Raw genomic sequence first — 124,358 nt, forward strand, 5'->3', positions numbered from 1 at the left:
ATTATGTTGATCTTTATTTATATCATCATGTTTTTGTTTTCCTTTCGTTAAATAAACTTCTTCTTCATTATTATAGAAATAAATACTATTTTTATTTATTTCATCCACATTATATACTAACGAAGCTCCTTTTGAGTAGATAATCACTCTACTACTTAAGATATGCTTTTTCAATTTGTTCGTATTTAATATTGTTATTTTAATTTGATTATTATTATCATTATCTTCTTTGACATATGATGAAGATGGGGGTTCATACATATGAGTCTTGTTTTTCACGTTGTTAACAAGAGTGTTATTATTATGATTAATTTTATTACTATGGCTATAAATATTGTTACTATTACTTTTGTTACTACTACTATTATTATTATTATTACTATTATTATTATTACCATTAATATTATTATTACCATTAATATTATTATTACCATTAATATTATTATTACCATTAATATTATTATTACCATTAATATTATTATTTGATATGATCAATTTCCCATTGTACATATCAACACCATTTTTATGGTGACTACTTCTATTTTTAATTAATTCTTTAATATTATTTACACTATCATCATAACATACATTAAAAGATATATATTCATTTTCTTCTTCCATGTTTTTTGTATCTTTTATTATTATTACATCTTCTTTTTCTTTATCTTTCTTCTCTTTTTTTCTTTCCCTATTATCCTTCTTATTATTTAAATTAAATGAAGCTTCCCTTGGTAATACACTACTTACAGTATCAAGTTCATAAACATTATTAACAAGGTTTTCTATTTTATTATTTTTATTATTATACAAAACATTTTTTGTACCTTTCTTTATGAAACTATCGCTTCTATTTAATAAAACACCACCTTTTAAAAACGACTTTTTAGGGTTATTCAATTTTATATTTTTTTTATTATTTTTTTCATCAGGATAAATATGTTTCTCTTTTTTGTTATTTGAATTGCTATAACCATTTCTTGTTTTTTCTTTCACGTTTGATTCTTGAAGACCACTCACTGATTTGTCAAGAGGATCAAAATTTGTAAGTGTTACATTGTTTAATAAAGAGAAATCCTTGTTAAAATGGTAGCTTGGATGTTTACCATCATACATATTGTTATTAAAATCAGCACTATAATTAGCTTTATTGTTTTCATCATATGTATAATTTTCATCATACTCCTCATGCTTTTCATGATATTCATAATTTTGATCACTATGATCATTTTGATCATTATGATCATTTTGATCATTTTGATCACTATGATCATTTTGATCATTATGATCATTTTGATCATTTTGATCACTACTCATATTGTGTTGGTAAGACATATCATCCATGTTTAAAAAATTTAAATATTTTCTTATTTTAACATAATCATCCATACTTAATTTATTATCTTCACTTTTTAAAAATACAGATTTGTTCCCTTTTTTTATTTCATCTTTTGTACTGATACAATTATTTACAAAATGGTTATTTGGTTGATCATCCCTTAAAATATTATTTATATAATAATTATTCAATGTTTCTAATATACATGACGAAGTAAAAAACGAATTCATATGTCCCATAGATTTGCTTAGATAGTTTGTATTTCCTTCTTTGTTGGATATATTATTTCCTTCATAAATATTACTTTTATTTAAATAGTTATCATATTTTAAATTAACCACTTCATTTTTATCATGATTAAAATTTATTGGGTATTCATCATCTCCACCATAACCATAATTATAATGAAAATTATTATAATCATAATAATTATTAATATTATTATTGTTATTTATATTATTAAACATTTCATCATTCAAAATAAACATTTTTAAGCTATTTTCAAACAGTTCATAATTCTTTTTATATAATAAATTATTAGAAATTTCACTGTCATTATTATCATTGTTTATTATATTATCATCATATAAATTTTCATTATTGTCTTTTTCAAAATGAAAGTTATCAAAAAAGGTGTTCATATCTTCGTATGTATTATTAACAATAATGTTATTTTGTTGGTCCATAATATTTATTTTTTCGTCAATAATGTCATTTTGTTCGTCCATAATGTTATTTTGTTCGTCCATAATGTTATTTTGTTCGTCAATAATGTCATTTTGTTCGTCAATAATGTCATTTTGTTCGTCCATAATATTTATTTTTTCGTCTATATTATTATTTTGTTCGTCCACTTTTTTTTTTTTTTCGTCCACATTATTTATTTTTTCGTCCATATTATTATTTTGTTCGTCCACATTATTTATTTTTTCGTCCATATTATTTATATTTTCATGTTGACACGAATTTGATTCCTTGGGAATTATTCCCTTTAGCTGTTCATTTATTACATTACCTTTATACTCTTCACTTTTTATTTTGTTAAATAATTCATGGTAAATATTATCTCCATTTTGATCATTTAACAACTTATCATCATTTATTAGATTCTTTTCATGGAACAGATTATTAACAGTATCCATAATTTTATGATCATCCGTGTTATATGTATCTATACAAGTATTTAACTTGCTTATATAATTTACATATTTCAACGGATCATTTTGAAGTATGCAATCATCGAATGAATAAAGTTCTCTTTCTTCACCTACCTTATTTTCAATATCTGGAAAAATGTCTGTGCTACAATTTTTTATACATTCACTTATATTATTTTCTTTTTCATAAATGGTTTGATTTTTATCGTCCTCATTTATATTATCATCCACTTCACTATGTAATAATTTTTTCAATTTATTTATCTTAAATATATATTCACGTTTAACATGAATTAATTTTTTTTTGTACTTTCTTATTTTTAAAACACTATCTGATAAATAATTTCTTTCCATGTTTTCCTCATCAATATGATGATCATTATTATATATACCCTTATCAAAACGACTGCATGAATAATATCTTCTTCTCAAAGAATTTGTGAAATCGTTCTTAACACATGGTTGTGAATTATTGTAAAATAAATTTTTATATTTTAAATTAATATGATTTGATATATTTTTATTATCTTCATCAGAAGCTGTATAGTTATATTTAGGCAAAGTATCAAACATTTTATGAATATTTTCATAATTCAAAAAATATTTAAATTTACTATTTTTTAATAAATCCATATAACACGGATTATTATTACTATAAATATTATTATTACAATTAATATTATTTATATTATTATTATTATTTATATTATTATTATTTATATTATTATTATTTATATTATTTATATTAGGGTGGAATATATATTTTCCATTTAGATCATGCGTTTCATTCTTTTCATTTAATATATTATAATTTTCATTTGAAAAACAATTCTTTTTTAACATACCATCTAGCGATTGTAATAATCCATTGTTATTATGAGATGCCCATGAAGATGAAAGAATATTTCTGTAAAACATCTCATTATCATTATTCATAACATTCTTGTCATCATATGTTACTTCTTTATCTTCATCATTATATGAATTATTTATATTATTATTAGATATATTTTTTTTATTCATATCATAATTTATATGGGATAAATAATTTTCACTTATTGGAGTACTCAACAATTCATCTAATGTTAATTTATTACCACATTCATTATTTTGATTTAATGGTAAAGTATCTGAATTTGTAAAAAATTCATTTATTAAATCATTTCTTTTCATTTCATCATTATCATTCTGCAAATTATTAAATATTATATTTAAAATATCTATTTTAGAATATTTCTTATTTAATTCATTAAATATTTTAATATCCTTTTCATCCAGTTCATATTTATTTTCATTAATCATCATACTATGCTTATTTGATTTTTTATTAACCCTATGCTTACAATCATTTTTTGATTTTTCTACTGCATGTTTGGTAGAAATATTCATATTATTCATGTAATTTGCTACACTATTTTTTCCGCTTTTTACTTTTTTTTGAATTTTCAAATTATTTTGTGAACCCATTCCATTCTTTTGTTGATTTGTGTTACTTTTATTATGTACATTTTGTATGCTTTTTAAATTCTCATTATTTTTTACATGTTGGACCGTTTCCAAATTAACGGTTTCTTCAACATATATTTCTTCTTCCATATCACAATTATTATAAGCATTCCAAAAATTTAAAGAACAATACCATTTTTCTGGTAATAAACTTATATTAATATGAGCATCAAGTTTTCTCCACTTCTTACATAATTCACACTGTACCCAGTTAACTACAACAGGGACAGTATTATTAATAGGTACATTATTTGTATCGATGGTATTATCCACATTATTAATAATACTATTATTTAATAATATATCAGAACTTTTTTTTTTTTTTAAATTCGAAAAACTTCCTGACATGTTCATATTATTTTGTTTGATTATTTGGCTATCTGCCATATGAATATCTTCATATAAACAATTCATTTGTCCATTTGAATTATTATTATTATTGTAATAATGATTATTATTATTATTATCATTATTATTATTATTATTATTATTATTATTATCATTATTATTATTATCATTATCATTATTATCATTATCATTATTATTATCATTATTATTATCATCATTACCATTGTTGTTATATTTTAAACTATTTGTATTATACTCCACATAATTAACCATTTCATCATTATTATTTTTCTCATTATCCTTTTCATTTTTCATTTTTATACTTTCTTGATTTTTATTATTTGTTTGGCTCTTTTTCCTCTTCACGTTTTTCATTTGATCCATGTGTAATGTCTCCAAATTTTTAATGTCATCCACTTTCTGTTCTTCCTCATTATTAGTTTTAGTATACATATTATTTATCACAGATGTCGTACTTTCTTTTTTCTTTTTTTTACCACTTTTCACATTACGTTTTTCCATGTCCATATTGTGGGCATTATTCATAATTCCATTTGTGTTTTCATTTTCATCTTCATTTTTCTGTTCGTCTTCTTTCCCAGTTTCATTTTTGTTCTCATTTTCCTTTATTTTCTTTTTATTTTTTTTCTCATTGAGCAAAGGATACTCCTCTTTTTTTTTTTTTTGTTTTAAATTGGAATTAACGATAAAATGCATGTACGAATAAAAAGGACCTGACTTGTTCATATTTTTTTTATTAAAAAAATTTTTGAACTTTTTAACATTATCCTTTGAATTCATATCTGTATCACTCATAATAGTTTTATTAAATTGTTTTAAACTTTTTTGTGATTTTTCATACAAATCTCCATCACTATTATATTTTTTGAATAAACAATTATTCGTTTTTCTTTTTTTCGTTTTACAATTTCTTTTTTGCAAATTTATATTATGAAAATGGCTGTTTGGTTGTTCAGGTAAATTTTCACATTCGTTATCATCAATTTCGGGTGCATTATCTTGGTTTGAATTTTTATCGTTCTTTGTTTTTTTCCCAAGGGAATCATTTTTGTACAAACCTTGTGAATTATTATAACCATTATTATTATTATTGTTACTATTGTTACCATTATTACTATTATTACTATTGTTATTTTGGTGTGTATTGGGAGTTTGCTTTAAATCATAAATAATATGATTATTTATACTTTCCTTTTTTATATTTTTATATTTCATATTTTCATAGGTATCTTTATTTTTCTTTTTTTCTCTGCTTAGTGAATGCAAACCATCATTGTGTATAATTTGCTCACCTTCTTCATTATGCAACATTTGCTTATTTTTTTTGCTTAATTTTTTCTTTTCCTTGTTTTCTTCTTTTTTAATTTCATTTGTTAAAATGTTCTCATTATTATTTTGTTTATTGTCTTTATTATGTGTAAGCAGCTCCTTTATATGACAAAAGGATGAAATTGATTCATTTCTTAAGGGAAAATCTAAATTATTATTAGAGATGGGATTATGCTGTGTATTGCATATAATATTTTTATTTTCATTATTTATAAAATAAATAGAATCTTTAACATTTTGTTGTGATAGATTAGTATCCTTATATAATAAGGTATTTGTATTAAGGGAAACAATATTATTATTGTTATTACTATTATTACGATTTGTAATATTATGAGCATTAATAATATTGTAAGAACAATCATTTTTTATAAAATCATTGTTATTGTTATTATTGTTATTATTAAAAGAGATTGTATTTTTATCAGTAATTTTATTTACATCATAATTATATGGAACAACTACTTCTTCTTGTATATCACAAGAATTATATCTTACATCGTTATTTAGTTTACAATACCATACTTTTGGTAAGTTTTCCATATTTATATTTTGTGGTAAGCGTCTCCATTTTTCACACAAATCACATTGTACCCAGTTATCTTGATCTGGAATATATAAATCATTATTACTTACGTTATTCTCCATATTTATATATTTAACATTATTTTGATGGTTTATTACATGTTCCTTATATAATAACAAATGATTGTTCTTTTGAAATTTTTTATTTTCATTATTATAAAAAAATTCTTTATTATTTGAATTTGTTATATCACAATTTAGTTTGGTAATTTTTTTTTTTTCATTCTTTCTTTTTAAACATTTAATTTCTGTATGTATTGACTTTTCATTTTCTTCATCGATAATATTATTTATTACCATAATTTAAAAATGAACATATATATGTATGTAAATATATATATATATATATATATATATATATATATATATATACACATATATAACTATTTATTATAATATAATAATATTAAAATAAATCCCTTTTGAATTGTTATATTTTATATATATTTTTTCTTTTTTATTTGGCTCTTTCTGATATATTAATAACTGACATAAATATATATAAATATATATAAATATATAAATATATATAAATATATATATATATATATATATATATGGATACACAAATAAAAATGGTATGTATCTATTAACATAAATATAATAATTAAAAAAATAAGAATTATTACAACATAGTTACCTTAATATTGTACTTTTCTTTCATATATGAACATACATGTATATAAATGAATATACTCAATATATAATATGAAAAATACGAAAATAAAATACATAAATATAAATACATACATACATACATACATACATATATATATATATATATATATATACATGTGTTTCATATGAATATGCCCATTATTCTTTTCAAATATAAAAATAAAAATTTGTATATCACAGGTTTCTTTAAAAAATATAAAAGATACCTGAACAAATTGTTTTCGTTTTTTCAATACATAAGATAAATATGTATGTATATTGTTATATATGTATGTTATTTATATGTATTATAATATGTATAATTTATACGTGACTATATATATACAATTTTATAATCAATTATAAAATAAGGATATAAATAAAATTCCTATAAAATGATATATACTTCAAATTTCATTCTCCATTATAAATATATATATAAAAAAAAAAAAAAAAAAGCTCCAATGAATACATAAATGCATAAATATATAAATAAATAAATATAGTTATATATATATAATAAGTATCAAACTGTTTTTTTTTTTTTTTTTTTTTTTTTTTTTTTTTTTCTTTCCTTATAAAGAAATTATATATAAATGAAGCATTTCTCTTCATTTAAATATAATATATAAATTAAGGAATGAATGAATATATATAAATATATTTATATAAAATATTTTAAGCCTGACTTTTTTAATCATTCTTCATTATAATCTTTTTCTTTTACTTTTCTATATTCATCATGTTTTGTTATATATATGAATATATATATATATATATATATATAATTATATATTTATATATAATTTCATTTTATAATAATCAACCTTTATATTCTTAATTCATATAAAATAAATATATATGGATGATAAAGTAAATATTTTTCTTTTTTTCTTCAATTATATATATATATATATATATATATATATATATTGTTATATATTTACTTATTATTGAAATCAAATAATCCCAAAGGAAAAAAAAAAAAAAAAAAAAAAATATTAATATATATAAATATATAACAATATACTATATAATATACTATATATATATATTGTATATATATTTTATATGCATATATAATATATATATATATATATATATTATATATGGGTTTATTTTTATTATAAGAAAAAAAAATAAATTAAAAAAAAAAAAAAAAAAAAAAAAAAAAAAAAAAAAAATTTTATATATATATAATATATATATATATTATACCATTACATAGTATTTACATATATATGAGGAAAAAAAGGTATATGATATTTGATATGCTTATATAATTTTATAATAAATTTGTATTTATAAGATATATTATTTTATTTTATTTTATCATATATAATATATATTTATATTTATATTTATTACCAAATGTGAAAAAAAAATATTAAAAAATTAAAATATTAAAAAATTAAAAAATTAAAAAAATTAAAAAAATTAAAAAAGGGTATCATATTTTATATATATATTTCATGATATAAAAAAATAAATTATATTTTTATACATACATTAAAAAATGTAAAAAAAATGAATTTTTATATGTAAATATATTTATATATGTTATACTTTTGATAATTAATATAATTTTGGGCTTAAATAACAATTAAAATTTGTGTGCCTCATATAAAATATATTATATATATATAATATATATATTTAAAAAGAAAAAAAAAAAATTAGCATATAAAATAGAAATATACAAAACAATATTTCTACTGTATACTTAATATGTTGTATCAATAATAATATTAACAATTTGATGGTAGAAATATTTTTGTTACAAAATGTATAATTTTTTGATAAAAAGAATATTTCAAAAAAAAAAAAAAAAAAATAAATATAAATAAATAAATACATACATATATACATATATACATACATATATATATATATATATATGTGCGTTATAATTTTTATTGTAAGATTGCTTATTTATTTTTTTAAAATTAATATATTTTTTATAATGTCCAAAAAATGAAGTTGGATATTTCGTGCTTTAGTTTTTTATCGAGAAATGAGTATAGGGTACTTACAGCGATTGAGATGGGTATGAGAAACCATGAATATTTATCTGTTTCTTTAATATCGTCGATAGCAAATTTAAGAAAGGAAGGTATTGTTAGTGTTTTAAAGAAATTATTAAAAAACAAATTGATTAGTCATCAGAATAAGAAATATGATGGATATAAATTAACATATTTAGGATATGATTTTTTAGCTTTAAGAACATTTTTAAAAAGAGGTATATTAAAAAGTATAGGTAATCAAATTGGTGTTGGTAAAGAATCTGATATATATATATGTAAAGATGTGGATGACAATTTATTATGTTTAAAAATACATAGATTAGGACGTATATCTTTTCGAACGATTAAAAATAATAGAGATTATTATGGTAAAAAATGTTTTAGAAATTGGTTATATCTATCAAGAATAGCCGCAACAAAAGAATATGCATATCTTAAAGTTTTATATGAAAATAATTTCCCTGTACCTAAACCACATGATATTAATAGACATATGATTATTATGTCTTATATTAAGGGATATCCCCTGTCACATGTAAAATTAAATAATCCGTATAAAATAATTGATACATTATTTAATATTCTTGTAAAATTTGCGAAAGCGGATATTATACATGGAGACTATAACGAGTTCAATATATTAGTTGATGATGATGAAAATGTTACTATTATTGATTTTCCTCAAATTGTTTCTTTAAGACATGTTAATGCAAAAATGTATTTCGAAAGAGATATAAATTGTGTTATTAATCACTTTTTTAAAAAATATAAAATAAAAATTCAAGAATATCCATTATATGAAGATGTAGTCTTATTAAATAAAGATAAACTAAATATTGATGAAAACGACGTTACAAAGCAGGATGACCATTTATTACTTGAGGTTTTACAAAATGATAAATTAAATTATAGTTCAGATGCTACGAATAATATGGACGATGCACCCGTTCACCACATCGATGCATCTTTAGAAAAAGAGGAAACTTCGGAAGCATCTAATGAGAGCACGCATATGTTTGAATTACATATGGATAATGAAAAAAAACATGAGAAGGATTATATAACAATGGATAAGGAAATCATAAATGATACATGTGATAGTAAAGGAGATAATATGTATACTGATTATGATAAACCTGGTTATAAAAATAAGGAAGATACAAAGAGTAATAATGAAGTTTTTGAAAAAAGGGAAGATACGAAGAAGGATAATAACATTTTGGAGGAAGAAAATACCTTTGAACATATTACAATGGATAAGAATTATGAAGAAGAAAAAAAACAAAAACAAAAATGTATTAAAAAAATGGAAAGTGTTCATAAAATAGAGAGTGATGATAAAGATTATAGTGATAATAATAATAATAATAATAATAATAATATTTGTGATGAGATACATGATGATAATAATAACACATCATATGACGAAATAGGAAGTGATAATTCGAGTGAAATGAAGAATAATGATGACACAGATTTTTCTAGTTCGTCATCAAATGAAAATTCGTTAGAGCATGAAACCAAAAAGTTGTCAGACACGTGGAAACCGCATTTAAGAAAATATACCAAGGAGTATATAAAAAATAAGTTAAAATATATGTATAGAAAAAAAAAAAGTAAGGAAAAATATAAAGAAAATTTAAAAACAAAAAATAAAAAAAAAGTTATGGAGAAAATAAAAAATTACTTATAAATAAAAAAAAAAAAAATAAAAATAAAACTTTTAGGTCATACACATATATATGTTTATATATATATATATATATATATATATATATATATATATATATGTATATTTCCCTTTTTATTTAATTCAATTTTTTTCAATATTTTATTCACGAAATATAATAATTTACAATTCAATGTGAATAGGAAATTATACATTAATTTTTTGTTTTGCTATATTTTATTTTATTTATTTATTTTTTTTTTTTTTTGGAAACTTATATGTTTATTATTTTATTTTTTTATAAAAATTAATATATATATATATATATATATATATATATATATAAAATAAATAATTCAACACATCTATAAAATATAGAATATGAACAAGGGAAAAAAAAAAAAAATTTTAATTTTTAGTAATTTCTTTTTTCTATCTTATATTCTTTCTTTTTTTTTGTTTTACATTTTTTTAATTTCATATATTGTATACCATGTTGAAATATTAAGTTAATAATAATATTCGTCACATATATGTGTATATATGTTGAGCGTATATAGAAAAAACATATGACGAATTAATTCTCTCATCATAAGTTACCACAACAGTATTTATAAATATATTTTATTTTTGTAAACGAAAAAGGAAAATATATCATATATATATATATATATATATAATTATATATGTTCATATATTTTTCTTTTCTTTTTTTTATATTGCTATTTTTAAAGAAAAAAAAAAAATAAAAAATATTTAACTATATATATATATATATATATATATATATATATTAATAAATATGGATTTTATTTTTATAATTTTGAAAGTAAAAATATAAGTTCCAAAAAAAAAAAATTATCCATCATTTTATACATATAAAAAAGTGTACATATTAAAATAAGTATATGAAGAGAAATATTTCATAAAAGAAAATTCTTATATATATATATATATTTATTTATTTATGTGGATAAGAAGGGCTTCGTTATTTTGAACATTTAATATTTAAGAAACATTATATAGAAACCATAATTATTAAAAGTAGAAAGTTAACATAATAAAAAATAGTAGTATATATATATATATATATATTACATATATATGTAATATTTGTGGATATATATTTCTTTACATACCTTGCCCCAGGAGTTCACACACATAATAGATTGTCACATATAATTGATCTTCAAAATGATAAGAAAATATTATATATTTCGGTAGAAGCAAAAAAAAAAAAAAAAAAAAAAAAACAATAAATAAATAAATAAATAAATAAATAAATAAATAACCAAATGAAAATGTTATACATACATACATATATATATATATTTATTTATTTATGTTTATATTTATATGTGTGATAATTCTGTTTAGATATTTATCTATATGATCATAGTGTTATTATAATGATCTTTGTTTTGATTTTCTCTAAATTGAAAGGGGCGTTTTATAAGATATTAAAATTATTATGTTTGTATTTATTTTTATATGAAGAGGAATATGTTTTATTTTATGGCAAGGTGAAATCATTGAATACAAAAACAAATGCCGAATGTACATATGTTGGAATGAGGAAAGGTTTAAGAGTGAAACCTTTTAAAAATATAAAAGATAAGAATGGTTTGAATATTTTATCTTCTTTTTGTAAGAGAAATGATATTACTTGTTTTAATAAGATAAATAATTTTTTTTGTATTGGAAAAAATCGTTTTTTCAGAAAAAGAGATATATTATTTTATTCTTATATAATACAAAATATGTTTATGAAAAGGATATATATGAATAAAGGTAAAAGGAATACTTATTATTTAATAAATGAACATATGAAAAATGATGAATATATAGATTGTAATAGGCGTAAATATAAAAAGAAGTTATTTAATATATATATGGAATATAATAATATGTTGTATGAGGAAGGTGATAATTTTTATGATAATTATAAATCTAATTCTTTTCTTGAAATTAATAATAATCAAGTGAATATTCCTATTGATCTTTCAAGATTTGAAAAAGAAGTAAGGAAACTCATAGAAATATTAAATTATAAAAATTTTCATTTAAATATTACATTTGTAAGTTTAGAAGAAATGAAGAGAATTAATAAAAAGCATCGAAATAAAGATATGGCGACTGATGTTATATCGATATTACATTATTTAGATGATCCAAATTATGATTACAATTATGATTTTTTAAAAAATGCTATAGGAGGGAAAAAGGGATTTAAATCAGGTGATATTTATTTGTGTCCTGAGTATATAAATAGGGAATGTTTTTTGTCGAGAATGAATTATGAGAAAAGTTTGTTGGACAAAAAAGGGGACAGTCTAGAATATGTGAGTGAAATGAAGAAGAATGTGACAGATGAAACATTTGAAGATATCACAGAAGGAAGTATAAACAGAACAAGTTGTAATGTTTATGATATTAGTGTTGATGATAATGATGTTGGTATAACATCCTTTGATAAAGTTTCAAAAAATGTAGATACAAATAAAATATTGAACCCACGAGGGGTCAATAAATTGTTTTCCAATATTTTTAGTGTAAATGAAAGATTACCTTTTTATGTATTACATGGATTTGTACATTTAATGCATAAGGATCATGAAAATAATGTAGAAGAATATAATGAATTTATGGATATCGAAGAAAATATTATAAAAAAATATATGACCTTTAATAAATATACACCTACCTTTTATGCTCATTATATTATAGGATTAGGAACCGATATTTTGTGTGTATATAGAATTTATAAAATATTATTACTAAAGAATAAAAATAAATTTCTTCAAAAAGTTTTAAATTCATTAGAATATAAAGAATTAATTCAACAAGATGATACTATTAAATATAATATAGAAAAGCTAGCTATATATATAAGTAAAAAATTTGCTGCAAAAGAAGCTATCGTCAAATCTATTGGTAGAGGGTTAAGCTCGATATCAAAATATGGAATAAGTATGAATGATATAGAAATAAGAAATGATAAATATGGAAAACCACATGTTTATTTATATAACAAAGCAAAAAAAATAGCTAGACAATTAGGAATCGTAAAAATATTCTTATCCATAAGTGACGAAAAAATTTTTAATAATAATATAAAAATAAATAATGTAAATAAAAAAAATTTTACATGTTTAATTCATGCGCAAGCCTTAGCCGTAGGTTCAAATATATAATACGATTGCAGTCAAAAAGGAAAATATAAAAAAAGTATATGTGTATATATATGTATACACATACTTTTGAAAATTATACATAAATATATATATATATATATATATATATTTATACACGTTATATCATATTTATTTTGTACAGTTGTTTCCATTTCACCATTTTATTATTTTATAATTCGTATTTTTTTTTTTTTTTTTTTTTTTTTTGTTAAATATGAAAATTTACATTTTTCCTTTTTTTTTTTTTTTTTTTTTTTATATAAACAATATTATTTTTTATTGTTTATTTTTTATTGTTTGTTTTTTTTTTTAAGTATATTTATTTCTCTATATATCACATATAATGGAAAAGGTAGTTGTACAACATGTTAAAATGGTTTTACAAATATATAAAACAATTCTGTTTTATTTTGTTTTATTTTGTTTGGTTTTATTTTATTTTGTTTTGTTTTGTTTTGTTTTGTTTTATTTTATTTTATTTTGTTTTATTTTTTTTGATTTATTCTTTCTAAAAATTAATTATGAGATAAAAAAAAAATAAAAAAAGTACAATTTTTATAACCCTTAAAACATTAATATTATATATATATATATATTTTTTTATATATTGTAATAATACGATTAAATCTTATAATTTTCATTCTTTTTGTGAACTTTTATTTTTTTTTTTTTTTTTTTTTCTATAAAATGTTAGTTTTGAATTATTACATAAATTTAGTAAAAAATGTACGTAAAATGTAAAATATTTTTCGCTTTTTTTTTATATACGTATATATATATATATATATATATTATATATATATAGAACCATTATAAAATTTTGGACCTAAATTTTTTTTTTTCTTTTTTTTTTCTTTTTTTTTTTTTTTTTTGGTAACAATGAATAAAAAAAAAAAAAAGGTACTATTATTAATATAACCACAAAAAGAAAATATATAATTGAAATTTATAAAAATAGAAACCAAAAAAAACTAAATGTGTTACAAATATAGAAAAACTAATTATATGAAAAAGAAAAAAAAAAATATATATATAGATATATATATTTATATATGTATAAAAAAACAAGGTTGCAAAATAAAGCCAAATCATATAATACTAAGTAAAATTAATAAGCAAACAAAAAAAAAATAAATAAATAAATAAGTAAATAAACAAATAAACAAATAAACAAATAAATAAAATATAACCCCCAAAAAAAAAAAAAAAAAACCAAGCAACTTGTAATTAAATGTGCTTTTGTTTTTTAAGGAATTAATACTTTTTAAGATACATATTAATAATTATTTAGCATTTTTCATTTTTTACATTGAGGTAAAAAAGAAAAAACATGTTCCATTCTTTTTTTTTTCTTTTTATATAAAAATATTAATATAAAATTCATAAAAAAAATATATAATATATATATATATATATATATATATATATAAATATATATATAAGTAAAATTTAAATTTATATTATTGCGAAAAATTTTAAATATGTATAATAATTTTCTATAAATACTATGTTGCTATAAAAAAAAAAAAATAATATAAAAAAAGTTTGAAAACAATTTTTATTATTACTGTAAATATATTTCTTCATAATGTAAAGCTTTATAATATTATATATTATAATTTAACTAAATATATTACGTTTACATATATGTTTATATATATATAAATTAATATCTTTTATTTATTTTTTTTTTTTTTTACACTTTTTTTTCTTTCCTTTTTTTTTATTCATTATGTAATAAAACGTGATGAAGAAAAAAGAAAGTTGAAAGTATATTTTCTTTGCTCCTTTAACTTCCTAAATAAATTTCAATATCAATAGAAAAATAAATTATATATATTATATACATATACAAATACATAATATATTTTAATATTAGCTACATACATATTACTACATATATATAATTTTTTTGTTTTTTTATACAAATGCTTTAATATCGTATTTAAATGTATGTTATTATTTATATGTTTATATATAATATATTTACATTTTACTTTTTTCACTTTTTCAAATTAGCTATTGTTTTATTTATTATATAAATTTCCCCTTATAAGGGAACTTTTTATTATTTTCAATTAATATATATATATATATATGTATATATATTTTTTTTTATATATATATATACCTATAAAATTATACAGAAGCAAAAAGAAGGAAAAAAAAAAGGAAAAGGTTTTTAAACATTTTCATTGTTCTTTGTAATAATATTAATATAATATATATATAATATATATATATTTTTTGTTTATATTTAAAGAAACATGCATTTATCATATATACACATTTTTATACACACTTGTTTTATAAAACGAAACTTTAAAAAATTGACAAACTTATAAAATTGCGTGTAAATATGTATATAACACCTTTCCTTTTCTTTTTCTTTTTTTGAGTTTATAACATAGTTGATATAATATTTTTCAAAAGTTTTAAATATATAAAATTTATTTCTCAAATATATATATATATATATATATATATGTATAATATGTATTTATATTATTATATTGTATAAAAAATTTTATAAATTTATATGATTATATATATATATTTTTTGTAAATCCATTAAAACTTGTTACTTTTTTTTTGTTGTTGTTGCTGTTGTTTTATTATATATTTGGCACATATACAAATATAACGGATTATATGTATAAACAATGAATCTATAAAGATAAAATTAATATATATTATATATTTTTATACATATTGGAATATATATCAATATCTTTTACTTTTTCGTGTTTTATAATGAAAATTAAAAATTTTATTTATATATGTTTCAAAGTAAAATTGGTTTTCTTGCTATTTTTTTTTTTTTTTTTTTTTTCCAAAGTATCCTTTTAATAAAAATATCAATGTTTAATTTAATGATAAATATATATTTTTTTGTATGACATATATATAATATATATATATATTATAATATTAAATGAACGTTATTTTATAAATTACAAATAAATATTTATATATTTTTATTTTGTGTAATATTGTATAAATTAGATTCTATATATAAATTTATATATATATATTATATATATATATATTTATTTTATTATTATTATATAAATTTTTTTTTTTTTTTTTTTTTCACTTTAAAATTTCATATGTTATAAAAAAAAAATATATCTTGTAATTTAAAAATAAGTATAAAATATATATAATTGTGTTATTTTTTCTACACTTTTTTTCTTGTTTTTAATGTTTTGACATGCAATATTAAAAATAATAAATATATCATATGTAACATATTTCATTTGAATTATTGTATATAATTATTGATCCTTATACATATATATATATTCTTTTCTTTAATATATAAATAATATTAAATTTTAAATACATATATACAAATATATTATATTATATATTTTTTTTTTTTTTTTGGTAACCATTTTATTAAATATTATATATGTTATATATTTTTATGCATGCATTTTTAAATATATATTATGTATATATATATATATATATATATATATATAATAAATAAATATATATATATATAAATATTAAATATAATTATATTATTATTATACATATATATATATATTATATTATATATATATATTATAATATATAATATTATCTACAAGGAATAAGAACATGAAATATATATTAAAAAAAAAAAAAAATTCACACACATATAAAAAATTAAGAATTAATTTATTTTGAATTTCATTATGTAATTTTATATTTTATATTTATTTTATTTTTTTTCATTAAATTATTGTATTTTCCTTATATTACATGATCTTGTTTCTTTTTTTTTCTCATATTATATATTTATATTTTTTTTACATTTTTGCTCCTCATTTTTTATTTTATATTATTTATTTATATATTTATTTTATTTTTTTTTATAGCTATACTTTTTATACATATATAAAAATTTTTCCCTTTTTTTTTTTTTTTTTTTATTTTTTTTTTATTTTCACATTTAGCTATTTCGTTTATAATTTTTTTTTTTTCACAATTATATATAAAAATTTTTTTTTTTTTTACATTTTCTTGTTCTATATACATATATTATTATATTTTTTCACAATATTATATTTATATATATATTTATGTTATTATATATATATATATATATATATAGATATAATAATATTATATACATTTTTTTATATTATTTTATTATTTATTTATTTTTATTTTATTTTATTTTGTTATTTTTTTTTTTTTTTTTGTTTGAAATCATTGGTAAAATAAAAAAAAGAAAAAATGTAAAACATTGGCTTTTTTTTTTTTTTTTTTTTTTAAATAAAAAAAAGTATTTTTTTTTTATATATTATATATTGAGGACATATTTATTAGTCTATACATTTTTTTTTTTGAAAAAGGAATAAGAAAGTATAAAAATTTATAGAACTTAAAAAAAAAAAAAAAAAAAGAAAAAAATTAAAAACAGGAAGGTTTTAATTTTTAAACATTTAAGTTTTTTTGTTAATTTTGTTATTTTTATAAATTTTTATTTAAGTTTATTTATATACATTTATATATATTTTTAATTTTATATTATTCATATAAATACACATATATATTAATGTATATCTATTCTTATGTATAATTTTTATTCTCATTTTCTTTTAATTTCATTGTTGTATTATTTATGTACATATGTATATGTATATATCTATATATTTATATGTTTATTTATTTATATATAATATAATATATTATATTATATATTTTTAACCTTTTTTACATTAACAAATCAGAAAAAATTAAAAGTTTCATAATTTTTTTTTTTTTTCAATTAGCCAAAATAATATATATATATATATATATATATTTATATATATAATTTGAGTTATTCATATTCTGTTGTGTATATTATTTATTATATATATATATATATATATATTTATTTATTTATTTATTTATTTATATATTTTACACATTTTAAGTGTTATGAAAATTTTGTTTTTTAAAATATTGATATATATATTTATATATATATATATCATAATTAAAATACAATATTCATAGTGTTATATATTTGAAATAGTGAGAAAATAATGTTGTTTGTTCTTTATTACATAGTCACTTAATAAAAAATAAAAATAAAAAATAAAAATTAATATTCTTTATACATTTTTGCTTGTTTGTTTATTTTCCGTAATATATTTTTATAAAACCATATTTGAATATATTCTATATTAATGTTATAAGATTTATGTACACACATATACACACCTCTATAATATATATATATATATATATATTATTCATAACTCGAATTGTTTGTTAATTTATTTGGTGTAGTGTTTACCGATATTTTATATATATATGTGAACATTCATTATTTTATATACATATATGTATATATTATTATTTATGAATATCTTTTAGAAACTACTTTTGTTGCTTTACAAACAACATAATAAAATATTCGTTAAGCATATACATATATATATATTTATTTATTTTATAATAATTTTTGCCTTTTTTTTTTTTTTTTTTTTTGAGATTTATTTTATTTACCAAGGTTTTTAATATTTTCAACATTTTTGACTTTATCTTTAATGCATATATATATATATATATATATATATATATATTTATATATATTTATAATAATTAAAATTGTTGTATTGTTTTATATGTATATGTTGTATATATGTATATATTCATGTGAATAACATTGTTTTTATATTGTAATTAGATTATATATATATATATATTTATTCATATATTTGTTAATCGTATACTTTTTAAAAATGTCAAGCTAATATATATAAAGAGTTATAAAAAAAAGAAAAAATAATTAATTATACATATTTTTGAAAAGTTTTAAATTGTATATCTTTAAAAAATTTTATATTTATACATTCTGTATATATATATATATATATATATATATATATATATATATATGTATATGTGTACTTATATTTGTCATTTTACAATAAATATACCATAGAGAGCACAAAATTAAAATATTATCATGAAATTATTAATAATAATTAAATGACTAGTTAATAAAACATTGATTCCTTGAAATAAAAAATGAGTAGCTGCAGTCTTAAATGTAGTATATTACCTTGTGTACATATAGAAAATAATAAGAATGAATTGCATATAGAAAATTCAAAGGATGAAAATGGAATTAATAATATAATTCAAGAGGATCCAAATAATGGGCATAACGATAACATTAATAATAATGATATTAATAATAATAATAATAATAATGATAATAATAATACAATTGATAATTGTATATGTGAAAAGTCATCTGAGGAAATCAGTGTGCACACCGAAAAGTGTGTTCATACTGTGTCTTTAGATGTGAATGTAAAAGATTATAATTTTGAGGAATTTATAAATTCCTTTGAAAGTGATAGAAGGAATATATTGTTAAATACATTTAATTATTTTTTTTATAACAATTTCGGAAATTTAAGTGAAGTAAAATTAAAAAATGGAAGTATTGCACATAATTATTATTATAGAAAGATAGCACTAAATATTATGAATTATGATTATGAGAAAGAATATAGATTATATGATGATAATAGAAAGATTAATGAAAATTCAATAATAATGCAATCGTCAGCATATTGCATAAATGAAGAAAATAATAGTAGACCACCTTTATATGAAGATTTATTTTTAAAGAAGACTAAAATTACTAACATTGATGATAAGAATACAAAAGAGACAATTAAAAAATATAAATTACCATTCGAACCTAATTTTTATAGTAATCGTTTTTTTTTCTTAGATAATGATATGAATGGAAGTTTACATCAATCTACAAAAAATTGCACAAAGTATTGCAATTCTTTTGTAGTTAATTATAATAATGTAAGTAATTGTAGAAAGAAGAAGAAAAAAAATACAAACCCAATCATTTTTAATAATATTAATAATAATAATAATAATAATTGTGATCATGTGAAACCATTGTGTTGTTCATATATTTTACGATTCGAGGGCCCTCCTCCACATTTTTTAATTATTAAGTTTGACAAAGTTAATAGAAAGGCCTATATAGTTAAAAGGGTACCAGTCAATAAAAACATTTCCTTTAATTTGGCAAAATTTATAGCAGAAAAGTATATCAATATGTTAAGAAAAAACTTGAGGAAGAGAGAAATAAAAATGGAGAGGAAAAGAAATAATAACATCTTGAATAGTAGAACGAAGAGGGGTTCAAGTAAAAAGGAACATATTGAATCGAATATGGAAAATAATAACGATAATATTAATAATAATGATGATGATAATAATAGTAATAATAATGATGATAATAATGATAATATCAATAATAATAATGATAATATCAATAATAATAATGATAATATCAATAATAATAATAATAGTAATAATAATGATGATGATCATCTTGTTTGTAACAATGAAATAGTTCCTAATAACGACTGTGGTACTATAAATAATTATAGTAATAATAGCAGCACGAATTATTCGTCGGATTATTCATTTTCAAGAAATGGAGAAGTGTTAAATGAATATAATGAAGAAGATTTGAATAATTATCTTCTGAATGTGGATATAAATTCTCTACCTTATGAGGATTATAATTCTGAAAATTATGTTAATGAGAAAATGTGTAAAAATGAATATTTGGATATTGATTTAGAAAATCTAATTTTTAGCAGGGATGCTGAAAAGTATATAAAATTTTTAAGTAATGTGAAAATATATTTTTTAAAAAAGTTAGATGATATAGATTATTTTAATACTAATTGTAAAGATCCATTTGAAAATAAAATTGTGATTATAGTAAAAATGAAATATGACATTTGTGTTAAATCTAAAGTGTTCATATTTGAAAATATGAAGGATTTGGAAAGTGAATATGAATACGTGGATATCGATGAGAATGAAAAGGATAATGATAATATATGTTTTAAGAAGGGAGGCGACAACACGTTTGTGTCTTTATTAAATGATGATGGGCATATGAATGATGCCAACAATAATAATAATAATAATATTAATTGTGGTGATGATGGTAATAATAATAATAATAATAATAATTCGTTCGATGCAGATATCAATTCGTCAAGCCATGTAGGCAACGAACCAACAGGTGATAAACATGAAACTAGTAAGAAAGAAGATACTGAAAATGAGGAAGCGATAAATGCAAAAACAGAAGGAAATTTTATTACAAGAAACTTTTTTGGTTTATTTAAAAATGAATGTAATGCTAATAATGGTTCTGATAAAGAACATTTGAAAGAAGAAGATGTGTGTAATAAAAATACAGAGGAAGAAGAAAAAATGAATATAATAAAAAGTGATAATGTCAATAATAATAATAATAATAATAATAATAATAATAATAAAAAAGAGAAAGGGAAAAAGAAGAAAGAAAAGGATGCGGATAAGAATAAGAAACATAAAAAAAAAAATATTCATGATAATAATAGAAAAAAAAAGATGACTGTAAATTATAGGAAAAAAATAATTCAGTTTATACGTAATAATATATATATAAATTCTTACATATATGATTGTTTTGAAAATAAATATACGAATAATAAATTTTTTAAAGATGATGTAATAATAATAAGGAATACTAAATCGGAAGAACAGGAAGAAGAAGAACACCAGTTATCTTATAATGTACCATATTATATATATGAATTGAATAAATTTGTATTTATAAAATTTATGAAATTTGAGAAATATATAAATAAAAATCATGACATAGCAAATGGATATATAAAATATTTGTTACAAAGTAATATTAAATGTATAAATGGTTATATGATAGGGATTCGATGGGTTCCCAATGTATTTGCTTATGAATATTATGTGTACAAAATAACGGAGGATGTAAAAAGTGACTTTAAAAAGGAAAATGAATACATGATTAATAATAATATGAATGGTAACAATAATAATAATAATAATTATAATAATGATCGTTATAATAATAGTCGTAATTGTAATACTATATATAATTATTCTCTAGCAATAGAAAAGGATTCAAATGAAATAACAATGAAATATTTAATCGATTACGAGAATAAGGTAATAGATAATGTATTATGTGTGTTACATGAATATTACCAAACTAGCTTGTTCACTGAGCATTGCATATTTAATTTATTTAAGTTGGTATTATTACGTGTAAGTTTATATATTGGTGTGTTTAATACAAAGGTGATTACCTTAGATTTGGATAAGGCCATGTATCGAATGAAAAAATTTTCGGAGCCTATTAGTATGTATGACAATTATGGGTTTTCAGAAAATGACAATAATATGTTATTACAAGGTGGTGATATGTTGAACATGGAGTACCTCATGAACGAAGTTGATAATAACAACAATAATAATAATAATAATAATAATAATAATGTAAATAATATTAGTAATAATGGGACCAATTTGGAAGAAAATGCAAATAATGCGAATAATGCAAATAATCCAAATAATGCGAATAATCCAAATAATGCAAATAATTCAAATAATGCAGATTATGTGAATGATTATAACGATGGTTATAAAGAGGAAGATGACGATGATGAGGAAGAGGATAATAATTTAACAAAGAAAAAAGATGAGGAGAATACAAATTATAATATCAATATTAATGGTGAAAATATGAATATGAATTCGAATATGAATGTTGAAGAAACTTTTGATGAGACAAAGAATAAAAATAATTTAAGAATAACCTTTTCATCTGTTCATTTTGATAATGAAGGAAATAAAATTAGTGATAATAATATATATGAGAATAGAGCTAAGCATGTGTCTGATAGTGACATGAATAATAATAATAATAATAATAATAATACTAATATAAATTATCCATCTTCTCATGATAAATATAATGAATTATTTGTAAAGAATGAAAAATGTGAGAGTGAAAGTTATTTACCAAACAAGTTGAAGAATAAGAAAAAGGTGAGTTACAATTTGGATAACACATCTATATCATTAAGAAATAAAAGAAGTAGAGACGTTGGAAGTAATCAAAATTGTGATCATAATAATAATAGTAGAGGAGGAGGAGGAGGAAAATGTTATGGAATATTAAAAGGTGAAGGGGATCAATTTAGTATAAAATATTATAGTACATCAGCAAATAATACATCATCAACTCTTATTAATAATAAAAAAGAGTATTATTCAAATGCAAGTGATTTTAGTGGAACTTCTCATTTAACTGCTAAGCACAAATATCATTTACGTAGTAGTAATCCTCAATCAACCGATAATTATTCATCAGAAGAATATATGCAAAGGAGTAGTATGCGTACACGAGGTGCAGAAAGGTCAGCTAATCGAAATAAGATGTTATATAAGCTTATGAATAAAAATGGTTTAATTGAACCATATTGGTGGTTCTTTTATAATTTATATGAAAATGCTTGTATACACGAAGGAAGTACTATAACAAATAACATGAACAATAATAATAATAATATTAATGGTAATAATTATAATAATTATTATTTTAATAAATATAATAATAATAATAATAATAATAATAATAATAATAATAATCAAAAGAAGGGAACTTGCGGGGAAGATGCCTTAAATGAAGAACAAAAAAGAATTTTAGAAAAAAAATATAAGATTAATTTGTTAAATCATTTTTGCGCAAAGACCGAGAAATTAAAAATAAAATATATATCGATGGTACACGATATTATATATAAGAAATATATGCTTTTAAATAATACTATATTCCCCCGAAATTTACATGAGTCAGAGATATTATATACATTATTTCCTCATGAGCCTCATACGTTTATGTTTTTATATACGGATGATAATTTTCAATATCAAAATGAAGTATTTTTGAAACAGATAACCTTTAGTGATAACATAAATTGGTATCATTATCCCTTGGGTGGTCAATATAATAACATAGATTTGTATAAAAATGATGTGCATGATGAAAAGGAGAGAATGGTATTACATATAAATGATTATTATAATGGTTTAGGAACATCTCGATATGTGATAGGTAAAGATTTTTATGTGGATCATTTAATTATGGGTGATTCAAAGGATAGCACATCCAATATGTTAATGAGTAAGAATTTGAAATATTCGAATTTGCCAAATTATGAAAAGGTACGAGCAAATTATAGAGAAGCTCATTTACTTAATGAAAAGGAATGGAAAAATATTCAGAATGGAGGATATTATAAGACCATGTTACATTTAGGAGAAGACATGGAACATCCATATAATTTTGGAGTATATCAAGATCCTATTACATCAGCGTATGAAACGAATAGGAATGATTATGGATTTACAAATGGAATATTGACAAATAAAATATTGGAACCATCTACTTCATCGGCTGTAACAGCAGCAGTAGTAAGTAATAATACTGGAACGACTCAAAATAATAATAAATATGGTACAAATAGTAATAATAACAATAATAATAACAATAATAACAATAACAATAATAATAATAATAAGGTGTTTACTTTTGAGAGACGTAGAAGAGGTGTGAAGACCAATGAATATTATGACTACTTTGTGACTGATAAAACTTTGTTAGGAGGAAAAGGTAAGTTTCATAATGTGGGTGAAAAAAGAAGTGTTTCGAATACAAATTTTGGACGTAATAATAGATATTACGATCAAATGATAGGAGAAGATGATGATAAGAAAAATACTAGTGATAATGATTTAACTTCATTAAAAAGAAGGAAGAATGGAAATAGTAAACGTGCAAAGAGTAATAATTTGTCGAATGTGAAGGGTTACAGTATATACAATGTTGAAAATAATGGTGACGCACAAGCTGATAATGGAAATAACAATGTGAACAATAATTTGAAGGGTAATATGAAGGGTAATAATTTGAACAGTAATAATATTAAGAGTGATGTCATTAATCATGATGATTCGTTGATACCTATGGGACCTTTGCCTACAGGTGTATATTTCGACTCTGCTAGAAAATTATGGAGATGTCAATGGAAAGAAAATGGAAAATTTAAAACGAAAGGTTTTAGTTTAATTCATTATAGTACACTTGAAGAGGCTCGAAAGCAATGTATTTTGTATAGATGTGATGTAGGAAATATACCTGTAAAGAGTGAGTGGTTAAATCCGGTATATGTAAGATCCTCTTATTTTTATAGTAAGAAATATTCAAGTAGTGCACATAATGCGACAAGTGCAGGAACTAATTATACTACAACAGCTGCGCATAGGGAGTTGAAAACAAGTTCATTGAACTTGAGTCGATTGAAAGAGAAGACAGGAGTAAGTCAAGGGGTATCCACCGCGAATAATAATGATAATAATGTGAACAATATGGATAATAATGTGAACAATGTGGATAATAATGTGAACAATGTGGATAATAATTTGAACAATGTGGATAATAATGTGAACAATAATAATGTAAAAAGTAGTGGAGTTGAAAAAGGATTTATGGATGGCTCTAGCAAAGGATCAAATGATGAAAATTATTATGTTGGCCAGACAAATACAATTGGCAATACGAATAATAATAGATATTCTACTCGAAATAATACAGCTGCATGTGCTGCAGCAAATGACAAGGGGAATGAAATTGATATATCCATTTTACAGGAATTTGTTTCAAAAAATAAAGAAGGTGGTGGTGTGTCGGTAGATGGAGGAGGATTGCTTGAGAGTGCTTTGATCGAAAGAGGACTGATTGAAAGTGGGTTACTGGATAGTGGTTCAGTTAATAAGAACAATATGTCATTGCGTTTGAACTCGAAGAATGTGATGCTTGGATATAACGGTGAGGAGAATAATAAAAAAAAAAAAAAAAAAAATATAGTAGAAGATAATATAAAAAATATGAATAATGTGGAAAATATAAAAAATATAAAAGATATAAAAAATGTGAATAATATGAATAATATGAATAATATGAATAATATGAATAATTATAATTTCCTTTTTGCAGATAAGAAAAATAAGAATAATAATTTGAACATTGGTGTCAAGGAGGAAGAGAAGCGACGAAAACAGGTGGACGTGGTAGGCGATGGAAGTGGAACACAAGCATTGAAAAGAAGCAAGCGAAGTAAGAGTAATAGCAAATACAAAATGGATCTAAGAGTAGGAGACTTAAAAGAGGATTTTGGAAAAGATATGTCTAATTTAATTAATGAAGAGGATATAGAAAATTTTAGAAATACATTTAATAAAGAGTATTTAAAAAGTGTACTAACAAATGATAATAACAATGATGGTATAAATAATAATAATGATGACAATAATGATGACAATAATGATGACAATAATAATAATAATAATAATAATAATAAGAACAATAATAAGAACAGTAGTAATAATAAGAGCAACAATAATAAGAAGAACTACAATAATAAGAACCAAAATAATAATGATAACAACAACGATAATGGTAATAATAATAATAATAATAATGATGACAATAATGATGACAATAATATTAGAAGTAATTCATTTTTTCTAGATGGAAAAGATATTAACAATGAATATATAAATAATGAGAACTTTCCAAATGACATTCAGTCGTTCTTCAAGTTTTTAAATTCTAAGGATGTGAAAGATGAGACTAAAGGAAAAAAGTATTTGGATTTTAAATTGGGAAATGGACTTGATGGAGAGGAGGAAGGAGGTGGTGATTATGATGAGAAGGAAGACGATTTATTAGATGAAAATAAGAATGGATTAAATTTTTTAAATGATGATATTAATAATAATAATAATAACAACAACAACAATAATAACAACAACAACAACAATAACAACAACAATAATAACAATAATTATAATAATGATTTGTTTGAGGCTATGAAAGCTTTTATGAAATATAATGGCAATATGATGAATAATGAAAAAGGCGAATTGTTATATGGTAAGGGTGGTAATAATAATAATAATAATAATAATAATAATAGTGGAACTTATGTTAAGAATAAGAAGAGTTCCAAGTATGACAATAAATCATATGGTGGTGATGGGATTCCACGAAAAGAGATGAAGAAAGAGAGAAGTAAAAAATCACAAAAATTGTTAAATTCTCAAGTTAATGAATCGTCAGCACCCGCTAGTAATTATAAAGGTGGTGGAGTACAATTTTATATGAATTTAGATACGACTAATTTGTTGGCAGCATCTCTAATGACCAATAATATAATTAATAATTTGAATAATCAAGGTAATGGAGACAATTCTCATGTTAATAATAATTATAATAGTAATGCTTTGGGTGATATGATGAAAAGTAGTAATAAGGAAGGTGTAGGTTTGTCTTGGTCTCCATCAAATATGTGTCCTGATATTTTTTTCCAGGATATCCAAAATTTCATTAACTTTGCTAAGCGTAAGGAGCGTATGAATAATGGAAAGGAGGAGAACGGCGAGGGTGTCCAGACGAATGTGCGTAATACGAATAATAATGCGCACATTGTTGGTAATAATAATAATAATAATAGAAATAGTGGTAGTATAATAGAGAATGATGTGTATGAGAATTATTTAAAGTCGCTTATAGTTCAGTATGAGAACGAGGAAAAGCTAAAGGAAAAACAGTACGTCCAAATGAATAACAACAATAATAATAATAATAATAATAATAATAACAATAATAATAATAATGTGAAGTATTTCCAATTTGGAGATAAGGAAGAAGAAGAAGATAAAGAGAATTTGGCTAATTTAGATAATGACAAATTGGAAAAGGAAAAAAATGGAGGAGGTGGTGTTGTGTCTTCTAGTTCTTCATCACCTACTACTGGTTTTTTTCAAAAGTATTTAAATATCTTTAGCAAGAAAAAGAATGGAAATGAATCTGAGGAATATATGAACAATAAGAGTCAGGTGGATAACTCTAAATATGTGGAATGTGGGAATGGAGACAAAGAAACGAATGATTATAATACGCGTCGAAAAAAGAAGGATGAGAAATTTAGTGTTAGTAGTAATGCTTTATATGATATGAGTAAAGTGTTGAATAATAATGGTTTGGGTAGTAGTATGAATAGTTATAATGAGGCTTATAAGAAGAACTTAAATTTCCTCTTACAAAAAAGTAGTATGAATAATAATAATATGAATAATAATAATATGAATAATAATAATATGAATAATAATAATATGAATAATAATAATATGAATAATAATAATATGAATTTGAATGTATATAATAACGTAACAGGAGATAATAACCATATGGACAATTTAGACGGTGGCAATAATAAAGGGTTGAAAAAGTACAATAACAATTTAGGTTTTAATAATATGTCGGAGGCAAGTTTATATGAATATTTTAATTTTGCTGCGCTTAATAATAACAATGGTAGTAATATACTTGGTCAAGATAGAAAGAAAAATGGACATATTTCTATTAATACTAAAAGTAGTAGTATCTTTATGAATGGTATGCACATGAATAATTATCACAATAGTGTAAATAACATGAATAGCTTTAATAGTAATAGTGACCATATGGAACCAAAGTATGATGGATATGATGACAATATGATGAGAGGAATGGTAGAAAGGGCATTATCTTCATCGCTTTATTTTGATAATAAGCAAAAAGGAAAGGAATCAAGTAACAATTTGAACAATAATAATAATAATAATAATAATATTATAAATAATATGAATCATATGAATTATATTAATAATAATAATAATAATATTATAAATAATATGAATCATATGAATTATATTAATAATAATAATAATAATAATCAATATGTGGATGGTCAGTTAACAGAAAATGAAATTTCTAATCTAAATGTTGCTGGTAACGTTAAAAGTGGTAAAAAGAAAAAAGGTAGTACAAATGATGATGAAAATATTAATTTAATAAAACAATCCTTACCTAAAGGTATTTATTATGATCATGCGAAAAAATTATACAGAGTGCAATATATAATAAATAATTCAATAAAAACGAAAGGATTTAGTGTAAAGAAATTAGGGCTAGCACAAGCAAAAATCGAGGCAGAATCATTTAGAAACTTTTGTTTAGAAAATGGGTTATTGAATTCTCGAAAGAGGAGGTTAAATTCTCCGTATAATAAGAAGGATGAGAGTTTTAGTATGATGCCTGACAATGAGGAGATCTTATCCAATTTGTTGTTTTTGTATAACTCGAACATGAATAATAGTATGAACAAGATGAGTATTAATAATGATGGTAATAATAATGATGGTAATAATAATGATGGTAATAATAATGATGATAATAATAATGATGATAATAATAATGATGATAATAATAATGATGGTAATAATAATGATGATAATAATAATGAAGGTATTAATAATGATGATAATAATAATGAAGGTATTAATAATGATGATAATAATAATGAAGGTATTAATAATAATGATGATAATAATAATAATGATGATAATAATAATGAAGGTATTAATAATGATGATAATAATGATGATAATAATAATGATAATGAAATGTCTCAAAATGAATAATTTATATGTAATAGTTGCATATATATATAAATATATATTCCCTTTAAACATTTAAGAGCAATAGAATAAAAAAATTAAATTGAAATAATTAATATGAATTATATTAGAAAAAAAAAAAAAAAAAATACACACACACATATATATATATATATATATATATATATTATTTTTTATACAATGAGTATGTTGTATGTGTATTTATATATATACTTTATAATTAATTTCTTTCATTTTTTTTTTCTTTTTTTTTTTCTTTTTTTTTTTTTTTTTACATATTAAAATTAATTTTTTAGAATTTATAATCCATATATGTCGCTTTTCATGGCAAAAAATTAATACATCCATTATTAATATGTACATATGTATATATATTATAAAAGTATTATCTATATTTATATTTATATATATAATATTTACATATTTAGTGTTTTATGTTTATGTTTATTTTTGTTATTTGGTTCATATGCTATATATATATATATATATATACATATATATATATATTTATACTTATTTATTTTTTTATCTCATTTTTGTTAATATGCTTATTAATATATATATATTTCTTTTTTATATTGAACTTTAAAAAAAAAAAAAAAAATATAGCAACAATAACAATAATTTAATCCTTTTAAAAAATATAAATATATGATAAATTTTTTTTTTATTGCTATATGAAAATGTGAATTAGAAAAATATAAAAGTAAAAAAAAAAAATGGTATGTTCTTAGAAAAATTTTGGGTATAAATAAATATAAGTCGTTCCAACAGCAGTTGAAAATTTAAATATGCATTAAAAAAAAAAAAAAAAAAAAAAAAAAAAAAAAATATATATATATATACAATAATATTATATATATATATATATATATATTATATTATATATTTACAATTATTTATCATTTATGATTTTTTTTGTATGAAAAAAATGTACGGTGGGAACAATTTGCGTAAATTTATCCCCTTGGTGGATATTCCCCTGCTTGGTAATAAAAATAATTTGTTGATTTTTTGTGGAAAGGTCAATTTTGGAAGTAAAAAACAGAAAGAAAAGGTTGACAAGGAAACTAAAAAGTTTCGTAAGTTTTTAAAAATATCAAATATGAAAAATAATGATGAAGATGAAAAATATGAAGGAGATATAAACGAGGGGGATATGAAAAAGAAGATGAAAGGGATTAGTGGAATGACACGAATTGATTATAAAATATATGATATAAAAATACAAGAAATTAATAAAAATTTTGAAAATAAAATAAAGAAAATTTTTGATACTTGTTTACAAATAGATTTTTTTAATAATATCTCTATTTTGAAAGATAAGAAAAATATAAAATTATGTGATGTAGCACAAGTAGTAATAAAATCATCTAATTTAATTTACTTTTATCCTTATACAATTAATGATATACAAAAAATTATTCATAATTTAAAACTTAAAGATAATACTTGGAACCCCACAGTGTCAAATGATGGACAGTATGTTATTTTACAAATTCAACCTTTGTCAGAAGATGTTAAAATGAAAAAGAAAAAAGAAGCAAAAGATCTTTTTGAAAAAATTAAAAATGATATCAGAAATGTTAGATATAAAATAAGAGATGATATCATAAAAAATATTGAAGGAGATCAATGGAAAATTGTCGAAAGGAATAAGTTAGATAATTATATCAAAGATAAAATGAAGCTAATTGAGAATGTGTATGAGCAGTCTGTAAAGAATTATTAACCTAAAAGGTATAATATATAAATAAAAAAAAAAATATAAATAAAAAATATGTATATATATATATATATATGTATGTGCATATTTTATCATTTTTATATATCTTTTTTTTTTTTTTTTCTATTCTTATATTCCCATCAGTGTTAATAAAAAAAAAAAAAAAAAAAAAAAAAGGAATTTAATTTATACGTTTGATCTTTTTATATATTTTATTTATTTCAATTAATAAACATTTGAATTTTTTTTTTTTTTTTTTTAATTCATTTTTAACATTGTTTATTATCCATAATATCAACATATTTGGTATACTCCCTAAATTTAAAAAGAAAAAATTAATGCCATATATATATATATATATATATATATATATTTAATAATTAATTATATATTTATTGTTGGGTGTGTATATTTGATATTTGTTCAATACCCTGGGTAATATGTGAGTTGATGTCTTTTGGTAAAATAATATATTTTATTTATATCTTCTGAAAAAGGACATACATAAGCATATGTTATAAAAATATATGTACATATATATATATATATGTGTGTGTATGTGTACATATATTTTTACTTTTTACCATGGGATATTTCAAAATTGGTTACAATTTTTTTAATATACGAAATGACATATTGGATGTCATATTTCAAAGTGGTTACAATATAAAATATTAGTAAGGATAATATATTCTTTATACAAAAATAACTAACAAAGGACATTCAAAGAAGAGAAATATATATATATATATATATATATATATATGTGTTATAATTTAGTATGCTTTAACGCGATTACGTTAAAAAAATTAAAGTGTATTTTTATTCATACCTATGAATAAATACTTTGTTCTTACTATTTTCAAATAATATTTCGTCAAGAAGAAATTTAAAATGAGAACATTTTGTGAAATCTAATTCTTTTTTTAAATCGATAATGTAATATTCGAATTTCTTATTAAGGGAGAAAATAAAGAAAAAAAAAAAATATATATATATATATATATATTATATATATGTGTACATATTGCGTTAAATAACTTGTGCCATATTTTACTTTGGAATTTATTACAAAATAAATATGCAAATATATAAATAAATAATTTACGCATAAATATTTTTTACATGGGGAAAAATGATTCTAGTTGTATAATCCTCCTTAGAACATCTTATAATAATAATATCTATAATGTTGGATATGTAATTATATAAACATAATATATTATATATATATATATATATATATAAATATATATATGTACATATATTTATTATATATTTTATTACGCGTAATGTGAGTATTGTTTAATAATAATGCATTTTTGGAATCTTCCGAATTTCCAATATATACTCTTTTAATTATTTCTTTAAGTTTTTTTTTATTTTCTTCTTTCACATTATTATATATATGCTTATCATCTGAACAAATTAATTGAATGTGTACTTCATCCAAATTTACGTTCATAGCACACATTTGTATTTTTAAAATGAAAAAAATATAAAATATAAAATATAAAAATAAATAAAATAAAAATAAATAAAAATAAATAGTATGTTATATATATATATATATATATAATATTTATATGTTAAATACTTTTAAGTATATATTCATTTTATTATTTTACTTTAATCTTTATATATTTTAATTCTTTTAAATAAACTCAGACTAAATTATCACAAAAAATTTAATAAAAAAAGTTTTTTTTTTTTTTAAACAATAGACAAAAAAATATTTACAATATAATAAAAAAAAAAAAAAAAATATATAATATATATATAATATATATATAATATGCAATAATTTGATGCATAATAATTATATATATAATAAAATAATTACATAGTAAAATTATATTTATTTTGAAAAAATAAGAATATATGAAAAAAAAATTTATTATAATTATTTTTATATTTAAAAAAAAAAAAAAATATATATATATATATATATAAATAAATAAAAAAATAAAATTATATATATATTATATATTTAACACATCGTTGAATATATATTATTTTTTAAAATCTTTGGGAGTAAAAATTAAAATGTACATATTATATATATTTATATTTATTATAAAAATTATTTAAATGTATATATATATACGTAATTTTTTTTTCAAATATTGAGGCATTTAAATATATTTGAAAGAGAAAGAACTTTATTATATAATCCTAAACAATTTCAAAATATTGAACATATATATGTATGTATATATGTGTATGTTTTTTTTTTTTTTTTTTTTTTCTTTTTTTTTATTATTTTAATTTTTTTTATTTAATATTTAGTATATAATATTGATTTTCTTAATTTTTAGCTTTCTTATAATGAGTGATAGTTATGAAGAATTAAGCGAAAAAAAAAAAGTGATGGGGAAAGGAAACGAAAATTCATGTTTGGAAAAAAAAGAGAAATACGAAAAGGAAGAAAACTATGTTTTTATTGATGAAAAGTATAAAGAATATTTTGATAATATAAGTGATTTATTTGAAGACAAAATTGATTATATATTGAAAAAACATTTTAAAAAAAATGATCCAACAAATAAAAATAAATTATTATGTTTAAATATGTGTGTATTATGGCAAAAAAAATTCTTGTACCTTTTAAGTAAGAGTTTGAATGAATATGAAGAATATAAAAAATTGCACGATTTAAAAAATGATCAGGATATGAAAAAAATAGATGACAAGAAAAAAGAAAAAGATGATGAGAAAGAAAAACAAATAATAAATAATAATGATAACAATAGTACATCAACAACTACAATAATAAGCACAAACAATAATATTATTAATAATAATAATAACAATATTAATGGTAATGATAATAATATTAATATGACAGAAAAGGTTGATGAAGGGATAAATATATCTAAAGACGATTTAGAAAAAGATCTCAAAAGTTTTATTAAAAATGTTAAAGTTGTGGATAATAAAAATATCGAAGTTATTTATAATAAAAATTATGTTAAAGATGATAATAGACCATCAGCAAAATTATCAACGGATGAAATTTATTATTTATTAGTAGAATCCAAAAAAAGCGAAAATGAATATAAAAAGAAAATTTTCACATTCTTAAAATATTTGCCATTATTTATTCAATCTATTGAATCTAAAAGTTTAAGGGAAAAAAATATATTAGAACAGAAGTTGTTGTTAAATGGGGAAGACAATATTAATGATATGAATAATATGAATAATATGAATAATGTGAATAATGTGAATAATGTGAATAATGTGAATAATGTGAACAATATGAACAATATGAACAATATGAACAATATGAACAATATTAATGATATGAATAATGTGAACAATATTAATCAGATAAATAATTCGAACAATATTAATCAGATAAATAATGTGAACAATATTAATCAGATAAATAATTCAAACAATATGAACCATATAAATAATTCAAACAATATGAACCACATAAATAATTCAAACAATATGAACCATATAAATAATTCAAACAATATGAACCATATAAATAATGCGAACAATTTTAATATGAATAATATGGAGAACCCATGCGAGGCAAATAATTTTAATCAAAATATGTCCTCCTTAGACATTAAGAACAAATTAGATTCTATCGTCAATTTTAATTGTAATTTGTCAGAAAATTTAGAACATGTTTTTAAAAACAAAATGGGAAACCTACAATTTAAAGATAAAAATAAATTTTTTAATAATTTCCAAACCGATTCTATAGATAACGAAATTAATAATATGAATGAAAAACAAAATGATGATCATACCAATCAAACATACATACATAATATTAATAATTTAGATGATGTTTCTAATCTTTTTGAAAGTAAAAAAAATAACAAATCTTTAATTTTACCATTATCAAAAGTTAATGATTTGTCTCTAATAAATAATATAAGTAGAAAGTCAAATAACGGGGTCAAAGAAGAAACAAATGTAAATGAAAATTCTTTTTATATATATAAAAATAATATGGAGAAAATGAATTTGTACGGATTAGATTTACTAATTAATTTAAATAATAATTTGATATATAAAATAAATCATGTATATAGTCTAATACAATTCTATACAATGTTGGCAAAAGATGTATTTAACGAAACATAAACGGACAAGTTTTTTACATAAATAAAAAAAATAAAAAAAATAAAAAAAATAAAAAAAATAAAAATATGTATATATAAATAAATAAATATATATATATATATATATATTTTTTTTTTTTATGTGTGAGAATTGTTATATATGTTTGTTTTTTTTTTTTTTTTTTTTATATATGATTATTTTTTTAACACAATAAATATCAAAAATAAAAACTTTATTATTTTGTAAATGTAACAATTAAATTTGTTTATTGGTTCATTCAAAGGGTTCCTTATATTATATATATATATGTATTTTTTTTTTTTTTTTTTTTTTGTTCAAGTAATCATTTTATACTTTCTCATTTTTTATAATAACAATTCTTGTGTTGTAATTATTATTTTATTATATATTCTTATTTGTCTAATATCATTGCGTACAGTTATCTATGTAAACATATAAGTGTTGTATATTTATAGCTATATTAAATATTACTCCATCATGGAATATATATATTGAACATAACAACTATTATATATATATATATATAGTCATACATTTTGTACAAAAAAGAAAGCCTAATACATATTATCAAATATATACAAATATTATATTCACATAAAATATTTACATATTATACACAAAAAAATAAATAAATAAAAAAAAAAAAAAAAAAGAACAAATATACAAATAATACATATGTATATAATCAACAAAAAAAATATATATAATCCACAAATAATATATAATTAACAAAAAAATGCAAACATACAAAAAATATTTACATACATATGTACATCTATATTTATATTATATATTCCATATATCCGATATAGGGAATTCCTCTTGGAATAACTCCTGCTTATTAATGACATTCATTTCAATTTGTACTTTAGTAGGTACATTAGATTTATTATTATCCATATTATTATGATACATAGGTGTTTTTTCATCATCTATATCAAAATAGATTATATCATCTTCATCAATATCATAGTAGGGTTCACTATTTTTTTCCAAATTATCAATTATATTATCCATATATGTAAATTCGTTTATAGGTTTAGGATCATCCATATCTATTTGTATAGAAACATCAGTATTCAACACATTCTTAATACTATTTTCACCACTTGGTATGTTACTACTAGTGTGTGTGAGATCACTATTATTGTTATTTTTTTTATTCCATTCTTCTTTCAATTTATCTAACAATTCTTCTTTTTTATTTTTATTCCACTGTTCGCACATATTTCTATGTCTATCTAACCATTTATGGAACAAATCTAGTTGGTTGAGTATAGGATCAGTATGTGTTTGTTTTGCAATACTATTTGTTGTTGTATGTTTTGTATGATTTGTTCCAAATATTTCGTTTTCTTTTCGTTTCAACAATTCATCATAAATATCAACATGTTGATCGCTGTTTAATGAATCATTAATTAAATCAATTCCACTATATATATTGTTTGAAACATATTTTGAATCATCCGTAGTATTAGTAATCTCATTAATATTTTTGGAAACATCAAAATTAATATTATAAGTAACCTCTTCACCATTATGTAAATCTCTATCATGAATAGATGTAATAAAAGGTTTTTCTGCCATATTAACGTCTAAAACAGGATTATTAGGTTGTATACCCTTATCCATAAAATCATCAATGATATTTTCATTAGGTAAATCCATTTGTGTACTTTGTAAAATATTTGAGATAAAATCCTGTTTCAATTGATTCCATTCATTATCTGTAAATTTATTGGTAGATGTGTCACTTGGTATATCACTTTGTGTATTAAATGTATCTCTTTTTGATGGTTCTAGTACCACGTCAATCAAAGTTTTGTATTTGGGTGATTTATATGGATATATATTATTTATATCAATATCTTCATACTCGCTTTCAGAAGAAGTAATATCAGATGACGATATATCTCCAATATATGTGTAGTCATCCGATTCATCCCCCTCCATATAAATGTATGTTTTTCCTTTATATCGATCACTGGCATACGGTATGTACCTATTTTTTGATTTCGATGTAGGTATTCCATACTCTCCTTTGGGTATATCAATAACACGCAAGAGATCAATAGTAGATTTGGATTTTTTCTAGAAAAATGAATATATATATATAGGTATATATGTAGGTATGTAGGTTTGTGAATGTATATGTATATATGTGGGGATATTATAAATATATATATATATATATAGTGTATATATGTATGTATGTAATTTTTTTGTTTTTTTTGCTTTTTCAATATAATTTCTCATTTTTTATTTTAGCAAAATTTTAATTATTTTAATTTTTATTTTTAATATTCTAAATTCTCTCTTTTTTTTTTTTTTTAACAAATATGTTTCTATATTTCTTTTTTTTTTTTTGTTTTTTTTATTTTTCAATATAGGTACATATATTAAATATACATAAAACATATACATTTGACATACAAATAAACCATATATATATATGCATATATATATTTATAAATTACCTTTAGTAGAAAGTAACTCAACGCCGCGAACGCCACGCCCACCGTCAACGGGAAGGAAGAGATCGATAACATTTCAGGTAATATGGAGGTATGTGTGGGTAGTTGTCGTTTTTGTTTTTTTCTTTGTTTTGGTCCTTGTTCTGGTTTTTTGGGTGGAGGAGTTGGCATTTTTTTCTCAGGAACCACTTCTTTTGATGTTTCTTCTTGTTCGCTATTATCAGGTGCAGCTGGAAGTTTTTCCTCTTTTTCTTCTTGTTCTGTATCCTCTTCTGGAAACGGTTCTGGTTCCGGTTCCGGTTGTGGTATCTCCGGACAAAATTTCGGACGCGAAGATGTGGTAGATGTGTCATCTTCTGGGTCAGGGTTTTCATCATCAAGGGGGTTGGTGGGTTCAACACACTGTGCTTCTGGTTTGCCACTAGGGTCGTGTAGGGTTTTACATTTATTCATGTTATGTTGTAGTTCAGAAAGTAAAATAGATACCATATCTTTTTTTTTCCAATTATTCTTGGGTCCACATGTATCACTATCAATACAATCCTCATATTCATCTTTTTTTTTTAAAACTTCATAATTATCTATGGATTTGTTTACATCACTTTCATTTTTCTCAAAATAACTTCTAACCTTATGAGCTATATCATATCCTTTAGAATCATGATGTACTTTATAACGTTCTTTTATTTGTTTCCATTCTGTAGATTTTTTATTTAACCATTCTTTTACACATTCACATTTACCTTTACATCCTTTAATACATTTATTTTCTCCGTTTTCTGTACATATTTCAATTTTCCTTTTTGATATATAATAACCTTCTAAGAAATCTTGTAACCAATTCTCTAGGAATACTTTAAATGTAGTGTATTTATTCATATCTATGCTTTCATTATAATTATTTAGTTTACATATATCCATCTTATCATTAATAAAGGTACATTCCCATTTTTGATCTCTGACACTTTTTAAAAGACTTGATTCTTTAAATAATGAATCTTGTGTATGTTTCTCAATATACTTCCCTCTACGATTAATCATTTCGACATTAATACCAGTAGTTCTTCGATAATCTTTGCTTTTTCCATTTAAAACACTTTCCCACGTAGCTCCTTTTCCCTTAACTTCGTTACACTCCTTCGATCCACAATTAAGTCCATTCAAAGGACATGTTTTACAATACGTTGAAAGAGAAAAGGTTTTTAGGGGTTCATTAAAATCTGTATTATTTGTTTGATCACTATTACCTTGACATACTTTTCTTTGATTGAATGATTCCAAAAACTTTTTAAAAGACGAATAACCGTTTTTTTCTATTATTTGTTCATAAAAATTTTTATAATGATGATTATTATAATTATCTTTTAATTTTGGAATTTCCTTTTCATATATACTTTTTTGTTTATGAAATTCTTCTAATTTTTTTTCTATCCATTGTTTATAATTTCTACATTGTTCTCCACAACGACGACAATTTAAATCTGCAAACATATCATTATGCTTAAGATATGTTTTTTCACAATCATGACCATCACCACTACAATATTGTTTATCACCATTAGGATATTTTCCACGACATTCTTTTTTAACGTTTTTTAACTTATCGTTTCTTTTTCTACAAAAATCTTCTCCCCATTCTTCTAACCAACGAAAAAATGTGGGTCTACGTGAAAATTCTTCTAATTTCGTAGCACTTGTTTCGGTTTTGGAGTTTTTATCACTATTGAATCCACCAATAAATGTGACGTTGTTGTACTTGTAGATTTCCTTGGACGTAAGGTTATGATGCGCTAATTTTATAATCTCTTTGTCCTTGGTATTATAACTTAAGGCACATATCATTCCATCCCATATATGTGGTCCATATTCTTCCCACCAAGTTTCACGTTGTTGTTCACTATTATGACCACCACTAGTAGGTTTTTCACTATTTTCGAAAACCTTATCTATATTAGGTTTTACTTTCTCCACGTCGTTACCACTACCTATATTGTTCCCAAAAAATATATCTCTATAATCTCCAAACGTATAAAACATTTGACGCAAAAAATCATCAGGAATTGTTCCATCTTCTAATTCCTGTTGGGGGTTTTCTTCTTCTTCGTCGTTGTCATCCTCTTCCTGTAGTTGTGGTGCTCCCGCTCCAACACCTTGTCTCTTCGTGTTTAATTTCTTGTACCTATCCCATAGGAAGAAGGTTTCTACCGCAGCTGACTCAACAAATGCTTTGAGTAGGGGGTCAGGTTGTGACGGTGTGTCACCTTGTGGTTGTGCCTTACCATCCTCCTGTGTGTTACCACTCGCCCAATCGTGTAGTTTTCCCACATATAATCGTCGTCTCCTGGGTGGCACACAAATACTACCATCACTTTTGCCAGTGGCACCGTCCTTATCACCAGTGGTAGGAACACATTTCCAACTTGTGGGTGCCTTTGGGCCATATTTTTGGCGACAGGCATCTTCAAAATTTTTGGTGCTCTCAAATAGTGTTTTTACTATATTGCAAGCGTCTGGTAGTTGTGTCTCTGTGGTTGACGACCCCTCCTCCTTTGCCGTGTCCTCCTCGGCTACGTCGTCCTGGACGTCTTCACCATCTTCACCTTCCTCCTCCTTGTCCTCCTCTTCTTCTTCGTCTTCGCCGCCTTCTTCGTCGTAGTGGTCTTCTGAGGAGGCGTCGACTTCCTCTGGTTTTAGGGCGCGATCGGGACCTCCGGGTGTTTTTTTTGGTGGTTTTTTGGGGCATTCATTCTGTTTTTGTTGGCATTCTTTGGCAATTCCTTCTTCGTGGTCGAGCAATTTATCAATTGTATTCTTATTTTTATTGTCGGCACCAGGTGTTCCTTCATTTTCTTCATTTTCTTCCTCTTCCAACAGTTGCTTAATGTGTTCTATGTCCTCTGCATTCCCATAACCCTCTTGAAGACTTGTCAAAAGTACCTCTTTCTTCAAAACACCTTCAAGAGTTATATCATGCGTTCCTGGTGGAATACCTTCTTGCTTGTAAAAATGCTCTATTATTTTCCCCCATTCTTTTTTTTTTTTTTGTTCAACCCATTTTTGAAAACAACCACATTCTCTATTACATTTATTGTTTTTACATCTTGTTTTCGTACCATTTTTTAAACATTTCTCAAGTTTTTTTTTCCAATGTATGGAATCTTTCAACATATGTGCAACCCAATAGTAAAAAAAATCATTGTATGTCTTTTGTTTGTTCACTTTTTCTTTGCCGTCGTTATTTTCCAATATACATAATCCGCCTGCATTTTCTACCTCTTTGTGATAATCGTCTTCATAGTCTTCGTCATCTTCATCCTTACCATCTTTAACTTTCTCTACATCTTTACCTTTATAACATTTCCATTCTTGATACAGTTCCTTACTACGACTATTACTACCAGCAACAACACCGGTACCACTAACACCAGCAACACTATTTATTGTATCACCATTTGTTTCATCGCAAAACCTATTTAATTTTTTTTCAATATCATCATGTCGATCACCACTATACAGGAAATTAATATCAGTATGTATTGCGCCATCTATAGGCCTATAAAGGTTTCCACTCGTGCATTTACCCTTTTTTTTGTGTTCCCATTCACCATTATTATTCTTTTTCATTCCACATAGAGGACAGGGTTGGCAATATTTTGTACGACAAAATGTTTTATTACTATCATCACTATTTTTAGCACTACTACTTTTAACGGTTTTGAAATCAATTTTTCCTTCTTCTTTTTCTTTAAAATTTTTGCATACTTCTTCTTTACTTAATAAATCCAAAAATTCACCAACGGATTCATAGCCACTATCTTTCAGTTTCTTATAAAAAATTTTTTCATACCCATTAACATTACTACCACCACGTGCAGCTCGTTTTGCCCTACCACCACTACTACTTGATGCTACCTTTGTATATTTTTTTATTTCTTCATCATATTTTTGTTTTTGTTTGTCAAATTGTTCTTTTTGTTTTTCTATCCAATCAATGTAAGGATTACATGCAAAAAAACAGTCAGTGCAACCCTTACCCATACGTACTTTACCTCGTGCGTTAACTGTTTTTTCACAATCAAATCCATTACGGCTACAATATCGTTCCTTACCCTCGTAGACACCACGACATTGTTGTTCCAACTTTTCTAGTTTTTTTTTTTTTTTTCTACAAAAGTCTTCTGCCCATTCCTCGAACCAGCGAAGAAACTGTGGCACATAGTCAAAATATGTGGGGACCTGGTCGGTATTTGAGCCGTCACACCGGCAGTTATCCTTAGCTTGAGAACAACTTCCTTTACGATCACTGCACGTTGGTCGAAAATATGAAGCATCTTTTAGGTCGTCGCTACATGTTAATGCTTTCCATACTTGGTCTCTATTAAGAGCCCACCAATCTTCTCGTAATTGATAAAAATTTTCTTTATCACCTTCGTAGCGAGCTTTTACACCATTGTTCGACAATCCTTCATATATATTCTCGAAAATTTTTCTCAAATTTTCTTCTAATTTTTCTCTTTGTTTGTTTTCTTTCTTATTACCTCTATATAGATCTCTTCCTCTAACGATATCACCTATATCTGCAAAACTTCGTGCCAACTCAGTACATATTTTAGAATCAGGATTAGTTCTTTTATGTTGTGGATGATCACGTATTAATGACTGTGCCTCGTAATTTGCTGCCATACACACATCTACCAATAAATCATGCTTAGCCGTCGACGTTGCTATTTTTTCCATATTTTTGTTACATAAATGTAATCGTCTGAGTGGAGCACAGGCTCCACCATTACTACCTTTACTATTACCATGTATTTTACTATTAGCACATTGTGCTCCTTCTTTATCGGAAAAACGGCTTACATCTTCTCCTTTTCCACTTCCATTTCCGCACGGATCATCGCGAGCAGTAACACCACCACTACCACTACCATTAATAAGTTTACTATAATCAAATATGCATGGATCTTTGGTGTAATTTAATTCCCCAATAGTAGTTGCTAGTGACAACTTTCCTTCCAATTCACCTTTATATGTTTTAGCATCATTTTTCACTTGCTCATGCACTATTTTCCCTATGCTATCCAATAAATGTTTGGCATCTTTATCATCAATACCATCCTCACCACTCCCACCCTGACGACCTCCTGGCGGCACCATTTTGTTTGTTCGTGACTACATTATGTTGTAAATACACACATACATATACATACACATTGTTTTCATGCATCTATTATTAATCTACGATAAGCATTCATGCATTGTTAACATAGTCTACCATTATAACATAAATACATAATAGTGTATGGAAAACAAACAATAAGGAAGATATCAACGAAAATATATATTACCATGATGCCGTGATTGTGGCTACCACTATTATAATATATTCGTGTATATGATACCGCCGCTATTATTACTATGTAGTGGGTGTATATTATATAATGGTTATCACTAACATGCAGTAATATTATATAGTGGTATGAATTATGTGGTAATATGAATATTATACATCATTACTATTAACTATATTATTATATTTTTAATAATACATGATAATAAATTATATATATATATATATGATATTATTATTATCTATATCATGATAATATTATAATATTTCATACTTATATCCTTCACTTATATATATATTATTTAATTCATTTACTATAATATATAATTATTTTTTACTATATAATTTAGTTATATTAATAGCAATATACTAACATATATACGCTTATATATATATATTTTTAAATAATATTTTACATTCATGTAATTATTATATATATTTTTTTTTAAAAAATTAAATATAGAATAATAAATTAAAACATTTTACCAAAAACTATGAAACATAACATGTTATATTTAATGTAGATTTTTATTTATATAATCCTATATATATTATATAAAATAGAAAAAATATATATATATAACAAAAATTTAAGAACTATAATCGCAGAACATATATATATATTATTTTTATACTAATTTATAATCATTTATCTATTTGTTATTGAATTATTTATATATTTTTTCCCCTATATGATAGATAAGAAAAAGGAAATATTACCTTTCTATCTATATTATCTACCATATATCTATGAAAATAAATACATATATACAATATATATATATATATATATATTTTTAGTATTTTATCATATTGAAAGTAGTATACTATAAATATTAATTTTTGTTATTATATAATATAGTTTATAAAATATTATAATATATAATGTATTATATAATATATATGTACAACATCAAAAAAAAAGAAAGAAATAAAAAAAAAGTAGAAAAAAACAAATAACATAAAAAGAAAATTAAGGTGAACAATGATGCATGTATATATATATATATATATATATATAATGGTATAATTATATATATATTCATATATATTGTGTTAATGAAATGTACATTTTCTCTACGTTAATATTGATCAAATTATCAAAAACATTTTACAAATATAATACTATTATCTAAATATATAGATTTCAATACTTATATATTACTAATATGGTTAAACTATTTATTAAAGTATACATTAATATATGTATAAAAAAAAATATAACCTTTAATAATGCAAAATACATATTATTTATTTAGAATACATATATATATTGAACATATTTCTAGAGAGAATGTATATAATATATATATAGGATGCATACATAATTCAAATACAATACATATACAATATATAAATATATATATAATAATCAGATAATATACATACATATATGTAGAATAAATTTATTTATACTCCAAATAATAATATTTCTATATATATTTGTAATATAGAGATAACAAAAAAAGAATATTAATAAATAAAATTGAAAAAAAAGGATGTTATAATAACTATAGATATTATTATGTTTTTATTTTATTTTTATATATATTGTATATTTACTATTCTTATGAAAGGCATATTATTAATTATGTATTTTGTATATATATATCCACACAAATACATAAACCTCATCCCTAAAACATATCTATATGAACATATATATATATATACCAAAAATCAGATAGACTTATATGCATGCATTCACATGCCAACATACACTGAACAATCTTTCTAACTATATACCCTTGGTTACACTCAAAATACATATATAAATAGAGAAATACAAGTACATATCAAACCAATATAACATATATAAATATACAAATAATTATATATCTATAATTATCTTCCAATCTACATAAATTTCATGTATAATGTATCAATATAAATATGATTTATGGTAATATATGTGATGGTAACATATGTTATGCTATATATATATATATATATATATATTTCTCTATCGTAATGTACAAAAAAAAGGAAAAAAATTTTGTATGAAACCTTGAAAGCAGTATTATAAAAAAGGATGAAATATTCCTAAATCATATAATAAAGGAATATGGTCTAGTTTGTCTATACGTTTTACAAAAATTGTATGAGAAGATTTGAATCCATATTTTACATGATATATATATTAAGAATAATAATTAAAAAAAATATATATATATTTATATATATATAATTTGATCATGTATTAAAATTGATTCATAATATTTGTTAGGTTCCCAACAATACGCAGAACATATTATTTAATCATACTATATATATCTGAATATATTTGCTTATTAGTAATTTGTTTAAGTATAGCAAAAATTTCATGTCTGTGCTTTTGTTATAACATATATATTGCTTATAAATTTATATATTTTATATTGCAAGAAAAACTATATAAATGTATGTATCTATAATATGTTCATTATTTTTTTATTATGAATGTTTACTTGATAGTAATATTTATTCTTCAAAATATATATTATTACTTTAAAAATAACATAAAAAAAAAAATAATTATATATATATATATATATATATATATATGAATATATTAAAAAAACAAAAGTGAAAAAATATAATAATATATGTTTCAAATTAATATATATACATACCTTTTTTCATATATATATATAATTTTATTCTCCAAATAAATTTAAACATCAACATGAATATATATATATATATATATAACATATATTTTTCTTTTCTTTAAATTTAAATATAAAATTCGTACTTTTATATTCAAAATATTTATATTTCAATTATGATATATTTTATATATGTACATACAGTGGTAAATATATATATATATATATATATATATATATATATTATGTGCATACATTCCATTTTAATAATACTTTGATGTGAGTACTATTATTAAGCTGCCCCAGTAGCCCAGTCGTTAGGTATGTAGCTTTCCTTGTGAGAACGTTGGTTCGACTCCGCTTGCCGACAATTTCCTGAGAAAAGTTGCAGACCGAGCTACTGAGTTTACTCGGAGGGGGGTGGCGCAATTTTTTTATAAAATTTTTTATATATTAAATATTATAATACCTTAAATATATTTTTATTTTATATAAATTTATCTTTATATTATTTTATATATTCTATAATTTATATATTTTTCAAAAAATAAATGAAAAAAAATAAGAAATTTTAATTGTATTTATTAAAACATATATGATATATACAATGTGAATAATTAATTTAATTAAATAAATAAATTGTCATATATATGTATTTTTTTATTTTTTTGAATATGATAAATATTTTTCTAATATATATATTTTAATATCACAAGTAATTTTATAACAAATATATTTTTTAATACATATGTTTGTTTTGATAAGTATTTTTATATTGTATGTATTCATTTATATATATATATATATATATTTTTAATATATAATCTACATATGTATGTTTGTTTGTCTATTTGTTTCGATAGGTACTCATTTATATATAAATATAATCAATATGTATTTTTATAAATAGATTCGATCTATCGATTATTCTTCTTGTTTTGTTTTAAATATCATAAAAGGGAAAAAAATAAAAAAGAACAATATTAAATCTTAATATTAATACTATCAAAAAATAAAACTGATAGTTATACTACTATTAGTACTTCTAATAATATTAATAGTAGTATTAATAACAAATAATAACAATAATACAAATAATAAAATATTATTATATTCAATTTTTTCAAGTAGCTTATATTTTTAATCTAAATAATATTAACTACTATAGTCATTAAAATAAATATATATAACACTACATATATTTATGTAACACTATAGATATATATATACGACTGTATATAATAAGACCACAGTATTAAAAAATATAATATAACACAATATAATCATGTTATATATATGTACTAATAATATAATATAATTTATAACACTAAAAATTAAATACATAAAAAAATACATAAAAAATACGCAAATAAAAAATATAATATAATTTACAAATAAAAAATAAAATCCAAAAATAAACTCCACAAAAGTAATCAACAAATAAAAAAAAATATATTCCACAAATAAAATCAACAAATAAAAAATATAAATCAAACAAACATCCACATATATTTATATATCCCACACATCTCCTATAGGATATTTCTCTTTCACCAATTTGGTATTTACATCCATTTCAATTTGTACATTGGTGGGGTTGGTGGGGGTATCCACAAAATTAGTGTCACCCACTTGGTTTTGGTTTTGGTGGTTTGGGTTGATGTTATTTTCCACAAGGTTGAGGTTGGGGTTTTGGTTTCCCATAAGGTTTGGGTTAGACCGTAAGGTTAGGTTGGGGTTACTATCCACACATGTAAACTGATTTATATATTTAGGATTACCCATATCTATTTGAATAGAAACATCACTATTTAAAACATGATTATCACTAGGTATGTCACCAGGTTTATTATCACTATGTATGTTGTCACTTAGTTTACCACTATTAGTATCTTTATTCCATTCTTCTTTTAATTTATCTAATAATCCCTCCTTATTATTCCACTTTTTGCACATGTCTCTATGTCTATCTAACCATTTATGGAACAAATCTAATTGGTTGTGTATGGGGTCGTCACGTGCAGGTTTGGCGACGTTTTGTGTACTCGTACGTTTTGTATGATGTTTTGTTCCAAATAATTCATTTTCTTTTCTTTTTAGCACTTCATCATATATATCAATATGTTGATTACCACTTAATGTGTCATTAATTAAATCGATACCAGAATATACATTATTATCACGATTAATTGGAATATCATCCATACTATTAGTACTCATATTAATATTATAACTATATTCTTCTCCACTATATAAATTTCTATCATGAATAGAAGTAATAAAAGGTTTTTCCTCAGGTTTATTAAAATATAAAGTATTCGGTTGTGTATTCAATGGAATATCTTCACTTTTATAATCATTTGGTTGATTTTGTAACATATTAGATATAAAATCATGTTTTAGTTCATTCCATTCCTCATCTGTAAATGTATTAGTGGTAGGTACCATATCATCACCTAGTGTGTTACCATTACTTTTTGATGGTTCAAGTACCACTTCGATCAATGTTTTATATTTAGGACTACCTGGTACATATATATCATTAATATCCATCTCTTCATACTCACTTTCTGAGGAAGTTATATCACTATAATGATCGGTGTAACCACTATCTGTTCCACTATCTCCTTCAAGGTAAATGTACCGTTTGCCTCTGTATTTACCACTAGTATAAGGTATATATCTATTGGGTGAAAGTTTTGTCGGTATATCATAATCACCTTTAGGTATTTGCAGTATTTGGAATAAATTTCGAACAGATGATTTGGTTTTTTTCTAAAAAAAAATGAATATATATGTGTATGTATATATGTATTTAGGTATTATATATGTGTTTGTTAATGTATATATGTATTTATGTATATCTATGTGTTTGTTAATGTATATATGTATGTAGTTATGGGTATATATATATAATATATATATGTATGCGTATATGTGAATGTAGTTATGGGTATATATATATATGTATGTGTATATGTGAATGTAGTTATGGGTATATATATATATATAATATATATATGTATGTGTATATGTGCATGTATTTAATTTAATTTTTTTTTTTTTATTTAATTAAATTTTTTTATTTTTTTTTTATTTTATGATATATATTTTTTTTTTAACATTTTTTTAATTTTTTTTTATTTTATGATATATATATATATTTTTTTTTAACATTTTTTAAAATTTTTTTTTTTATTTTATGATATATATTTTTTTTTTAACATTTTTTCCCTTTTCTTTTTATTTTATGATATATATTTTTTTTTTTAACATGTTTTTTTTTTTTTTTGTTTTTATTTAATAAATTTGTTTTTATTTTATTTCTAATAAATTTTTTTTATAATCATTTTTTTTATGTATAAAATTTTTTTTATTTTCTTTTTGATAATATTTTTCATTTTTCATTTTATCAAAATTTATATTTTTATTATAATTTTTATTATTTTTAAAATATTTTTCTCCTTTTTTTTTTTTTTATATTTCTTTTTTTTTTTTTCATTTTTTTCATTTTTTTCATTTTTTTCTTTTTCAATATAAATATATATATATAAAATATATATAAAACACATACATGTAAATCCATATATATATCCAAACGCTCAAACATACATATACAGAAACAGATATACATATATATATATATATATATCCAAAAACACATATACATCCACATATACACAAATATATATATATACATCCAAAAACACCCCACAAATACATATACATCCACATACATCCACATCCATATATATTTATATATATATATAATACCTTTAGATAAAAATAAGTGAATGTAGCAAAACCAATACCAATACTCCACATGATGGTAGAAGACATGAGGGCGGGTATGACAGCGGGGTGGTCCAATACATTAAGGGTTTTGATTCGAGGTTTTTTTGTTGATTTTGGTTTTTTGCTTTCTTTTGTTTTTGCTGGGGTTGATGGAGGCGCCGCAGGGGGAGGTGGAGGTGTGCCACTAGATCCAGGAGCACCATTTTCTTCTCCTTCTGCTGCCGTTGTGTCTTCACTATTTTCCTCTTTTTTTTCATCTTTTTCACTATCATCTTTGGGTCCAAGACTAGGAGTGACTGTGTCTTCTTCACACTTGCCTTCATCCACTGTTTCTTCTGTTGTTTCCACTTTCGGACAAATGTTCGGTTGTGTAACTGGGTTTTCCTCTTCAAGGGGTTCATCGTCTTCGTCTTCAACGGGGGCGGATTTTTCACACGTTTGTGCTTGGTTTTCGCCATTAGGTTTTTGGTCTTCTTTACACTTGTTTGCTTTATCTTCAAGCTTTGTGAGCAAACATAGAACAACATCTTCTTTTTCATCTTCTTTACTATTTTCTGCTCTCCCAGCGCAATTACATCCAAGTGACTTTTCTAAATCACTTAATTCTGTAACTTCTCCATTATTTTTTTTAGGAGCAATTCGAGGTATCAAGGTCTCCAAGAAATTTCTAACTTTAGACACAACAGTATCACCATCATCCGATTTTCGATCTTTAAAATGTTTTTTTATTTGATCCCATTCATTTTTCTTTTTTTCTAACCATACTTTCACACATGCACAATAGTTTTTAGATTCTTCACTACATGTATTTTCTCCATTTTCTTTACATTGTTCGAATACTTTTCTTTTTTTCAATATATAATAACCTTCTATAAAATCTTCTAACCAATATATTAGCAATACTTTAAATGTAGTATATTGATTGAGATCTATTTTGTCATTAAAATTTTTTAATTTACATACATCCTTATTTTCATTTTCAAATTTACACTCCCAGTTTTGATCTCTTACACTTTTAAAAAGATATGAATCCTTAAAGAGTGAATTATTTGATTCTTCTGAATTTTTTGAATTTTCTAAATATTTTTTAATAAACGGTGCCCTACGATCAATCATATGGACATCAATAGTAGTAGTCTTTCCATTGTTTTTAGCTATTTTATCAAAAACCTTTTCCCACGTCTCTCCATTTTTTTTAACTTCTGTACATCTATTTGTACCACCACTTGTACGACTTTTACTACCACTACTACAATTAACTTTATTGGGAGGACATGTTTTACAATACGTTGAACGAGAAAATGTCTGAGGAATGTTCTCAAAATCTAGTTTATTATCTTGATCACTATTACCTTGATTATCTTTGCCATGTTTCAATTCTTTCAAAAAATTTGCAGCAGACGAATGATTTTTTATTTCTTCACAAAATTTCTTATCACCACCAGATTTATCTTTTGTTAATTTATCAAGTTCCCCTTTATATTTATCTTTTTGTTTTTGAAATTCTTCTAATTTTTTTTCTATCCATTTTTTATATTTTCTACATGCTTTCTTACAATCAGGACAATATGAATCTGCAAACATATTATTATGGTTAAGATAGTCTTTTTCACAAACATGTCCATCCCCACTACAATGTTCTTTACCTGTCTCACCACTACGACATACTTTTTCAAGTTGTTCCAACATCCTCTTCCGCGTACCACAGAAACTCTCTCCCCATTCTTCAAGGTATCGGAAGTAGGTGGGGCGTAACACGAAATCACTCAATTTGGGGTTGTTGAGGGTGGGTGTATCACTAGGGGCTGAGGTGCTTTGGAGTTTGTCACCACTTTGATCATCATCATCTTTAAGTCTGACACTATCGTAATGGTATTTTTTGTGGAATGTGCCGTTGTTGGGGTTTTGGGGGTTGTCGTTATTGGGGGGTTTCCCGAAAATTTTCTCGTAGACATCATCATTCCTCTTTAATGTTGTTTTGTCGTCTGTTGATTTTTCGCCATCTTCTTTATATGTTAGTGCACAAATCATTCCTTTCCAGATGGAAGGGGCGTTTCTACTCCACCAGGTTTGTTGGGGGGTTGTGACACTATTTGGTTGACCAGGTGTTCCATGAGGAGGAGATGAGGAACCACTATTTATATGTGCTTGTATTTTCTTTTCTATTTCTTTCATTTTCTGCTTGTCCTTCTCGTCACCAACCTCTATACTCTTCCCCTCAAATATGTCTTTATAATCTCCTAATGTATAGAACATTTGACGTTTAAACTCTTCGGGGATAGTACCATTTCCTTCTAAATCATTTTGAAGTTCTTCTCCAACATTTGATGTATCTACAACTTTTTCATTTGCTTTCTGTTTTTCTATATCCTCTCTTTTTTTCTCCATTTTGTATTCATGCCACAAAAAAAAAGTTTCTACAGCAGAACTCTCGATAAACCACTTACGTAATGACGCGTCGTCCTTCACGTTGTCGTCCACTTTATGTATGTATAATCGTCGTCTCCTGGGTGGCACACAAATACTACCATCACTTTTGCCAGTGGCACCGTCCTTATCACCAGTGGTAGGAACACATTTCCAACTTGTGGGTGCCTTTGGGCCATATTTTTGGCGACAGGCATCTTCAAAATTTTTGGTGCTCTCAAATAGTGTTTTTACTATATTGCAAGCGTCTGGTAGTTGTGTCTCTGTGGTTGACGACCCCTCCTCCTTTGCCGTGTCCTCCTCGGCTACGTCGTCCTGGACGTCTTCACCATCTTCACCTTCCTCCTCCTTGTCCTCCTCTTCTTCTTCGTCTTCGCCGCCTTCTTCGTCGTAGTGGTCTTCTGAGGAGGCGTCGACTTCCTCTGGTTTTAGGGCGCGATCGGGACCTCCGGGTGTTTTTTTTGGTGGTTTTTTGGGGCATTCATTCTGTTTTTGTTGGCATTCTTTGGCAATTCCTTCTTCGTGGTCGAGCAATTTATCAATTGTATTCTTATTTTTATTGTCGGCACCAGGTGTTCCTTCATTTTCTTCATTTTCTTCCTCTTCCAACAGTTGCTTAATGTGTTCTATGTCCTCTGCATTCCCATAACCCTCTTGAAGACTTGTCAAAAGTACCTCTTTCTTCAAAACACCTTCAAGAGTTATATCATGCGTTCCTGGTGGAATACCTTCTTGCTTGTAAAAATGCTCTATTATTTTCCCCCATTCTTTTTTTTTTTTTTGTTCAACCCATTTTTGAAAACAACCACATTCTCTATTACATTTATTGTTTTTACATCTTGTTTTCGTACCATTTTTTAAACATTTCTCAAGTTTTTTTTTCCAATGTATGGAATCTTTCAACATATGTGCAACCCAATAGTAAAAAAAATCATTGTATGTCTTTTGTTTGTTCACTTTTTCTTTGCCGTCGTTATTTTCCAATATACATAATCCGCCTGCATTTTCTACCTCTTTGTGATAATCGTCTTCATAGTCTTCGTCATCTTCATCCTTACCATCTTTAACTTTCTCTACATCTTTACCTTTATAACATTTCCATTCTTGATACAGTTCCTTACTACGACTATTACTACCAGCAACAACACCGGTACCACTAACACCAGCAACACTATTTATTGTATCACCATTTGTTTCATCGCAAAACCTATTTAATTTTTTTTCAATATCATCATGTCGATCACCACTATACAGGAAATTAATATCAGTATGTATTGCGCCATCTATAGGCCTATAAAGGTTTCCACTCGTGCATTTACCCTTTTTTTTGTGTTCCCATTCACCATTATTATTCTTTTTCATTCCACATAGAGGACAGGGTTGGCAATATTTTGTACGACAAAATGTTTTATTACTATCATCACTATTTTTAGCACTACTACTTTTAACGGTTTTGAAATCAATTTTTCCTTCTTCTTTTTCTTTAAAATTTTTGCATACTTCTTCTTTACTTAATAAATCCAAAAATTCACCAACGGATTCATAGCCACTATCTTTCAGTTTCTTATAAAAAATTTTTTCATACCCATTAACATTACTACCACCACGTGCAGCTCGTTTTGCCCTACCACCACTACTACTTGATGCTACCTTTGTATATTTTTTTATTTCTTCATCATATTTTTGTTTTTGTTTGTCAAATTGTTCTTTTTGTTTTTCTATCCAATCAATGTAAGGATTACATGCAAAAAAACAGTCAGTGCAACCCTTACCCATACGTACTTTACCTCGTGCGTTAACTGTTTTTTCACAATCAAATCCATTACGGCTACAATATCGTTCCTTACCCTCGTAGACACCACGACATTGTTGTTCCAACTTTTCTAGTTTTTTTTTTTTTTTTCTACAAAAGTCTTCTGCCCATTCCTCGAACCAGCGAAGAAACTGTGGCACATAGTCAAAATATGTGGGGACCTGGTCGGTATTTGAGCCGTCACACCGGCAGTTATCCTTAGCTTGAGAACAACTTCCTTTACGATCACTGCACGTTGGTCGAAAATATGAAGCATCTTTTAGGTCGTCGCTACATGTTAATGCTTTCCATACTTGGTCTCTATTAAGAGCCCACCAATCTTCTCGTAATTGATAAAAATTTTCTTTATCACCTTCGTAGCGAGCTTTTACACCATTGTTCGACAATCCTTCATATATATTCTCGAAAATTTTTCTCAAATTTTCTTCTAATTTTTCTCTTTGTTTGTTTTCTTTCTTATTACCTCTATATAGATCTCTTCCTCTAACGATATCACCTATATCTGCAAAACTTCGTGCCAACTCAGTACATATTTTAGAATCAGGATTAGTTCTTTTATGTTGTGGATGATCACGTATTAATGACTGTGCCTCGTAATTTGCTGCCATACACACATCTACCAATAAATCATGCTTAGCCGTCGACGTTGCTATTTTTTCCATATTTTTGTTACATAAATGTAATCGTCTGAGTGGAGCACAGGCTCCACCATTACTACCTTTACTATTACCATGTATTTTACTATTAGCACATTGTGCTCCTTCTTTATCGGAAAAACGGCTTACATCTTCTCCTTTTCCACTTCCATTTCCGCACGGATCATCGCGAGCAGTAACACCACCACTACCACTACCATTAATAAGTTTACTATAATCAAATATGCATGGATCTTTGGTGTAATTTAATTCCCCAATAGTAGTTGCTAGTGACAACTTTCCTTCCAATTCACCTTTATATGTTTTAGCATCATTTTTCACTTGCTCATGCACTATTTTCCCTATGCTATCCAATAAATGTTTGGCATCTTTATCATCAATACCATCCTCACCACTCCCACCCTGACGACCTCCTGGCGGCACCATTTTGTTTGTTCGTGACTACATTATGTTGTAAATACACACATACATATACATACACATTGTTTTCATGCATCTATTATTAATCTACGATAAGCATTCATGCATTGTTAACATAGTCTACCATTATAACATAAATACATAATAGTGTATGGAAAACAAACAATAAGGAAGATATCAACGAAAATATATATTACCATGATGCCGTGATTGTGGCTACCACTATTATAATATATTCGTGTATATGATACCGCCGCTATTATTACTATGTAGTGGGTGTATATTATATAATGGTTATCACTAACATGCAGTAATATTATATAGTGGTATGAATTATGTGGTAATATGAATATTATACATCATTACTATTAACTATATTATTATATTTTTAATAATACATGATAATAAATTATATATATATATATATGATATTATTATTATCTATATCATGATAATATTATAATATTTCATACTTATATCCTTCACTTATATATATATTATTTAATTCATTTACTATAATATATAATTATTTTTTACTATATAATTTAGTTATATTAATAGCAATATACTAACATATATACGCTTATATATATATATTTTTAAATAATATTTTACATTCATGTAATTATTATATATATTTTTTTTTAAAAAATTAAATATAGAATAATAAATTAAAACATTTTACCAAAAACTATGAAACATAACATGTTATATTTAATGTAGATTTTTATTTATATAATCCTATATATATTATATAAAATAGAAAAAATATATATATATAACAAAAATTTAAGAACTATAATCGCAGAACATATATATATATTATTTTTATACTAATTTATAATCATTTATCTATTTGTTATTGAATTATTTATATATTTTTTCCCCTATATGATAGATAAGAAAAAGGAAATATTACCTTTCTATCTATATTATCTACCATATATCTATGAAAATAAATACATATATACAATATATATATATATATATATATTTTTAGTATTTTATCATATTGAAAGTAGTATACTATAAATATTAATTTTTGTTATTATATAATATAGTTTATAAAATATTATAATATATAATGTATTATATAATATATATGTACAACATCAAAAAAAAAGAAAGAAATAAAAAAAAAGTAGAAAAAAACAAATAACATAAAAAGAAAATTAAGGTGAACAATGATGCATGTATATATATATATATATATATATATAATGGTATAATTATATATATATTCATATATATTGTGTTAATGAAATGTACATTTTCTCTACGTTAATATTGATCAAATTATCAAAAACATTTTACAAATATAATACTATTATCTAAATATATAGATTTCAATACTTATATATTACTAATATGGTTAAACTATTTATTAAAGTATACATTAATATATGTATAAAAAAAAATATAACCTTTAATAATGCAAAATACATATTATTTATTTAGAATACATATATATATTGAACATATTTCTAGAGAGAATGTATATAATATATATATAGGATGCATACATAATTCAAATACAATACATATACAATATATAAATATATATATAATAATCAGATAATATACATACATATATGTAGAATAAATTTATTTATACTCCAAATAATAATATTTCTATATATATTTGTAATATAGAGATAACAAAAAAAGAATATTAATAAATAAAATTGAAAAAAAAGGATGTTATAATAACTATAGATATTATTATGTTTTTATTTTATTTTTATATATATTGTATATTTACTATTCTTATGAAAGGCATATTATTAATTATGTATTTTGTATATATATATCCACACAAATACATAAACCTCATCCCTAAAACATATCTATATGAACATATATATATATATACCAAAAATCAGATAGACTTATATGCATGCATTCACATGCCAACATACACTGAACAATCTTTCTAACTATATACCCTTGGTTACACTCAAAATACATATATAAATAGAGAAATACAAGTACATATCAAACCAATATAACATATATAAATATACAAATAATTATATATCTATAATTATCTTCCAATCTACATAAATTTCATGTATAATGTATCAATATAAATATGATTTATGGTAATATATGTGATGGTAACATATGTTATGCTATATATATATATATATATATATATTTCTCTATCGTAATGTACAAAAAAAAGGAAAAAAATTTTGTATGAAACCTTGAAAGCAGTATTATAAAAAAGGATGAAATATTCCTAAATCATATAATAAAGGAATATGGTCTAGTTTGTCTATACGTTTTACAAAAATTGTATGAGAAGATTTGAATCCATATTTTACATGATATATATATTAAGAATAATAATTAAAAAAAATATATATATATTTATATATATATAATTTGATCATGTATTAAAATTGATTCATAATATTTGTTAGGTTCCCAACAATACGCAGAACATATTATTTAATCATACTATATATATCTGAATATATTTGCTTATTAGTAATTTGTTTAAGTATAGCAAAAATTTCATGTCTGTGCTTTTGTTATAACATATATATTGCTTATAAATTTATATATTTTATATTGCAAGAAAAACTATATAAATGTATGTATCTATAATATGTTCATTATTTTTTTATTATGAATGTTTACTTGATAGTAATATTTATTCTTCAAAATATATATTATTACTTTAAAAATAACATAAAAAAAAAAATAATTATATATATATATATATATATATATATATGAATATATTAAAAAAACAAAAGTGAAAAAATATAATAATATATGTTTCAAATTAATATATATACATACCTTTTTTCATATATATATATAATTTTATTCTCCAAATAAATTTAAACATCAACATGAATATATATATATATATATATAACATATATTTTTCTTTTCTTTAAATTTAAATATAAAATTCGTACTTTTATATTCAAAATATTTATATTTCAATTATGATATATTTTATATATGTACATACAGTGGTAAATATATATATATATATATATATATATATATATATTATGTGCATACATTCCATTTTAATAATACTTTGATGTGAGTACTATTATTAAGCTGCCCCAGTAGCCCAGTCGTTAGGTATGTAGCTTTCCTTGTGAGAACGTTGGTTCGACTCCGCTTGCCGACAATTTCCTGAGAAAAGTTGCAGACCGAGCTACTGAGTTTACTCGGAGGGGGGTGGCGCAATTTTTTTATAAAATTTTTTATATATTAAATATTATAATACCTTAAATATATTTTTATTTTATATAAATTTATCTTTATATTATTTTATATATTCTATAATTTATATATTTTTCAAAAAATAAATGAAAAAAAATAAGAAATTTTAATTGTATTTATTAAAACATATATGATATATACAATGTGAATAATTAATTTAATTAAATAAATAAATTGTCATATATATGTATTTTTTTATTTTTTTGAATATGATAAATATTTTTCTAATATATATATTTTAATATCACAAGTAATTTTATAACAAATATATTTTTTAATACATATGTTTGTTTTGATAAGTATTTTTATATTGTATGTATTCATTTATATATATATATATATATATTTTTAATATATAATCTACATATGTATGTTTGTTTGTCTATTTGTTTCGATAGGTACTCATTTATATATAAATATAATCAATATGTATTTTTATAAATAGATTCGATCTATCGATTATTCTTCTTGTTTTGTTTTAAATATCATAAAAGGGAAAAAAATAAAAAAGAACAATATTAAATCTTAATATTAATACTATCAAAAAATAAAACTGATAGTTATACTACTATTAGTACTTCTAATAATATTAATAGTAGTATTAATAACAAATAATAACAATAATACAAATAATAAAATATTATTATATTCAATTTTTTCAAGTAGCTTATATTTTTAATCTAAATAATATTAACTACTATAGTCATTAAAATAAATATATATAACACTACATATATTTATGTAACACTATAGATATATATATACGACTGTATATAATAAGACCACAGTATTAAAAAATATAATATAACACAATATAATCATGTTATATATATGTACTAATAATATAATATAATTTATAACACTAAAAATTAAATACATAAAAAAATACATAAAAAATACGCAAATAAAAAATATAATATAATTTACAAATAAAAAATAAAATCCAAAAATAAACTCCACAAAAGTAATCAACAAATAAAAAAAAATATATTCCACAAATAAAATCAACAAATAAAAAATATAAATCAAACAAACATCCACATATATTTATATATCCCACACATCTCCTATAGGATATTTCTCTTTCACCAATTTGGTATTTACATCCATTTCAATTTGTACATTGGTGGGGTTGGTGGGGGTATCCACAAAATTAGTGTCACCCACTTGGTTTTGGTTTTGGTGGTTTGGGTTGATGTTATTTTCCACAAGGTTGAGGTTGGGGTTTTGGTTTCCCATAAGGTTTGGGTTAGACCGTAAGGTTAGGTTGGGGTTACTATCCACACATGTAAACTGATTTATATATTTAGGATTACCCATATCTATTTGAATAGAAACATCACTATTTAAAACATGATTATCACTAGGTATGTCACCAGGTTTATTATCACTATGTATGTTGTCACTTAGTTTACCACTATTAGTATCTTTATTCCATTCTTCTTTTAATTTATCTAATAATCCCTCCTTATTATTCCACTTTTTGCACATGTCTCTATGTCTATCTAACCATTTATGGAACAAATCTAATTGGTTGTGTATGGGGTCGTCACGTGCAGGTTTGGCGACGTTTTGTGTACTCGTACGTTTTGTATGATGTTTTGTTCCAAATAATTCATTTTCTTTTCTTTTTAGCACTTCATCATATATATCAATATGTTGATTACCACTTAATGTGTCATTAATTAAATCGATACCAGAATATACATTATTATCACGATTAATTGGAATATCATCCATACTATTAGTACTCATATTAATATTATAACTATATTCTTCTCCACTATATAAATTTCTATCATGAATAGAAGTAATAAAAGGTTTTTCCTCAGGTTTATTAAAATATAAAGTATTCGGTTGTGTATTCAATGGAATATCTTCACTTTTATAATCATTTGGTTGATTTTGTAACATATTAGATATAAAATCATGTTTTAGTTCATTCCATTCCTCATCTGTAAATGTATTAGTGGTAGGTACCATATCATCACCTAGTGTGTTACCATTACTTTTTGATGGTTCAAGTACCACTTCGATCAATGTTTTATATTTAGGACTACCTGGTACATATATATCATTAATATCCATCTCTTCATACTCACTTTCTGAGGAAGTTATATCACTATAATGATCGGTGTAACCACTATCTGTTCCACTATCTCCTTCAAGGTAAATGTACCGTTTGCCTCTGTATTTACCACTAGTATAAGGTATATATCTATTGGGTGAAAGTTTTGTCGGTATATCATAATCACCTTTAGGTATTTGCAGTATTTGGAATAAATTTCGAACAGATGATTTGGTTTTTTTCTAAAAAAAAATGAATATATATGTGTATGTATATATGTATTTAGGTATTATATATGTGTTTGTTAATGTATATATGTATTTATGTATATCTATGTGTTTGTTAATGTATATATGTATGTAGTTATGGGTATATATATATAATATATATATGTATGCGTATATGTGAATGTAGTTATGGGTATATATATATATGTATGTGTATATGTGAATGTAGTTATGGGTATATATATATATATAATATATATATGTATGTGTATATGTGCATGTATTTAATTTAATTTTTTTTTTTTTATTTAATTAAATTTTTTTATTTTTTTTTTATTTTATGATATATATTTTTTTTTTAACATTTTTTTAATTTTTTTTTATTTTATGATATATATATATATTTTTTTTTAACATTTTTTAAAATTTTTTTTTTTATTTTATGATATATATTTTTTTTTTAACATTTTTTCCCTTTTCTTTTTATTTTATGATATATATTTTTTTTTTTAACATGTTTTTTTTTTTTTTTGTTTTTATTTAATAAATTTGTTTTTATTTTATTTCTAATAAATTTTTTTTATAATCATTTTTTTTATGTATAAAATTTTTTTTATTTTCTTTTTGATAATATTTTTCATTTTTCATTTTATCAAAATTTATATTTTTATTATAATTTTTATTATTTTTAAAATATTTTTCTCCTTTTTTTTTTTTTTATATTTCTTTTTTTTTTTTTCATTTTTTTCATTTTTTTCATTTTTTTCTTTTTCAATATAAATATATATATATAAAATATATATAAAACACATACATGTAAATCCATATATATATCCAAACGCTCAAACATACATATACAGAAACAGATATACATATATATATATATATATATCCAAAAACACATATACATCCACATATACACAAATATATATATATACATCCAAAAACACCCCACAAATACATATACATCCACATACATCCACATCCATATATATTTATATATATATATAATACCTTTAGATAAAAATAAGTGAATGTAGCAAAACCAATACCAATACTCCACATGATGGTAGAAGACATGAGGGCGGGTATGACAGCGGGGTGGTCCAATACATTAAGGGTTTTGATTCGAGGTTTTTTTGTTGATTTTGGTTTTTTGCTTTCTTTTGTTTTTGCTGGGGTTGATGGAGGCGCCGCAGGGGGAGGTGGAGGTGTGCCACTAGATCCAGGAGCACCATTTTCTTCTCCTTCTGCTGCCGTTGTGTCTTCACTATTTTCCTCTTTTTTTTCATCTTTTTCACTATCATCTTTGGGTCCAAGACTAGGAGTGACTGTGTCTTCTTCACACTTGCCTTCATCCACTGTTTCTTCTGTTGTTTCCACTTTCGGACAAATGTTCGGTTGTGTAACTGGGTTTTCCTCTTCAAGGGGTTCATCGTCTTCGTCTTCAACGGGGGCGGATTTTTCACACGTTTGTGCTTGGTTTTCGCCATTAGGTTTTTGGTCTTCTTTACACTTGTTTGCTTTATCTTCAAGCTTTGTGAGCAAACATAGAACAACATCTTCTTTTTCATCTTCTTTACTATTTTCTGCTCTCCCAGCGCAATTACATCCAAGTGACTTTTCTAAATCACTTAATTCTGTAACTTCTCCATTATTTTTTTTAGGAGCAATTCGAGGTATCAAGGTCTCCAAGAAATTTCTAACTTTAGACACAACAGTATCACCATCATCCGATTTTCGATCTTTAAAATGTTTTTTTATTTGATCCCATTCATTTTTCTTTTTTTCTAACCATACTTTCACACATGCACAATAGTTTTTAGATTCTTCACTACATGTATTTTCTCCATTTTCTTTACATTGTTCGAATACTTTTCTTTTTTTCAATATATAATAACCTTCTATAAAATCTTCTAACCAATATATTAGCAATACTTTAAATGTAGTATATTGATTGAGATCTATTTTGTCATTAAAATTTTTTAATTTACATACATCCTTATTTTCATTTTCAAATTTACACTCCCAGTTTTGATCTCTTACACTTTTAAAAAGATATGAATCCTTAAAGAGTGAATTATTTGATTCTTCTGAATTTTTTGAATTTTCTAAATATTTTTTAATAAACGGTGCCCTACGATCAATCATATGGACATCAATAGTAGTAGTCTTTCCATTGTTTTTAGCTATTTTATCAAAAACCTTTTCCCACGTCTCTCCATTTTTTTTAACTTCTGTACATCTATTTGTACCACCACTTGTACGACTTTTACTACCACTACTACAATTAACTTTATTGGGAGGACATGTTTTACAATACGTTGAACGAGAAAATGTCTGAGGAATGTTCTCAAAATCTAGTTTATTATCTTGATCACTATTACCTTGATTATCTTTGCCATGTTTCAATTCTTTCAAAAAATTTGCAGCAGACGAATGATTTTTTATTTCTTCACAAAATTTCTTATCACCACCAGATTTATCTTTTGTTAATTTATCAAGTTCCCCTTTATATTTATCTTTTTGTTTTTGAAATTCTTCTAATTTTTTTTCTATCCATTTTTTATATTTTCTACATGCTTTCTTACAATCAGGACAATATGAATCTGCAAACATATTATTATGGTTAAGATAGTCTTTTTCACAAACATGTCCATCCCCACTACAATGTTCTTTACCTGTCTCACCACTACGACATACTTTTTCAAGTTGTTCCAACATCCTCTTCCGCGTACCACAGAAACTCTCTCCCCATTCTTCAAGGTATCGGAAGTAGGTGGGGCGTAACACGAAATCACTCAATTTGGGGTTGTTGAGGGTGGGTGTATCACTAGGGGCTGAGGTGCTTTGGAGTTTGTCACCACTTTGATCATCATCATCTTTAAGTCTGACACTATCGTAATGGTATTTTTTGTGGAATGTGCCGTTGTTGGGGTTTTGGGGGTTGTCGTTATTGGGGGGTTTCCCGAAAATTTTCTCGTAGACATCATCATTCCTCTTTAATGTTGTTTTGTCGTCTGTTGATTTTTCGCCATCTTCTTTATATGTTAGTGCACAAATCATTCCTTTCCAGATGGAAGGGGCGTTTCTACTCCACCAGGTTTGTTGGGGGGTTGTGACACTATTTGGTTGACCAGGTGTTCCATGAGGAGGAGATGAGGAACCACTATTTATATGTGCTTGTATTTTCTTTTCTATTTCTTTCATTTTCTGCTTGTCCTTCTCGTCACCAACCTCTATACTCTTCCCCTCAAATATGTCTTTATAATCTCCTAATGTATAGAACATTTGACGTTTAAACTCTTCGGGGATAGTACCATTTCCTTCTAAATCATTTTGAAGTTCTTCTCCAACATTTGATGTATCTACAACTTTTTCATTTGCTTTCTGTTTTTCTATATCCTCTCTTTTTTTCTCCATTTTGTATTCATGCCACAAAAAAAAAGTTTCTACAGCAGAACTCTCGATAAACCACTTACGTAATGACGCGTCGTCCTTCACGTTGTCGTCCACTTTATGTATGTATAATCGTCGCCTCCTGGGTGGCACACAAACACTACCACCAGTGGCTCCGTCTTTACCACCAGTGGTGGCACTACTAGATGTGGTGGATTCACCACCAGTGGTGTCACGTCGTTTACGTGAGGGACCACTGTCACCCTCACCACTTGTGGCTGCTTTGTCACCACTTGGTATGCACTTCCAACTTGTGGGTGCCTTTGGGCCGTATTTGGTTGGACAGGCATCTTCAAAATTTTTGGTGCTCTCAAATAGTGTTTTTACTATATTGCAAGCGTCTGGTAGTTGTGTCTCTGTGGTTGACGACCCCTCCTCCTTTGCCGTGTCCTCCTCGGCTACGTCGTCCTGGACGTCTTCACCATCTTCACCTTCCTCCTCCTTGTCCTCCTCTTCTTCTTCTTCTTCGTCTTCTGAGCCTTCGGATTCATCGTGGGAGGAGTCGTGGTGGGTGATGTCTTCTGAGGCGGTGTCGGAGTGGACGCCACCAGGACCTCCAGTGGGTGGTTTTTTGGGGCAGTCCTTATCTGGATTATTTCTTACGCATTTATCGGCGTCTTGTTCTTCGTGATGGAGCAAGTAATCAAGTAAGGTCTTATTTTTAGTGTCGGTAGCATCTGTTTGCTGATTTTCTTTGCTATGTAATGTTTTCTTAATTCCTTCTATTGCTTGTGCATCTCCATAAGCTTCTTGAATAAGTGGAAAATAAAACTCTTCCAAAACATATTCAAGAGTTACGATAGGATCCACTCCTGTTGAATTTTTAATATCTTCTTGCGTGTCAAAATGTTTTTTGATTTCCCCCCATTCTTTTTTTTTTTCTTCAACCCAGCTTTCATAACATTTACAATTTTTGTTACATCCATTTTTACATAGTATTTTCGTACCATTTTTTAAACATTTATCAAGTTTTTCTCGCCATTCTATAGAATCGTTCAATAAATGTCGTACCCAAAAGTGAAAAAAATCATTGAATGTCTTTTGCTTTTTCCCATTTTCTTCGCCGTTCGTCTTTTGCAATATACATATTCCACCTGAACCTTTTACCTCCTTGTTATATTCCAGGTCATTCTCAACGAGTTTTTTTATATCTTTCTCTTCATAACATTTCCATTGTTCAGTTAGTTCCTTGATTTCGCTATTACTACCACCACCACCACCAGCACTACCATTTTTTGTTTCGCAAAATTTCTTTAATTTTGTTTCTCTATCTTCGCCTTTATCACCGAAGGAAAGGACATTAATTTCATTAAATTTGGCATGATTTGGAATCTCATAACGTTTTCCACCTTTGCATTCACCATTATTTTTCTCTTTCTTTTGAAATTCTCCATTATCTTTCTTTTCGACCCCACAGTCGGGACATTCTTCACAATATTCCGAATGCGAAAATGTTTTATTATCAGTGTTATTAAAATCAATTTTTCCTCCTTTTCCATCAATATTTTTACATTCATTTTCATTACTTAATAAATCCAAAAAATTATCAAGGTTTCCAACATTGTTACTTTTAAGTATTTTATAAAATTCTTTATCATATCCTTCATAAACATTATATTTTGTACTTTGTTTTTTCTTACTTTTACTTAACATTTCATTTTCACATTTTTTTTTTTGTTTTAGAAATTCTTTTTTTTGGTTATCTATCCATTTTTTATAAAAACCACACAAAAAAGAACATTTAGTGCATTCACTACCTATAGCATAGATATATTTGGCTCTAATAGTTTTTGTGCAATCTAATCCATTACCACTACAATATCGATCTGTACCATTTTCTCCACGACAATTTGTTTTAACATCTTTTAATTTATGTTTTCGTTTACGACAAAAATCTTCGGCCCATTCCTCGAACCAGCGAAGATACTGTGGCACATAATCAAAATATGTAGGAACATCATTTATCGCACATCGGCATTTATCATCAGTCGGCGTTCCTGTACCACATGTGTGTCGAAAATATTTAGAACCCCCAGCACCGCACGTGATAGCTTTCCATACTTCTTGTCTATTAGCTTCCCACCAAGCATTCCTTAATTTATAATAATTTGGATCATCATCTTGGTAGTGAGTTTTTATCGCCTCATTCTTATTGTTCTTTGTTAATTCTTCATATAATTGCTTGAAAATTTTTTTTAAATTATCTTCTAATCTATCTTTTTCTTTGTTATTACCACGATATAGATCTTTTCCGCGAATAATATCTCCTATATCTGCAAAACTTCGTGCCAACTCAGTACATATATTGGTATGGAAACCATGATTAGTTAGTTGATATTTTCCACGATATGTTTTTAATGACTCTGCTTCAAATTTTGCAGCAAGACACACATCCACCAATAAATTATGTGTTGTTATATTCTTTGGTTTTATTAGTTCTAAATTTTGATCGCATACATGCAATCGTCTATATGGAGCACATGCACCTTCACTATTACCTTCATTACCCTTTACTTTGCTCTTATTACATTCTGCTCCTTCTGTATAAGAAAATCGAACTTCTGGTCTATCCTTACAAGGATTTTCTTTATCATAACCACTGGTAACAGTAGTATGATATTTATGATTAAGGTCGCATGGATCTTTTGGTGTTTGTTGAGTCTCTGGTTTTTTCTCAAATGTTGCTAGTGACAAAATTCCTTGCAACGCACCATTACTACGTTGTAGAGCAGCACCATGCACTTTTTTGTACACTTTTTCCCCTATGCTATCCAATAAATGTTTGGCACTTGTTTCATCAATATCTTCCCCGCCCTGATGACCTCCTCGCGCCACCATTTTGGTTGTTCTGGACTACATGATGTCATGCATACGTGGTAAGTGGTGGTATAGTGGTTTGGTTTGGTGTATGTATGTATGTATGTTATGGGAGTATTGTAATATGGTAGAATAATAATAATAGTATTGTGTTGGAATATATATATATAAGTATTATATATATATTTATATATATATATTAATTATAATAGTAGTAATATTATAATATATATATAATATATATATAATATATATATTAATAAATAATATTTAATATGTATATAATAATAATTATTAGTTTTATATATATATTTTTAAAAAAATATATATTAATACTTTTATAATAAATTTAAATATTCTAACAAAAAAAAAAACAACAATTACATTTTATGAAAAATATTATATTTCATGTATTCCTTTATTTTTATATTTAATTTTATATATTATTTTTTTATGTTTTATATATTTTGTAAAATTATAAATGAGAAAAAAAAAAAAAATACGAAAATACATACATACAAAAACATACAACATGTTTCTATATTTAATAATAAACCTTAATATATATTTTTTTTTTCGCCTTATTTTAATTAATTATATATATATTTTAGAGATAACAACAGAGGCAAATATCTTCTTCTGTTTCTCTCTATCTATATTATCTATCATATATCTACATAAAAAAATATATATGTATAGGTATATATATATTTTTCATTATATTAAAAATAATACATTATTAATATAATATTTATTATTTTTATTTTTTTTTATAATGTAATATATATTATATTATATAATATATGACATATCCTGTAGTACAACGTATATATAAGATCGAGAACAAAAGGGTATCGAAATAAAAAAAAAAAAAAAAAATACAATTACTATTAGTTTGAAAAAAACTTGTTCCTTTTATTGTGATACACAATTTTTATTGTAAATTGTTTTATATAATTGAAATACTACCAATTTTATGTTGGAATATGTATTTAATATATATATATAGAAATATGTTCTTACATACGTATTGTACACCTTTAACAATTATTTCTCTAAACATTTGTATATAATTTACAACACAAAAAAGAACAAGTTGTTTGTAACTATAGTTCTACTTGTTTTATAAATATTTAAGAACAAAGAAAAGTTAATATTACAATATATCGTAAGATATAAAATTAGATTTTATTAGAAATTAAAATGATAATTTATAAAAAATATGGAAATATTTTATTATATTATATATTTTTTTCTTCCTATTTATTATTATTTATTTATTTTTTTTTGTTCTGAATAAAAGGAACAAATATGGTTGCAGTAAATGAATATATTTTTATATAATGGGAAAAATAATTGTGCATTATAGTATAAGCCTATAATTATATATTAGTTTAAACATATGTAATTCTTATGTAACAATAAAATATATTATTATATATGAATTTCTTTAGTTATAATTTTAATCATAAAATAATAGTAGTATCACAATAAATATGAAACTGCACTACACTAAAATATTATTATTTTTCTTTCCATTATATATATTGGTAACATCATATCATGTACGAATCAAATATTTATAAATATAAATATATATAGTATTTAATAATTTATTTAAATATATCATATATAAATTTATAACAAATATATGTAAAATAATATACGCCAACTAATTATAACATACATATATATGATATATTTTTTATAGGTGTATAGTAAAAACAAACCATCCATCACATCACATCATACACAAACCAATAGATCATTATGTGAATGTGACACACAATCATCAAATTATGACAAGGATACGGGTATGAAAAGTGTAATGCAACAATTTGTTGATCGTACCTCACAATGTTTTGAAGAATACGATGAACGTATGAATGAAAAACGCCAAAAAAGTAAAGAACAACGTGATAAAAATGTACAAAAAATTATTGAAAAAGATAAAATAGAAAAATCATTAGCAGAAAAAGTAGAAACAGGTTGTCTTAAGTATGGGTGTGGGCTAGGTGGTGTTGCAGGAAGTGTTGGAATATTTGGTACAGTTGCAGTAAAAGAGTTGACAAAAGCTGCTATTACTACGGCTACGGAATTAGCTAAGGAAGCGGCAAAGGATGGAGCCATGGCTGCGACTATTAAAGCTGCAGGTGCTGAGGCAGGTAAGAAATTTGTTATTGCAGGATTAGGAAAATTACATGTATCAACTCTAGATAATCAGATATTGGAATCCTATTTTGCTACAACAAAATATACTAATGTCACAAAGATTGCTCGTGCCATAAATGAACAATATAATCCATCTTCATGTCTAACAGGTGGCTCTGGCGCTGATAATTCTATTTGCCCTTGGGCGATGGAAAATTTTTTTGCTGCACGGAAAATTCCAGGGAAGGTTTCTTCAACGTACAATTCTATAGAAGTAGCTGTAAAATCTATCGTCTCAGATGCCGAACCTGTTGCTACAGCAGCTGCACAACAAGCTACTGAAGAAGCTATAAAAAACAGCATTGCTGTAGTAGACGCTAAATATGTTATTTGCCAGAATGCTATTATTGCTTCTGTTGTTGCATTATTAATTATAGTTTTAATTATGATAATTATTTATTTAGTTTTACGTTATCGACGAAAAAATAAAATGAATAAAAAAGCCCATTACACTAAATTATTAAAGGAATAAATATATGGTTCCATGATATTAAATTCAATTTAATGTTTTGTGAATTTTAGATTTTTTAATACAAGAATATTATAATAATTCAATTTTTATAACATTATATATATTTTTTTTTGTTTAATGTTATGTGGTTATTAAATTAATTAACTTATATTTATTAATTTTTTTTTAATGAAATGAGTGTAAATTATATATATATTTTTATAATATATAATATGTTTATTCTAAATAATATTAACTACTTATGTGATTATAATTAATATATATAACACTATATATATAATTGTATATAATAAGACCACAAAATTAAAAAATATAACATAATATATAACACAATATAATCATGTTATATACATGTACATATATATATATATATATAATATAATATAATATAATATAATATAATATAATATAATATAATATAATATAATATAATTTATAACACTAAAAATTAAATACCAAAAAAAAAAGAAAAACACATAAAAATACACAAATAAAACATATAATATAAACCACAAATCAAATATAATATATAGCAGAAATAATATATATATACTCCACAAATAAAAAATTTAATATATACCAGAAATAATATATATATATATTCCACAAAAATAAAAAAAAAACACATAATATCCACAAAAAAAAAAATATATAACATATATTCCACAAAAATAAAAAAACAAAAATATAACCGACAAATATAACCACTATACAAAAAAAAACACATGAAAGAAACAAACAAACATCTACATTAATTTCATATATCCCACACATCTCCTATAGGATATTTCTCTTTCACCAATTTGGTATTTACATCCATTTCAATTTGTACTTTACTAGGAACATCCATAGCATTAGTATCCACAGTTGATGTATCATGATCATTTACATCATAATAAATATCATCTTGCACATCATAATAAGGTTCTTTATATTTTTCCAGATCGTCCAAGATAGTATCCATATTAGTAAATTGATTTATAGGTTTAGGATCATCCATATGTATTTGTATAGAAACATCAGTATTTAACACATGGTTACCACTAGGTATGTCACTATGTTTGTTACCACTATGTGTCTCATTTTCCCACTCTTCTTTCAATTTGGCTAACCGCTCATTATCATTTTCCCACTTTTCGCACATATCTCTATGTCTATCTAACCATGTATGAAACAAATTTATTTGATTGAGTATAGGATCACTATTTGTATTTTTTGCAACACTATTGGTTGATGTATTTTTTTTCGTATGATTTGTTCCAAATAATTCGTTTTCTTTTCGTTTCAATATTTCATCGTAAATGTCATAATCACCATTTAGTGCGTCATTAATTAAATCTATACCAGAATATACATTATTTGATACATATTTTGGATCATCCATACTATTAACCATATTAACATTATAACTATATTCTTCTCCAGTATATAAATCCCTATCATGAATAGATGTAATAAAAGGTTTTTCTTCAGGTTTATTAAAATATAAAGTATTCGGTTGTGTATTCAATGGAATATCACCACTACTATAATCATTTGGTACATCATTTGGTTGTTCACTTTGTAGATATTGTGATATAAATTCATCTTTCAATGTATTCCATTCCTCATCAGTAAATTTATTCATAGGTGTATCACTACTAGGTATACCATCATTTTGTATATCATTTTGTGTATCACTAGGTGTGTTTTTACCACTAGCTGTTGTGTTGTTACCACTAGCTGTTGTGTTGTTACCACTAGGTTCTAGTACCACTTCTATCAATGTTTTATATTTAGGAGCACGTGGTGCATATATATCATTAATATCCAATTCTTCATACTCACTTTCGGAAGATGAAGTAATATCACTATAATGATCGGTGTAACCACTATCTGTTCCACTATCTCCTTCAAGGTAAATGTACCGTTTGCCTCTGTATTTACCACTAGTATAAGGTATATATCTATTGGGTGAAAGTTTTGTCGGTATATCATAATCACTTTTGGGTATTTGCAGTATTTGGAATAAATTTCCAACAGATGATTTGGTTTTTTTCTAAAAAAAAAAATGAACATATATGTGTATGTATATATATGTATTTAGGTATATATATGAGTTTGTTAATGTATATATGTATGTAGTTATGGGTATATATATATATATATGTATGTGTTATGTGCATGTATTTATGGGTATATATATATATATATATATGTATGTATATGTATGTGTATATGTGAATGTAGTTATGGGTATATATATATATGTATGTGTAAATGTGAATGTAGTTATGGGTATATATATATATATGTGTAAATGTCAATGTATTAAATTTTATTTTATTTTTTTTATTTAATTAAATTTTTTTTATTTTTTTTTTATTTAAATTTATATTTAATTTTCCTTGTATAATTTTTTATTTTTTATTTAAATAAATTTTTTTAATTTTTTTTTTTTTTATGATATATATTTTTATTTTAATATATTTTTTTCTTTTTTTTTTATTTTATGATATATATTTTTATTTTAATATATTTTTTTCTTTTTTTTTTATTTTATGATATATATTTTTTTTTTAATGTTTTTTTTTCTTCTTTTGTTTTTATTTAATAAATTTGTTTTTATTTTATTTCTAATAAATTTTTTTTTATAATCATTTTTTTTTTATATAAAATTTTTTTTAATTTTTTTTTGATAATATTTTTCATTTTTTATTTTATCAAAATTTATATTTTTATTATAATTTTTATTATTTTTAAAATATTTTTCTCCTTTTTTTTTTTATTTTAATAAATTTTTTTTTTTCTTTTTTTCATTTTTTTCTTTTTCAATATAAATATATATATATAAAATATATATAAAACACATACATGTAAATCCATATATATATCCAAACACACTAACAGATACATATACACAAATACATATATATGAACATATATATATCCAAACACACCCCACAAATACATATACATCCACATCCACACATATATATATATATATATATATATATATTTATATATATATATAATACCTTTAGATAAAAATAAGTGAATGCAGCAAAACCGATGCCAACGCTCCAGGCGAGGGTGGAGGTCACCAGGGCGGGTATGACAATGGGATGTTCCCACGGATTTTTTTCCACTTGAGGGGGGGGTTTTGGTTGTGGTCCAGGTCTCGGTCTTGGTGTTAATGGAAGTTCCTTTGTGCCTTTGTCACCTGTTGGTGCCGCTTGCTCTGTTTCTTCATCTTTTTTATCTTTTTGCTCCTCTTTTTCTTCTTGTACTTTGGGTTCAGCAGGGGATGATGCTTTACATTCGCCTTCTTCATCCACTGCTTCTTTTGTTTCTTCCTCTATTTTACAAAATTTTGGCACCATCTTCTTCGCCTCCTCTATTTCTATGTCATTGTCAAAAGTTTCGTCAGGCGTTTGTGCTAATGTTTCGTTGCATTCTTTGTCACTAGGGTTGTGGTTCCTATTGCAGTCGTCAATTTTTTTTTCAAGATTTTTAATCATACAATCTATAGCATCCTCCTCATTACCATTTGTTGAGATCGCACTGGCACTACATGCACAAGAATTATCGAACTTACTTATTTTTATAACCTTATTTTTAGTGTTTACAAGATGATTTTCAGGTATCACTTCCTCCAAAACACTTCTGACATTGTAATTATCGGGCTTTTTATATTGTTCACGGAAACGTTCTTTTATGTTTTTCCATTCATCCTTTTTCTTAGTTATCCAATCTTTCACACAATTACATTTTTTCCCACAATCACTTGTACATATAGATCCATTTCCATTATTTATACAGTGTGAAATTTTATGTTTAATTTTCTTATAATCGTCAAAAAAATTTTCTACCCAACGTTTAAATAATGCTCTAATTAATATAATTTGATCATAGTTTTTCCCATTAGCGTTTTTCAGACCACATACATCTAAACCACATACTTTGCCACATTTCCATACATCGTTTCTAATACCTTCAAATATACATTTATCTCTGCAAGCCTCTAAACCATCATCAAATCCTTTTGCGCTGTTATCAATGACACCCATAACAACATGATTATGATCGTTCATTGTTTTAATATCCTCTTCAGTAATCGTTTTATTTTTGCACTTCCCTTTTGTATGACCACCATTACAATTTTTACAATCAACAGTAAATTGAGAGCATGGACCACAATATTCTGTATGTTTAAATGTTTTATCTTGATCATCAAATTTTATTGGACCCTCTCCACTCTCATTTTTACATGGTCCGCTTTTTAACTTATTTAAAAATGCTGCAGCGTCATCTTTTAGTGTTCCACAAAATTGTTTAGAACTCTCACTTCCCTCTTTGCATTTTTCTTTTTGTTTACTATATGCATTTTTTTGTTCAGTAAATTCGTCTTTTTTTCTTTCTATCCACTTTTTATAAAATCTACAATGTCTGGCACACGTCGAACAATCGAAACCCTTAATAGTTTCATCCTCATTTGTAACCTTTTGAGTACAGTAAAAACCATCACCATCACATTTGTTATCATCATCATCCACCTCACAATCTTCCTTTATCTTATCCAACCTCTTCGTCCTTTGTCGACAAAATGTTTCTCCCCATTCTTCAAGGTATCGGAAGTAGGTGGGGCGTGATATAAAGTTGGTGAGGGGGGTGTCACCACCAGTGGTTTTGGCACCACTTTCATCTTCTTTAAGTACCACGTTTTCATACGTATAGTCGATGTTGCTTTCGGGTCCGGCGTTTTTTTTGGGTTTTTTGCTGTTTTCGTCCCAAAGTTTTGTTTTCACTTGTGTATCTTGTGTTGGTGGTTTGCCTTTTGCGCCACTGTCGGTGTTGTCTTTGTATGTTAAAGCATATATCATTCCATTCCAAATGGGTTCGGCGTATTTTGACCACAAGGCTTGAGGGGTTGTGCCACTAGTTTTGCCAGGTTTGTCGCCATTTTGGGGGAGAATTTGTTGTATTTTCTCTTGTATTGCCTTCATAATCTCTTTACCAGTTTCGTTATTACTACCAATAGTTACAGCCTCCAAAATGTGTGTGCTGTTACCCACCAAAATGTCTCTATAATCTCCTAAAGTATAAAACATTTGACGCAAAAAATCGGGGGGGATTTCACCAGTTTGTTGTAATTTGGATTGGGGGGGCTGTTCCTCCTCTTCACCGAGGACGCTACTGGAGAGGCCGGGTAGTCCACCAGTTAGTCCTTGTTCCGCCAACTTTTGTGCCATCCATTCTTTTTTGTACCTATCCCATAGGAAGAAGGTTTCTACCGCGGCGGACTCAACAAATGCTTTGAGTAGTTCCACTTTGGGGTCTGGTTGTGAGGGTGTGCCACCTTGTGGTTGTGTCTCACTACCACCGTTACCATCACCTTCCTGCGTGGCTTTATCACCACCTGCCTGTGATTTCAACTGTATTTCTGCCCACTTCGTTAATCCCCCCACGTATAGTTTTCGCCTCCTGGGTGGCACACAAACACTACCACCAGTGGCTCCGTCTTTACCACCAGTGGTGGCACTACTAGATGTGGTGGATTCACCACCAGTGGTGTCACGTCGTTTACGTGAGGGACCACTGTCACCCTCACCACTTGTGGCTGCTTTGTCACCACTTGGTATGCACTTCCAACTTGTGGGTGCCTTTGGGCCGTATTTGGTTGGACAGGCATCTTTGAGAGCAGTGGTGTCACCAGTGAGTGCTTTGTCTACTGTTTCACAAACCTTGGGGTCCTCTTGTGATGGTCCCTTCTCTTCCTCCTCCCCCTGTTCCGGGTTTTCCGCCTCCGTGTCCCCCTCCGCCGCCTCCGCCTCCTCTTCGTCTTCGTCGTCATCATCATCATCGTCGTCTTCGTCGTCATCATCATCATCGTCGTCTTCGTCGTCGCCACTACCAGTGGAGGCAGTGGGGTCAGTGGCGGCAGGTCGTGGTTCTCCAGTTCTTCCACCAGAGGTATTTTCTTGTTGTTGGCAGTTTTCTTTGTAGGTTTTTAGGCATTTATTGGCTTCGTCTTCTTCGTGTTTTAGTAATTTATCAATTGACGTATTCTTATTTTCGCCACCACTAGCACCTGCTTCTTCTTCTTCTTTATTTTTTTCTTCTTCCTCTTTCAACATGTTCTTAATTCCTTTTAATTCCTTTACATTCCCATAACCCGATTTAATATTATTGAAAAGATCCTCTAATTTCAAAACAAATTTAAGAATTAAGACATGATCCATTGGAAGATTTTTTTGCGTGTTAAAATGTTCTACTATTTTCCCCCATTCGGTTTTTTTTTTTCCAATCCATTTTAAAAAACATTTACAATTTGTATTACATTCATTTTTACATTTTTCTGATTTATTTTTTAAGCATCCCCCAATTTTGCCTCTCCAATACATAGAATCGTTCAAAAAACGTACTATCCAAAAGTAAAAAAATTCGTTGAACGTCTTTTGGAATTGCTCAGGTTCCTTTTCAGACTTTTTTTCTTTTCTATTTTTGTTTTGCAATATACATAATCCGCCTGCATTTTCTATATTTGTATAATCCTTGTCATATTCGCCGTCATCGTCATCCTCCTGTGCATTTTGATCTTTCTGTACATGTTTACCTTCATAACATTGCCATGGTTCACACAAAGAAGAATCACTATTAGTACCACCACAATCACCACTAGAACCATTTGTTTGATTGCAAAACTTCTCCATTTTACTTTTTATCTGATCACGTTTATCACCGAAAAAAAGAACATCTATATTAGTAGACGGGGCATTATCTTTAATTGTATAACGTTTTCCACCTTTGCATTGACCATTATTTTTCTCTTTCCATTCACTACCATTATGTTTGACCCCACATCCGGGACATACTTCACAATATTGCGAATGATAAAACGTTCCTTGACTATTAATATTTTTATGATCCTCAACGTTTTTAGTAAAATCAATTTTTTCTTTTTCATCTCCAATAGTTTTGCATGTTGCCTCTTTATTTAATAATTGCAAAAATTTATTAACGTCACCATAGTTACGTTTAAATTCTTCATAGAATTGTTTTTCATATCCTTTATAATTACTAGTTGTACTTCGTCTTTTCCTACCATTAACTGGTATTTCTGTTTGATATTTGTTTCTTTGTTTTAGAAATTCTTTTTTCTGGTTATCTATCCATTTTTCATACATACGACACCAAACAGAACAGCTTGTACATTCATAACCTACAACAATTCTACCTTTTTTATATATAGTTTTTGTGCAATCGTAGCCATTACCACTACAATATCGTTCGTTACCATATTTATCTTTTTCACGACAATATGTTTTAACTATATCAACATATTTTTTTTTTTTTCTACAAAAGTCTTCTGCCCATTCCTCGAACCAGCGAAGAAACTGTGGCACGTAGTCAAAATATGTGGGAACCTGGTCGGTCTCATTTTTGCCGTTTTCGTCCTTACAGCGGCATTTATCCTTAGCTTGAGAAAAAGTTCCACTACGATGACTATCACTGCACGTTGTTCGAAAATATGCATTACCAGTGTCCGCGTCGCACGTGATAGCTTTCCATACTTGGTCTCTATTAAGTGCCCACCAATATTCTCTTACGTGATTTAGTGAAAGAGTTCGGAGTTTTGAATTATTACCCTGAATGTTCTTAAACATTTCTACTAATCTTTTTTCTAATTCTTTTTTTCTTTGTTTATGACCAAGGAAAAGATCTTTTCCTCTGACAATATCTCCTATATCAGCAAAACTTCGTGCCAACTCAGTACATAATTGGGAAGGAGAATCAGTATAAGTTAGGTTAAGTTTTTTACTATAATGTTTTAAAGAATCCCCTTCATACTTTGCTGCAAGACACACCTCTGCCAATAAATTATGTTTAGCTTTACCATCATTATTATTTGTGTCCATGTTTTCCATATTTTTGTTACATAAATTTAATCGTCGAAACGACGCACATGCTCCTTCATTTTTACCATTACTACCATTACTACATTTCATTTTTTTGTTATCATATTCTGCTTGTTGTTTAACCGAAAAACGCTCTACATCGTTTCCGTTTGTGTCTTTTTTGCACGGCTGCCTTTTATCGCTAGCATCACCATTAAAGTGCTCATAATATTCTTTTACAAGGTCGCATGTTTTATTGCTGCTAGCTCTTTCCCCCATATCTTTTGCATGCTGCAAATTTCCTTTCAAGTCATCTTTATATTGGTTAGCTTCACTTTTCACTTTGTCGTGTACTTTTTTCCCTATGCTATCCAATAAATGTTTCACACTTTTGTGGTCAATATCATCCTCCTCACTACCCCCACTACTTTGCGGCGCCATTTTTGTATGCTTCCCGACTACATTATGCCATAAATGTACACATACATATACACAGTTTTCATGTATCTATTATTAATCTACGATGGTCATTCATACATTGTTAACATAGTCTACCATTATAACATAAATATATATTAATAGTGTATGCACAACAAACGATAAGGAAGATATGAATGAAAATATATATTACCATGATGCCGTGATTGTGACTACTACTGTTACTATGTAGTGATAGCTAGGAGTGTTGTATATGATATAGTAGTTATCATTAACATGCAATAATATTATTTAATGCTTTATATTATGTGGTAATATCATGTAACGGTAGTCACTATGTTTGTTGTGATATTATTTTGTTTCTTAGTCTTACTATGTCATGAAAAAAAAAAAGAAGCTAAAATGTAATCGATATGATGTATGAAATAATACGGAAATGTTATATATATGTTTTTATGTCGATATTTGAAGAAATATATATATATCTTAATTTATATATATTATAAATATATGACAATGTGGGAATATGAATATTATATAACATTACTACTAACCTTATTGTTATAATTTTAATAGTACATGATAATATTATAATATTTCATACTAATATTTTTCACTTATATATATATATATATATTATTTAATTCAGTTACTATAATATATAATTATTTTGTACAATATCATTTAGTTATATTAATAGAAATATACCAACATATATATGGACATATATATATATATATTTAATTATATTTTACATTAATATAATTATTTATATATTTTTTTAAATATTAAATATAGCCTAATAGATTAAAACATTTTGTTAAAAACTATGAAAGAGAACATGTTATATTTAATGTAGATTTTTATTTATATAATTCTATATATATTATATATTATATAAAATAGAAAAAATATATATATATATTATTATTATACTATTTTATAATCATTTATCTATTTGTTATTAAATTATTTATATATATATTTATCTTATATAATAGATAAGAAAAAGTAAATATTACCTTTCTATCTATATTATCTACCATATATCTATGAAAATAAATACATATATACGATAGATATATATTTTTTAGGTATTTTATCATATTGAAAATAGTATATTATAAATATTAATTTTTATTGTTATATAATATAGTTTATAATATATTACAATATATAATGTATTATATAGTATATATGTACAACATCAAAAAAAAAAAAAAATAAAATAAAATAAAATAACATAGAAAATGGACTATTGTATTAATAAAAAAAAAATTACACTTTTTTTATTATTTATTTTATATACTTCATTTTATATAATTTATATATTTTATGTATTCCATGTATTTTATATATTTCCTTTATTTTGTTTTTATAATATAAAAAAAACATTAAAGTGAAAAATTATATATGTATATACATATATATATTCAAATATATTGTGTGAACAAAATGTACATTTTCTCTACATTAATATTGATCAAATTATCAAAAACATTTTACAAATATAATACAATTATATAAATATATAGATTTCAATAGTTACATATTACTAATCTGTTTAAATTATATATTAAAATATATACTAACACATGTATAAAAATAATATAACATTTAATAATACAAAATACATATATATTTAATTAAAATACATATATATATTTAATATATTTCTAGAGAGAATGTATATAATATATATATAGGATGCATACATAATTCAAATACAATACATATAGAATATATATATATATATATATATATAATGAACAGATAATATACATACATATATGTAGAATAAATTTATTTATACTCGAAATAGTAATATTTCTATATATATTTGTAATATAGAGATAACAAAAAAAAAAAGAAAAATAATAATAAAATAAAATAAAATAAATATAATAAATAAAATTGAAAAAAAAAGGATGTTATAATAACTATAGATATTATTATGTTTTTATTTTATTTTTATATATATTGTATATTTACTATTCTTATGAAAGATATATTATTAATTATGTATTTTGTATATATATATCCACACAAATACATAAACCTCATCTCTAAAACATATCTATATGAACATAGATATATATACCAAAAATAAGATAGACTCATATGCATGCATTCACATACCAACATATACTGAACAATCTTTATAACTATATACGCTTGGTTACACTCAAAATATATATATAAATAGAGAAATACAAGTACATACTAAACCTATCTAACATATATAAATACACAAATAATTATATATCTATAATTATCTTCCAATCTACATAAACTTCATGTATAATGCATCAATATAAATATGATTTATGGTAATATATGTGATGGTAACATATGATATGCTATATATATATATATATATATTTCTCTATCGTAATGTACAAAAAAAAGGGAAAAGATTTTGTATGAAACTTTGAAAGCAGTATTATAAAAAAGGATGAAATCTTCTTAAATCATATAATAAATGAATTTGGTCTGGTTTGTCTATACTTTTTATAAAAATTGTATTAGAAAATTTGAGTCCATATTTTACATGATATATATATTAAGAATAATAATTAAAAATAAATATTTATTTATATATATATATAATTTGATAAAGTATTAAAATTGTTTCATAATATTTGTTAGGTTCCCAACAATACACAGAACATATTATTTAATCATACTATATATATCTGAATATATTTGCTTATTAGTAATTTGTTTAAGTATAGCAAACAATTTCGTGTCTATACATTTGTTATAACATATATATTGCTTATAAATTTATATATTTTATATTGAAAGAAAAAATATATAAATGTATGAATCTTTAATATGTTCATTATTTTTTTATTATGAAGGCTTATTTGATAGTAATTTTTATTCTTCAAAATATATATTATTACTTTAAAAATAACATAAAAAAAAAATAATTATATATGCATATATATATATATATATATATATATGAATATATTGAAAAAACAAAAGCGAAAAAATATAATAATATATATTTCAAATTAATACATTTACATACCTTTTTTCATATATATAATTTTATTCTCCAAATAAATTTAAACATCAAGATGAATATATATATATAAATATATATATATATATATATATATATATATATAACATATATTTTTCTTTTCTTTAAATTTAAATATAAAATTCGTACATTTATTCTCAAAATATTTATATTCCTATTATGATATATTTTATATATGTACATACAGTGGTAAATATATATATATATATATATATATATTATATGCATAAATTTCATTTTTAATAATACTTTGATGTCAGTACTATTATTAAGCTGCCTCAGTAGCCCAGTGGTTAGGTATGTAACCTTTCCTTGTGAGAACGTTGGTTCGACTCCGCTTGCCGACAATTTCATAAGAAAAGTTGCAGATCGAGCTGCTAAGTTACCCGGAGGGGGGCGGCGCAATTTTTTTATAAAATTTTTATATAATTTATTATAAAATATATATTATATATTATAATATGTATATATATATATTTTAATATTCTTAATGCATAAATTATAATTTTATTTATTAAAATACATACGTTATACAATGTAAATATCTCATTTTTTTAAATAAATAAATTATCACATATATATAACAATTTAAAAGAAAAAAAAATTCATATATTAATATATTGAATTGTGTGTCCTTTTAACAAAATTTAAAAAATATACTTCGATTTGTTTATAAATACATATTTTTAATAAATCAATAACATTATAAGATTTTATATATTATATGTGCTACTATTAAAAAATATATGAACCTTTATATTACCACATAATATATATATATAATACATATTTTAACAGATATGTTTGTATAATTGTTATCAAAAAAATACAACAAGTAATGGTGTACATTATATTATGTAATATTAAACCTAAACTTGTTAGTATATAAAAATGTGTTACCATTTTTTAAAAAAATATATTTTATTAATTTAATTATTTTTATTTTTGTTCTAAATATTATTGCATGTTGCACGTTTCTCTGTTATGTATCTACTTTATTATTAATATGAATATTAATTTTACTTTAAAAACTTTTGACAGTATTTAACAAAATGAATTGATTTTATTAAATAATTATATTATATATTGATGAGAAGAAGAATATTATTAATGATCATTATAATAAATTACAAAAGGGGAAAGTATTCATATAACGTGCTATGTAGTATATTTTTGTGTGAATATGAATGTTATACAAATACATTATATTAATAATTTAGAGATTATACAATATTGTTTATATATTTAATTTTTAATTTTGAATTAGTAGATAAGATATTTAAAGATTTGCCATACATGAATTGTATCATTTCATGTAATTGTATATTTAAGAAATAGTATGACATTGTATAGATATAGTAATATGTAGAAGAAATAATATATTTTTATGCTATATGTAATTACTAACTATAAACGGAAAACATTAATACCATTCGTAAGTTTATTTTTCATATAATGGTAATTATATGTAGGATAAAAAAAAAAAAACAAGAACAAAAATAGAAAAGATGTAAATATATACTATAAAATTGTAATGTGATAAACCTATATTGTATAACGTATTTTTGTTACTTTAGAAATGTTTCTTTTATAACATTATGTTAAAAGAAAGAGCAGTGTCCCATTTTATACATAAATATGTACGTATATATAATGAATTTTGAATTTCCGAAATGATTTATATAATTGTAGTTTCATAAATATATATACTGTAGCTTTCATTTTAATGAACTAGTAATATGGAAATATGAATTTAAATTAAGAAATAAAATATATATAAAAGGGGAAAAAATAATAATATTTCATATTATACATATTATAAATATTAATTAATGAATATTGAAGGTGAATATTATCAATTAAAATTATATTTATTTGTCTTAATTTATATTTTATAATTATTCTTATATTTTGATTTTTATTTAATTATAATGTTAACAATAAAATATATTTATTCTGTTATATATTCCATTATATAATAGTTCATAGGTGCAATATAATAAATTTATATATCAACAATGTATATTTATATAAGTTCTTTATATAAAAAAAAAAAAAAAATGAAATATAAAAATATAATATTTTAAGCAAATTCATTAATTATAACATACATGTATATTAAATCAAATAATATGTGATATTGCAAATTAAATGTTATATCGAAACAATACAACATCATTTATTTCAATAATTTTATATTTTGGAGTTTTTTCTTCATTTTCTTTTTTCTACGATAACGTAATATTAAATAAATAAATAAATACCATAACCACAACTATAAATATTATTACAACAACTGAAGCAACAATAGCAGTATAATAACTAGTGCTTGTAGATGTTATCTTACCAAGTTCAACTACTTCAATTGATGCTTCTTTATTATAAATAGCTTCAATACCAGCTTATTTAACTGGACCAAACTATACTTTGCTCTTATTAAATATGGCATCGCAAGAAGGCTTAAGACGAGGAGTATTCCTTAGACATGTTGTTCCAACTGCTTCTTTAGCAGTCTTAGCAGCTGTTGTTAGACCACTAACAGTATTATAATTTTTTGAATTAATAAGAGTTAACCATATATCTCGTGTAACATCAAAAAGATGAAGCACATTTATTAAATTATGAACAACAGCTTTAATACCTGCTTTTATACCCTCCTGAGTAACAAATTCAATGGAGGCAACCGTAGCAGTTTTTGTCAACTGATTTACTACAACTGTACCTAATAAACCAACCGTTGGTTCCAAACCACCACCTAATATACCTCCACATCTCAAACATGCTTTTTCCACTTTGTCTGCTACTGATTTTTCGCACACGCAAGTAGGTATATCTTCAGTCTTTATATTCGTTTCCAATGCCTCTAACTTTTCTGTTAATTCCTTTTCAATTTTATCTTTTAAAATAATTTTTTGTATATCCTTTTCGCATTGGTCTTTACATTCTTTACGTTTTTCTTGCATGCGTTCATTGTATTCATGAAACCTTTCCTCTGTCTGTTTATTGAAATTTTCCATTACGTTTTTCATCTCTGGGTCATTATCATAAATGGATGTATACACGTCGCACTCGCATAACAATCGTGACTTAGTAGTTGGTGTATGGTTTCTGATGTGTAGAGATATTTGATTATATACCTATAAAGAATATATTATATATATTTTTGTTATATCTAGGTGTAATTTATTATTTTATATATTTGTAATAAATATGTATATGATATATTTACATAAATAAAACAGTAAATATATATATAATTATCAATGTTTCATTCATACATGACATAATGTTACCAATATATTTAATGGAACAGTAAACAATAATATATTAATATAATGGACTTTCATTTTTAGTGTTATATTTTTAATATTCTATGATAAAAATTATAACTAAATATTTGATATATAATACCTTATTATATTTTGTAAATAAATTAAATATTTTTAACCTAAAATATCATTATAATTTATATAATATAATTAACAATTAACTTCCATTATAAAAATATATATGCTCATTTGTATCTGAATAATTGTTCCGTTACCAAAAAAAAAAAAAAAAAAAAAAAAAAAATTAAAATTATATATCAAAATATATTACATTTTTTATAATTTTGAATTTTAATTTCTAATAACGTTTAATTTTATGTCATATCATAAATTATAATTCTAATTTTTTTTTTTTTTGTACATGTTAATAACAAGTAAAACTGTAGTTACAAACAAAGTGTTTTATTTTCTTGTAAATTACGTACGAATGTGTAGAGAAATAGTTATTCCAGGTGTACATAACATATAATTTACAACTGCTTAGAACATATATGTGGAATTGATATAACAATATGTATATTCACAATATTGGAATTAAATAAGAATTAGTAAGAATCATTGTACATTATAATATGTGGTATTAAAAGTAAATCTAATAGTAAATATATATTTTAATATTAATTAAAAGTAATATATTTTAATAATTTAATTTGGTTTCTTCTTTTTTTTGTTCTAAAATTTATTGTATGCTATTCATTTCCCTCTAATGTATCTAAAATTATACAAATATATATATATATATTAAAAAGTATTTTAAAAATAATATTTTATTAAAAAAACAATATATTGTATAATTACAATAGAATAAATATTAAAATTTGTAATTATAATCTAAATTGTTTTTAAAAAAAGAGATATTGTACACAAAAAAATTTTACTTTTATTAGAATATTATGTGATACTATTGTAACTTATATCATAATATTCTATTTATAATTCAGAAATTGTAAATTATACTTTTTATTTATATTATATTATATTATATTAAATATTAAAATCATATATAAATATATATATATATATAATTTTAGAATTGATTGATATAATAATTGTATGATTAATAGTTGCTACAATGTAATTATAACTATATATTTTAATAATTAAATTATATTAATTATTATTATTATATATATTTTGATCATTATACTACTTTATATAACATAATAAATGTTATAACTAATATATTTTTATGTTATGTTAAATTAATAACAATATTAAAAATTAATCAAATAAAATAAAGGTTGTATATTATTTCTAAAACCTTGAGTATTTACTATAATGATAATAGTAAGTATAAGAAAAAAAGAATCAAACAAAACAGGAAAAACAGAAAAAATATATAATGTAAAAAATATATTATAAATAATAATAAACAAAATATTGTTCGATATAAAAAAACATCTTTCTGTAACATTATATATAATATACAAAACATCAGTTCATTTTGTAAATGAATAATTGTGTTGACTCATCCTAATTTCAATTTTAAATTTAGTTATATATAGTATCGAATAATTATATATATATATATATAATGCGGTACATATATTATAATTACCTTAGTTTTCAAGTTACAACATATATGTATTATATTTATGTTAACGATAAAAAGAACACATATTAAGAAAGAAAGGAAAAAAAAAAAGAAGAAAATATATTATTATCTATATGAAGTTGTAAAATTATAGAATAATATAATTATATATATATATATATATTATTTTAATTATATTTTAATTTATTTGTAAATTATATTTATAATTATTATTATAATTACTAAACAACTTAATATATGAAATAATATATATATGTGTAAGAATTATATATTTAACTGAATGGTTTATATTTATTCTTAATATTATATATTTTCATTAAGGTCAAAGATAAGTAGTTTTAATAAGTAAATTTACCCATTAGTATTATAAAGATAAACGTTTTATGCCACCTTTGTCCAATTACTATAAAATATGCTAGTTTGTTGAATTTGGTTTCTTCATTGTGTTCTCACAAATTATATTATTTTTTCTTTCTCATATTAATAAAAGAATATGATGAATATTCTAACAAAAATACGAATATACATTTATGTTCACTACCAAATAATTCTTTTATAAAAATGAAAGAAAAAAACAGTTATGAAACATATAAAAAAAAAAATTCGTAATTTCATTAAAAAACAATATATAATAGTTTTATTAAAAATAAAAAGAATAAAATAATCTAAGAGAACTATGATCCCACGAACATATATATATATATATATATATATAAAACATGGGTATACTAATATAAATCATATACAATTTTATTTATATGAATATTATAATGGTTAATTATGCACTATATTTTAATAACAACCATAATAATAATAGTAATATAACCTATTTTACAAACAATATTGATGTCGTATATATAAATATATACATGTTTTCTTGCTTATTATATATAATTGTTTAAATATCATAATAAATATGTTTATAATATAAATGTAACGTTCATATTATATTGCAATTTATTTGTCATTAAAAAATACATAATTACAATATGTGTGTTATATAAAAATTAAAGGAATAGAAAACAAAATTCCTTATACAATTGTACATAAAAAGAATAAAAATATTTTTCAAGAATGTGCATTATTTATTTTTATTATTATTTTATTTGGTAATTCTAAGTGGTTTTATATAAAGATAATATATTTTAAATGTTATGCGTACATATTAATCCTACTTATATATATAATATAATGAAAATACTAAAGATTTACTATCAATTTGTTTTTTAAATGACCATGGAAAACTTATAAATGATGCGTAACCAACAACCTTATATATTTAGCACATATATTTATCATACCAAATAAAATACATATAATATATATATTGTTATATATATATATATATATAATACCTTTATTTACATGTATATAAATTTTAATACATATGTTTCATATAAATGTAAGAATAAAATATACACATCCATGAAATAAAAAATAAAATATATATTTTTTTAATTATTTTATTATAATGTGCATGAAATAAACAAATGTATAATAAAATATTTTAATTAACGTTAATATATTGATTAATTATATTATTTTATATTATACCATTATATATATATATATATATATATATATATATATATCTTCATTTTTTGTAGAAGAAACCTAAACTTCGACCAACGAAACTTTTTCGTGTCATTGATATACCACAAAACGATTATGACATGTCGATAGAAAGATCACCAAATCGGTATGTCCCATATGCCAGTGATCGATATAAAGGCAAAACATATATTTACGTGGAAGCAGAAAAAACGGACGATTACAATTATGTTCGTGATATATCCTCATCTGATATAACTTCGTCGTCCGAAAGTATGAAGAATTGGATATTAATGATATATATACCTATAAATCTCCAAAATATAAAACTTTAATTGAATTAGTGCTAAAACCAAGCAAAACATATGATGCACGGGATGTACCAAACACTCATATAAATCGTATGGAGGATACTAGTGACCCACCCATCAATAAACTTACAGATATTGAATGGAACCAATTGAAACACGAATTTATATCGCAATATTTAAAAGACTTACCAAGTGGAATGGATCATCAATTAGCTCATGATAATATCATTGATGATAATATTTATATGGATATACATCCTAATGTTAATATTTTACATGATAATATGGAGGAAAAGCCCTTTATTGTATCTATTCAAGATAGAGATTTACATAATAGTCATGAAGAAGTTACTTATAATATTAATTGGAATGTTCGAGAAAATGCAAATATGATAACCACCACAACGCATACTAAGGATCATACAAAATTATGCCTCATCAAACGATAAATATTCTGGAATAGATTTAATTAATGATTCGCTATGTGGTAATAATAATAATGTTGATATATATGATGAGTTGCTCAGACGAAAAAAAAATGAATTATTTGTTACAAAACATACAAAAAATATAACTTTTAACCGTGTTGCTACACAAACATATAATGATCCTATAATGAACCAAATAAATTTGTTCCATAAATGGCTAGATAGACATAGAGATATATATGCGAAACATGGAACCATAAGGAAGATATGTTACATAAAATGAATGAAGAATGGAATATGGAACATAATGAACAAATATTGGGTACACCACCATCAACTAATCATAATATTGATATGAATAGAATTGATGAAATATATAATATCATTAGTACAAACAATTTATATGGTCATTTAAAAAACACATCTTTTGAACATATTGGATCAACAAGTATCCCATATAGTGATACTCCAACCCAAAATAATGGTTTACACACAAAGAATTTACACACAAGTATATCTATGGATATAAATTTTGATGAAAAAAATATAAATATGGACGAAAATAATAATAATGTGGAAAACACTAATGTAACACGTGATGATCATTTGGAAAATTTATACAATTTTTGATGATATAAAAAATAATTATCATGAAATATATGATCATCATTTAATTGATAATGAAGACAATTATATGCATCCAAAAAGGAATGTTTTTAGAGAATCTATTAATAAAAAATTAAATGAGAAACAAATTCTCATATCTAATATATGGAATATATAATATAACAAATATATATATATATATATATATATATAACTTTTTATTTTTTTTAATAATTATAAAAATGAAAAAAAAAAATTAAATTATGGATATATTTTTTATTTTGACATTAAATATTTTCATGCTATACATATAATATTTGATTAATATTGAATATATATAAATATATAAATGATTATTATTAAAATACAAAAATTGAAAGAATATATTAAATTAACAAAGATGAAATATTTTATGTTTTTACTCATAATATTTCCTGTTTATTTTTTTATCGTTTGAAATAATTTTTATGATTTCTTTTTTTTTTTCATCCAGAATATTTGTTACATGTGTGTAAAACTTTGTCATATATTTCTCAATTTTTCTAAATAAATAATAGAAAAAAAAAAGATTATATATATATATATATATATATATATATATATATATATTTTTTTTTTTTTTTTTTCCTTTTTATATATAATTGATTCCTTTTATTTTATTTTGTATTTATTTTCCTTCTAACTTTTCTAATTTTTTAACAATATATGAATTATTATAATGAAAGGTCATATACAATATATCATTATTTATATTCATATGCATTTTATAATTTGTGATATAATTTTCATTAGATTTTTCTTTTCCTTTTGTAGGTTCTACATTAAGATTATTATATACGTTGTTAATTTTTTTCATTATATCATTTAAATCATCTAAAAAAATTTAATCATATAAATAAATTAATATATATATATATATATATATATATATATATGCATACGTTTATTTTTTTAATCTTTATTTTTTTTACAATTTATTGAATTATCTATATATTCAATTTTTATTAAACTTGTCCCTTCTTTGCTTCTATCTTTAATGTTATCTTCATTATGTCTATAATAAAATATTTATATATATATATTTGTGTCATTTTAAAAATATAAAATTAATACCCTACATATATAATGGTACCCTTTAATTTTTATTATTTTACTATGATCGTATGTTAACACTATAATATATATATATTATTGTCTACTATCATCTCATATCATTAATTATGTTACTTATTCGAGAGTAAAGAAAAATTACACGGCAATAAATTTAAAATATGAATGAAAAATATAAAATTGTTATATAAATGTTCATAAAAAGAATATAAAAGATTTGCTAATATAATTCTTATGTTCAGAACATATTGTTCAAATAGTTTTTTTAATTCCTTTTTTCTTCTTGTAATACTATTAGGATTATCATCCCTAATTTTTATTTCTTCACTTAATTGATCAAATGTTTTCATAAAATTTATTTGCAAATAATTAATTCTATCTCTAAAATATAAATAAATAAATATATATATATATATATATGTATCAAATTAATGTGTTTCAATATTTTATTACACATAATATTTTTTTTTATATTTACTTGCTTAATTTCTCGTAATTCCTATAAATGTGGAAAAAAACAAAATAGCTAATTTTCTTTGATAAAACTTTTAAATAAATAGCTAGCTGAAAAATGTCATTAATATACTAAAAAGTGGGAAAAAAAAAAAATAATAAATAAGAAATATTCACCAAATGAACGATATTTATAAGTCTCAACTATTAATAAACAAAGGAACACACACATAAATAAATACATATATACATTTTTATTTATTTATTTATTTATTTATTACGTTATACTGTTCCTTTTTAATTATTCACTATATTATACTACAAAACTTACTTCATTTTGAACCTTTTGAAAATTCTTATTGTTCTCATCAAACATCTGTAAACTTATAATTTGAGAAAAAAATTGTTCAAATAAATCAAATATAATTTTTTTTTCAAATTGAAATAAATTAGTTAATTCTATTTTATAATATAAATGATTTGGCAAATATATAAATGAAGACATGGACTTTTTATTTATCTTTATATTTTGAATTTGTATTATATTATTTTTCGGAGTCTTTTCATTTAATATATGATTTTTATATATCATATAAGACATATCATATGATATGTATAATAAATGTTGAGAGTTTTCTTTCTTTTCCTTCATAATATTATTATAATCATCAATTTGGAGAACCTTACAAATATAGTAAATAATATATGAACAGATATATAAAAAAAATTTAATATCACAATATTTTTTATTGATAATAGAACTTGTTATATAAGTTTGAATGTCTTCTTTGCATTCAAAGATTTTTGGTTCATATGTATTTTTCTGTTTATTATATTCTTTTAAATTTTTAACATTAAAAAGATGATTTCCTTCATTTTTATTAATATCAAACATATTATTTAAATGATTGGATTTTTTATTATTTTTTTTTTTCTTTATATTTTCCTCATTACGTTCCTCAATTTCAATAACATTTTCTTCTTTTTTAAATATACCTTCATCTTTTTGTTCATACTTTAATTTATTTATAAACATGTCGAAGGTGATCAATTTGTCATTATATTCTTCAATATTATTATTTTGAGAGAAAAGTAAATTATTAACATTTTGAAAAATCTTGAAAAAAAAAAAAAAATTATTTACAATAGAATTATTAGATTTGATGTCTAATTCGTAAATATTTTTTATTTTCTGGAATATATTTATTTTATAAATATGATTCTGTATATCTTTAAATTTGTTTTCAATATTTATGTTGTCAATATGAGAATTCACATTTTTATCTTTTAATATAATAATATTATCATTATTATTATAAGAAGTATTCGTATTCTTCTTATATGTTCCTTTTTTCACATTTTTATTTTCCATAGTATATAATATATTCATTTTGTTATTTTTTAATACATTTATATTACCATTAAGATTATTATTATTGTTCTTATTATTATTATTATTATTGTGGTCATTTTTTATTTTATTTTTATTTCCATTTTTTATTTTATTTTCATTAACATCTACCTCTTGTTCTTGTACAACAGTTTGATAATTACTTTTTACGTTTTTATAAGAAATAATATCTTTTTTAATATGATAAATTAAAACATAAAAGATTAAAATATTATTTTTTATTTCTTCTTTTATAGATAAATAATTTATCATTTCATTATTTGTAGACACTTTTTTATGTCCTTCATCATTTATATTAATTTTATTATTGGTACATGTTGATTTTATAATTTTGATTTTATTATTAAATATATAAACATTTGCATTGTACAAATTATCTATATCTTGTTTTTTTTTCATAACAGATTGTACAAATTCGTTAGAACATTTTATTCTGTTTATAATTTCTTCTTTATCAAAATTTTTCCCATCAATTTTTACGATCATTTCATAATACTTTTCTAATTTTTTTATTTCTTTATTTAATTTATTTATCATATTTTCTAATTCTTTCATAAAATTATTATAAGTCTCATTAAGTTTTTCAAACAATGATACATATGTTCTATAAAAATTATCAAAATTTTCTATTTTTTCTGATAATATTTTTTCTATATTATTGATACAAGTTTGTATATTTTGTTCTTCTACTGAATCATTTATAATATTATTGTACATTTGTATTAACTTATTTAATTTGTTTGTAGATATTACATATATTTCTTTATTTTTTAAGAATTTCTCCTTCAATTGATTATAAGCTTGATTTATGATTATCTCATTTTTGTTAAATATTTCGCATAGGTGTGTTTCATCTATATGCTCAAAATAATTACTATACTTTATCTTTTCTGTGGTTGTTTTTATTTTTAACAAATATTCAAAAAAAATATTTTTGAAATATTCATAATAATTTGTTATAAAAGGTTGAAAACTTTCTTTGAGATTATTAAAATTGAATAAAATGTTATCATAACTTATAGATGTATCAAAACATATTTGCGGCAACAACAAAAAAGAAACATTCGAATCTTTATCGACTATAATATTTTCATCTTTTTGTTCTGATATATTTTCTTTTTTCTTTTTAATATTTCTTGAAATTATTTGGTTTTTAATATAACTAATATTATTTTGTATCAGACTTTTGTGATATATACAAAAAGGTTGAATATTAATATTTGTATTATTTTGTTCTACCTTTGATTTGTTTTTGTTTTTTTTTGAAGTCTTATTAGTACTCTTACAATTCTTTAATAACAGTTTTATATTATATTCATAATTTGTATACACATATTGAATAATATTTGATATATCATAAATATATACATATTCTCCATTTATAAATTGATTTATTAATTTTAATTCATTCTCCTTATTTTTATTATTATCCTCTTTTAAAATAAATTCTTGTGTCTCATAATGTATATCATTCGACTTTTTTACATTCTCAATTTCTTCATTTTGGCTAGCTATCTTTGTATTATTATCAGTATCATTATTTTCTTTTTCTTTTTTTTTTTTTTTTTTATTTTTATTTTTTTTTTCCTGATCATTTTGATTTTCTTTTTGGCTAGCTATTATTTTGGTTTCTTTTAATAGAGAAAAAAAAAATTTGGAAGAATATTCCTTTAAATCTGTAGCAATAAAATCACATAAATATTGTACCTTTTCATTTATATTTTTGATTATTTGTTTTAATTTGTCCACTAGGATATTATTCATATTTATTAAATTATTTAATTCAATATAATCTTTACATTTTAAACAATTTTTTACATTTTCATTGTATTGTTTAAAATGTAGATAATAGTTTATTTTTAACTCTTCATTTTCCTTTTTGCACATGAAAATATTTTCGCACATTTTATTTTCAATATTTATATTGGATAATTGTAAATGAGTTCTTAACATTTCTATAAATTGAAAAAAGGATAATAAAAAGTAATCATCTCTTAAATTTATAATATTATAATAATTTAAAATATTTTCAATATATTTTTCAAAAGTAATTTTATTTTTATTAATGAGTGCAAGACTATCTTCTTTGCTACAAATACTTTTATTATCTTCTTCACATTTTAATGTTTCATTATTTATAATAATATTATCATTTATATTGTTATCATGATTAAATTGGTAATTAACTTGAGGAATATTATTATTATTATTATTGTTACTATCGATTATGGTTGTATTATAAAATGGTTTCTCAATATTAATGAAATGGTTTTCATCTACAATATGTACATTTTTATTTATTTTACTTTCTTCTTTTTTATAATTGGAATTTTTTTTCACACCTCTTTTCCTTTCTTTATGCACCATTTTGTTCTGCTCCTCATCTTTAATAAGTAATAAGAATTGATCAAAATTGAAGAGTATAAAAAAGATTATATCTCTATAACATATCAATTGTTTATAAATTTCATCATACATTTTAATGTATTCTTCATAATAGGTATTTAAATATATATAAAAATCTTCATAAGTTTTACAAAAAAAAAAAAAATTGGAAAAATAATCTTCCTTATGTAATTCGATTCTTTTTTTATATATTGATTGATAATTATCTTGTAACCTTTTTAAAAAATAATTTAAAACTTTATCATTAGATAAATTTTTTATAAAGTTTTCAGAAATGATTGAGAAAACATAACATGATTCTTCTTTATTTAATTGATTTATTATATGAAAGAAAAAAAGACACTCACATTTAGAATATTTTATATATATACAATTGTATAATTTCATTATATAATCATTGAAAGAATTTAATAGTTGTAAAAAGAATAATTTATTATTTTCATTTTCTTTATGAATTAAATTATTTATCTCGATTTTATTAAAATAGATATTTTGTGTTAATTTTTTTTCGAAATCTTCTGTTTCTATATTTATCATATTTATAGATTCATTATATTTTTTTTCAAAATTGGATATGAATAATTTCATTTCTTCATTTATTTGTGTAAAAGTATTTTTAATATTTGTCCATTTTTCTTTAATTATATTTTTTTTTTCTCGTATTTTTTTTTTCATTTGGTTAGTTAAATCTCTTTTTAAATTTTCAACAACAGTGTAAAAATTGTTCTCTTGGAAATTATTAGTTAATATCATTTTTTCATATATATTTGATAAAAGTATATCTTCATAATATGAAATTATACATTTATAGTTATATCCATATTTAGGATTAGATTCTTTTTGATTGACAAAATTTTTAAGGCTAATAACCTCATGGATATAATTATCTATCCTATCAAACATATTTTCTATATTTTCTTTTAAGCTATTGATTTTTAATAACGTTTCTCTTTTTATATCATCAATATAATTATTTATAATATTATGATATTCCTTTATGACATGGTTAGAAATATTTTCACATTTATCTAAATATCTATTATTAATTTTTAGCTTCAACTCTTGCAGTCTTTTAAATGGTTCATTATTTATAAAATTATTTAATTTTGATATATCATATATATCATTATTAGGTTTTATTAAAATACTTTTATTTTTTATAATATTATCCTTTACTTCATTTTGTAAATTCTCCTTTTTATTATTATTCTTTTCAGATTCATCAAATCTATTTTTAGAACCTTCATTTGGTATATTATTACTACGATTGTTATCATTGGAAATCATATCATATCTTTTATCTTTTTTTCTATTTATATTTATAACTTCATATATGTCTTCTTCATTATTTTTCATATTTATATTTTTGATATCCCTTTCTGATATAATTACATTTATATCGTTTTCCATAAATTCATTGTTTCTATTAACTTTGAAATTCTTTATATCGTAAAATTGTTCTTTTGCTTTTTTTTCTTTAGTTAAATTCTCTTCTCTTTTCTTTTTTTCTAAAAAGAAGGTGTTAAAATTTTTGCTGAAAGTTGAAGAGTCCTTCATATTTTGAAATGGAAAGGATATAGAACTTAAACAAAAAAAAAAAATAAAATAAAAAAAAAATAAAATAAAATAATAAAATAAAAAAAAAAAAAATTTATTTTATAATAAATATTTCCATTTTTTTTCATTTAAAGGTTCCTTTGAGAAAATATTTTTGCTTATCATTTGTCATGTTAGATATATATATATAAACACAAATACATATATGTTACATAAAGTATATTATATGTACATATATATATTATATATAAATGAAGCAACGTATAAATATGCATAAATGTGTTAATCAAATAAGGTGTGTATAAAAAGAATAAACTCATAAAAATAAAGATTAAGAAGGAATACAAAATTTTCCAAAACTAACGAGCGCAATTATTTTTTTGTCTTTTTCTATGCTCAAAGGATGAGGGGGGAAAAAAAAAAAAATGAAAACAATAAATATAGGATGCTCTTATTTTTTTTAATTATTATATTTTATAAATTATAAAACATATAGCATAATTTGAACAATAAGTCTTTATAAATTAAAAAAAAAAAAAATTTCTTTTCAAAAGTATATTATTTTTATAGACATACATATATATATATATATATATATATATATATATTTTTCCCTTTAGTATATTAATATAATAAAAATAATACTCTTATAGATAACCTTTCCATAAATATATCTATCATTACTTCATATTTTCTTACGTTAAATGAAAAATATTTTTTAAATATATAATATACATGATATACATTTTTTTTCTTTTATAATTTATATATATATATTTTTCTCTTTTAAAAAAAAAAAAAAAGGGGGAATAGAATTAATCACCTTCCATTTTAACATAAAAAAAAAAAAAAAGTGTAATTTTTTTTATTTTTTTCATATAAAAATATATGAATACCTTTTTGTGTAATTAATTTATATTTTCTTGGTAATCTGTTTTTTTTTAAAAATATACACCATTAATTTTGGTTAAAAACTTCTTTTAATAAGTGTCTACAATGTAATTTTTTTTTTTTTCATATAAAATTTTAAGAGCTATACATGCACTTCATAAAAAGTGTAATGTTTCATAACATATACTTAATTATATATTTATGTTTTTTCTTTTCTCATTTTAAAATCCTCAAAAAAAAGCATGACAAAGTTGTAAATAAATAAATACATATATATATATATATATATATATATATTTATATGTATGTGTTTTATTCCTTAAAATTTAAATTATTTCAAACAATACAACACTTTTATTATTTCTTTTAAAAAAAAAAAAAAAAAAAAAAAAAAAAAAAAAAAAAATTTATATTTTACATTTTATTATTATTATTTTTTTAATAAATATAACAATTTTCATTGTTGATACATATATGTCATCTATATTTTATGTTTTAATTTTTTAAGAAACTGATGTCATAATAATTGAGTTTGGATTATATACATATATTTATTTATTTATTTATTATATAATTAATATAGGATTTGTAGGGAAAAAAAAAAAAAAAAAAAAAAAAATTAATACACATACATATATAAATTTTATATTATTATATGAATATATGATCATCTTAAAACTTTCACAATTTAAAAAAAAAATAATAATAAAAAAATAAGTAATAATAAAATATTATAACATACCCCAATGAGTTGTAGTGATTATAGTAATAATTCCGATACAACCACAAGTGGTGATACAACTTCAAATGAAGAAGAATATGCAAAAGAAATCCAAACAAAAATTAAGAGAGCTATTGAAAATATTATTTTGAATGAATGGGAAAAAAAAAAAAGAACTAGACTATTTACTTTTGAAGACAAAATTAAAAAAAGAAGAAAGAGCTTAAAGATGAACAAATATGGATACAAAATAAAAGAAAAAAAACTGAAAATTTTTTAAATTGAAAAATATATAAGAAGAAATATATATATGTTTGCTATTGCTACATTATAATAATTAAGATAATTGTCACACAAAAAAAAAAAAAAATATATATATATATATATATATATATATATATTTAATTTATAATGTTAAGAAAAAAAAACTGTTAGAACGTTTATTATATATGTATATATAATGGCTAGTTTAGTATTTACAAGATAACGAATCTTTTTTTTTTTTTTTTTTTTTTTTTTTTGGCTAGATATAAAATATTATGAACATATTCATAATGTGGTTATGTTATATGTAAGTAAAAATGAGTGTAATAAGTCAAAGGAAAATATAAAATATATACAATAAACCTAAAGAGATGAAATAATTGTATTATATATATATATATATATATATATATATATATTTATTTATTTATTTATTTATTTATTTAGTTAGTTAGTTAGTTAGTTAGTTAATTAATTTTCCAAAATAACAAATATTTATGAATTTTTTAAAACTCGTAAGAAGGATACATGGTAATAATCAGTACGTTTATAAATACATATTTATTATTATGTTAGTGACAATTCTAAGTACATTAATTTTTTATTTTTTTCATTTACTTTAAATGTAAGGTGTATTATACATTGTAGATATTTTGTGTGTGTATATATATAAGAATATTTATTTGTTAGTGTACATACATATATATATATATATAATTAAATAATAATTTCTACATTAATATTATGATCTATTAATAATTCATTTATTTTTTCTTTTTATAATACTTGGTAATATGTTTATTAATTTCAATCTCTACATATGATATTATTAATTAGACTATATGTGTATTTTTTATTTTTTATTTTTTATTTTAATTTTTTTTTTTTTTTTTTTTTAAGTTTGGAAATTAATAATTCCTTATTAATCAATTGTAACAAAAAAAAATAAAAGCAAAATAATAAAATTTTATAAATAGATATTTGATACTTTTTAAATTAAAAAATGAAGACTGTTTATTTTATTTTCTTTTTTCATATCTTATTGATGTACTGTTATTTTTGTGATCATATGAATGAGACGAAAGAAGAAAAGACTAATATGAGGAATAACCATTTAAGCAGAGTAACTATAGAAATACTTCCTTCTGATGAAGATAATGATATTTTTGATATAAATGATTCATTATTAGATGAACTTATAGGTATAAATAATATATAACTTCTAATATATCATGTAGTATGGAGAAAAAAAAAAAAAAATATATATATATATATATATATATATTAAAAATAATATATTGTACACATACTTATTTTAATAATATTATTATTTTTTAAATGATATATTTCTCATTGCATATATGAATTAAATATTTATTATTTTAATTTTAATTTTTTTTTTTTTTTGTTTTTTTTTTTTTTTTCTTTGTGTGTTATTGTTTTAACTGTTTCATGTAAATTTATGAAACGTGAATAAACGTTATTAAAAAATTATCACTTTTTTTTTTTTTTTAAATATATATATATAAAAATAAATAAATAAATAAATATATATATATATATATTATGAAGTGGAAAAACTTAAATTATGAAGATATATATAAAAAAAATTAAAAATTATTATAATATATATATATATGTAAATATTATAATTTTGTTACCTTTCGCAAATATGTATATTTTAAAATTATGTACATATATAGATAAATGTATGTTTGATAAAAAGGGTCATGTATAATATGTGTCCATATATATGTATAAATTAATAAATTTAATTATATACATATATATATTGGGAATACATTTGTACAATTTTGGTTGACAAAAAAAATAATATATGTATCAATAATTATCCATGTTTATTTATTTATTTATAAGTATTACCTTATAACAAGTTAATATACAATATATCATATTATTATTATTTTATTTTATTTATTTATTTATTTATTTTTTTTTTTTTTTTGGGGTTATTTCAATATGTAGATTATGCTATTTGTATGAGGAAACGTGGTGTACTTTTTTTTAATAAAAAAAAAAAAAAAAGAAAAAAAAAGGAAAATTAAATTTTTTATAAATATCTACAAATTAACATTTTATTATAAAAAAAAAAAATATATATATATATATGTATGTATGTATAATATTTTTAATTTTTAATTGAAATAAAAATTAAAAAAAATGACAATGTTATTTCGTTGAATATTTTTATTTTCAAGTGGGAATATTAAAAAAAATTTATAAAAAAAAAATATAATAAAACAAATTAAAAGTAATATAATTATATATATTTGTATATATTTATTTATATATTATTTAACAAAATTAATATAAAGATACATATTATTGTTCAATTTTATAAAATTAAAAAGGTAGAAGAAAATAATATTTCACAAAAATGATAAGAGCAATGAATGGTTTTTCTTCAGGTTATATGAGATTTATTTTTTTTATTGGTTTACTAGTAATTTTAAAGAATATTTTGTATTTCTTTTTTTGGCTATTTAATTATGTAAGAACAAATTTTTTTATTGTAAAAAAAAAAAAAAAAAAAAAAAAAATATATATATATATATATAAATGTTTGTGAAATATTGTGTAAAATATATTGCATAACATTTATTTATATGTATATTTATCCTTTGATATATTAACATATTATAATATAATAGATAATCTTTTTATTATTATTTTATTATTATTATTTTTTTTTTTTTTTTTGTAGGTAAAATCCAAAATCGTTTTGAAAAATTTGAAAAGTTATGGAGATACAATCATTATAACTGGTTGTACAGATGGGATAGGAAAAAGTTTAACATATTCTCTAATAAATCAAAATGTAAATTTATTATTGATTAGTAGGAACGAATCAGAATTGAAGAATATGAAGAGAGATTTATTAGAGAAAAATAAAAATTATAAAGGAACTATTGAATATATTACTTTTGATTATAATGCTAATGACTTTAATACGTACAAAATAATAGAGGCAAAAATAAGGTCTATGGATATAGGGATATTGATTAATAACGTGGGAGTATCTTATCCTTATCCTTTAGTATAAAATAAAAAATATATATATATAAAGAAAATGATATACCTATGAATATAAATATATAAATATATATATATATATATATATATATATATATATATATATTTTTTTTTTTTAGTATTTTCATGAAATGGAGCCACAATTAATAGAACAGTTAGTCAACGTAAACTTACTTTCTTCGTATTATATGACCAAACTGGTTTTACCAAGTAATGAAATATAAAAGAAAATATTACAAAAATGAGAACTGGTGTCTTATATAAATTATACTTATGGTCCACACAATATATATATATATATATATATATATATATATATATATATATATTTATATTTATTTATTTATTTATTTATTATAGATATGATAAAAAAGAAGAAGGGATTAATATTATATACGTCTAGTGGAGTAACGTCCTTGAAGTCTTGTCCCCTATATACAATTTATGGATCAGTGAAAGATGCCATTTGTTCTTTTGCCAATTCCTTAAGTGTAATAATATATATATATATATATATTTTTTTTTAATTTTTTATATAATATATTTTTCTTATTTTATCATATAATTTCATTTTTAACTTATCCAGGTGGAGTTAAAAGAGTATAATATTCAAGTTCAGTGCCATGTTCCTCTTTTTATTGTTACAAAGTTGTCGAAAATAAAAAACCCAGGAATATTTGTTCCAACTTCTGATATCTATGCTAAATGTGCTATTCAAAAAATGAGAGAAGGTAATGTATTTTCCTACAAGGTAATATCTTCACCTTATTTATTCCATAAGTTACAAATTTTTTTTTATAATTGTTTTCCAAAAGTGATATTTGATATTGTTACTTTGGAATTTCTCAAGATTGTAAGATTAAGGGCATTAAAAAAATTCAAGAAAAGGGAATAAATAAAATATAATAATTAATATATATATATATATAATATATTATATTATAAATTTTAAAAGCCCATTTGCCCATTTAATTAACACACAAATGTTTATATTCTCTATATATATTTATCCTTACATATAATACTATTTTTTAATCATCAGTTTTTATATTTTTAATGTATATGAAATGAGAAAAGATATCCATTTATTGTTACATTTAAAAATATGAAAAAAAAAAAAAAAAAAAAAAAATATATATATATATATATATGTTAATTTATTTACATTACATCTATATAACGTTTAAAGTTAATGTAAAAAATAATGAAAAAGAAAAATCCACAATAAATGTTATAATAACATTTACTTATGGGTAATATTACATCAATTTATTATCACATACGTTAGACGTCTTATTATTATCCTTTTAAATATATTTTGCTTTTGTTCAAGGTTAATTTTTTCATACATATATATATACATATATATATATATATATATATATATATATATATTATATACACATAAATTTTTATAAAAGTTAAAATACGTGGAATAGTTTTATTAATCGTATACTCTTTTTTTTTTTTTTTTTCATTATTTTGATATATTATTAACCGTTGTTATTAAATTGTGAGCGTATAAACAATTATTAGTTCCTTTGAAGTTCTATCATTTTTTTAATGTAATAATTAACAGCACAAAAGAATTGAAATATCCTTGAAATTTTGAGATCAAATTATATATATATATATATATATATATAATATTTCTTTTATTTATATAATATTAATAATATATAAAATGTACCAAATTAAAAATTGTTCTAGTTCTAAGTAAATGTTTCTCATAAAAATTATTTTATATATTTAAACGTTTCCCCCTTCAGTATATTATAAAACATCATATATATATATATATATATATATATATTATGTATATTATATATATATTATATATATTTATAATATGTATAATATATAATAATATCCGAAGTATTTTTTTTATTATTCTTATTTTTAAAACTTTAAGAATTGTTTTTTATTACACTCTTGGGCGTTTATATATTATTTATGCTTATCTTTAAATATGTATAGTATATTTACTTTTTCAGAAATATAAAACTTCAACATTTTAATAAATTTAATAAAATTATACAATTTTTTAATAAATGTTGAAGTTCAATTTAAAATATTACTCGAATAAAATTATACATACATACATATATTATATTATATTATATATATAATACATATATGTAAATATTTATTTTATATTTTTTTCCTTTCATTTAATCTGTATCTATTGAAAATGATAAGATTTAAAAAAATATGAGAGAAAGGGAAATAATTATTAAAAGTTAAAAAAAAAAAAAAAAAAAAGGAAAATCCTTTATCATTTTTTGTTTTTGATTTTATTTTAATTTTTATATATTTTTTAAAATGTATCATGTTACTCGCTCATTTGTGTTATTTTTAATCCTGTTCATTTTTTTCCACGTAGCAGGAAATTTTGTTTTGTCAAATGCTAACACTAATAATGTAAACAAAAATGGATCTAATAAAAAGAATAACGCAAATAATAATAATATGAACAAGTCAGGTGACAAGAAAAAGGCGACTAAAGGAAAGAAAGGGAATGCAAATGATAATGTGAATGAATTTAATTTTAATTTTAATGATCTTTTAAATGAAATAAATAATACAACTACTAATGATAATAATAATAATAATAATGATAATAATAATGATAATAATAATAATAATAATAATAATAATAATAATTATAATGGTAAGAATGAAATAAATGAAAATAATTTTAATGAAGAATATAATAAATTAGAAAAGAATTTTCAGATGAATGCTGAAGACGATGATAATAATAGAGGAGATATAAATATGGATCAATTTAATGAAAAGAAAAATAATTTAAATGAGGATAATAATAAAATGAAACCTAATGCAAATGATTATCAATATAATGAAAATGATGCTGACACAGATAGTGAAGAAGATTTGACAAATATATGGAATAAAAATATGCAGAATTTTGAACCTTCTACTTTATTAACATTTGAAATTCCATCAAATTCTGAAGAATATTTATTTGAAGAAGTACCAGAAGTTAATACATATTTTAGAGGTGTATTTTATTCAAATAATGAAACAGATGATAATATTATTGAATTTTTAATTTCTGATCCAGATGGACAAGTTATATATAAAAAAGAAGCTAGTGAAGGTATCTTTTATTTTTATACCAAAAAAGTTGGTATTTATACATTGACATTAAAAAATAATAAATGGATGGGCAAAAAATTAACTACTGTTGCTTTAGGTTTAGGAGAAAACCCTTCATTGAGATCTGATCATGTTAAAGATTTCACAAATTATATACAACGAATTGTTGCAGAAACAAAGAAATTAAAAAATGAAATTAAATATTTATCATCAAAACATATGAGACATATTGAAAAAATGAAAAAAATTACCAACAAAGCATTCTTATATTGTTTTATAAAATTATTCGTATTAATAGTTTTGTCATTATTTACTATATATTACATTAAAAAGTTAGTCTCAAATAAAAGGGTTCTATAAAAAGGGAAAAAATTAAAATTATATATATATATATGTTAATACTATCCTATGTATGTGTCTTATTATGATGATCACATTGATTTAAAACCCTCTTTCATGAGATTGATTTTTTAATTTTTTTTTTATTTTGTAAAGTAAAAGAATAATTTAACAAAAAAAAAATTATATTTTATTTATTTTATTTATGTTTTCTTTTTTTTTAAAATTTGTACCTTAATAAAAAAAAACAAAAAAACAATATATTCGAATATTTAGTCTTCCTTATATCGTAACATTGTTACGAAAAAAATAAACCAGACTTTTATGTGTTTTATTATATTTATATATTAATCATTTTTTTAATATTTTTTTAAGAAAAAAACTTAAAGTTGATTCTTTTCTTTTTTTTTTTTTTAAATTATTTATATTTATTTATATATTATTATATGTAGTAAATTTTATATTTCCACACCTTGGAAAAAAGGGAAAAAAAAAAAAAAGAAATACATATAAAAAAAATTTTTATAAAATTCAATATGTAGAATTTTATAAAAATTTTCAATAATTTTCTATATAATTCCTATTAATAGGCATAAAATAATTAGACAATAAGGAATTAAAAAAATTTATTAAAAGAAATACTACAGTTATAATATAAATTAAAAAATTTTAGAACAAACTTTTTAAAGAAAGACTGTTGTAAAATAAAAAAAAATAAAAAAATTCAAAAAGAAAAAAAAAGGAGATTCATTTTAAATATTATATATATATATATATATATATATATATTTATTTATTTATTTATATATGCATACATTATTAAATTTATTCAAATTTCACTTATATAACAATATTATGAAAATAATAATAAAAGAGACAAAAAATATAAACAATAAGACACAAAAAATAAAATAAAACAATACATATATTTAGTTACATATAAAATAGTTACACATAAAATAGTTACATATAAAATAGTTACACTTTTTTTTTTTTTTTTTTTTTTGGCTAGTTAGAAATAAAAAAGCTATCAAATCAAAAACATTGAAAAAAAAAAAAAAAAAAAATTACAAATTAAAAATTTTTTTTTAAAAACGGCTATATATATATATATATAGTTATATTTTTTTTTTTTTTTTTTTTTTTATTATTTATTTTTAATTTATTTACATATAAATTAAAACACAATAATGGCTAGTCGTCTTATTTTTTTTATTTTTTATTTTTATTTTTGGAAAAGGATACATAAATATATCTATAATTTACAACATATTTATATTACTATATGTATATATATATATATATATATATATATATATAATAAATTAATAAACTTATACAAAAAAAAAAAAAAAAAGAGTAAATACTAGAAAAAAATATTTCTCTATTTCTTTCTTTCTTTATTTATTTATTTATTCATCGTGTTCTTATTTGTTCCTTCTTTTTTTTTATAACACATTTAGGGATATTGAGCAATTGTTATGATTCATCATATTTGTTAAAATGTTCCACTTATAATTTAGTTGGTATCATCATATATATTATAAAAATATTAAAGGTATATTCATTTATTTGTCTTTACATTTGAGAGAATATAAGGGACAAAAAAGGAATAAAAAAAAAAAAAAAAGTGCTATGATATTTTACAATTTTCTCATTATCATTTTCTCTACATATATATATATATATATATAATTTTTAATGTCTTATGTTTATTTTTTACTTTCCTGGAACTTCCTAAATGTAGGAACATATGATATATCATTAGTATTATTTTCTTCCATCTGTCCTGAATTGTTTTTTTTAAGACTTACATTATTTAAATTATTATTTTGTGCACCTGTTACAATTTTGGTTGTTATATTTTCTGTTGTTGTATTTAAATGATTTTTTTTTAAAAATAGAAAATTCGTTTGGGCCCTTTGTCCAACTAAACAATTAATTGTATTATTAATTCTCATGATTTTTTTGTTATGAGGGATAAAATCATTATTATTTTTTTTTTTAATTTCATCCTTATATAATTTGGATATTTTATCAATAGATTTTTGTCTTTTTTTTATTTTATAATATTCTGACAAAATATTATTTTTTATCCCTTTACTATTATTTATAATTTGTTTGTCCTTAATAGGAAATGTACTATTATTATTTATACAATTTTTATTGATCTCATTTTGATGTAATAATTCAGTTTTTATATTATTATTAATATTATTAATATTATTATTATTATTAATTATATTATTTTGGCTTTCACATTTTTTGTCATTAAAATTTTCAATTTTGTTTACATATTGTTCAGAATTATTTTTTGTGTAATTACTTTTGATATTTATTTTTTCTATGTTTTTTTCTTTATCCATATGAATTATATTATCATAATGATTATCCACTTTTATATCCTTATAATTATATTGATTATTACGTTGTGTATGTTTTATGTCTTCAACAATATTATACATATCATGATCATTTTTATCCTCTCGATTATTTTTTAATTCTGATTTGTTTTCATGATCGTCACAATTGTATATATTATGAAAGGAATAATTTTTACATTGATCAGATAAATTATTGTCCCGATAATTCGTATCACTCAAACAATAATGTTGATCATCCTTTGATGTAACTATTGTATGATTAAATATATTGTTCTCATAATTTGTTGGTAATTCTTTATTTCTTTTTTCTTTATTAATATGTTTGAATTTGCTTGAATGATTACATATTAAATGATCTTCATTATTATTATTATTATTATTATGAATATTTCCCCCTTGATTCTTTGGTTTATATTTATAAAATATATGATACATAAAAGTATAAAATTTATTTTTTACATCTTCCTGTATTGATGACATTTTATAATGTTTTGTGTTGATATTACACATTCCTTTTATACCACAAAAATTGCATAAAGGTACTGTTTGTTGTAATGGTGTATTAAAATTATTAAAATTATTTAAATTATTTAATATATTTTTTGCATTTTTATAATAATATGGACCTTTTTTCATAATTTTTATTAATTCTTTATATCTCATTATTTCATTTCTACTAATAATTCTTAAGCAGTATATTTCTTCATCATATATATCTTTTTGATTTTGTAAGAATGTATTCATTTCATCATCATTTTTAAATTCTTTTTTTATATCTATTTTTTGTAATAATGTTCCTTTTAAATCATCATGAATATGTTTTCCTGATACATAAATAGTCTTAACATTAATCTTAGTTACAAAGTTACATGGATTTATTGAAAAGATATTTTCGTCACTATATTTCTTTTTTTCCATATCTGTTTGATCATTTTGATATGTTTTCATATTATCCATATGTTCATTATTTTGATCAATATAATTTTTTTTTATAATAAATTTAGAATTATTTTTAAAGAAAATATCCTGATTCGAATTTTGTTCCATAAGAATTCCTATATAATTATTTTTGTTATTATAAATAAAATTATTGGATAGTTCTTTTTCTTGTTTACATTTCCATAAATTAATTATATCGTCATTTACATAAAGATCATTTTTTTTATGTGTGTTATTATACATACTAATTTTTTCTTCAAAATGATTTTTGTTGTTTTGTAAATTTGTATTTATATCATATGTTTGTTGATGTGTTAATTTTGAATCCTTCAATAAATTATTTTTTTGTTCACAAAATATAATATCATCTGATAAAAATTGATTATCTATGTTGGAAGTATTACTTGATGAAAATTCTTGTGAAGATTTATTATTTGTACAAAGATTTTGTTCTATATCAAAATAGATATCCTTCTTATCGTTATTACATATATTTTGATTTATTATGTTGTTTAAATTATTATCTTTTTCGTTCTTTGCTTTTTTTTTTATATTTTTTTTTATTTTTTTTTTTAATTTATTTTTGGAGATAAAAAGTACATCTAGTGCTTTTACATGTATTACGGTTCTTATATCCCTTCTACATAAAAAGCTTTCATCCCAGAATTTTTCTTTATCAATACAAATATATAAAAATTTGACAAAGATTAATTTCCCTTCTATTAAGATTAAGCCATAAGAGTTTGTCATAGAATCTTTGTTTATATTATTTTGTTTACAATTTTTATTATTTAAAAATGAATGAATATTATTTAATTGTGGGGAAATATTTGTCGTATTATTAAAACAACAACAGCTACTACTACTACTACTACAACTACTACAACTACTACTATTACTATTATTATTATTGTTATTATTATTATTATTGTTATTATTATTATTTATTTTTTTATTTTTATTTTTATTTTTTTTGTCTATTTTAAATGGTAAGCTATAAATATCTCCTTTAGTTTTTTCAAATAATGCATCTATACAGTAATTTAAATTTTGAACTGTACATTTTATGATTTCATGCATATCTCTCTTGAATATATCATAATGAGTTTTATTACTTTTTTGTTTATTATTATTTTCTTGATCGATTACATTTTTTTGTTTGTCTTCTTTATTCATATGATCATTATTATTCAGTACATTTTTCGCTTTTATATCATTTAATTTTTTTGAGATACAAGTTGTGTGCACATTTATTTCTGGCTCTTTCATATTTATCATATCCCAATATTTTTCTTTTTTCTTTTGTTTTTCATAGTTTCTCTTGAGTATGATCCATTTATTATTTTGGAATAATTTGTAATTTTTTTGATAGTTTATAAAATAATTTTTAAAATAAATAAATAAATGGAGATGATAAAAATAGTAATTAATAAAGAAGCTAGCTCTCTTTAATTCATATAAATAAATTAACCATGTTGCACTACTAACTTTACTAGCCAAATTTATATTATGTTCATATTTTTTTTCCAAGTTGTGTATATTTTTAATATGATTCCTGTTATTACTTGGATTATTATAATATTTCCATATTAAATCTTCTGAATCGAATTTTGAATAATCACAATGATAATTATTATTATTATAATTATTATTATAATTATTGTTAAAAAATGATTGTTGTTTGTTGGGTAAAAAAGAATTGTACATATATTTATTTGTTTTATTTGTTTTATTTAACTTATTAAACGTGTATCTTCCTTCATAAACACTATGATGATGACTACTGTTATTACTACTATTTTTCATATAATGATTAGGTTCACAAGAAGTTGAAATGTTGTCATATGTCTTTTTAGGAATATCATAATTTTGATTATAATTATAATAAAAGTTATCTTTTGTATTTGTATAATAATAATTATTATTATTATTTTTATTATTATTATTTTTATTATATAGTGATGATGACGAATTTGTATATGTCGTTATATCTGTTATGTTTTTATTATTTATAAGGGATCCTTTTTTTTTTTTTTTTTTTATATTTATTATATCATCATTTGTATAATCATCTGTTTTTAGATTTTTCATTAAAGATGATATGTCTTCATCAAAATCATATTTATCATTATAATTATAAGGATAATTTTTAAAATGTATCATCTCATCTTTTGATATACCATATGGATAATTTATATTTAAAGGCATGTTGATATTGTTTTTAGTCTTACAATTATCATTGTTCAAGTTTGTATTTTGATTATATGTATTATCACAAGGGTAATTATTACTAATGAAACTATTACTCTTATTTTTATTTATATAATGAAACACATCAACATTATCAGCATCATAATAATCATCATTATACTCATCATTATAATAATCATTATAATCATCATTATAATCATCATTATGTAACACATTGCTCTTATTTTGCTCTAAATATTTACCATCATTCTGTTGAGAGGTACTAAAACAATAACGATAATCTTTATTATGATACACATTTCTTCTTTTTAATATTGAACATGTAGAAAAGTTTTTTTCAGAAAATGTATTATTTTCATTTATATAATTATAACTACTATTACTCACATTCTCTTTATTTCTTTCAAAAATATTGTTATCTTGATTAGTACCCTTATGATTTAATAAAAGGTTTTTACTTCCACATATTGTATCTATATTATTACTCATATGTTCATTTCTTCTGTAAGAATAAGAGCTGTTGTCCTCACGGTCCTTTTGAAAAGAATGGACGTCATTTAAATGAACACCACAAGAATTAACCACATTATGTACATTATCCATATCATCAATTTCATCAATATAATTATGAATATTATTATTTTCATCATTATTATCATGGATATAACTTTGTGCTGTTATTCTGTCGCTATATGTATTTCCCGTTGTTGCATCTACAAATTTTTTATTTAAATCATTCTTCTGTATATTATTATAATTAGTTGTACTATTTTTTGTTGTTGTATAATTTCCTTTCGATTGCATGTCCTGACCATTTTTATTCATTTCGATAGGTTTATCATATATTTTGTTATAATCATTTTTTTTTCTATTAATAAAAGATTCATAATTAGAACTATATATAGGATCATACAAGGTTACTAATTCATCCCACACACCTCCATGACAAATACTTGATAGGATTTTCTTATTTATTTCGTTTTCATCTTTATCAAGACACTTTTCTTCATCTATAATATTTATAATTTTCATTAGTTTCTTTCGAGAATTCAACTGGTTAAAAAATATCATAAATGAATAAAACAATGGACATATATTCATTAAATAATTCGTATTAATATTAAAATTATTATTATTATTGTCATATTTATTATTATTATTGTCATATGTATTATTATTATTGTCATATTTATTATTATCATTTGAATATGAGCTATATACATTATCTTTAATATCTTGCGTGTTATCATTTTCTATTTTTTCTTCTTTTCCTATTAAATTATGGTTCTCTTTATTTTTCTTATTAATGAGACTCATATATTTGGATACTACTACACTATTTTTATGTATAACCTTTAAAATGTTTTTTTTTTTTTTTATATATTTCTTGTCTACATTTTCTGGCTTTATAGAAGAATAAGTCGAGCATGTCGAAAAATAAATAGATGGGTTGCTTATAAGGTTGTTATTAAAACTTACATGACTATTAATATCGCTATGCTGATCATGATTAAAATTATTTTGATCATAGTCCAATTTCTTCTTTTTCAAATTGGGTAATGTATTATGATCATCAAAAAAATTACCATCAAAAATGTTACCATCAAAAAAGTTGTTATCAAAAATATTAGGATCCATATCGTCATTATATACAGCAGGATTATTTTCACAGGAACTACAATTACTCATATCTCTCATTTCATAATTTTCGTTTTTCAAAGAGTTCAAAAAATGATAAGACAATTTAAAAGAATCCTTAGAGCATGTATTATTCGTATAATTATCCTTATTCATTTTATTTTTTTTTTCATTAATAAATACATTGCTGTCAGAATTATTAGTATTATGTGCGTGTTTAGAAAAATATCTTTTTCCCTTTCCAAAAAAGGAACCACAATTTTTTGATATATGTGATACATCGGATGCATGTGATATACACAAGGATGAGTTATCCTCATAAGGATAATTATACTTATCTAATTTATTAGAATCATGTATAGGTTTATCATCAAGAACAAATCTATTACATATATGATTAACGTTAAAATGTTCATCCTTATCATCATTATGGTCATTATTTATTTTGTCATTTTCTATATTTGTTGGTTTGCTATGTGACTTGTCCTTTTGATAATTATCCTCAAGGTCCCAATTATTTAATATAGAATTATAATTATTTCTTAAATCTTGTGTAACTTGTGCTTTATCATTTGTATTTATAGGTCTCCTGAAATTAGACTTTTCATTGCTTTTATTTTTTAAAGTATCCTTTTTAGATATAAGAAGCACATCTTGATCATTTATATTTCTATGATTCTCATTTAATATTGATGTATCCTTATTTATCATTTTATTTACACAAGAATTATCTGTGATTATTTCATTTTTTTCAGAACGTTCTCTCGATATCCTACAATATTTAACACATAACATCATCCAAAAAATGGTTGGTAAGCCTCCTTGTTTCATAGATGGTAAGGTTCTGACTTTTAGAAAAAATTTCAAGAGGCGCATTACATTTTTTAAATTTGGAAAACGTGTCAAAATATTTAAAAAGAATTCTGTATGCTTCAATGAATTATTTGTATTAACAGAAACATCACAGACTATTTTATTTTTTTTTAATGTTAAAATAGGAACCCTAGCAGAATCTACTAGTTGTAATTCTACATTGTTAAAAAAAGAAAAATCGTTTTCCTCATGATGATTAATTTTTGTTAACAAGCCATGTTGTAAATGATTTTGCTTATTATTATGGGTTTCTTTAATTTGGTTAATATAATTATATATATTGTGTAAAATATATTTAGGGTTGTATAAATTCGTTTGTATAACAATATCCAAGTCGCTCGTTTTAGAATCTACACCATATGCAGTAGAACCCACAGTATATATATTTATTTCAGAATTTAGTATATGTTTAATTAACTTGGATAATAAACAAAAAATATTTTGCTTTATCAATTTAATATCTTTAGTAGGTTTAACAATTTTTAATAAATCGATAAGTTTTTTCTCTGTCTTGTAAAATAAAAGAAAAAGATCTTTCTTATTATAATTATTATTTAAGTAGTCATGCTTATTATTAGGTTGTGCATAAAAATAAATATTAGACATATTATAAATATTGTTTGGTAATATTTGATTATCATTAATAACATTTGATCTTAATTTGAATAAATTAGATCTTTTGGGAATATTTAAGGATATACTTCTTCTATTTCTTTTTTTATCATATAATATATGATTAAAACTATTATTATAATTTATATTATTAAACCACGTTTTAAAACATTTTATATCAACACTTTGATTTCTCTTTATTTTTTCTATATTATTAAAAAGGTTCTTTTTAAGTTTTTCTTTTATATGTTTATTATCATATATAATATTGTTATAACTTAATTCTTGTATATCATATACAAACTTGTTTATATCCTTATGGTTATATTCATTTGAAGTTAGTAATTTTTTTTTTTTTTCCTCATCATTATTATTATTATTATTATTATCATCATTATTATTACTATGCTTTTTTAATGATTCCTTAAAATTTATTTTGTTAAGAGATGACGATGTTACAACATCAGCAATACAATGTTCACATTCATCAACAGTATCTTTGTTTTTTTTTTCCTGACTATCCAATTTATTATTTTGAACATTATCAACATTATGATCACAACTTAAGTTGCTTTTTAACATTTTACTTTTATCTGTTGTATGGATAATATCATATAAAATGTTTCTATTTTTATTTATATTTACATTTATATTTTTATTTACATTTATATTTTTATTTATATTTACATTTTTATCTGTGTTTATATTTTTTTCATTATAAACACATGTACGTTGCTGCGGCTCAATGGTATAATTTTTAAATTTTTTTTTTTTTCTTTTGTTTTTAATTTTTTTATATTCTAAATAGGAATTATTATTATTATTATTATAACAACGTTTTTTATGGTCAATTTCATTAACGTGCGTATTAAATTGTTTGTTATTAACATGATTTGTTGTATATTCTTTATTAAATGGATTTTCCTCAGCATATTTATTGTGATAATTAAATGGATATAAATAATTTAAATCTTGAACATAATGTGGAGATATTAAAAATGGAAAGGGGTATATCATATTATTTGTATAATTATTATATAATGGGATCTTGTAAACATTATCATAATATATATTATTATTATAATAATTATAAGGATTATTATAATTACTACAATTATTATTATTATAATAATAATAATGATGTTGACTATTATTATTATTGTTATTATTGTTATTATTACTATTATTATTGTTATTATTACTATTATTATTATTATTATTATTTTTTGCTTTGTATGGATTGTTCATTCCGTATGAGTAATCGTCTACATGAATATCAGTGTAATATTTAAACGGATCTTCAAAATAATTTTTATTTCTTTTACTCTTTTCTAATATTTCTGAAGATATTTCATAAGTCTCAAGGGGTATGTTCATTTTATTATCAACATGTGTATCCTTATAAGGAAAACTCTTACTACCACAACGACTATTATTATTTATATTACATATACTATTTGTATTATTCATATTATTCATATTATTCATACTATTCATACTATTCATATTATATGGATGCACACATTTGATTACATTCTTACTATTTTTATCACCCACATTTTTCACAAACCTACTATCATTATTCGTCATATTCTCGTAATAATCATTGTTGTAAAAAAAAAAAAAATTATTGGCATAAAAATTATTCATCATGAAATTATAAGAATAATCCATATTATCATTATTATTATATGTGTCATCTTTGTTTTTTTTTTTTTTTTTTATATAAGTAGAATAATATTTATATTTATCCATATATAATGCTGACTTTTGGTTATTATCTAAATCTTGTATGTTATTTAAAATAAAGTTCATATTTTTTTTGTTATAAGGTTTCATATCATTATATGTAACAAAAATGTGGGAGTTGTTTGTATTAGATGAGTCTTTACCTTTTTTTTTTTTCTTAATATTACAACTTACAAAAGTATAATCATTAACATAATTAAAACGATTATCACGATAAAAATTATCAAAATAATATATATTATTAACACTATCTATATTATTTGTATTATGTATGAGATTATCATAATTCTTATTCTTAACAACATCTTCATTACTACTAATACTTCTCTTACTTTCTACATATATTATATCATCTATTTTGTTCTTTGGAAAAAAGGGGTTTACAAAGGTATGCTCGTCATATGGAAAATATGAATCTAATGATCCTGTGCCCATATTACTCTTAACATTATTATGATATCCTTTAATTAAATTATATTTATAATTATTAATATTATAATTGTAATTGTAATTGTAATTGTAATTTTTATTATTATCATTATTATGATCATTATGATCATTATTATGATCATTATGGTTACAATAATATAATGTATTAATATAATTAACATAATTAAAAAAAAACAATTTTTTCTGTTCATCATAATTATTAGACGAATCTTTTATAGCATATGGATTGTTATTATACATATCAACATTATTATTTATATCATTATAATCATTAATATAATTATGTGTATTTACATGGTTATGCTTCTTTCTGTTTATATGATAAAAAGGTAATTTATTCTTATTAGATTCATATTTTATATGATAACTATAATGAAAATTATTATTATTATTAAAACATGTTTGGTACGTATTATTTGTATATATTTCCTTATTATCATTTTTATGTATTCCTTCTTCTCTTTTATTAGGTTTCTTTTTTATAATATGATTTCTATATTCATCAATATTATTACCGAATTCATAAAAATGACAATTATTTCTTCGTAATGTATTATCATCATTATGTGTATATCTATTTATTTTATTTATCATTCTATGTTCTCCTATATTATTCGATGGATTAAACTTATTTAAACAATGATTAGATGTATAATCATCAAAATAAGGAGTATACTTACTTTCAATTTTGTTATTATAATAATTATATATATTCTCATCATTATTATTATTATTATTATTATGTTTTATTTTTTCTAACTTTCTATAGGACACATTTTTTTTTTTTTCCATCTTATAATTTTCTTCACTGAAGGACTCGTATTTTTTAACTTCATATGCGTCAGTCGTGTTATTATACATGGATATATTTTTTTTTTTTTGATGAGAATCGATTTCATTATTTATGTAATCTGTGTTTAGACAATAGAATGAATTATTTATAGAAAGTTTATTTTTAAAAATATTATTCAACATATTAAATTGGTAATAATTTTGTTTTTTTCTTTCTTCATCATTTTGTGTAACTACAATATAGGTATTGTTATTTTGGATATTATTATCATCATCATTATTTACATCATTATTTACATCATTATTTACATCATTATTATCATCATTATTATCATCATCAACATTTGTTGTATCGTTATTTTTCTTTTCCTCATGATATATATTTATATTACTTTCTAATATCTCTTGTTTTGTTTGCTTTTTTTTTTTTTTTTTTTTTTTTTTTTTTTTTTTTTTATTATTATTATTTTCATATATATTATTTGTGTAGGTGATAGTATTAGACAAGGAACTACTTAATGTATCATTTTTTTCAACATTTTTGTAAATATTATCCTTATTTATTATATTATTTACATGATTATCCTTTTTATCATTAATAATATTTATAAGATTTATATTATTATCCTCAACGTTACATACATATAAATTATTATCATTATTATTATGTATAATACTTTTTTTATTAGTTTCCTCATTTTTTAATGATTTATAATTTGTATCATTAATCGAAATAATACTTTTGGATGTTACCATGGTGCTGTCCCCTTTTTGATGGGGTCCCCTCTTACCCTTCTGCTTGTTATCCGATAAAATAATATTATCCATACTATTCATATTATACATACTATTCATATTATCCACATTATTCATATTATCCATACTATTCATATTATCTATACTATTCATTTTATCCACACTATTCATTTTATCCACATTTTTCATTTTATCCACATTTTTCATTTTATCCACATTTTTCATTTTATCCACATTTTTCATATCATCCACATTTTTCATTTTATCCACATTTTTCATATTATCCACATTTTTCATATCATCCACATTTTTCATATCATCCACATTTTTCATATTATCCTTTTTACTTGTAACGTTTGAACCTAACATATTATCCTTTGAATAATAACAAAAATTACCAATGTCTATATGTTCATCACAAGATATATTTACCCTTTCATCTTTTATATCTCCGAATAATGTATCCACATTATCACTATGTATATTTATATGACCACTTTGATGATTTAATAAATTAGTATGTTCCTTTAAATTGTTTGTGTCTATAATAATGTTATCATTCTTTACATTACGGTTAATACTATATTCATCCATTTTTTTCTTATGTATATCATCCTCAACATAATAATTATTATTATTGTAAATATGTACGTTATGATTATTTGTACTTTTCTTAATATATGATATATCATTACATAATAACAAATGTTTAAAATTACTCTTAATATTGTTCTCATTAATTCTAAGAAAAGATTTATTATGTTTATTAAATTGTTCAAGAGGTGAAAGGTCATGATGATTATTACTTATATATTTTTTTCTATTTTTATCTTGATTAATTATAATAAAATCTGAAGAAGGTAATAAAGAATTCATATATTTTTCTTTTTCATTAATTATAATAGTATCATTCATATATGTTGTTTCCATGCTACCGTTTTCTTTAAAGGAATTCATCATGTTCATATTATGTATTTCATTAAAATTGTTATTTTGTTTTTCATTTATAAATATATATTTATTTAAATATTCATTTTGATTTTCTTTTTCCCTATGATTTTTTTTATCCCTTTGACTTTTTTTTTTTTTTTTTTTCTTTTTTTTTTTTTTCTTTTTGTTTTTTTCCCCTTGGCTAACAATTTTACTTTGGTTATCCATAGAATCCAGATGTTGATTTGATTCAGAGTTGTTAAATTCATTAATATGTTTTAGTTTATATAAAATTTTATACATTTCTTTTCTTTTCTTTTTATTATTATAATCTGTGTTGTATTTACAATTAAATGTGTTTGTAATATATTCTTTTGCTAAATAATTATTATCCTGTGATGTATTTATATTACTTATGTTATTAATATGTAAATTATTATCCATATTATCTACATTACTTACATCTTCATAATTAACATCCTTAAATAACCTATTACAAGGTATATCTTCTAAATATTCTTCATGCACTTTATTATTTGTGTGTTTCCCTTTTACAGTTGTTATAACTTTAGGGAGCTCTTTATATTTTTCCTTTTGTCTGGAATATTTAATTTTTTTTTTCATTTGTAAATATATTTTACTATCACTAGAATAACCCTTGGTACGTTCATTTCTAATCAACAAATTATGATTCTTAACTTTGCTATAATTACTATAATTATAATCAAGACAGTGGTTATTTATATAATCTTGCATATTATTAATGTCATTTTTATAATTTCTGTTTTCTGTATTTATTATAATATTATTGTTAACATCGCACATATAATCCTTCTGATCATTTTGATCATTTTGATCATGTTGATCATTTTGATCATGTTGATCATGTTGATCCTTTTCATTTTTATTTATTTTTATATTTATATATTTTTTTTTTTTTATTAACATTTTTTTTAATATATTTTCATATTCATATACTGATACGTTTTTATCAAAACTATTTACACATTTTAATATATTAGATATTCTAGATTTATTTAAATATTTTTCTTCTTTATTTATAATTTTATTATATTCATTTTTTAAATTCTTATTATAGTACGTCTCTTCTTTTTCTTTTTCTTCATCTTCTTCTTCGTCCTCTTCATCTTTTTGCTTCTTCATATTTCCATTCATAATTTTGTAGAATATATAACCGTGTATAATTAAAAAATAAATAAATAATAAAAATAAATAAATATATAAATAATAAACTTAATATAAAATGATAAGAATATTTATTAAGGGGAAAAAATTTAACATAAACAACTTAATAAAAAAAATATAAAATATTTAAATTTTTAATGACACCTACAACAATTGGTACATTTTTAAATCTTATAAGAAATATATAGGTAAATATATATATATATATATATATATAAATGTATATATTATATGTTCTTCTTTTCTTTTTAATTTTATATTTTCATAAGAGATTGTTTATTTATTTATTTATTTATTCATTTTAATTTTTTTTTTTTTTTTTTTTTTTATCTGTTATATATTTCAAGTTCACAACTTCAGTTATCATATTTGCCGTCATAATAAGTAAAAAACATTTTTACAAAAAAAAATTATAAAATAATAAAATAATAAAATAATAAAATAATAAAAAAATAAAAAATATTTTTTGCTTCTATATGTATGCTTATATATTATATATTATATATTATATATTATATTTTTTTTTTAAACAGTTATATATAAAGAATATTATTGAAATGAAAAAAAAATATGGTGGTCTCCTTTTTTTTTTTTTTTTTTTTTTTTTGTATATATAATACCAGGTTGATATTATTTAGTATAAATTTTAAATATTCTGTTATATTCAATTTTTTTCTTTACTTTTTTTTTGTATTGCGTTTTTATATATTGTCAACCTTAATAGATTTACTTCTTACATTTCTTAAAATAATATCTTACACATACTTGTTATATATTTGTATATATATATATATATATATATATATATATATATAGATAGATACATAGAAAACGTTTTGATTTTATTTTTTTATATATATTCACTTTCATGAAGAGAAAATTTTTCCTTTTTGTTTTTTTTTAAAAGCAAAAAAAAGAAAAAAAAAGAAAAAAAAAAAAAATTATATGGTGTTCTATAGCTTATACAAAAATATGCATAATATTATATACATAAATAAATATATATATATATATATATATAAATATATATAATATAATATTATATAAATATATATTATATATATTATATATATATATTGAAGGTCTGCATATAAAATATTATTTTATTTATATCTTAACAAGAAGAAGGAAGAAAAAAAAAAAAAAAAAAAACATATCATAATATAAGAAAAATACTCAAATTTTATTTTTTTCTTTATAAATATGCTTTTTTAAAATGTATGCAAGAAAAAAATAAATGAAATATGGGCAAAAAATAAAGAGGTGTTTTTTTTTTTTTTTTTTTTAAATATATATATAATACATATATATTTAATATATATACATTAAATGTTAAACCCTCCTTATCTTATTTTTTTCTTATAAATGAAGTACAAAAAAAAAATATATATATATATATATATATATATTTATTTATTTATTAAATCAAACTTTATTTTTCAAAAAATTTATAAATTTATATAAATATAAATAAATATATATATATATATATGATTAATAAAATAAAAATCACCGTATTATTAAAAAAGAAGAATAGATTATGCATTCTTCAAACCATGGTACATTCATATATATATGTATATATTTTACGTGTTTATTATAATATATATTTTTATAAAAACAATATAGCGATTTTTTTATTTTTAAATTAAAAATATTATATATATATATATATATATATATATATTTTTACATTTAATATGTATAGAAAATTTTCTATATTTTTAAAATTACCGCAATTTATATATATGTTATTATAATCTATCAAAATACATATGAATTTTTTTTTTTTTTTTTTTTTTTCCTTTGCCCTATATATTTGTATATGAAATATGTATATGTGTGTGCATAAAGTTTACGAAAAATTTAAATAAGTAAAAAATAAAGTGAATAATATAAAATGTAGGAAGACTGAAAAAAAATATATACATATATATATATATATATATATATATATATATGTATAATATAAATGTGTGATTTTATATAGTGTATAATAAGAAAAAAAAAAAATATATATATTTTTTTATATTATATATATTTTTTTTTCATAATACTATATATGAATAATATACATTATAAAATAAGATATAATTATGTTTAAAATTTTTGAGATTATATTTTAAGAATTGAAGAGTTTTTAATTAATTACAAATGTATAATTATAAAGCATTTCAAACCTAATCCATATTAAAATGTAGATATATATATTTGAATTTTAAACATATTTAAGTACGTATTTACTTCGATACAATATATATATATTAATATATGAGTTAACACCATTTTTAATTTTATTGTGAAATATAAGAATGAACCAAAAAAAAAAAAATAATAAATAAATAAATAAATATATATATATATGTATGTATAAATTTATATTTAAAACTATATATATAATATAATTTTTAAATTATATTTATAAATACTAAACATAATTAAAACCTTTAAAATACATGCAGCATATATAAGTAAATTATAATATATATATATATATATATATATATATCTACACTTATTTGTGTTTACACATTTAAAATTTACTTGTTTTCATTTATTGTCTTAAGAATGAAATTAATATAAAGGTATTTCACATATATACTTATATATGTGTATGTAAAAGATAAAAAAAAAAAAAAAAAAAAGAAACCATAAAATTTATAATATCCTTGTCATATTAATATATCACATAAGTTGTTGACACATATATATTAGGAATAATCTAAGATCATATTTATATAATTTATATATAATTATTTATATATGTTATGTGTGTTTTTTCATTTTTGTTATTATCAGTATATTATCATCTTTAATTCTTATCATATAAATATAGGTTAAATTTTATAAAAATAAAAATAAAAAAATTGTTTATTTTTCCACTAAAAAAATATTATGAACATGTTCATAATTTTTATGAGAATTTTCAAATTTATTCCTTGCCTTGTCAGGTAAAATATATTTTTTTTTTTTTTTTGGGTTATATAAATATTAAAAAATAGAGACTGAGAAATAAGAAAAATGTGAATACAAAAAAAAAAAAAAAAAAAAAAAGGGAATGTTCACAAAAAGAATATTAATAAAATCTCAAAAGAGAAAAAAAGAGAAATTGACAAACATAAAAGATCATATGTAATGGTTATTCAAAAGGAATAAGATAATTTCTCATATATACATATATATATATATAATATATGTACTCATATTAAGAGATACACATATATATTTTTTTATTTATAAAAAATTCCTACATATATTTCCATAAAAATAAAAAGAGGGAAAATATCTTATATATTTATATCCTTTTAAATTATGTAAATATTTATATCTTATAATGAATATAGAATAATATATATATATATATATGTATGTATTTTTTTTTTGTTGTGAAACATTTGAATTGATTATATAAGATAATACACATAAATTTAATAAACATAACAGATTGTATTATATTTATTTATGTACACATATACTTAAATAAGTAGATAAAAGAAAATATTCGCGTGAAAATACTATTATTTTGTTCCATATGGATTATATTCAACTTTTATAAAAAAAATATATTTTTTTATATTATTTGGTAAAAGCCTGTACTTTTAAATTCAAAAAAAAAAAAAAAAAAAAAAAAAATTAACATATATATATATATATATATATATTTTAATACATTCAATATGTATTATTATATATATATATTAAAATAAAAATAATTTGCATGTACATAGGTCGATGTATTTCCCATATATATATTATTTTCATTTATATGTGCATTAATATATTTAATGATCCCAAAAAGAAAAAATTATAGTAAGCATGTATATATAAAATTATTAAGTATTTCTACATATAATATATATATTAAAAAGATAATGAAAAAAAATAAAAATATTATACACATTTATCAATACAATTGCGTTACTTATGATTTATGTATATATATATATATATATATTATTTTTTTTTTTTTAATATGTTTAAAAATATGTACGTATTATATATTCTATACATTTTATATGTATGTATAGTATTATATTTTCTTGTACACATGTAAAATACCTCAATATGTTTATGATGTAAAATAAATTAAACTTATGTTTTTTAATAAAAAGTAAATAATTATCGTATTGCTTCTCTTTATGTCTTAACATTTAAATGATTTGAATGAACATATATATATTTAATATATGTTTATATAAAATTTTTACCATGAATAAAAAAAGGCTAAAAAAAAAAAAATAAAATAAAAATAAGAGCGTAGCACACACGCATTTTATAAATGTTCTATATAAAATTATATATAGCAATCTAAATATATATGTGCATATGTCTTCATAATATAAATAAATAAATATATATATATATATATATATATACAATATATATGTAAATATATTTATTTATTTGTTAAATTTATTAATATATTTATTATTTTATTTTACTTTATTTTTTCTTTGCTTATTATATATGTACTCGTTTTATATTTTTTTCCTATAATTTCAACATATTAAAAAGTACAGAATATAACATTATATATTTACATATTCAAGTTATATTTATTTTCTTTTTCTTTTTTCTTGATATATTATATTATTTGATTATTTTTTTTTCTTTTAATATGTGGCTTATATTTACAAAAATAGTAATATATATATGTTAATATGTAAAGAAACAGAAATGCCATTGTATGAAATATAAAAGTTTCAATTTTTTTAAAAAATATAAAAAAAGAAAGAAAATAACAAAATAAAAATAAATATATTATATATATGTGTTTATATTTTTATTTTTATATATAATTATATTTTTTCTTTATGATATATATTATTATATCTTTATAAAGAAGACATAAAAGAAACAGATTGATTGAAGTTTTTCTTGCTTTAATATAAGAAAGTAATTTCATAATGAAAATAATATATATATATGTATATGATATTTTAATTTATAATTATAATGAGTTTGTAAAAATATATTTTATATAAGTTTATATGTATTTTTTATATATATATATATATATGGCTTTGGATAATATAATATATATATATAAATAAATAAATATATATATATATATATATATATATATGTATATTTATTTACATATTTATTTAATATAGGTACAAACATAGACCTACATATTTTTATATTTATTTATTTTATTTTATATTAACATTTTTTATCTAACGTTTTACGAACGATGAGAGAAGTCAT

At 21.9% G+C, this 124,358-nt stretch overlaps 19 protein-coding genes, 3 non-coding genes and 2 pseudogenes across 22 annotated transcripts in view, besides 2 other annotated features; 15 read left to right on the forward strand and 9 right to left on the reverse strand.

The window, feature by feature from the left end:
• PF3D7_0420000 (zinc finger protein, putative) overlaps positions 1–6,582 on the reverse strand; it is a gene marked incomplete at both ends in the record, with an annotated part of 10,113 nt that extends 3,531 nt beyond the window's left edge. Inside the window, one exon of the mRNA XM_001351471.1 lies at positions 1–6,582. This exon is cut by the window's left edge and continues 3,531 nt beyond it. Within this exon, the coding sequence (XP_001351507.1) occupies positions 1–6,582 (6,582 nt within the window).
• Positions 6,583–8,913: 2,331 nt separating this feature from the next.
• On the forward strand, positions 8,914–10,659 carry PF3D7_0420100 (serine/threonine protein kinase RIO2; the record flags this gene model as incomplete). The annotated part of the gene is made up of 1 exon (XM_001351472.1): positions 8,914–10,659. One exon carries the CDS (start codon positions 8,914–8,916, stop codon positions 10,657–10,659), a length of 1,746 nt encoding a protein of 581 aa, XP_001351508.1.
• A 1,385-nt stretch (positions 10,660–12,044) lies between these two features.
• Positions 12,045–13,829, forward strand: PF3D7_0420200 (holo-[acyl-carrier-protein] synthase, putative; the record flags this gene model as incomplete). The annotated part of the gene is made up of 1 exon (XM_001351473.1): positions 12,045–13,829. The coding sequence occupies one exon, from the start codon at positions 12,045–12,047 to the stop codon at positions 13,827–13,829; it is 1,785 nt and encodes a 594-aa protein (XP_001351509.1).
• Positions 13,830–19,847: 6,018 nt separating this feature from the next.
• On the forward strand, positions 19,848–30,269 carry PF3D7_0420300 (AP2 domain transcription factor, putative; the record flags this gene model as incomplete). Its single annotated transcript, XM_002808619.1, has 1 exon — positions 19,848–30,269. One exon carries the CDS (start codon positions 19,848–19,850, stop codon positions 30,267–30,269), a length of 10,422 nt encoding a protein of 3,473 aa, XP_002808665.1.
• A 928-nt stretch (positions 30,270–31,197) lies between these two features.
• On the forward strand, positions 31,198–31,998 carry PF3D7_0420400 (ribosome-recycling factor; the record flags this gene model as incomplete). The annotated part of the gene is made up of 1 exon (XM_001351476.1): positions 31,198–31,998. One exon carries the CDS (start codon positions 31,198–31,200, stop codon positions 31,996–31,998), a length of 801 nt encoding a protein of 266 aa, XP_001351512.1.
• Positions 31,999–32,261: 263 nt separating this feature from the next.
• PF3D7_0420500 (conserved Plasmodium protein, unknown function) lies at positions 32,262–33,466 on the reverse strand (the record flags this gene model as incomplete). The annotated part of the gene is made up of 6 exons (XM_002808620.2): positions 32,262–32,307; positions 32,423–32,480; positions 32,577–32,701; positions 32,825–32,946; positions 33,118–33,176; positions 33,280–33,466. The coding sequence occupies 6 exons, from the start codon at positions 33,464–33,466 to the stop codon at positions 32,262–32,264; spliced, it is 597 nt and encodes a 198-aa protein (XP_002808666.2).
• Positions 33,467–34,320: 854 nt separating this feature from the next.
• Positions 34,321–36,102, forward strand: PF3D7_0420600 (conserved Plasmodium protein, unknown function; the record flags this gene model as incomplete). The annotated part of the gene is made up of 1 exon (XM_024473422.1): positions 34,321–36,102. One exon carries the CDS (start codon positions 34,321–34,323, stop codon positions 36,100–36,102), a length of 1,782 nt encoding a protein of 593 aa, XP_024328996.1.
• Positions 36,103–36,888: 786 nt separating this feature from the next.
• PF3D7_0420700 (erythrocyte membrane protein 1, PfEMP1) lies at positions 36,889–43,733 on the reverse strand (the record flags this gene model as incomplete). Its single annotated transcript, XM_001351477.1, has 2 exons — positions 36,889–38,193; positions 38,580–43,733. The coding sequence occupies 2 exons, from the start codon at positions 43,731–43,733 to the stop codon at positions 36,889–36,891; spliced, it is 6,459 nt and encodes a 2,152-aa protein (XP_001351513.1).
• A 3,075-nt stretch (positions 43,734–46,808) lies between these two features.
• Positions 46,809–46,943, forward strand: PF3D7_0420800. The gene has a single exon (XR_002966608.1). It is a non-coding gene; the product is annotated as a Plasmodium RNA of unknown function RUF6 (non-coding RNA).
• Positions 46,944–48,026: 1,083 nt separating this feature from the next.
• On the reverse strand, positions 48,027–55,631 carry PF3D7_0420900 (erythrocyte membrane protein 1, PfEMP1; the record flags this gene model as incomplete). The annotated part of the gene is made up of 2 exons (XM_001351478.1): positions 48,027–49,289; positions 50,289–55,631. 2 exons carry the CDS (start codon positions 55,629–55,631, stop codon positions 48,027–48,029), a joined length of 6,606 nt encoding a protein of 2,201 aa, XP_001351514.1.
• A 3,075-nt stretch (positions 55,632–58,706) lies between these two features.
• PF3D7_0421000 lies at positions 58,707–58,841 on the forward strand. The gene has a single exon (XR_002966609.1). It is a non-coding gene; the product is annotated as a Plasmodium RNA of unknown function RUF6 (non-coding RNA).
• A 1,083-nt stretch (positions 58,842–59,924) lies between these two features.
• PF3D7_0421100 (erythrocyte membrane protein 1, PfEMP1) lies at positions 59,925–67,469 on the reverse strand (the record flags this gene model as incomplete). The annotated part of the gene is made up of 2 exons (XM_001351479.1): positions 59,925–61,187; positions 62,187–67,469. The coding sequence occupies 2 exons, from the start codon at positions 67,467–67,469 to the stop codon at positions 59,925–59,927; spliced, it is 6,546 nt and encodes a 2,181-aa protein (XP_001351515.1).
• Positions 67,470–68,944: 1,475 nt separating this feature from the next.
• PF3D7_0421200 (rifin) lies at positions 68,945–70,131 on the forward strand (the record flags this gene model as incomplete). The annotated part of the gene is made up of 2 exons (XM_001351480.1): positions 68,945–69,013; positions 69,160–70,131. The coding sequence occupies 2 exons, from the start codon at positions 68,945–68,947 to the stop codon at positions 70,129–70,131; spliced, it is 1,041 nt and encodes a 346-aa protein (XP_001351516.1).
• A 757-nt stretch (positions 70,132–70,888) lies between these two features.
• Positions 70,889–78,449, reverse strand: PF3D7_0421300 (erythrocyte membrane protein 1, PfEMP1; the record flags this gene model as incomplete). The annotated part of the gene is made up of 2 exons (XM_001351481.1): positions 70,889–72,169; positions 73,149–78,449. The coding sequence occupies 2 exons, from the start codon at positions 78,447–78,449 to the stop codon at positions 70,889–70,891; spliced, it is 6,582 nt and encodes a 2,193-aa protein (XP_001351517.1).
• A 3,322-nt stretch (positions 78,450–81,771) lies between these two features.
• On the forward strand, positions 81,772–81,906 carry PF3D7_0421400. The gene has a single exon (XR_002966610.1). It is a non-coding gene; the product is annotated as a Plasmodium RNA of unknown function RUF6 (non-coding RNA).
• Positions 81,907–83,680: 1,774 nt separating this feature from the next.
• On the reverse strand, positions 83,681–84,848 carry PF3D7_0421500 (annotated as a pseudogene).
• Positions 83,681–84,848: a sequence feature (rifin, pseudogene).
• Positions 84,849–87,992: 3,144 nt separating this feature from the next.
• Positions 87,993–89,305, forward strand: PF3D7_0421600 (annotated as a pseudogene).
• Positions 87,993–89,305: a sequence feature (erythrocyte membrane protein 1 (PfEMP1)-like pseudogene).
• Positions 89,306–89,699: 394 nt separating this feature from the next.
• PF3D7_0421700 (conserved Plasmodium protein, unknown function) lies at positions 89,700–96,218 on the reverse strand (the record flags this gene model as incomplete). Its single annotated transcript, XM_002808621.1, has 6 exons — positions 89,700–89,823; positions 89,965–90,154; positions 90,253–90,335; positions 90,509–90,772; positions 90,870–90,976; positions 91,176–96,218. The coding sequence occupies 6 exons, from the start codon at positions 96,216–96,218 to the stop codon at positions 89,700–89,702; spliced, it is 5,811 nt and encodes a 1,936-aa protein (XP_002808667.1).
• A 1,637-nt stretch (positions 96,219–97,855) lies between these two features.
• On the forward strand, positions 97,856–98,110 carry PF3D7_0421800 (conserved Plasmodium protein, unknown function; the record flags this gene model as incomplete). The annotated part of the gene is made up of 1 exon (XM_001351485.1): positions 97,856–98,110. One exon carries the CDS (start codon positions 97,856–97,858, stop codon positions 98,108–98,110), a length of 255 nt encoding a protein of 84 aa, XP_001351521.1.
• A 987-nt stretch (positions 98,111–99,097) lies between these two features.
• PF3D7_0421900 (conserved Plasmodium protein, unknown function) lies at positions 99,098–99,313 on the forward strand (the record flags this gene model as incomplete). The annotated part of the gene is made up of 1 exon (XM_001351486.1): positions 99,098–99,313. One exon carries the CDS (start codon positions 99,098–99,100, stop codon positions 99,311–99,313), a length of 216 nt encoding a protein of 71 aa, XP_001351522.1.
• A 1,191-nt stretch (positions 99,314–100,504) lies between these two features.
• PF3D7_0422000 (steroid dehydrogenase, putative) lies at positions 100,505–102,043 on the forward strand (the record flags this gene model as incomplete). The annotated part of the gene is made up of 5 exons (XM_002808622.1): positions 100,505–100,606; positions 100,820–101,152; positions 101,268–101,358; positions 101,509–101,639; positions 101,735–102,043. The coding sequence occupies 5 exons, from the start codon at positions 100,505–100,507 to the stop codon at positions 102,041–102,043; spliced, it is 966 nt and encodes a 321-aa protein (XP_002808668.1).
• A 1,427-nt stretch (positions 102,044–103,470) lies between these two features.
• Positions 103,471–104,628, forward strand: PF3D7_0422100 (transmembrane emp24 domain-containing protein, putative; the record flags this gene model as incomplete). Its single annotated transcript, XM_001351488.1, has 1 exon — positions 103,471–104,628. The coding sequence occupies one exon, from the start codon at positions 103,471–103,473 to the stop codon at positions 104,626–104,628; it is 1,158 nt and encodes a 385-aa protein (XP_001351524.1).
• A 1,691-nt stretch (positions 104,629–106,319) lies between these two features.
• PF3D7_0422200 (erythrocyte membrane-associated antigen) lies at positions 106,320–119,105 on the reverse strand (the record flags this gene model as incomplete). The annotated part of the gene is made up of 1 exon (XM_001351489.2): positions 106,320–119,105. The coding sequence occupies one exon, from the start codon at positions 119,103–119,105 to the stop codon at positions 106,320–106,322; it is 12,786 nt and encodes a 4,261-aa protein (XP_001351525.2).
• A 5,239-nt stretch (positions 119,106–124,344) lies between these two features.
• Positions 124,345–124,358, forward strand: part of PF3D7_0422300 (alpha tubulin 2) — a gene marked incomplete at both ends in the record, with an annotated part of 1,680 nt that continues 1,666 nt past the window's right edge. The window contains one exon of the mRNA XM_001351490.1: positions 124,345–124,358. This exon is cut by the window's right edge and continues 48 nt beyond it. Within this exon, the coding sequence (XP_001351526.1) occupies positions 124,345–124,358 (14 nt within the window).

Source organism: Plasmodium falciparum (genome assembly GCF_000002765.6).
Source record: "Plasmodium falciparum 3D7 genome assembly, chromosome: 4".
NCBI classification, from domain to species: domain Eukaryota; phylum Apicomplexa; class Aconoidasida; order Haemosporida; family Plasmodiidae; genus Plasmodium; species Plasmodium falciparum.